The sequence below is a fragment of the Camellia sinensis genome, chromosome 1 (assembly GCF_055761805.1).
Source record: "Camellia sinensis isolate YWXY chromosome 1, ASM5576180v1, whole genome shotgun sequence".
In the NCBI taxonomy this organism is placed as follows: Eukaryota; Viridiplantae; Streptophyta; class Magnoliopsida; order Ericales; family Theaceae; genus Camellia; species Camellia sinensis.
The window spans coordinates 83242055-83386233 of NC_138961.1; the positions used below are offsets into that span (position 1 = coordinate 83242055).

The 144179-nt window shown below is 35.8% G+C and overlaps 2 protein-coding genes across 2 annotated transcripts; one reads left to right on the forward strand and one right to left on the reverse strand.

Annotated features, from left to right (window-relative positions):
* Positions 1 to 12602: 12602 nt before the first annotated feature.
* CPSF160 (cleavage and polyadenylation specificity factor 160) lies at positions 12603 to 81693 on the forward strand. Its single transcript, XM_082880479.1, has 26 exons — positions 12603 to 13159; positions 13363 to 13509; positions 19991 to 20144; positions 20923 to 21058; positions 21528 to 21673; positions 24190 to 24285; positions 24387 to 24439; positions 35743 to 35874; positions 37539 to 37590; positions 37694 to 37813; positions 38124 to 38258; positions 39672 to 39800; positions 40114 to 40191; positions 41069 to 41209; positions 46205 to 46299; positions 47096 to 47292; positions 55394 to 56181; positions 58057 to 58137; positions 58215 to 58280; positions 58386 to 58463; positions 59136 to 59357; positions 59496 to 59627; positions 59792 to 59968; positions 70346 to 70531; positions 71519 to 71904; positions 80993 to 81693. The coding sequence occupies exons 1-26, from the start codon at positions 12834 to 12836 to the stop codon at positions 81105 to 81107; spliced, it is 4368 nt and encodes a 1455-aa protein (XP_082736605.1). The 5' UTR covers positions 12603 to 12833; the 3' UTR covers positions 81108 to 81693.
* A 23712-nt stretch (positions 81694 to 105405) lies between these two features.
* LOC145804886 (uncharacterized) lies at positions 105406 to 107921 on the reverse strand. The gene is made up of 3 exons (XM_082900219.1): positions 107490 to 107921; positions 105862 to 106434; positions 105406 to 105678 (listed from the first exon to the last, which is right to left on the reverse strand). The coding sequence occupies exons 1-3, from the start codon at positions 107919 to 107921 to the stop codon at positions 105406 to 105408; spliced, it is 1278 nt and encodes a 425-aa protein (XP_082756345.1).
* Positions 107922 to 144179: the final 36258 nt, after the last annotated feature.

Consider the following 144179-nt stretch of genomic DNA (forward strand, 5'->3'; position numbering starts at 1 on the left):
GTGGATGGAGCAAAATTTCATGCACTATAATAGTGTGCGTTGAATTAACACTAAATGAAAAGATTAGTGCTTAAAAGCTGCAAAATCTATTAACATTATGCGAAAAGATTAGCACTTAGAAGCTGCAAAATTTATTAACACTAAGTGAAAAGATTAGCGCTTAGTGGCTGCAAAATCTATTAGCATTGCCAACTTGTCTAAGACTAGACACTTACTGTTTCCACACTTGAGTGTGAGACATGAGGAGGGGCTTCTTTGTATGATTCCTTAGCTAGGCTAACGTTTTTGAATGATGTTTACCACTAAGTGCAAACGTTGCAGCATAATAATGAAAAGGTCAAGGCTGACAAAGTTGTTATGACTCTAAGAATTTGACGCATGACTCGTGAGAGTATTGTGTTGAATTAGACTCTTTAGCCTAATTTGCGTTTAAGTTACTTCAAGAGCTGTCATAGTTGATAGCTTATTCTCTCATTCTTGTGGATAGTAGAATTAATTGCAAGTAACTATGAAGCGAGAAATAGATATGGCAAGAGGAGTATCGTCATCTTTCAACTAGATACAGTAAAGTGTATGGAGAATAAAATTGACTTGAAAGTGCAGGGGATTAGCACTTACTTGTTAAATTTGCGACTTAGGCACACTTGATATCTCCATGACATCCTTTTATGATCTAGTGAATATGAATTAGTCGTGAGTCATTACCTAGTTGGACCTAAACCTTTAAAACTTGTCTTTGAGAACTCACACATTAAGATGATTGGAATTAGTTTATGACATTGGTCATGAACCAGTAGCTTATTATACTTAATCACATTAATGAGATGATGACACGATGGTTTGAGTAGGCCTTCTCGAGCCCACTCGTTTATGGCATCCTACTCTCATGTAAATGTGTAACTTTGTTCGCAATGGGTGCGCACAAGTAAGTAGGAAAGCCGTAGAAGGTCATTTGTTTTGGCGCATTTAGTCCACTATGATATTTGTGACTAGATATGTGTAAGGGTATAATAGCTAAGCCTCAATCTCGACACATTTATAGATTACAATACGCATCTGAGTCAAGACTATTTGATCTCCCATAAGTCAAAAGTTTTGAGATGATTTTTGACATAGCACATATGAGATTGAGATCAATGAGATAATAGCTTTCGTGTCTTTAGTTTTGACCGAGGTGGCGAGTATCTATTTGAGTTATTTTAGAAAACTCTGTGAAGAGAGATAGATGCTTAGAAAATTGATTATTCCTGGTACTCAACAACACAATGGTGTAGTAGAGATAAGGAATTAAATATTGTTAATGTTAGGTGGATAATGGCACAAAATGTTTCCCAATTGGGAATTGCACTAGTTTGTTGCCTATATCCCTAACTAAGTGCCCTCCATATCAGATTTTACACTCCATTTGAGTAATGGGTTAGCAGAGAGCCATCTATGGGCGATCTGTAACCATTAAGCAGCTTATCTTTATTTTACTTCTCATAAGATTGCGAAGTTAAGACCTAGGGTTCTATAGCGCATTATTGTATATTGTCTTGTAAACACAAAGGGTCGTGTGGCGCATTATTGTATGCGGTCATGTAAACCCTCCAGGTCATGTGCATATAGGTAAGTAACTTTGTGGTAGTGTAACTAAGTCACATAAAGTTTTATTAGTAAAGGTGACGTGAATAGAGTTTTTAGAATTCTAAGTATAGCGCTCTATGTAGCCTAGTTGAGAATGGAAATAAATTTCCAATATCCTAAGGACAGTGGGAGCGATGTACCTACTAATGGATTACTCCATTAGAGAAGAATACTCTACATTCTTAGTTGCGTGGTAGTGAATGTGAAAATTTTTCACGTCATCACTGGGTGATTGAGAGGGAAACATTCATGATTGCTTCGCAAGATGATAAAGAACCTAGGATAATGCTTAAGGCTCTAGTCCCCTATTTTTAGAAAGTGGATCAATGTTGCGCAGTTTAAGACAAAATCTTTGAGGATTAACCATTTTTATAATTTGGTTGACTTTCCATTATGACGCAAAACTGTTATAAAGTTATACGTAATTTGGATAGTCATTGTTGAGGCATAAGGCTCGCTAGATACCGAAAAGTCACACCATTGAGGAAAGTATAGACCATGAGAAGACTTCCTCCTGGGGAGTGAGGTTATTTTGACTTAGGCTATGATTGACATAAGTTCGAAACATTGATTTGTGGACATTGTGACCCAACTTTCTCGTTAGAGAATTGGATAAGTAGATCTGTAGGGATTTACCTTCTGCTTTTATGGTGAAAAGTTAGGAGCGCAAAAAGGTTGCTAGTTCCAATAAATCTTTTACAGCCTAAAACAGTTATCCAAATAATGGTTCTTAGATTTCGTCAAGCCATGATAGGCCAATGATGATCGATGAAGACCACTGAGGCATGATTAATGGTCCAAAAGAAGTTTTTCCGTACTTAGTCATTATGAGCCAGGAATTTATAAGGTTGTCACCACCTAGGGTGGGCAGTCCTCTATTTTAGATATGATGAACATGGGTGATGTAATTTATATGCTCGGATGTACGATCCTTAGAGATTGCTTTGGGAGAATTCATGTTTTGTCTTCGATAACTTACATAAGGAATATCCTAGAACGATTCTAGATGAAAAATTACAAACCCAATGACTTACCTATCGGTAAAAGCCAGAGTCTTAGCTATTGAGTGAATCCTCAGATTGTCTTTGGGAGAAACAGATGACCTATATTCCTTGATCTTTTCTTTGTTGTGGGAGCCTAAAGTACGCTATGTGGGCGTATTCGTCATGATAAGTGTTATCTTTGGTAAATGGTCAACTGAGTTGTTTAGACATTGACCTTGCTCATTAGACTGTGGATAAAATGCTTTACTAATAGTATATTAATTTGCTCATTGTAAGATTCAATGCGCTAGTTGGGTGCATATGTGCTAGTTGGGCGCATCAAGAATGAACGCAAATTGGTCACCAAAATATCTTTAGAGAGGTTATTGCGCAAGAGGTAGTGATCTTAAATCACTTCATGTGAGGCGCACAAAGTGGATTCCGTTGTATATACTTATCGCAAGAGGTGCTGATAAGGCTTATATTTGGAATCTAGAATTGCGCAAGCTGTGGTCAAATTTTTTTTTAATCGATCACTTATTTTGAGATGATGAGATGTTGACACTATTATGGTTTGTGTCATAATGATTAGCAGATGATGATGTCAGCAGGCAATATTGGCTCACTCACACGAGCAATAGCCCTTGGCGCTTGGGAGCGAACAAGGATGAGACTAGTGGTTTATTTTTATTTGGAGCCAAGAGAGGCTTAAATAATCTAATATATATGTCGCCTTGGTTACAACCAAGATAAGGTTGTGTTAAGGATCAAACATGGATATTAGTACCCACTTTTCATGTTGTGCCTGTTATGATTAGCCAGATGCGATATCTCATTTGGCGCCTAGAAGGCGAGCAAATAGAGAATTCGGGTTAGGCGCTAGAAAGCAACTAGACTTATATCTGTACGGTGTATCGAGGATGACGTCACTCTTTTGGAAGAGTTACTCCACCATAACATGTATTCATACTATATGTGCTTGGCGACTAAGTAATGAGGTGAGAGAATGGATCCCTGTTTCCTCACCGTGTGAGTCTTACGTGTCATTATTGATATGACTTTCATTTATGTACCCTTTTGTGACTTTTGACTATGTCATAAGGTAAGGGGTTGATGTTCTGCTACTTTGGTATGTTGCCTGCGGTCATGTATGATTCGGCCTTAAGGGACATAACTGGGAAAACGGTTAATCCTAAACTAAATGGCATGAGGGCAAAGGGAAGATCAACTAGTATTACACCACTGTTGTATATTCACTGTCGGCAACTCACATCGCTCTGTATGAGAAGCGGATTGAGTGTGAATATATTGCAAGAATTGAGAGGGTCAAACATGCTCTTTTGAGGGATTAGAGATGTTTTTTGGACTGGTGTAATTAGATGGGTCTGGGGTATATGAGACACTATTTCTGTTCTTTTTGGGTTGATGTCTCTATGCTGGCTCATTTTGAGTTTCTAATATAGAGCTTCCACATGCAGGTGTTCTCAGCAGTCGCACGGTGCAGTGGCTAGTATGAGATTGTTTATTTTTTAGAGAGATTGAGATAGAGATGTGGCAGTGTCATGCCAACTCATGTCCGAGTGGGAGATGTTAGAAATTGGGCGCCCCTGTGGCATGACCCTTAGAAGCTTTTGAACCTGAACCTTTTGAACCTTATCCATATAAGTTTGAATTTGAATTCAAAACTTATTTGGATAACCATTCAGGATATCTATATCTATCATATCAATAGATATGGATAGATGGATAGATAGATATTGGTTATATATCAGATTATATGGTTAATCTAAAGATATACGTATATCAGATATACGTTATGTGGTTTTTACCCATAACCTTTTTTTTCCCAGACTCTCTCTCTCTCTGACTCTCTCCCAGAAAACAACGATCAAGCCATTTTGCACTGTGACTTGTGTGGGTGATACTCATTTTGTAGTATCACTTCACTGCTGGGTTCGTTGACTGATAAGATTTTGGAAGCATGTGATTTACCCACGAGGTTGTGTCATTAAGGTATGATCCGAATTATTTTTATCCGCTGCGTTAATTTATAATGCTTTATGATTTACAATAAGACATGCTTGTGTTATGTATTTTGTGATTGTAGGTCAAGACTCGAGGACTGATTGACCGCATACTAGAACCACTGTGAGTAACATTTCTGTAAAGATATGTTGATATGAAATTATGTTCGAAATGAAATGTGATTAGTTATGATTTCTGAAATGATATCTGTTTTCGTGAACAAATAGTCCATGTTTGAAATCTATTATGGCATCCATAGATAGTCCTAAGTCATGGGAGACGGCATGAAAATGCGGGTCCATAACATACAAGTAATTACGAGATCTCGTTAGCCATTTCATTGTGGTGATATGTATTTAATCGGTATCCGGAACCGATTACTCTAGTCGGAAGACGTTCTGTGATGTGTTCTATGGAATGTACCATTATTATGTTCTGATATGAGGATGATTATGCTATGATCTGTTTTCTGCTTATGATATGTTCGGTTTTCGTTCATTAACCCCTTTACCTTAATGTTATTTACTGGGTTTTAGCTCACTGTTTGTGTGTATATATATATATATATATGTATGTATAGGTGAGCATTCTGGAGTACGAACCTGAAGGCTTTTGTTTGGATCTGTGGTCCGTTGTCAGCCAACCATTGTGTCTCATGTAGAGGTTCCCGAAGCATCCTGTGTTTAAGTTCTGTGGTTTCTGTTTATATAAGACTTGATTTGATGTCGTTGGCTGTACTTAAAATACTGTAATGTGTGTGGGTATAATGTATGAATGATATTTGAATATGTATATAAAGTTTTAAATATTCTGTTCATACAAGTCAGCACAGTATATTGGACAACTATATTTATGTATTTGCTTCCGCTAGCCCCTTAATCTTGTTAATCTGTTTAGAGGCCTTCGGTAATCTAAGGATTACTGGCCGGTTACGATGCTAAACCTATAGGGGCGGGTTTGGGTCGTGATTTAATGTAATTCATTAATTTTTTTTGGCTTTACTAAAGCCGTTTTCATGTAAAATTTTATTTTTTTTCTTTTGTCTTTGTTTTGGGTTAGAAGGTGTTATTCAGAAATTTATTTTGGCTTTACTAAAGCCGTTTTCATTTAAATATATATATTTTTTCTTTTGTCTTTGTTTTGGGTTAGAAGGTAATATTGTAATTCAGAAAACCGATTTAGTAAAACCATTTTCTAGCCGTTTTCATTTAAAAAAAAAAAAAAGTTCTTTCGTCTTTGTTTTGGGTTAGAAGGTGATATACATGCTCTACAGTCCGAAACACACCCACACACTGTGCAGTTAGACGAACAACGGCGAAGGGCGAGACACGAAGAGCACCACGGAGTAGGCCAAGAAGACGAAGGCCACCGCGAGAGTTGCAACAAGAAGGAAGAGAGAAAGGAAAAGCCTCTAAAACATTATAAAAGAAAGGAAGAGAGAAATAAAAAAATAAAAAAAACTTCAAGATAACCCATATCACAACCTCTTATTTTTATAAAGGCAAAGTTAAGTAAGGAATTCGCAGTTTTAAAGTGCAGAAGATAAGGGTAGTTTGAAGATTTTGTTTCAGAACAAAATGGTAATAAAAAATAGTTAATTATGAAAAAAACCTTTAAAATTTCATCCTTGTAACAAAATAAATTATAAATTTTAATTTATCAATTTAAATTATAAAATTTTAATTTATTTTTAATTTAAATCATTTGTCTATTTTCTTCTATTAAGCAAACTAAAGAGAGAGAAAAAATATTTCCATCATTGAACTCAAACCAAAAATGATATTTAGACATTTTATGTAGGTGTTAATAAAGTATTATTTTTCTGTCAATTTTACTTAACAGAAATAGATTGATGGTTTTAATTGAAAAAAAAAAAGGGATTTAGAGTTAGAAATTTATTTTAACAAATCATTTTTTTTTTAAATCCTTGAAAAAAATTCATCAACAGCGTGCATAGAGAACAATTTGGCTCTATTTGCTTTGATATTTTAAAAACTGTTTTCAAATAAATTGACATTTATGTTTAATGATTTTTTTTCACAATTTAGTCAATTTTTTAGAGTTGTTAATTGCATCTAATTTAGATACATTTAAAAAATAAAACAAATTGATTCAAATATTAAAAAAATCACAAAAAAACAAATGAAAATTCGAATAAAAATTTCTGTGCATTTTTATTTGAGTTTTTGTTTGTTTTTAATGATTTTTTTTTTGTATTTAGTTTTTTTTTTAAATACTTTTTTAGATGATATATCTACCAAGTAAAAAAATTTACAAAAAAACAAGTGAAATGTTTTTTAAAATAAATTTTATAAATAGAAGCTCCCACAATTTTTTTTTGAAAGATTAGGGCTCCCACGATTTGGTATACAATGCAAAGGTTCAAAATGCAGGGGTCTTTTTCCAAACTAAGTCCCTATACTAAATTATTTCCCAAACTAAGCTTAGTTTGACCGAATTTTCCAAACTAAGCTGAAACGTGTTTACAAAACATGCTTTCAGCATGTTTCTGGCCCAGGTAGACAAAATAAACAAAATCATGAAAGCGTGGTTAGAAAATACGACTTTAATTAAGAAACTGCAGTTGCTATTAACGTTTTTAGGCTTAAATAATAGCGCAATTTAGAAACACGCTTTGAACAGAAAGCGTGATTTGTAACCATACTTTTAAAGAAACATTTGTTTGTTCAGCATCTGAAATTAGTAAAAAACTGTTTATTATTATTATTTTGATTGATTTCTCTTCAATTCACATTCTATAATTCACTCAGTCATCTTTTAGATCTCTATACATAAATTATTTATATAAAATATCATATTGATAAACAATCTTAGCTACCAAATTTTATTACTTTAATATTTAAAAATAAATTATCTACTTTTAAAATTATGTTTCTCATCCATTATTTTGAAAAAATGATAAATTTATATATACGATTATCAGACCAATTTGATATTTACATAAATAATTTATACATAATTTTAAAAAAAAATAAACAGCATGAATTGTCTAAAGAGTAGTGATTAAGAGCTCTAAAACTAGAGTTATAATTTGAGCTCTAATGATGTGGCATACCAAACCAAACTAAACCAAGCCTTAAGTCCCATCAAATGGGGTCGGCTACATGAATCCTTCTTCTCTACGCGACCCTATCAATGGTCATTTCATTAGTCAAATTAAGTGATTAAGAGCTCTAATGATGTGGCATAAAAAAATAAAAAGAAAACTACAAACAAACAAGCATAAATATCATATCACATGGTGCGTCCCACCATTAAAGCTCCTCCTAGAGCTCTAAAATTAAAGCTCTCAATCATATTTGTTGTCTAAATCAAATGTGTGACCATACGTCTTGCAAATAAATGAAAGTAAAAGCAAAATGATTAATGATGCAGTTCTGACACTCACACTATTATTGAACGGGAGAACTATATATAAGTAAGAGTTAGAGAAAAAAATAATTAACACATAGAGGGGTATAAATAACACTTATATCTCTACAATTTTTTATTTACAGCCCACCATAAACATGCTTATATCCACCATGTGTTAATAATTTTTTTTTCTCTTTTTTCTACCTAAATGTAATCACCTTACTAAAAAACTCCAAAACCCAAAATGAAGAGATTCTCTCAACAACTTTCTGAGTAGCCAAACAGTACTAGTTGGTACTCGTATAATGTGTTATATTATGAATTTAAATAAAAAGAAAAACAATGCTTTAATAGTACGTCTTAATGTATATTTAGAAGAGAAAAAATTGAATACACACATAATTTAATAGTACATATTAATGTGTAAACACAGAAAAAAGAGAGAAAAGATTAGGTACACACCTAATATTAATGTGTGTTTAAGAGAGGAAAAAGGAAAAAAAAAAAAATGCTAGACCCCAAATATTTTACCAAATATATTGCTATAGATATAATAGATAGTTTTTTTAATTAAATATGGATCAAATTCCATGTTTAACTTAACATTTGAAGATTTTTTTATTTTTTATTTTAATTCCAAATTTGATATGGCTTAGATACTATTACAATTTTACTTATTATTAGTTCAATGTTCCATTCTCTACTTCTTTTGGAGTATAAAATATTGGAAGAACTGATGATATCACATAGCAATATCATTATTCAAAATACATTATAAGCGATGCAAACATTTGAATTCACAGAACCCTAGCCCTAATCCTCTCAAAACCACAATTTGAATTCACATAACCCTAACCCTAACCCAATTTTGTTTTCCCATGACATACAAAAAATGAATAGATAACATAAAATTGAACAAGTTAACACTTGATAAGTTTAATCAAACGCAATGCTAGAGACTCTTACAAACTTGAATCCATTTGTACCAAACAAACACAAAGATTGGTGCAACTCATAATTAATCAAATAGCAGAAGTAGATTTGTTGGGAACATAAACCTAGTTTCAATCAATGTTTGTGGCAGACGTTAACACAGCTCATGAAAATAAATAAATAAATTAAGAGCACCAACCCTTGTTCAATACAAATGCATATAATAACAAAAATTTGAATTCACAAAACCCAGTCCTAACCCTCTCAAAACCACAATTTGAATTCACAGAACCCTATTCTACCCACATCGGTATCAATTTGAATTCACAAAACTATTCTATCTTCCAAATTGTATTCAAACTATTCTATCTTTCAAGCTTCCTCAATTTGAATTCACAAAACCCCAATTTGAATTCACAAAACCCCACATTGGAATCTTCCAAACTTCCTCCCTCACTATTCTACCCACATTTGCATTTTTACAAACAAAATCAACATAAATAAAATTCAAACTGAGAGAGAGACAGTGCCAACATACCTGCGAGAGAGACGAGCTCAGAGAGAGAGCAGAGAGACCCATAGAGAGAGGAGAGAATGACAAAGACAGAAAGGAACTGGTTTGGGTTTTGGGGGAAAATAAATAGTGGTCTTTAAAAGCGCGGTTGCAAATGAGGAGGGGTGGGCCATTTTATAACGGCTTTCTGTTAAAAGCGTTGTTACAAATCACGCTTTCTGTTAAAAGCGTGTTTCCAAATCGCGCTATTACACTTAAAAGCATGTTTCCAAATCGCACTATTATTTAAGCCTGAAAACGCTAATAGCAACAACAGTTTCTTAATTGAAGTCGTGTTTTCTAACCATGCTTTCAGCATTTTGTTTATTTTGTCCGCTTGGGCTAGAAACATGTTAAAAGCGTGTTTTGTGAACACGCTTCAGCTTAGTTTGAGAAATTCGGTCAAACTAGGCTTAGTTTGGGAAATAGTTTAGTATAGGGGCTTAGTTTGGGAAAAGCCTTCAAAATGCAACCATCTCAAATAGTTATAAAGTAAAAAAATTATTAAAAGGTAATTTTTTTTTTCTTTTTTGGACCTGTTTTTTTGTAAAAAAAATTAAGAATCATCTTAAATCATCTCAAATCGTATATCAAATTTATCAGTAAATTTGAATTTGATGAAAAATAGTTTATTTTCCAGCTCCAACGGTTTCATCAAATTGGTATCAAATCCAGAATTTCACTTTTCTTTCATCAAATTAAGGACAAATGTGCTTTTCATCAAATCACTGATCATTGCCGTTGGATTTTCACATCCGGATGTCCTCCTGGATGATCACCTCAAGGCAAAAGTTTATGAAAAAATTACACTGGCTGGTCGACCGCACGGTCGACCCCTCGAATGACCACCTTAAGAAGAGAAATTGTAAAAAATTTGCATTGGCTAGACATTCGCCTGGTCAACTGGTGGTTTGATGAAGCCACAAAACCCTCCGTTGAAGCACTTGATAATAAAAATGGCTTTTCTTCAAATTCTTACTCAAATTTGGTGAAAAAATTGATGCATCGTTGGAGATGCCATTACAAATGCTAATTTTTTTTAAGAGATTTGCATGTTAATGGTACGATTTTTTTTTTTACAAAAAGATAATAAACATTATAAATATTAATAATTAGTACTTTTATTTTTTAAATTTTTTTTCTTATTTGCACGGTGTAGTTCCATCATATTTTTATCTTATATTTTAATAATAATAAAAATTATTAAAATAATCTATTCCTCTTAGGGCAGTTACCAATAAGTCATACACAAAATTCAAAATCCATCTACTCCCAAAACAAAACGTTTGCATTAATTAGTCCTACATATTTTTAATTGTTACTAAAAAATCTTTTTTTATTATTTTTATTTTATAACTTTAAAAACGTGGCTACATCTGACCACCGCCGGACTTCCGTTAAAAGGTCATCGGAGACTCGCCAGAATATTCAACATAATCAAGAGTCGCTGGAGTGCTTTGAGCATCATTGGAAGTCGCTGGAATATCTAGAATGTTTGTTGAACGTTAAGAATATTATCAGAGACTCACCGAAATATCCAGAATATTGCTGAAAAAAAAAAAAGAATAAATGGAGAAATTATAGTGAAAAACATAGTTAAATGTGCTAAATATTGATAAACCAAAAGGGAAAAAAAAAACAACATCAACAACAACAACAAACAACAATGATAAAAAAAATATATATTATTTTTAAATTTTTGTAGGGTTTAAACAAATAATCTCAAATATTAATCAAATTGAAAAGTAATGTTACAGTTTCAAAGCATGATTCTATTAAGCATTTATCCGTATTAATCAAACTGGAAAATATATTATGAAACTGTAAAATTTTACAGTTCTAAATAATGTTATGAAATTATGAAATTTTACAGTTTTAAAATATGACTCATTTCAGCTCCAAAAAAACCAAAACTGTAAAATTTTATAGTTTTCACCGATTATAACTAAAACTTAAAAATTCAAGACTTGAAAATTTTCTTCATGAAAACAGAAAAATAGAAGTGTGTAGTAGAAAAAATATAAAAAATTTGAGAAATTAAACGAGAGAAATAAATATAGAGAGAATATTGTATTTTGACAACTATTTTTTGTTTAAGTATAGTCGGATCTCATGTAGATTTACTCAAATCTGGTGTAGATCTGAGTAGATCTACTTTTGTTTGGATTTTTTTTTGCCAAACTTATAGTTTCTAGCTTTGAAAAAGTCATTTTGGACTGTTTAGTTAAATTTATTTCAAACAGTTTTTTATTCTAACAACTTATTTTAATTCAAAAAAGTTAATTCTGAGAAGCTGCTTACTCTTTACTTTTGATTATCAGCTTCTGCTGTAGACATGTTAATTTACGATTATACTCTTAGATTTTTTATTTATTTTTTTAAAAATAGAAAAAAACCCAAATGAACTATAGATTATTATTATTATTTTTTATGAAAAATGTAGACAAGTAGTAAATAACAAAAAAAAAAAAGGTTAATAGAAAAAGTTACTTCACAGCTTATTTAATAAATACTATTCAACAACTTAAATCTATAATCCAACAACTACAATAAACAGATTAATAACTATTGATTAAAGTCATAATCTATAATCTATAATCTGTTTTAACAGTTATATCACATGAGGCCTTTGTCAGAAACTCGCCGTTTTCACTGTTGGTGAGGGTGAAATAAGGAGTCGATAGTGAACCCCAAGTAATGATGGTCATTGATCACCGGTGACTAAATATTAAAAAAAAAAGAGTAAAGTATGATCACCGATAACCAAAAATTATAAAGAGATAGAAAAAAATAAAAACACAAAATCAAATAAAAAAAATACATAATAAATTTTTGAGAGCATTCAAAAAATTATGAGGGTAAGGTTAGGTTTGACATTTCTTAAAAAAGTTAAAAAGTTAAAAAATCATTATACTATTTAAGTTATGTCACCTTTTTACTATATCACTTTAAATTCAACTCATATTTTATAAAAAATAAAAAAATACAATTTAAAACCAACCAAACAACCCCTAACTAAACTTATCTTCTTTTAAATAGCACTAAAATAGTACTTCAAGTAATTTACCTATCCCTCAACTTATCTTCTTTTAAATAGTACTAAATAGGACTTCAAGTAATTTACCTATCCCTCTTGGTAATTTATCGTTGAGCACCGTGGGCCTGTGCCGGAGTAACTGGGTGTACACTGTTGTTGACTGAGAGAGGGCTCTCAAACCTCATCCCGCCAAACTCTTGCGAGGTTTAAGCTTCCCAAAACCCTAGTCCTTTCTCTCTCTATCTCTCTCATCATCATCACCTGCAATTCCATTTCTCTCTCTGTCTCTGTCTCTGTAAGTATGAGTTTCGCAGCCTACAAGATGATGCACTCGCCCACGGGCATCGAGAACTGTGCCTCCGGATTCATCACCCATTGTAGCGCCGACTTTGGCCCCCAAATTCCTCCCATTCAGACTGACGATCTCGACTCCGACTGGCCCGAGTCCAAGCCCGTTGGCCCAATTCCCAACCTCGTCGTCACCGCCGCTAACGTTTTGGAGGTTTACGTAGTTAGGGTTCAGGAAGAAGGCAGCAGCAGAGACTCCAGAGCTCCCTCGGAACCCAAGCGTGGCGGCGTTTTGGCCGGTGCATCGGGGGCTTCGCTCGAACTCGTTTGCCATTACAGGTGTTGATTTTTTACTGAATTGCAACATGTTTTAGAGATGGCCACTTATTTGTCTTGAAATTCCTGGTTTTTAGACGAAAATTTTCCTCCAATTTTGTCTCTCTGAAATGTTGCAAACAATTCTACGCACAAAACTTACCCAAAAAAAAAAAAAGGGTTTTTTTTTTTTTTTTTTAACCCCAACTTGAAATTGGGGGTTGCAGGTTGCATGGTAATGTTGAAACAATGGCAATATTATCCTTAGCGGGTGCTGACGGTGGTAGAAGAAGAGATTCGATTGTCTTAGCGTTTCAAGATGCTAAAATTTCGGTTCTAGAGTTTGATGACTCGATTCATGGACTTCGTACAAGGTGAGTTGGATGTATTGAAAGGTTTTGGTGAGTCTATTTTGGTCATAGTATTTATTTGTTAATTTTTTTGAGACTGATCAGTCAATTGTGTACTTGTCTACTTATTCTGATCAGCCATTTGCTTTTTGTAATGTAATCTTGATGAAGCTATATAATGTTTGAATGTTTGGGGCCATTTGAATGTAGTGATTCTCTGGATATTCCTGCCAATTTCACAAGCTGGAGGCTACTATAATAATTGATGTTTTGTATAGACTTTACATCACTGGTATTGTTGGTTTCGAAATGCTTCTCACAAGTTAATTACTTACTTTATTGAATAGGAAACTTGTTTTATTGTCTTTGATGCCTTACTCGGATAGATTACTTATTTACGGGGAAATCTTTCCATGTCAATTCCTTGAGCGTACACATTCTAGTGATCCGATTTGTCCCTTGTGTATCATATCTATTCTTCTGGTTTGATTCTTTGCTCCTCCTGATACTCCCAAGTCTTTCCCTGGTCCTTTGTTGGCATTCCCCTTGTGGTTTTCTTACTGGTATCTGGTTCTTGGTTGGTTCTTTTGCTGCTTCCACTTCCATTGAAACTACTCACTATGTTCCCCCCTTCACGCTCCTTGGCATTTATCCAACAAGAGACATTGATTAGAGTTTCTAGCTCGATAGAATTGCTTATCATCCTCCCCAGTTTCCATACCATATCCCATAAACCATATCTGCTTTCAAGATCTCATCTTGGATCCTTAATTTTTTAAACAGAAGACATGAGGAAACTTCATAAGTTTGGTCCGAAATTGCTTAGTGGCTTTTCTTATTAGCCTTAGTACCAAGTTTACACATATTCGGTTTGACCATCGAAGGCTCACTATCTAACCTAACCATCCCAAAGTCCATTTCATTATGGAGGTGAAAACTGAAAGCAAGTTGAAGAGAAGGGAGAAGGGTCAATCTTTTTATGATAGCCCTTCGCCTACAAAGACCACTGTGATGGAGAAGGGCATTGGAAACTTGTTTTGTTTTTGGAATGTAGAAAATTTCTATCTACTAATTTTTCTCTTTACTTCTTTATTTCTTTTGTTTTTTGTTTTAATTCATTTAGTTTTTATGGTTGACCCCACGTGATTAGGACACATGATTTAGTTTAGTTTGGTTTGGTTTAATTATTTAGTTCAAATACTGCCAAATGAGTATAATCAAAATCTTCTCAAGTTCAGCTCCGTTTTCAAATTAGAAACAAATATTGAATGAAAGTAAGAAAAATGAATACATAAAGAGTTAAATCATATAGAAAATTGTTATAGATGAAAAGACAGTCCTCTATTTTATTAGCTGCTTATTTAGTTGAACGGCTTGCCCTTAATTAGCTAATTTATGAACAAAGATGATGCAGCCCACATGAGGTTCAAGGAAAAGCAAAATCAAAGAGAACTAGAGAAGACAAACTTTGAAAATTGGTATCATCTCATATTGGGGCCTTTGGAAATATGCCTGGTCAAGTTTTGAGCTTGCCAATGGTATTTTTTTAATGCTAATTTTGGTTTGGCTTTAATTTAGTCATTAACCTATACGTGTTCTTGTATTTAATAGGTTAGAGTATTTTAGAAATTTGCAATTTTTTTGGAATTGGCTATAGCCTATAGGGTTGCCCATGAGTTGTCCTGTTGGTCAAGTTGTAATTGGATTTCCATTCATGGTTTATATTTGGTTTTAGGTGTACTTTGGAAGTCACATTTTTTAGTTTCTAACTAGGTAGTCAAAATCTTTACTAGGATAAGTAAGAGCCATATGACGACTCTTATTGAATAGAGTTGAGTTCGAAAATAATTATTGAAGTTTTTAAAGTTCTATTGAGATTTTGTAATGCTATTCTAACCCTAGGTGATGCCTATGAAATTTAGGTATGATGCTTAGAGTTTTTCCCATTTTCATCTCTTCTTCTATATTTTTCTTCACTTTTAGCATATAAAATAACAAAACCATATCTGATTAACCTTCCTTTTGTCCCTAACCTTCCATTGATAAAGTCTAATCAACCCCTCATCCAGTAATAGAACAAAAGTGCATAAAATTAATAAATAAATAAAAGAAAGGAAATAGAATATGCGAAATTACTTATCTTGGGTAATGTTCACACTTCACGCCCTTTAAACAGCATCAAAACTATTTTTTCATTCTAGAAGCCTTACTCTTTTCTTACCCCATATAAACCTTAAAACATTACATGTTTTATCACCCTCTTTGGCACAGATACCATCAACTAGTGTCATCTGTTGCAGCCTTACGCTAATTTTGGGTTCTTTACTAGTTGGAGAGTGTTGCTGGCACTTGTCCTACATCAGAAGAGATGGAAGGAAACTGGTCATTTGAGATGTCCACATTTTGTGTAGTGAGTAGTTTATTTTGTTTGGTGACTTAGAGATATACTTTCATCTTGCTTAATAATAGACATATACCCAGCTAGTCCACAAGAGTCTTGTCTTATGCAAGTAGATCACCAGCTGATAAATTTGAGTGTTTTCCACTTTAACAACTCATAAATAGTGTCGCAGTCTTTCTATTCTTCTTTAAAGTTGACGAAGGCTTATTTTGCAAACGTGAGGGGTTTTAAGTTGCATAAATGTGGAAAGCTAGCAATCACTTGGAAGGAATTTTACTAACCCAAAAATGAAAGTGGTTTTGGAATGCATTGGATAGGGGACTGGATAAAGCCTCTGTGATGTAACATACTTGGAGATATGCTCCAAATAGCCATTTGGGTGGGGAAAATGGTGTAGAAGTACTGAAAGTAAAAGCTTTTGGTGTTTTAATATTAACTTATGATTTCTATTGGAAACAGTCTAATGTCTTGAAATTAAGAGATGCCTGCTGCGGTTTTTTAAATACCAAATTGGGGATGAAAGTGAACTTTATTACTAGGAATAATTGGCACTATAATTGCCCTATCATTGGAAGATGAGTCTGTAAAGTTGTTCATGCATCTGGCTTCCTTGCTACAGAAAAAGTGGCTGGCTTGTTAGAAGATGATGGCTAGCAGTAGCCCATTACTGTTTTGAGGGAAGTATTGGAATTAAGTAGTGTTCCATTATATATGAAACCAAATACTTATGCAGTGTATATGGTGCAATGGACTTTCAATGACATGGGTGTCTTTGCCAGGAAATCAGTTTTCCATTAGATCATATCCCCGGGGAATCACTCACCTGGTATGAGATGATCTGGCACTTGGTTTATACTTATTCTTTTATTGCTTGGCTGGCAGTGATAAACAAATTGCTTTCTAGAGATGAACTTCATTGGGAGGGAGTTGTTGCTAATATGAGTGTAACACCTTAGATGGATAAATTTATCATTTTTTTTATTTTTTTTTTGTTTTTTGTTTTTTGTGTTTTTGGAAATACTGGCTGTAGTTAAAATTTTGCTGCTCACTTTATAAAATTCAATTGAGATCTTGCTTGATAACTCAATGAAGTGCTTAAGAATTGAATGCATTGATTTGTTTTGTAATTAATGCTTTGTTTGCTTTGGTGAAAATATTTTGTGGAAACATTTTTTTTTGAAAAAATGACTTGTTTTCCTGTGTTTGGTTGAACCCTGAAAGTGAGCTGGAAACTATTTTTTGCTGTTTAGATAACATGAAAAATCAATATAAAATATTACCAAATAATTGTACGAACAAAAATTTTATTTAGAACACGAATATTGTTATTATGTAAGTGACTAGAAATTCATTCTAAAAATTATTATTATTTTTCTGAAGACACATTTTCTAGTGGTAGTGATTGTGGCTGTGAAGCGAAGTCCCACATCGCCTGAATAGTAAAGTAATATTAAGCATATAAGTGTGAGGGCACCCTCACCTTAATAGCTAGCTTTTGGGGTTGAGTTCTACCAAATACCATGTAACATGGTATTAGATAGAGCTAGAGTACTCAGGGATGTGTAGGGTGCATGTCCCTGGCCTGCACGCCGCAGGTGTTGTCGAGTGAGCACGCTGGGCATGAGAGAGGGTGTGAAGCGAACTCCCACTCACCCGTCCAAGTACTAAACTAATGTTAAGCATATAAGCAAGACGGTACCCTCATCTCAATAGCTAGCTTTTTGATTTGAGTTTTACCCAAACCGTGTAATAGTGGTGACAACGATGATGGTGGTGGGGTGGTAGTTAGTAGTAGGGGCAATGGCATTGGTGGTGGTGTGGTACTTGTTAGGTCTGAAAAATATTTTCTGCCATGGAAAATGAAAAATTTCTCCCACCAAATCAACTCATTTTTCTTTGATCATGGAAAACATTTTTGTCCACTTCCATTTTTTGTCATACCAAACACTAGAAAATACAAAAAAATATTTTATAGAAAATGTTTATTGCCAAAGCAAACAGAGCAGAATTGCATTTTATAATTCCTAATCACTTAGCATGTAAATATGAAAATTGAAAAATGGTCATCGATTGAAGTAAAAGGGATTTAATTTTATACTAAATGCTCACAATGAAAGGTAGTTTACATTTTCATTCTCAATTAATTTAATATATTTGTCTTAAAATTTTCAATTTTAAAAATGAGTGCTTAAATATTTGAGCACTACAAATGTAGTACTAACATTTTCACTACTTAACTTAAGTGTTTTCAACCAACCTCTAACTCTGCAGCTGAAATTAAACGTGTACAACTTCTAAGGTACCTATGACTTTTATAAGGAAAGTGGCTTAGTATGTTATCTACTATATTTTGCAAGAGCACAATAATCTTATCTTCAATATCTCATTGGGATGGTATCATGGTTATCAAAATCACGATCTCCTAAATTGCCAAAACCATCCATATTGTTGTAGAATTGGTGTCATAGCAGGATCACAAATAGGATTGTGTGGGATTGTGATTTTTCACCTTATTTTTAATATGCATCATTTTTATTTGTAATTTTACCTTAATTTTAATAGAGAGTTGAATCTTATGATCCTTGATTTGATCTTGTGATCCAATTGAGATTTTAATAGAAAGTGTTCAGTTTCACTTTAGCATGATGGAGATTTAATTTTACTGTCCCAAAGGGGCTTCTACTGTTGTATATGGGAGCCCAAAGGAAAGCATAATAAAGAACTCTCAACTCAACAAAGCCTTTTTCCCAACTACTTAACTACATGATTTGTTTTTGCCATTATGCTCGATCAAGGCCCATAATCTTAGTTAAAGTTAAACCACAACCTAACATGTCTTTCTTGATTATCTCACACCCTCAAGATGTATAGTGTCACTCTTCTTAGCTGGGCTACTTAATCACTTTTCCCTCATTTTATTTTCAATAGTTGCTATCTCTACCATCTCATGAATTCATTCATTTCTAACCCACTCACTCTTAATCTCCTAGTTTTGCCACATATCTACCTAAACATCCTCATCTTGGTTGCATTCATTTTGCTAAGATTTCTTTTTGTTGTCCGAAATTCATCTTCATTGGGTTTGGCAAAGTTTTACTTTGGCTGTCAGCTACCTGACATGCAACCCTCCTCCTTTATCTGGCTTTGGATTGGCTGTGTAAGGATAAAACACTAACCATGGATGGGGTTCATGATCATGAACTCTGTTTGGTAATTCTGCCTAAATTGCGAATTGAATCATGACTCGTATAAGTCATAGAAGCATACCCTTGACTGGTATGAATGCAATAATGCATGACCAGATCTGGATGAACCTTGTGTCAGAACAGTATGGACCTCACACAATTCTACATAAAGTAAGAATGGTAGAGAAAACCGACCATTCGGGTTCAAACCCAACTTGGTTGTAACTGTTGACAGAACTTGTGGTATTACTGAAAGAAAAGGAGAAGTTTAAGTAGAATAGTCAATTGTTAATTGTCATTTAGGATGTGAAAGTAACTGTCAGTTAATTTTCTTCTGCTTTGCTACTAGCTGACTAATTGTTCTCAGGAGTAATAATAAGATAGAAAGGAGAAGAGAGATCTGGGTAGAACAGTCATCCTTTAGTCTCCATTAATTATTGTACATATGTCTAGAAAGTCCTGCAGGCTAGAGTACAACATAAACAATATGGTATTAAGGCAACACAAATATATGTTTCCATATACACGTGGTTTGCCGTTGTAATTTTCATTGGGAAGTGGCTGCTTAAACCAGGGCCAGATTAAATCAAATGTAGGATAATTAATTTCAGAAAAAATGCTCATGATTTGACATATTTACTATTGAAGCGCTTTTTACTTTTGAGGTTCTGTTTTTTTATGAATAACTTCCTCCTGTTTCTATCGGAATTGGTTCAAATACAGGTACTACTTTATGTTGAGAAACTGGTTATAAATGTCTTTTCTTTACTAGTCACCAGCTGTTGATGTGTTTCTGATTCTTAAATAGGTTGCTTTACAATTACGATGGAACTTTTTTGCTTTCGAGCCATTTCTTATGACATTTTTTTGGTATGCTAATAGATAATACCTTTGGACATGTGTTTATCTGTCTGTTCAGCTCTATGCATTGTTTTGAGGGTCCGGATTGGCTTCATCTGAAAAGAGGAAGAGAATCTTTTGCAAGTGGCCCATTGGTGAAGGTTGACCCCCAGGGCAGGTGTGCTGGGGTTCTCATTTATGGCCTACAAATGATAATACTCAAGGCGGCTGAGGTTTCCTTTTCCTTCTATACTGCCCTGTTGTTGTAGCTTGCTTCTTTTTCATATCATGTTTGTGTTTTCTCAATTCAGTTCTGTTTGTTTCCATATTCAGGCTGCATGACCAGAACTCTGTTTCTGAAGACATATCTCATAAGTTGTAATATATGAATATGGCACACTCTTATACATTTTCCTCCCTCTTTTCTTTCTAAATTTCCCTGACAATACACAACCACTTGGTTGTGTTTACTCACAGAGTTTCAGGCACCTGTTTACTTCTGAATCCTAAATGTTCAAAAAATTGACTGTCCGATTTGGATTATTAAGCATCTAACCGTATGAGGAAGTGGTCATAAACTTTCTCAGTTCTGTGTCATTTGTGCATGTGTGTTTGTAACTACAGTAGTAGCAAGTACATGGAGATTGGTGACGTTCCTGCAAATGTATTGTTTCCTCTGAACTGTCCCCCTCCTAGGACCAAAATACAGTCTGAAATGTGCTCAAAGTCATGCAACTTTCATGTACACTTCACAATTGTTGGGTTGAAAGGAAAAGCTATTTGTATCATACTGACCGTTCCTAGTTATTTATCTATTTAGGCTTAGGTGTGTTGAGCATGAGCCCACTTGGACTGTGCCTGGAAATACTAAGAAGTAACTTTGTTAGCTTTACATGAAAGCAAGTCATCATTGGGGAAAAAAAGGCACTTCTTGTAATTAATTTAATTTTTCTATTATATTTTATTCCTTTGGGTGTGTTTTAATTTCAATACCGTAATTTTGAATGATAGGCCGGTTCTGGTTTGGTTGGTGAAGAGAATGCTTTTAGTGCTGGAGGTGCAGTCTCTGCTCGTATTGAGTCATCATATATAATCAATTTACGAGATCTGGACATGAAGCATGTAAAGGATTTCATATTTGTACATGGTGAGACAAAGCAACTGTTCTCAATTGATTTTAATTAAAATGTAGTATGGATGTTTGTAGCTACCTAAGTTCTTGCTTTCGCTTTTCAAGTGAGTCCAAAATCTGTTTGACCATTAAAGCCAGCTCATACTACTTTTGGCTGCGTGAGTTGTGGGAAATAATTGATAATACATATATATTGAAATTTCACCAATTACAACATGGAAACACTCAGCAAATTGACAGTTCTATTATAATATTATGTGCTAACTTTATTCAATTGGTTCATGAACTTTGATGTTTTTTGGTTTTAACTTGGACATTCTATTTCTAAACATTCTTTATTTTTAGCATTGTTTGAATTTGGTTTAATTAGGATAAATAAGAAAATTTCTCTCTCTCCCTTCCATTTTCGTAAAGGGATGGGTATGATTTTCGCATGTCTTCTGTTGCTTTTGATCCACTTTATTTGATATAATTCATTTTATAGGTTACATTGAGCCTGTGATGGTAATTCTTCAAGAACAAGAGCTTACATGGGCTGGGCGTGTCTCGTGGAAACATCATACCTGTATGATTTCTGCACTTAGTATTAGCACAACTCTGAAGCAGCATCCTCTCATATGGTCAGCTACTGTAAGTTCAAATCTTGATAAAAACCTGTCTGTTAATCAGTGAACAATTCATACAGAAGTTCTTATTTTGTCAACAGTGAAGCAGCAGCAAAAAAAAAAAAAAAAAAAAAATCAGTTGAGTAATATCTACTAAAGCCTGGGGCCAACGTTGCTTTCTCATATTCAAGGTTCAACACAATTGACTATTGATTTTTTGCACTAATGTAGGATTGTCAATGTCAATTACTCTTTCTTAAAAAAAAAAGGTTGCCAAAAATCAAAATATCAAAAAATGTTTTGGTTTTTCTCATCAAAACAACCTTTCTTCGTCCAACTCATGCCTCAACAATCGGTACAAGTGGCTTCTAAGTCTACCTTGTTTTTTTTCTTTCTAGCTATACTAGGACGCATTCCCTTTTTTTAGGATAAGTAAAGTATTATTAATTAATGAAAACGTCAAAAAGGGGCGAACTTGGTGCAGACAAGAACTCAATCTATGAGGTATACATCAACAGATATGTACAAGTCACCTATAGACTGAAAAAAATATAATACCGAATGGACATTCCTCTTTCATCTAAAAAGAAAAAAAGAGAACAATGAGTACGGATCCTTTCAAACCATGTATGGGTAACTTTGATACCCTTAAATGTCCTTCTGTTACTTGCTCTCGGGGTCTGTTTGGTGTAACTTTTTTCAAGCTGAAAGTTGATAATCAGAAATCAGAAATTAAAAGCACCCTCCCCCAACTTTTAGATAATGAACTCTATTTTTATTTTTTAATTTTTTTTAAAGCTATTTCTATCCTATAAGCTATAAGCATAAACTGCACCAAACATTCTGACATAGACTACCAAAATAAAAAAGCTATAAGCAGCTCCAATAAGCTGCACCACCCAGGCCCTCCATAGAGTCCACAAAAGAGCCAAAGTAGTATGCCACACCTTTCTTTCTCTTTGGGCAACCAAGACTCCAAATCTCCATCGAAGAAGGCATCGTTCAAGCAAATTGAAAAATTGGGAAAACTAAACTCTATGACTCACCAACAACTAGGCATTGAAAAAAAAAGAAGAAGATGATCAACACTTTCCCCAATCCCCTTACACATGCGTCTCCAATCAATCATCAACTTACAACTCTTCCTGAGACTATCAATAGTCAAGATATTCTCATGTGCAGCAGTCCACACAAAAAATACTACTATAGGAGGGACCTTGCATCTCCAAATACCTCTACATGGAGGGAATGGACAACCTTCATCGAATCATCACTCAAATCCTGATAGAAAGAACAGATTGAGAAGACCTCGATCTTCGGGAATATGCCAAATCAAAGGTTCCCGATCATTCTCATGAACCTGAGTCATATAAACAACTAAACAATGCTCCATGGATTGAACCTCCCAATCTTCTAGAGCACTTTTGAACCTTGAATTCCATACCACTCCACCGCCAAATAATCTTGCATGGAGGCATTCTTATCCAAAGCCAAGGTGAACAGGTCAGGGAGCACCTCTTCAACGGTTTGTGGCCACATCATTTTTCAAGCTAAAATTTTGGAATTTTATCCAAACCCTCATAATGCCTTTCACAACCCCATCCTCTATGGTCCAACAATTCTGCCAGCGGACCAATTATCTCTCGCTTTTTCAAATTTCCTCTCCACCACCCTTCTCCATATCTTTTATCTTTTAGAGCAAACCTCTACAACCAGTTCCGCAACACTAGATTTCGGATCCCCAAACCAGCCTAATGTATTGAAAGGCACACTCTCTCTCAATCCACCAAATGGTACTTAGATTCCACATCTTGCTCTCCCATAACTAATCATAACTAAATCTCTTGGCAACTTCTCCAACTTCTTAGTTTCCGAATAAGGAATAAATATGATCTACGGGTATGGATTCTTAGAACATAAATGTATTTAGTTGCTGAATTATGTAAATGATTTGGTTGATATATTTCAAGTTTGCCACCTTGAATTGGATTTGGATACATATTACAAGTTTACCTGTAATGTAAGACAGAAATCCATAATCTACCAATTAAACTATTTTTTCTCGTATTTTTTATGATTAATATTTGGATGGTTAATAAATATGATCGCTCTTGATTTACAATTGTGCATCACCATTTTTCTTAATGGTTGCAAAAATTATGGATTGTTGGCAAACGATAGCTTTTCAACATGAGGAGGAGTGTCATTTTTGCAACAAGGTCCTGTCTACGCTGAATCTGAAAAAGAAAAAGAGGGAGAAGAACAGAATAGATTATCCTAGAATTTGGCACATGGTTGTTAAATTTGCTGAGGGTTTTAAGCTTTACTCAGTGCTGAATTCATGGACAAAACTTTTTATGCTGAAAATTGTGTTCTTCATGGTCATTTTCATCTTGAATACATAAAACTCTAAATTTTGTTGGTTGTATGGAGAATGCATTACAAGAGGGACGTGCGTAAGTTAGTCTAGATTTCAATTCTTTTGAAATTGCGAAAGGCTTTTTCCATCCAGATGGGATTCATCTTTCTTCTTCTTGTCAGAATCTCCCACATGATGCTTACAAGCTTCTTGCCGTGCCATCCCCAATTGGTGGAGTTCTTGTCATTGGTGCAAATACTATTCATTATCATAGTCAGGTAAACCTTCTTATTGCATAGGCAGTTCAATTGGCATGTTATCTTTTGAGTGTTTAAACTCTTTTATTCTTTTGCTGAGTTAGTGATCTTTGCTTGGGCAGTCTGCATCATGCATGTTGGCTTTGAACAACTATGCTGTTCCCATTGATAGCAGGTCAGTTCTCAGTGTACATTTGTTCATTCTGCAACTGCTTTGCAACTAAACCATTACAACTCATCCTCCGAGCAACTTGTGCTTTTATTCGGGATTGAAAATTCTTGAAGGATGCAAATAATACTCTAGAAGTGCTTTCCTTTTGCTAATTTATCTCTGTTGCTCAGGGTTTCCTTTTGTACAAGTTGGTTAAAGTATATACTAGGTTTTCTTATGTTGCATTAGTTGTAGTAGCTTAAATATATGAATTTCATTCTGTTTTATCTTTTTTGTGACATGTCTATTATCCACTAATACTTTAGGCAGATAAAACTTCGATGATGAAAGTGATTGTGAATAATATAGTAATTAAAGAGGTTTTGAAAATTCATCAACCATATATAGTGATGTTTCAAGAGACAGTGTGAGGAATGTGATGGGGTTTTCATTAGGAGTGTTTGGGGGACCCGGTTTAGGAGATGGGCTGTTTTACCTTCTAGTGGGAGATTAGGGGGAATTTTGATTATGTGGGATGAGAGTTGTATCAGAGTGTGAGATAATTGTTGGGGGTGTTTTCAATGTCCATTAGGTTTAGGAATCGGGATAACAAGGAATGGTGGCTGATTGGGGTTTATGGTCCCAATAGGCCTAGTAGTCGTCAGGAATGGTGGGAGGAGTTGGCCGGCTTATTTGGGCTTTGTTCCCCTAATTGGTGTGTGGGTGGGGATTTTCAATGTGGTTCGGCTTATTTCGGAAAAACTCAATGGGGTTTCCATAAATAGGAGTATGTAGGATTTTGACTCTTTTATAAGAGTGTGAGTTGATTGACCCTCCCTTGAGTAGTGCTCGGTTCACATGGTCTAATCTTCAGGAAAATCTTTTGTGTTATAGGTTGGATAGGATTCTTCATACTTTAGGATGGGAGGAGTTGTTTCCTGATTTAAGGCAAGAGGCAGGGCCAAGAGTTGTGTCAGATCGTTGTCCGGTGATTCTTTAAAGCTGTCCTTTTAAATGGGGTCCTACCTCCTTCAGATTTGAGAATATGTGGTTGGAAAATCAATATTTTAAGGCAAATTTTAAGGATTGGTGGGGAAGCGGTAGAGTCCATAGGTGGGAGGGTTTCAAGTTTATGTGGAAGTTGAGAGGAGTCAAGAATAATTTAAAGGTTTGGAAGCGTAAGTTTTTGGTGATCTAAATGAGGTGAAAGCGGAGTTAGTTCATGATATTGAAGAATTGGATGTGAAGGAGCTTGGGGAGGGTTTATCTAGGACTTTAAGGGATAAGAGATCATTGCTCAGGCTGAAATTGGAAGAGCTTGTTTCTAGGGAACAAATTTTTTGGGGACAAAGAGCTAAGTTGAAATGGGCTAAAGAGGGTGATATCAATTCTAGATTTTTTCTTGGGGTTTCGTCGGGAAAGAGGAAGAAGAGTTTTATTAAAAATTTGGAGGTTGGGTAGGGTGTGATGGTGAGTAAGGAGGAGCTTATTGTTAAGGAGATTTTCAAGTTTTATTCAAATTTCTATTCTGATAGGGGAATGGATTGTCCAGGGATTGAAGGCATTAATTGGGCTCCTGTGGAGTTAGTGATGGTTGGCTTGAGAGACCCTTTGATGAATGTGAGGTGAGACAGGCCGTGTTTGAGTGTGAGAGATATAAGGCTCGAGGTCTAGATGGTTTTTCAATGGCTGTATTTCAAGATTGGTGGGACATTGTGAAAGGGGATCTTATGAGAGTGTTTGATGAGTTCTTCAAAAGTGAAGTGGTTAACTTATGCACCAATGCATCCTTCATTTGTGTAATTCTCAAGAAGGAGAAGTCGATTAAGATTGGGGATTTTAAACCCATTAGCTTGGTTACATCACTCTACAAAATTCTAGCAAAGGTGCTTTCTAAGAGAATTAGGGTTGTCCTTGGGGAAACCATTTCTTCCGCATAAGGCGTCTTTGTGCAGGGACGACAGATATTGGATGTAGTCTTAGTGGTGAATGAGGTTGTTGAGGAGTATAGGGGGTTACATAAGGAGGGTGTTGTCTTTAAGGTTGACTTTGAGAAGGCGTATGACCATGCTGATTGGGGCTTTGTTGATTTTGTTTTGGAAAGGAAGGGGTTTGGATCTAGGTGGAGAATGTGTATTTAGGGGTACCTGTCGTCATGCAATATGTTGGTCATTGTGAATGGTAAGGCTGGGCACTCTTTTTGGGCATCTAGGGGTCTAAGGCAGGGAGATCGTATATCACTATTTTTGTTTATTTTAGTTGCTGATGTGTTGGGTTGGATTATTGATATAGCCAATGATAAGGTGTTATTGAGGGGATTTTTTTTTTTTTTTTTTTGGGTTTTGGGGGGGGGGGGGGGAGGGGGGAAGAGGATAGGATTGGAGTTACTCATCTACAGTTTGCAGATGATACTATATTTTTTTTCATCAAAAGAATAAAGTAAGGTGCGTAGTTTGCAAAAATTTTTGAGAATTTTTGAAATTGTGTCGGGCCTCAAGGTCAATCTTAGCAAGAGTAGTGTTGTGGGTATTAATCTGGGAGATAGCTATGTGCAAAGGGTGGCGGATATGTTGGTATGTTCCATTGAATTCTTTCCTCTCAAATACTTGGGGCTTCCATTGGGGGGAGATCCTAGATTGGCATCCTTTTGGGAGCCTGTTCTTGTCAAAATTGGGAAAAGATTAGAGGGATGGAAGCGAGCTTTGTTCTCCAAGGGGGGAGATATACTTCGGTACAATCTGTATTAGGTTCTGTTCCTATTTATTTCTTTTCCATATTCAAGATTCCGGTTGGCATTGCGAGGAAAATTGAGAGATTGATGAGAAATTTTCTTTAGGAAGGGTGTGAAGAAGGTAAAAGGGTTCATTTGGTTAAGTGAGAGGTTGTTTCTCTCCCTAGGGATAGAAGGGGCCTGGCTATAGGGAATATCATTGCTAGGAATATTGCTCTTTTGGCATGTGGTTATGAAGATTTCCTGTTGAACGTGAATCGCTTTGGTGTTCAGTTATTAACAGCAAGTATGGAGTTCAACCCAATGGTAGAGATTCTAATGTGGTTAATAGAGGCAATTATCGTTCACCGTGGAAGTCCATTTCTTGATTGTATCCACTTGTGTTTAATTTCCTTTAATTGAGAGTGGGAAATGGTGTGTGCATTCGTTTTTGGGAGGATGTGTGGTTAGGAAATATCTCGTTTGATAGGGCTTTTCCTCTTTTTTATCGGTTGGTTTGTTCTAGGAATGTTTTGATAGTGTCGGTGGCATGCTCTTTTATGGCACCCGTCTTTTGGAATTTTGATTTCCTTAGAAACTTAAATGATAGGGAGGCTGTTGACTTGGCATCTTTGTTCATATTGCTTCATGGGGTATCTCTTTCTTCCTCTCGTGACATTAGGTGCTGGAATCTTAGTTCTTAAGGGGTCTTTTCCTCTAAATCCTTTTTTGATAAGCTTATTGATAATCCTTCTGTTCCTTTATTTCCTATTCATAAGAAAATTTGAAAAATGGTTGTCCCTTGTAAAGTGAAGTTCTTCATGTGGTCTTTATCTCAAAGGGGTGTCACAGCTAATGGTGTTTTCCAAAGAAGAAGGCCTAATCACTCTCTTTGCTCTCAATAGTGTGTGATGTGAAAGAGGAATTCGGAGGTAGCGGATTATTTATTCCTTTATTGCCCAGTGGCTTTTGTATTATGGCAGTGTCTTTTCGGCTTATGTGATGATTAGTGGGTTGCTTTGTGGGACTGCATTCAAATGTTTCTTGTTAGGTTCAAAGGGTTTGGGAGCATCAAAAGAGCCAAAACACTGTGGTCAAGCATTGTTTTTGTTATTTTTTGGACTATATGGTTGGAGAGAAATGCAAGAGTCTTTGATGGCAATGAATCAATGTTAAAATATATTTTGGGTGATTGCGTATTGATTGGTTTATTAGCTATTATTTCCTTATTATATTATTTCCATATTTGTGCCTCCAAGGCTTCCATTGTAAGCTACTATTATCTATATAAAAGGGGATGATTGTCTAATCATTCCTTAAGTTTTGTTCTCTCTTAACAAACATGGTATCAGAGCTTTAGGGCTACCATCTCATATTCCACACGCACCCATCCTTAGCCGACCATTACTTATCCCATTTCGGCACTCCTTTCACCTCTCTAAGGCTGCCAACAATCACTCCTCATTATTGACAGCAGCCAGAGGTCACCCAATGCCAGCCGACAACCTCTTTCTGCTTGTTCGGCACTTTCGACAGCCTCTCTGTACCTTTTGCCTCTCGCTGATGACTATTTGAGGGTCACATATCATCAATAATTTTGTGGACTCCTTCGTGACACTTCTTTGACCTGATTCCTTTTTATCTTGGGTCGACATCTTCACTTGGTCGACTGTATGAATTGATTGGCCCCACTACACTTTGGTTCTCCACTTCAAGCAAGTTTTTCTCTTCTCTGAAATTAGTTTAGTCACTGTTTTGATTGGAGGTTTCTTTTTCATAGTTTTGTTTGTTCTTTAGGGTCCTTATATGACCCTATTACCCAGCTTTGACTGATTGGTCCTATCATGGTCTGTGATTGATGTTGTTTGGTGTCGTTGTTTTTAAGTCTCTCTTCCAATTATAGTGATTAGTGCAGGTTGTTATTTAGTTTATAGAATGTAAATGGCTAATCTTACTAGTGAATCCACCATTACTTCTCAACCACGTGTAGGGGAAAGTCCCATTATGACTACTACATCTGCAAACCTAAACCTTAGTCTTAAAATCACCACCTCTTTATTTAATGGTCAAAACTATCTTGCTTGGTTACAGTGTCTCTTGAAGAGTAGAGTGAAGATGGGTTATGCTGATGGGAGGATCAAGGCCCCAGGCATCACTGATCTTGGTTATGATCAATGGGAGATTACCAATTCTTTAATTATGGGTTGGCTTATTCATTCTATGGTACTCGATATTGGGGAAGGCTATTTGTCTATGGAAACCGATCGGGATATTTGGGATGCTATGGTTGTTACCTATTCTCGGAAGGGTAATTTCTCACTGACTTTTGAGTTGCGGCGTTCTATTGAGCGCTCAGTACAGGGGGAGATGACTATCCTTCAATACTTTACTTTTCTGAATAATGGTTGGAAACGTCTTGATCATCTATAGGATTATAAGCCTGTTTGCATAATTGATTCGGTGGGTTACTAGAAGTTTATTGAACAAGAAAGGGTCTTTAAATTTCTGGAAGGTCTCAACTTAGAGTTTGATCCTGTTCGGAGTTGTGTCCTTGGTATGCATGATCTTTCTTCAGGAGGCCTTTGCTTATGTACAGAACGAGGAGAGTCGTCGTTCTGCTATGCTATCACCTACTTCTATAGAGCGTTCAACCTTACTTTCTGCTCCTCTTAGGGATGGTTCTGGCCTATCTCATATTGCACCAAGTCCTTCGGAGAAGGATGCACTATTATGTGATTATTGCCGTCGATTGAGACATACCCATGAGATTTGTTGGAAGCTTCATGGGGTTCCTTCTAGTGGCCGTGGTGACCGGTCTGGTAGTCGTGGGGGTCACTCCGGACTATCTCGAGGAGGCGGGTTTAACCAACATGCACATCATACTAGTGTAGTGGATACTCCCAACGCCTCTTCAGTTGTTTCTCCTTATGATGTATCTGGTCTGTCTTCTTCGGAGTTAGAAGATGTTTTGCGCCACTTACCGGACCGCCGCTCTTCTACTACTACATCTGGTACATCCTCATTGTCTTTTGTCCACTCAGGTAACTTAGCTGCTAATACAAGTGCTTTTCTATCTCATAAGTCTTTACCTTGGATTATTAATTCTAGGGCCTCATATCATATGTCTGGGGTATTCTGATCTATTCTCGGAATATAAGACTTCTTCAAGTCAGGACAAAGTTAGGATTGCTGATGGTATTATTTCTTCTGTTTCTGGGAAAGGTTTAATCCATGTCACTCATTTTCTACCATTATCTTCTATGGTGTGACTTTCTGGACAAAGTCATCTTACTTATGACCTGAACTGTAGTGTGACTTTGTTTCTTGATCATTGTTTGTTTCAGAACCTTATCACGAAGAAGATGATTGGCAGTGGTAGAGCAGAACATGGTCTCTATATCCTGAATCAGGCGGACCAGTTGGCATGTCATTCCATCAAGTTTCCAACCACTATGGTAGACCTGTGGTTGTGGCATCAACGTCTTGGGCACCCATTGTTTCTATTACTTAAGTATTTATTTCCTTCTGTTTTTACCAGTGTTATTAAAAGCGCGCCTAGGCTTAAGGCCCAGCTATGCCCACCTCTTGGGCCTTGCAATGGTCAAGGCGTGGCGACTTCACTAAGGCATAATTAAAGCGCGCGACTAGAATATGGCGTAATTAAGCCCAAGGCGCAGGCCTTGAGGGTTTTTTTTTTTTTAATTCGAATTGGACCACTGAAATTGCATGGGTCAGCTACAGCAGATCATATCCTTCAAATATACATACTAATATTGTCGATTTAGCCCCAAATCAACAAACGACAGAAGAAAAAACAAGGCCTATTCCAAAGCTCCAAAGAAGTCGAACTCATCGTCCAGTTCAGGAGCTTCGAATGTGCAGGTATGTTCTTCTCTTTGTTTCTTTGTCTTTTCTTTACCTTCTCTTCGTCTCTTCCCTTCTCTTCTCCTCACCAGTCTTCGTTTGCTCTTGTTCTTCATCATGTGTTATTCTCTTCTTCTCTTCTCTTTCACATGCTACCTTCTTATTTTTTTGTTTATTTTTTGGAATGCTCTGTTTTTGTCTATAGAGTTAGGCTGAGTTGATATTTTTAGGGCTTCAAATATACTCATGCAGTCTTCTTCTTCTTCTTCTCTGCTTTTCTTCTTCTTCTTTTTATTTTATTTTATTTTCTTCTTTGCTCTTCTTCTCTGGACTGCTCTATTTATTAATATTTATTATGAATTGCTCTGTTTCTTCTCTACTTTTATGATTTCATCGACCTTTAGATCATGGATATTCGTGTTTTATATTGAACTTTGGAATACTACCCATTTGTCTATGTTAAAATAGTGATATTTGTTGGTATTTATTTTTTAAAATGTTCAATGTTTCATTTTGTTTATGTTATACCAGTTAGTTATTTGCTTATATGCCTCATATTAAATTATATTATTTTAATTTGCCATGGTGCGCCTTATTTCGATGAAGCTCGCACCTTGCCTTGCGCCTATGCCTCAGGATACCTTGGCGCCTTGGTGCGCTTATTGCTTTTAATAACATTGGTTTTTCCAAACAATAATGTCTCTGAGTTTCATTGTGAGTCTTGTCAACTTGGAAAACAACACAGAATTTCTTTTGTTCCAAGCTTTAATAAAAGTTTGGTATCTTTTTTCTTAATTCATTTTGATGTTTGGGGTCTATCTCGTGTTGTATCTTTAAAAGGTTATACAGATGGTTTGTTACTTTTATCGATGATTTTTCTCGTACTACTTGGGTGTATCTTATGAAAGACAAAAGTGAGGTTTGTTCTGTGTTTCGTAATTTCCATAAAATGATATGTACTCAACTTGGGGTGATTGTCAAAATATTGCGTTCTGATAATGGGGTTGAATATATTGATTCTGGTCTAGCAAGTTATTTTTCCACCCATGGCATTATTCATCAGACTTCTTGCACCAACACCTCTTAACAAAATGGGGTTGCGGAATGCAAGTATTGTCATCTTCTTGATATAGCTCGGTGCATGTCTTTTTCTATGCATGTGCCTAGGTGTTACTGGGGAGACGCAGTTCTCATTGCTGCCTACCTCATCAACTGTCTCCTAACCCAAGTATTGCACAAAAAATCTCCTCTTCAGGTTTTCTTAGGTTCTGAGTCTGTATTCTATATTCCTCCTAAAATCTTTGGCTATGTTTGTTTTGTCCACAATCATGCTTCTTCTCATGGTAAGTTTGATCCACACTCTCTAAAGTGTGTCTTTCTAGGTTACTCTCCCACTCAAAAGTGCTATAAGGGTTACCATTCTTCATCTTGTAAGTGGTTTGTATCCATGGATGTCATATTTTTTGAGTTACAATCCTATTTCTTGTCACAGCCCTTCTTGGGGTCCCAGTCCTCCCTTCAGGGGGAGCCTTGGTGTGAAGAGATTCCTGGGTCTGTATCAGTTCCTGGCTCATCCCTAGTGGTTGACAACATAAAAGATGACCTTGCTACTAGTGGTGGAAATACATAATCTAATGAATTGAAGGAAGGAAAAGTCTATGTCAGGGACAAAGACAAAGACAGACAAAAAATAACTTGGATATAAGATACCACTTCTAATCATCCACAGCCATCTTCTTCTTCCAATGAAAGTCCAGGTAACTCTGAAATCCTTATTCCTCCTGAGTATACTGATCTTGATATTCCTATTTCCCAACGAATGGGTGTGAGGTCTTGTAGTAAACATCCGATTTCTAACTTTGTGTCATATTCTAACTTATCTCCTTCTTGTAGAGCTTTTGTGTCCAAAGTTTCTTCTATTAATATACCTAATCATTTTCAGGATGCTCTTGCTACTCCTGAGTGGAAACATGCCATGATAGAAGAAATGAAAGCACTTCGTAAGAATGATACTTGGAAATTAATTGAGTTACCTAAGGGCAAAGACCTGTGGGATGCAAATGGGTGTATACTGTGAAGCATAAAGCGGATGGTTCAATTGAGCGTTATAAACCTCGACTAGTGGCAAAGGGCGTTACTCAGACTTACAGAGTAGACTATCAAGAGATCTTTGCACTAGTGCCTAAGATGAATTCAGTTAGAGTTCTTCTCTCTCTTGCAGCTAATCTAGATTGGCCTCTTCATTAGTTTGATGTAAAAAGTGCTTTCTTACATAGTGATCTAGAAGAGGTGTATATGGACATCCCTCCGGGCTTTGAGGACCATCAGACAAAGAGTAAAGTATATAAGCTTCGGAAGTCATTATATGGTATCAAACAGTCTCCAAGGGTTTGGTTTGAGAGATTCCCTCAGGTTATGCTCTGATATGGATTCAAACAGAGTCAGACTAATCACACTTTGTTTGTGAAGCATTCCTCACATGATAAGACTATAACTCTCATTGTTTATGTGGATGACATGGTGCTTACAGGAGATGATACTGAGGAAATACCCCGGTTGAAGAAATATCTGGCGAGTGAGTTTGAAATAAAAAACTTGGGAAATCTGAAGTATTTCTTAGGCATTGAGGTTACCCGGTCCAAGGATGGAATTTTCATCCGTCAGAGGAAATATGTTCTTGACCTGTTGAAAGAAACTGGGAGGCTTGGGAGAAAAACTTATGATACACCATTGGAGCCAAACTAGAAACTTAGTGATGATAGTGGTGGAGCTATTGTTGACAGGAGGAGTTATCAGAGACTAGTGGGTAAGCTCATTTTCTTATCCCATTCTCGTCTTGACATTGTCGTGGTAGTAAGTGTGGTTATCCAATTCATGCATGCTCCTCATGAGACACACTTAGCTGCAGTAATGCGCATCCTTAGATACCTAAAATCTTCTTCAGGAAAGGGTCTCTATTTCTCCAAACATGATCATCTTCGAGTGGAAGGTTATACAGATGCTGATTGTGTAGGATCATTAATTGATAGAAGGTCCACATCTGGTTATTGTACCTTTGTTGGAGGTAATTTAGTTACTTGGAGGAGTAAGAAACATAATGTAGTCGCTCGGTCTAGTGCAGGGCCGAGTTTAGAGCCATGGTACAAGGTGTATGTGAACTCTTATGAATCAAGTTGTTGCCAAGTGATCTAGGGATTAGTCACACAGATTCCATGCAACTGTAATGTGACAATAAGGTTGCTATTAAAATAGCTCATAATTCGGTTCAGTATGACCAAACGAAACATGTCGACATTGATCGCCACTTCATTAAGGAGAAACTCACTAGTGGCACTATATGTATTCCTTTTGTGAAGTCAGGTGAACAATTGACAGACATTCTCACCAAGGGAATTGAAAGCAAATCATTCCATGATGTGCTTGGCAAGCTGGGCATGAGAGATATCTTCGCACCAGCTTGAGGGGGAGTATTAGAATAATATCTTAGGTGATTGTCTATTATTAGAATAATATTTTGGGTGATTGGGTATTAATTGGTTTATTAGTTGTTATTTCCTTATTTTATTATTTCCATATTTGTGCCTCCAAGGCTTCCATTGTAAGCTACCTATTATCTATATAAAAGGGGATGATTGTCTAATCATTCCCTAAGTTTTTTTCTCTTTTAATAAACAATCGAATGTAGAGGCTTTGTGGGATGGGGTGGTATATTTGGCTTCGTTTTGGGCATTTGTATCACCTCATTTTAAAGGAGTCTCTTTGTTCTTGATCTCTAGGGATTGAGCTGCTGTTTGCCATCCCTAAAGCTAGGAGTTTTGTACTTTTGTTTTGTTGTTTCTCCTTCTTTGTATGAGGACTTCTTGTCCTCTTTCATTTTTCCTTTTTTAATAAATTTTTTGTTGATGCTCAAAAAAAAAAAAAAAAAAAAAATTATGAATAATAAACCATGTAAAATTTGTCCCTGCATGAACTTCACACTAGTTGTCTACATGCTGTAAAAAATTATATACGTTTGAGTAGAGTTGAACACCCAAACTGTGTAGACAAAGATGCAGAGGATGTTCCTAAGTCTTATATTATGGGTCTCCCCCATTTAAAGGAGTTCCACCTTTTCTGATTTCGAAGGATTCGGGAGCTGTTTGTCAATCTTAGTTTTTTGGAACGCTTATTTGTTGTCTTCTTTGGTCTTCGTTGTTTTCTCCTTATTGTATGAGGACATCTTGTCGTTCCTTTGTTATCTCTTTTTAATTAATTAATAAAATTCCTTTTGTTGCTGTTCAAAAAATAAAATAAAAAATATGCACTATATATAAGTGTTCAAGACATATCACCATACACATACCCAAGTTTTGGATACATATTCCTATATCCTAAGATTTAAGTTTCGGAAAGTGACCCTTGGACATGCAGTCGAACCCTGCTCTTTTACCTCAGTCCATGTAACATATGATGCCGTTGAGAGAGCGTGTCACTTGTGTTATATAAGTTATTCTGAAAATCAGAACCTAACAGAAACTGAATTTTTAAATTTAACCAAACTGAGTAGGCCAAAAGTACTTAAAAAAAAAAATTGGACAATAACCGATTAGTTTCATTTGGTTCGGTCAATAATAAACATTATTTTTTTGTGGGTTTTTTTTTTTGGTATGCTCAGAGATGACTTAGATGCATCCGTTTTAAGTTTGATCCTGCTCTTTTACATAAAACACCATGTTAATTTGTAATCTGGAAAGTCTTTTTAATGTGATTTCAGCCAAGAGATGCCAAGATCAAGTTTCAGTGTAGAGCTTGATGCTGCCAATGCAACTTGGTTATTAAATGACGTGGCCATGCTGTCAACTAAAACTGGGGAACTTCTTCTGCTGACACTTGTTTATGATGGGCGGTATGTGATTGCTGTTTTTTATTGTCCCTTCTTCCTTTTAGACGAGATTTAGATGATATTTGTAATGCATGTACCTCTTTTTCTTCTGCAACTCTGTTGGCATTTCTGAGAAATCTGTGTTTTAATTGAGATGGGTGGTGCTGTTTGCACTCCCCTTTTCACTAAAACCACTCCACATTTTTGTCATTATTATTCAACTTTTACACAAATGTCAAAACTGACCCTCAGGAGGGGAAAAACAAGTGTAAAGGTTTAAGAGAGGCAATTGAGGTAATTGACAAAAGTGTGAAGGGCTTTATTGTAATTTTGTCTATTAAAAACAAAAAGTTTAGTATATCTAGTGAAAAGGGGAGTGTGAATTGGGCCGCCCTTTAATTATGTTACTTTCAAATTGTCTGTGGAGGAACTTGTCATATTCTTTAGTTCAAGTTTTATTGCATTAATTTATTTTCAAAATATAGAAGGAAAATCAAAGAGAAAAAAAAGTGAAAAAGAAGTATTCTTACCGTTTTAGAAGGAGCTATTCTTTCATAGTACTCAGTTTTTTTCCTTCTGTAAAAGTTCTGTGCGAGATGTTCATACAAATCTTTACTCTTTTGATCGATTCTCTTACTAACCCACCCTTCTTTCCCAAATTAATAATTGTATTTATTTTTATGCCAACTAATCTTATTAAGCTTGCTTTGATGAATTGAATAATTTTTATGTTGGGAGGATAAAATACCCATGATCTGTTGTATTGTGGCTTGCAACCAAATCTTTGTTTTATGCTAATTTTTTGTGTGCATTGGATACTTGTCTTGCTATGTTACGATTTATTGTCATTTAAGTTGCTTGTTAATAAGTTTCCAACGTTTTATGTGAAAAACAGTTTTTGCACCACTTTATGCCATGATTATGTTATTTAGAAGTTGTTTTGTTTTTGTTTTTGGAAATGTACACTAGTAAAGAGAAAATGAATACTATGACTAATACATTAAGGAGATGCATAAAAACGCATAAAAAAAAGCTTTAGGATGGATTGCATGATTTTCTGGTTTTACTTCGCATAATCTTAAGTTATAAGATGTGAAGGTTTCCAAGATCTTGTTTATATAGTGAAGTACATGGATGTGGAAATCTTTTTGAGAGAATCTGCCCTGGTGGTAGCATGGGCATTGGATTGATGGTTACTCACACGAGCCTTTATTTTTGTAGTAAAATATGCTTTCTTCCCCTCCTTTCTTACTCTTATCAGATCAAATTTCCAACTCATGACAAAATTACGACATCAATTTTTTTCTCCAAACTCAATCTGTTATTACCACTCTTAGTCTAAGATATGAGAATATAAGGAAAATTGTGGTGCTTGTGATGAGAAAAAATTGAATTTAAAGGCATAAATATAGACTAATAATTGCCTGCAAGTGTTGGGAGTCTTTAGGGAGCTCCGATGAGGCTGTCAATAACATTTGGTGGGGGTTTGTGGTCAGCCAAAGCAGAGGCCCAAGGAGGTTAGAGATTCATCAAGTGTTTGGCTGAAAAACAGAAAGGAACATACGTTCACGTAAACAATAGTTACAATTTCTTGTTGAGTCATATTCTGGTTTTTCCTAGACTCACACCGGCACTTATCGTGTAAATGAATATCTTAGTGTACCACATGTTCTTTATCCCACCTGCAGGGTCGTGCAGAGACTTGATCTTTCAAAGTCAAGAGCTTCAGTACTTACTTCGGTCAGCCTCATTTCTATAAGCTCTTCACACTGTTGTACTTTTAAATTTGTTATCCCCGGCTTATCCATTGTAATTGTTTGACTAGTTTTCTACTGGTCTGTAGGGAATCACCACAGTTGGAAACTCATTATTTTTTTTGGGTAGTCGACTGGGAGATAGTTTGCTCGTGCAGTTTTCTTGTGGCATGGGAGCACCAACATTCCATCATGGTCTGAAGGAAGAGGTTTGTATTGGAAGTCAGTGATTAACTTAGTTTGCTATGTTCTTTTGCACTATGGATAATTTATCACTGTCTAATATATTTCCTCCTTTTGACCCTTGATCTCTTGGACCCATGGCTCTTAATTATATTTGATTATCAACTGAGTGGTCTTGAAATGCCAAATGCTGTTGGATTTGTCGATGCATTCTTGTTTTCATAAAATTTTGTGGAATTCTTGAAATTGTTTTCAAATGTTTCTGATATTCTTGTACAAAATCTCCAAGGAAATAATTTTCAGCACTAAATTGCCTTTGTCTTTCTATGTTTTTAGGTTGAAGATATTGAAGGAGATGTCCCTTCAGCAAAGAGATTAAGGAGATCACCATCTGATACTTTACAGGAGATGGTTAATGGCGAGGAGCTTTCCTTATATGGTTCAGGTCCAAATAATGCACAGTCCGCACAGGTTGATTATAATTCTGTGACTACTACAGCCTACAGGCCTTTGTTCTGTTCCTTAGGTTTTCCCAATAATGAAATTGGATGGCACCAAAAAGCATTAAACAATAACCAAAGAACACATGAACGCGAGAGCAAATGAGGACAAATTGGTGCCTTCCATAGAAATTTTCCTTGCTTTCTCCTAAATCACCTTGTATCAAGGCTAATAGTTTCTAACTAAAAATTGTAGACCAATAGTTTATAAAGAATGTCCTTTTTGAGTCAGGACCTTTTAATCTGCCATTATTTTAAAAAAAGGACTTGTTGGATGAGAGAATAGGCTGAATTGATGCCAGTGAGGGATAAATGATGGACAATGGACATCAATCCTGCAATGAATAATATGGCATTTATTTTTCCTTACAACATATGTGATTTTTGTACAACAGCTCCACAAAAGTAGAATAAAGATAACCCTTTGTACAACATAAGGGTTATCTTCATTCACCTAGTCAATTTAAGATCAGCCTAAAAGTAGTGTGAATTGTGCTGTGGACTAACTCTGTCCTGGGTGCTCACCTGGGAATAAATTGAATGTAGATGCTTGATATATTCCTTCCTAGTCATCCAAATTTCTTGAAATTTTTGTCTTGAGTGTTCAGCAAACGTTATGGTTGTGAGTATTTGTTTGCCCCCATTTGTGTGGCATGAAGTTGTATTAGGAGGAACCATGTTGTTTGGAACAAGATACTCTGCATTCTAGAAACATGATACCAAGATCCCGAAATAACCAAATCAAACCAAACTAAGCCTTGACAGAGGCCCAGAATTATCCAGATTAAATTCAAGAGAAATTTTAAGTTTTATGCATAGTCAAAGCACGACAAGCATGCAATGAACAATTTTTTTGTTTTATTTTATAAAATATAAATGAATGCAGCTGTAAGCAAAAAATCTGTAATAATGGAAAGAGTAGTAACCCATTGATTTAAAGTGATATAGGTTGAGTTTTCTGCTTTTCTTTCTATCCTTTTTTTTTTTTTTTTGTGCAAATTTTGTTTTAGAAATTTGAACAAATCAACAAAAATTATGGATTTGTCTATATGAAATACATATACATTTAAAAAAATGTCCTAAATTCTGCACTCTCTTCCTGTGCCCAAGTCTTACTTTATTAGAGTTTGCTATTTCAGTATGTCTGTGTCATTTTGGTGTGTTTTATGTTGCTATTGTAGCATGGATTGACATCATGCACCTGTCATTCTTTCTTTATTTTTCATCTTTTGCAGCTTTACCAACATTTACTTTCTAGTGAAATTGATTTGTCTTCTTGGGAGTTTGTATTTTGGCTTTTATCTTTAATCTAGCAGCTTGTTTACATTGTTTATCGTCTTATTATTTATTTTCTAGTAATGTTATGCTTTCTTGATCCATGCAGAAGACTTTCTCATTTGCAGTGAGAGATTCACTGATTAATGTTGGTCCTATAAAGGACTTCTCTTATGGTTTAAGGATTAATGCTGATCCAAATGCGGTGGGAATTGCTAAGCAAAGTAATTATGAACTGGTTGGTTTCTATTTCTTCAAACTTGATGCTAATAATAAGGTTTAGGGCATTAATTTGATCATGCTTCTGCTGTCTGGTTATACATGTTATTGAGTACAGTTGCTGTTAAATGCTATTATTTGAAAATCTTTTCTTAAATTATTATTTTTTGCTTCTTATTAATCCATACTGGACTGACATTCCTAAAGCAGCAAATCATACAATTCTAATGGTTTATTGCTTTGTACATTTGTAATATGGTAACCTTTCTTACTTACCAAGAAAAAAAGAAAAATGGTAGCCTTTGTTGTTTTCATTTGGGTGTACTTTTCAGGTGTGCTGTTCTGGTCATGGTAAGAATGGTGCTCTCTGCGTGCTTCAACAGTCAATTCGGCCAGAAATGATGACTCAGGTATGTCCTGATACTATAGTTTGATGTACTTGATGAATACTTTTCCTATTTTGGTGTTTTGGTCCTTTTTCACCCCTCGTATATACTTTTAATAACAGTTAAGGTGGATTGTTTCTAGATATTTACCTTTGTTTAACCAGTTTATTTACTTTTGAATAGTCTCCTCAATTTTAGATAAATGTAAATGCTTTTCTGCATTTTTTGTTTCTCACTGACAATCGGTGCTCAACTTTTTGTGGTCCATTGTGCTCCACTTTTGCCTTCCTTCTTTCTCTCTTCCTATTGTTTCAAGCCCTGATTGGCCCTCCTTGTAATCTGATTGATTGAAATAAATTGCACAGGGCATTTTTTTTAAATGATGTCATACTTCCATGAGAAGAATTGGCTTAATGTAACTGCTGTAGATGAGGCAGTTTCTGGTTTCTTGTTTCCAAAGCCACCAGAATGGACAGTCTACTGTTAACATTGACTCATCATGCCTTGGACTATGTGTATGAACCATAGGATGTGTTTGCCTTTTAAATCCATATGTTTGCCTTTTTCTTCAATAGAATACATTTCTATATTTACAAATTAATAAATTTACCTTTGTTTTAAGGAGTTCTGGTGCATATGGGCACTTGCACTTTCGTTCACATTTTCCCTCATATTTTGCCAACGAATAAGCTCGTTTTATATATGCTTGCTTCTGAAGTGACATAAACTTAAATAGTTTTTGAGGAATGCATGAGCTCTGACTTTGCTTGATGAGTTCTTTAGGTTGTTTATTTAATAATTCAACGTGGACCTTTTCCATGCTGCAGATGGAACCTTGTACACATGGACACATGCTTTTGGTTAGCAACAATTGAAAATGTAACTTTTTTACTTTTTCCAGGAACAATTACCTGGTTGCAAGGGAATATGGACTGTTTACCACAAGAACACACGCAGTCATAATGTTGATTCTTCAAAGACGGCTTTGGAGGATGATGAATATCATGCGTATTTGATTATTAGTTTGGAGAATCGAACCATGGTATTTACGTTCTCACGCCATTTTCATTACAAAAATTGAGTACGTTTGTGAAATCTATCCATTCTGTTACAAGTACTTGTTCATGGTCATTAAATTGGTCTTATTGTTTTATTATAGTTCTATTAGAACACCTTTGAGTGCCATATTTTTTTGATGTATTTGTTGGGATTGGTTGCTTCGTCTTGTATAGATTCTTCTAGTTGCCTCGGTTGGAAATAATTTTCTTCTCTTTTTTCTTTTCACATAAATATAGTTTTGTGATTGGAGTTGTTGTTTGATTGTTGTTTTCCTTGTTAGATTTGGCTAGACTTTCTGCAAGTCTGGAAAGATTATAGTGTTTCCTGGCTCTAGCCTGTTTTGTTGCTTCTTTTTAGTTTTTATTTCACAGGTGGAATGCCCCTTATAATATTTTGTATAATATGTTTTCTTCCTTCATTGAATTATTTTACCTAAAAAATAAAAAAAAGGGGAGCTTTTTTGACAACTGAAAGAGCCATTGCCAAAATTGTTTAGTTGTTTGTGAGGTCCCCTACGGCCTGGAGTGAAGCTGTTTTACTTTTGTTGTTATATATTAATAAGGCAGTATATATGACTGGAGTCTTTTCTGTAGATGTTTAGTTGAATGTGATCCAGCTTCCACTTCAAAATTTTCAAAAGATAACCTGTGATATCTTTTTATAGCTGATCATAGCTATTGAACCCTTGAGAAGATAAATGTCTGTTGCTTACTTAGCTTATAAGAGAATGTTTAGATGGCGGAGTTGACCCGTTGTAGCACTTTGTGAGTAGTGTGCAAGCCAACTGCATAGTAGATGGCATAAACGGTAAGGACAAAGTACGAAGCTGAAGATGATGGCGCACAAAATGACAATGTCAATATGCTTAGTCCTCTCATGGAAGACAGAGTTATGAGCAATCTAGATGGCACTTTTAACACTAATGATCATGATTCAGCTCTCTTTCTTTGCTCTACCTCTGCTGGTCGGATTATTCTTCTCTTGTATGTTGATGACATGATCATCACTGGTGATGATCTTGATGGCATTTCTGCTCTCAAAGATCACCACGGTCATCATTTTGAGATGAAGGATCTTGGTCCTCTTCGGTATTCTTAGGAATTGAGGTGGCTTCTTCTCCTAAAGGCTATCTTCTCTCTCAGTCCAAATATGCATTAGAGGTCATTCAGTGTGCTATGTTGACTGATACTCACACTATTGACACTCCACTTGAGCTTAATGTGCATTATACTTTGACTAATGGGGTTCCTATGTCTGATCCTACTTTGTATCATGTTCTTGTTGGTAGTGTTGTTTATCTTACTGTTACTCGTCTTTGTATTACCTATGCTGTCCATATTGTTAGTCAGTTTGTTGCCTCTCTTACTACGGTTCATTGGGCTGCGGTTCTTCATATTTTGCGGTATCTTCGTGGGTCTTTGCATCAGAGTTTGTTTTTCTCATCTACCTCGTCATGGGATCTTCGTGCCTATTCTGATGCTGATTGGGCTGATGATGCTATGGATCGTAAGTCCACTACTAGTGTTTGTGTGTTTTTGAGTACTTCCTTCATCTCTTGGAAGAGTAAGAACCAAACAGTTGTTTCTCGTTCTTCTGCTGAGACTGAGTATCGTGCTATGGCTACTACTACTACTGAAATTGTTTTGTTGCGATGGTTACTTGCTGATTTTGGCATTTCACTTTCTGCTCCTACTCCTATGTATTGTGACAATAAAAGTGCCATCCAGATTGTTTATAACTTTGTCTTGCATAAGAGGACTAAACATATTGAGATTGATTGTCATTTTGTGCGCCATCATCTTCAGCTTCGTACTTTGTCCTTACTGTTTGTGCTATCTACTATGCAGTTGGCTGACTTTTTCATGAAGTCTCATACGACTTTGCACTTTCGTTTTCTGCTTGACAAACTCTCGATGCTTCCTACCGTCACATCACGAGTTTGAAGGGGGGGAAGGGGGTGTTAAGCATATAAGTATTTGATATTATTATTTATTATTAAGGATAGTTTAGTCTTTGGCACTTTTAGGATTTGCTTAGCTTAGATATATGTATCTCCTTTGTATCCTTTATTTTTTAATGCTAGTGTTCATTGAAGTTTTCGAGTTTAACATCAGATGGCATGGAGGAATCACCAGTAACGTAGGTCCAAACATTTTTACCAAGAAGAAAATTCTTCATAACATATGCCCAGTAGTTGTAATTATCACCTACCAACTTAACACCAATAGCTTGGAGAGAATCGGAGGTACCACCAGTCTTGATGAAGAAAGACACAAAAGAAAACTCACCAGCCAAAGAAATAGAACCAGCAACAGACCAGAGATTACCAGACAGGGCAGAGAAGGCGACGAAGCCAAGACAAAGAGTAGACGAAGCACCACAGCAGCCAAACGAACAGTGTGAAGCCCTCAAAAGAGACAAAAACAGTAGACAAAGCACTAGAACCAGCAACAAAGCCTCAAATGAAGCAGCAGAGGCTATTTCGGCAACCAGAGGCTGCTTCGAAGACACCCAGAGGCAATCCAGCAATTGTGGGGCACTGTGGCAGTCGTGGGTGCGAAGCAAATAGAACCACGAACCAATTGAAGAAGAGAAAAGTCAATGGGTAACCCAACAATGGAGTAACGAAGAAGGAAGAGAGATACGAAGTCGTAAACAAGTTCGCTGAAGGATTTCAGCGGCCTGAGACCAATCCAACGAGCGCCAGGAGCAAAACGACAATCGTTAGGCATGAACAATCAATAGTTAAGGTTGAAGCTTAACTCCTTGCTCTGATACCATGATAAACAAGTTTAGAAGAAACTAACGATTGTTTATTGAGCATTGAAAAATAAAGGATACAAAGGAGATATATATATGTCTAAGCTAAGCGAACCCTAAAAGTATCAAAGACTAAACTACCCTTAATAATAAATAATAATATCAAATACATATATGCTTAACAGCTAGAAGGGGTTCTCTGCTGCAGAAAACACTGAAGACTGCGGTATCATGTGACACAACCAGTAAAATTATCACTGTTGTCTTACCACCAGCTGCTACCTTGAGTGATATTTTCTGCCCATCACTGAAAGGAGGGTGAGTTTCTGTTTGGAGCAAGTGTGTCATATATGTGGAAAAGCCCTTTCTAGGCTGGACCAAACCTACTATTTGACTTTTTATATACAAGTCAAACAAATTAATCCATCATGAATAAAACAACATTATATTCCATAATGCTCAAAAAGTTAAACTTTTGAAATAATTAAATACAAGCCAAGGGGTAATAAAGTCCGGTAGAAGTGGTTTTATCAATCTTTTAGAGTTGGTGAATATGAACTGAGAAGTTACAGCCTTTTTGCTATGTTTGTGAGATGATGGTTGTTTTGTTTCTTTCTTCTTTCTTCTTTCTATTCGCTTCTCTTCTTCTTGCGTAAAGTTCGATATGTTTGTGAGATGATGCTCAAACAATTAAACTTCTGAAATAATTAAATACAAGCCAAGTTGAAATCTCTTCTTCAATAAAGTAAGAAAAAAAAAACTTTTCAAGCAATTGAATACTTGGCTTTGTCGTTTTAACTTCAAAGATAAATTTTTTTAGTTTCTTGTCAGACCAGTGGTCAACATACACTATTGTCCAAATTTATCTAAAAATATCATATATTTTTAATTTTTGTTTTGAAGTTTGGTGACCCACTATATGACATGCGGCACCACCCTCTAAGAACCCGTCTTGGTCTTCTTGATTCACCACTGCAAGCTTACTTGGAACTTCCTGTCATTGGTCAAAGCTCCAATTCAAGACCTGTAGTTACAAAATAGTTTTATTTATTTATTATTATTATTTAATGATCATACTTCTCTGTCTCTCTCTCTCTCTCTCTCTCTCTCTCTCTCTCTCTCTCTCTCTTTCTTTCAATAAATAAAATGATGAGCATTCTTATTGCCTTCCTTAAATTATGTGATTTTAGTTTTACAGTATGCTTACTTTCTATGTTACACGGACTCTTTGGAATTTCGGAGGTACTTGTGTCGATACAACACGACACGGGTACGAGATATGGCCCTTTACAAACGGATATGACAGAAGAAGCAAAAGAGGAGAGAGCGAGGAGAGAACTTGGTCGCCGACTTCAATCTCATCTTCTTCGCTCGATGCTCGATCTTGATCTCGTCTTCTTCGCTCGATGCTCCTCTCTCGATCTCGATCTGTCTTCTCTCTCGTATCTCGATCTCTTTCTTCTCCTTCTCCTCTCTCTCTCTCTCTCTCTCTCTCTCTCTCTAACAGATAACAAAACAAATCATATATAATATAAATTATTTATATTATAAAATAATTATATACATAAATTGTTATTTTATTTATTATATATATATATATATAATAAATCATCTATTTAAAAAAAAATATAATAAAATCATGTATAATATAAATTATTTTATGTCCTAAATAATAATTATATTTCATATTTTAGTGGGATGTCAATTAAAAAATACATAATATTTTAGTGGGATGCCTAAAAAATAATATTTTTTGACACATCCATGTTTAGCCATATCCACGTACCTGCGTCTAATTTTTGGGTACTTTTTAAACGTACCCGTGTATCCCTCATTTAAAGGTTTGTCGAGTCCGACCTCTAGATGCATATCCGCACCTGACACTCGTACCTGAGTCTATGTAGCGTAGATTACTTTCACGTTCATGCATTTTGCTTGAGTGAAGACCCATGTGATTGAAATTGTTATATTTTCTCTCAATTAAGGGAAGTGATTATATGAAATTCTGTATTTTTCATTCCATGATATTGCATATAGTTGACAAATATGTGGCTAGTATCTAGTGCTTGAGCACATTGTTATATGCTTCATGTGTGCATTGTATGTTGAGGTCTAAAAATACAGAGGCATATGTTTATGTAGATTTTTTGATCTATTGAAACTCTGGTCATCCTTTGTTGGTTAATTGTTTAACCTTTTTCTCTTGTAAAATGTCCAGGTATTAGAGGCAGCTAGTAACTTAGAGGAAGTTACTGAAACTGTTGACTACTACGTGCAGGGAAGTACAATTGCTGCAGGAAATCTCTTTGGAAGGTGAATTTGCATATAATTTTAGTTATGTGCAATTACTATTTTAGCAAAATTTTTTATATTAAAATCTTGTTATTTTTCTCCTTCATATAGGCATTTGGATATTTTTAGATGTTTTCTCTTCCAATTCTTTTCTCCTGTAATACTAGTTTTAGTTTGGTTGTAATCTGCGATTTTTTTAATGCTCTTTGTTCTGCTGCATAGACTGCAAGATGCCTTTAATCATCTTCTTCCACCCATCTATTCAACTTTTGGGATTGCAGGATTGTTTCTTGCTAGTTCTGCACCTCTATTATACTCTGATCTGCATATTGCTTTGCTTTGCTTTGTTGTATGTGATATGTTACGCTTGCCTATTTCTACCATATAACCGGGAACTCTGGATGTTTACCTTGAATTTCTGGGAACTTTGTTGCATTGATGTCTAAAGACTATTGCATAGCCTTGATATCTCTATCCTGTGCATAGCATTGATATCTCTATCTGGCAGATTGGACAATAATTAGGCTATTTCTTTTGTTTTGAAAACTCGATCTTCTAGTTTGTATAATTTTTCTGCAACAATCATAGTAAATATTGTTGTATTGTTTTTCATAGTCTCTATTAGCCTTTGTGTACTATAATCTCCTTCAATGAATATTGCCTTTTTACCTATTTGGTTGTACCCATACTAAATCTTCTTTTGGTTTTCTATATCTATGTTGTGTTTGCCCAAGATTTAAAAATCAATCTCATTTGCCAATTTTTGTGAACTCAAGTTTACCATGGAAGTGTTTCATTTAAATTCCACTTTCTATAGGCGTCGAGTAGTCCAAGTCTTTGCTCGTGGTGCTCGAATTCTTGATGGTGCTTTTATGACTCAAGATTTAAGCTTTCGAGCTCCAAACTCTGAATCTGGCTCAGGTTCTGAAAGCTTGACAGTATCAACTGTTTCTATAGCTGATCCATATGTGTTACTGACAATGACTGATGGAAGTGTTCAGCTTCTTGTTGGAGGTACATCTAGCCATCCTAACTTCTTACTTCTTTTCTTATTTAGACATCAACAAATTTTATGGGCTTGGATATGGCATTGGATGAATTTGTTGGGTAGGACATTTCTACTATGGTTTCCTATTTCATTGATAAGAAAAAGAAAACCCGCCAATGTAGATCCCCTTGACATGATTATAGTGGAGGTTGACGCTGCTGGGGGTTGAATTTTGATAAAGAAGACAAGAAATCTTGGAGACATGACATGCTCTATACTAAGGGTTGTTTTGGGATTTGGTTATTTTTGTTGGCTTTTTAAATTTTTTATTAAAAGACGTGCAGAAAAATAGAGAGAAGGGTTGACTTTTTTGTAGTGACTTTTTGGCTATTTTAGTAGGTTGCCAAAACAAGCCTAAGCACGGTCAATGTGTAGAAGTTGAGCTATGCACAACAGACAAAAAGGACGACATATCTAAACATGCAAATGGTCGCCAGGGATTCTTTTTCTTTATGGGGGCTTCTAGATGACCAAACATTGCTTTTAATTGTGAAACGACAAAAATGCTGTCCAAATAAACTAAAAATGCCCTAGAAAGTTTTTATTTGTCATAAAGGTGGTAGGATAGTAGTATTAACAGAAAACAATTGCTACTCTCTCCAAATGCTAGTTTCACTGTGATAATGTCTCAAGATACTCAAAGCTTCAAAGTTGGTGCACTAGTTTAGCTGGGCTAGAGAAAAGGTGCCCTCAATGTAATGCAAAAACTATGGCTTTGAGGTAGAGATCATTTCAAGAAATTTTGGTTATGGAAAAATGTTTTAGATAGTTTCATGCCATCAGTTACTTATTGGATTCATACCTTTGTTTAATTTATTCATCATTGTTGTATTTGGAATCAGGAATTTAATTTATTGTAGCAAGTTGGGGTTTTAGTGTCATGACATGTTTGCAGTTATTATTCATGTGATGTTATTGTTCATGTAACTGTGGTGTCTTAAAGTTTACCTTACTAACATGCTATTGTAGCAGGTTATGTTTGTCTTTAAGTTTTTTTCTTAATATTTTATTTGAAGTGTTGGGATTTGTTTGAAAGAATCGTTTCTTTTTGGGGGTTTAAAGTCTAATAGAAGTGGTTTTATGGTCTCTTTTAGAGTTGGTGAATACTGAGCTGAGAAGTTACGGCCTTTTTGCTATGTTTGTGAGACGATGGTTATTTTGTTTCTTTCTTCTTTCTATTCGCCTCTCTTCTTCTTGTTCTTCTTTCTATTCTTTGAGTTTCTTTACAACAAATGATACTTTTTGGCACTCTTTAAACTAACATGACTATAATTTTTGTGGTCATGAAGAGCCATTGCATAGGCTTAAGAACAGTTCTGTTGTCATTTTTGGTTTTTGTTGACACCTTGTTGTGTAACTTATTCTTCCTCTTTGTTGGCCTTTTATTTTCTTTTATCAGATTTTCTCTGCTGTATTTGGGTTGCATCTGTCTGATGCCCCTTTTATAAAAAATCTTTCTTACTAATAAGAAAACACTCCATTTAACTGTCTGCAACTGTCCATGATCTGTTTTGTTGCAAACTACCCTATTCTTCTTCAAAGTGCTGAAACTTTTAAAGATCCTGCACATGTCCTTCAACGAAATAGCTTTGCTGAAAGAAGCTATGTTAGACAATTCTTTTGTGAATCAAGAAGAACCAACTTCTAATCAAAAGTAAAACATAAAGATTTCCAGAGCAATAAGATTAACGAATTTAAATAATGAATGCAAGATGCTAGTGAACACTGTTTGTAATAAAGATTGCGCAACTTACTGTTTTAATTTGGTAGCAAGAGCATCCAAATTCTTCACCTCCCATCTTGCACAACTCTCTTTCACGTGATGTGGATGATGGGTTTTGGGGGATGTTGGAGAAGATGGTTGAGTTTTTGTATTGTGATGGAGGCTCGAAGTTATGGTGGCAAGTGTGGCTAGTGTAGGGTTGATTCATGGATTTGAAGTAGGGGAAAGGGCTGGATTGCAGATTTGTGTCTCACCTTTGTTTGCCGATGATACCATTCTTTTTTTTGGCGAAGCTAATGTGGAAGAATTGAGGTGGTTAAGTTGTGACTTCTTGTGCTTTGAGGCTGTTTCTACTCTTCACATGAATTTGGCTAGTGATGCTCTTATCAAGGTTGGAGATGTGGAGAATTTGGATGCTTTGCAAGGATTTTTGGTTGTCATGTGGATTCACTGCGTGCATCTTACTTGGGATTGGGTGATAGAGAGATTTGGGAGGAAGCTTGTTGATTGGAGAAGAGAATATCTTTCTAGTTTTCACAGGTGGTAGATTGACCTTGATTAAAAGCACCCTTTCTAGCTTGTGACCTTATTCGATGTCTATTTTTACTATTCCTTGTTCAGTAGCTCAGATGCTTTTGTTAGAATAAGAATTATATTAGAATAGGAATTAAGGTAGAATAGGAAATAAGTGATTGTGTGATTGTGTTTCCTTATATTATACTCAGTATTATCAATATAAAAGGGAATGAAGTCTAACTCATTCCCTAACCTTTTGTCTTCTCTAAACTTTCATGGTATCAGAGCCACAATCCTAGCCAATCCCTCCTTACCTCTATCGGCAGTCTTGTCTTGAGTCCAGGAGACCTGACAGCCACTGTAGACTCTTAGATAGCCACCGTCGACCCTCCGACAACCCAAACCCCACCTCCGCCAGCCTTGCCCAGACCATCGACAATTCACATGGGCTCCTCGACAGCCTATTGGGCTTAGTCGGCAGCTTCTCTGAGTCCCTATGGGCCTGTCAGCAGTCCCTCTGACTGTCTAGGGGCCTGTCGGCAGTCCCCCTGGCCTTCGCGGTCCTTGTCGACAGCGTCTCTGGTATATGTGACTCCGGTCGACATCTTTGAGTCTTCGTCTGCCTTCTTCTCCATTTGTCTTGGTTGGATCCTCTGTCTGGGTTGTGTAGGTCAACACCCGTTCCTTTTCTTTTAATTCTTTTTTAAAACACAACCAGAAGAAAGAGAAAAAAAAAAAAAAATGGCTTCTTAAATTCTTTATGTTTTTCTAGTTCTTCTTGTCCTGATTCCTCCACTCTTATCTTTCGGATTTGTGATTGGCTTTGTGATTGAGGACTAGTGAGTAAAGTCTCCATGGCAGATTTGATTAGTGAGTCTATTACATCTCAGCCATCTCAGGGCGTGAGTTCGGTTATCCCTTTTCCTATGACTGATAACCTCAACCCTGGCCTTAAAATGACCACCTCTCTATTTAATGATCAGAATTTCCTCGCGTGGTCGCAGAGTCTGACTATTTTCCTGAAGAGTAGAGGGAAGATGTGGTATGTGGATGGGAGGGTTCAAGCACCAGTATTACTGACCTTCATTATGACCAGTGGGACATCACCAATTCTCTAATTATGGGTTGGTTGATCCATTCTATGGTTTCGAAGATTGGAGAGAGCTACTTGTCTATGGACATTGCCTAAGATATTTGGGAGGCCGTAGCTACTACTTATTCCAGGAAAAGGAACTTCTCACAAGCTTTCGAGTTACATCGTTCCATTGAGAGGTCGGTGCAAGGTGAGATGACTATCCTCCAGTATTTTACCTTCCTTAGCAATGGATGGAAGCGCCTTGATCACCTTTAGGATTACAAGCCTGTGTGTCCCACCGATTCTGCTGGTTACCGGACATTTGTAGCGTAAGAGTCGGCCTTCAAGTTCTTGGAAGGCCTGAATGTAGAGTACGATCCTGTTCGGAGCCGAGTCCTTGGCATGGATGTGCTTCCCTCTCTCCAGGAAGCCTTTGCTTTTGTGCAAAATGAGGAAAGTCACCGCTCTGCTATGCTTTCTCCTGTCACTAGTGATCGGTCTGCCTTGGTTTCTGTCCCTCCTTGAGATGGTGTGCCTCGTGGTTCTCGTCCCTCCTCTGAGAAGGATCAGCTTTACTGTGACTATTGCCGTAGATCTCGCCACACCAGAGAAACTTGTTGGAAGCTTCATGGCACCCCTTCTGGTGGCTGAGGAGATTGTTTTGGTACTCGCGGGGGTCGGTTTGGTCAGTTGAGAGGCCGAGGGGCCAATACACAAGCGCATCTTTCTGACACTGTTGAGCCACCACCTTTATCTCCAGTTGTCTGCTGATGTTTTGGGGTTATTTGCCTCGGATTTGAAGATTGCTCTTCGCCACTTGCTAGACCGTCGAGCCTTTCCTTCTGCTACAGGTGCACCATTTTCTTCCTTTGCCAATTCAAGTAACTTGGCTTCATTTCCATGTGCATTGCTATCTCATACATCTGTACCATAGATTATTGATTCTGGTGCTTCCGACCATATGTCTGGCTCCTCTAATTTATTTTCAGAGTATAACCCTACCTCAGGTCAGGAAAAAGTTCGTATTGCTGATGGTACCATTTCGTCTGTGTGAGGGAAAGGTTTAATTCATACCACCTCTTCCCTTCCTTTGTCTTCTGTCCTCCGTGTTCCTAATTTCAATGTTAATCTTCTATCTTTGAGTCATATTACTCGTGACTTAAATTGTAGCTTGACGTTTTTTTCCTGATCATTGTCTTTTTCAGGACCTTATCACGGGGAAGAGGATTAGCAGTGGTAGAGAGGAACATGAGCTCTACATTTTGGATCAGACAGATAAGCTGACTCATTTATCTATTCAGTTACTATCCATCAAGGAAGACATTTGGCTGTGGCACCGTCGCTTAGGACACCCCTCCTTTTTATTACTTAAGCATTTATTTCCTTTTGTTTTTGAGAAAATAATGTGTCCAATTTTCAATGTGAGTCTTGTCAACTTGGAAAACAACACATGACCTATTTTACTCCTTCAATTAATAAAAGTTCAGTTCTTTTTTTTTTTGATTCATTCTAATGTATGGGGTCCCTCTCGTTTTGTGTCTTTAACTGATCATAGATGGTTTGTTACCTTCATAGATGATTGTTCCAGGGCTACTTGGGTCTATTTGATGAAAGATAAAAGTGAGGTGTGCTCTCTGTTTCAAAACTTCTATAAAATGATTTGTACTCAGTTTGGGGCGGTAGTACAAATTCTACGTTTTGATAATAGGGGGGAATATATTGACTCTGGTCTTACCACTTATTTCGCCACTTATGGCATTATTCACCAGACTTCCTGCACTAATACCCCTCAGCAAAATGGTGTTGCCGAACGCAAAAATCACCATCTCCTTGATGTCGCCCGTTGTCTATCCTTTGAGATGCAGGTTCGATCCTATTGGGGGGAAGTGGTTCTCACTGCCGCTTATTTGATTAATCGTCTTCCTACTCAAGTCCTGCAAAAACAAACACCTCTTCAAGTTTTGTTTGGGTCTCCCTCTTTCGGATTCTTCATTTCTCTTAAGACTTTTGGCTGTGTTTGCTTTGTCCATAATCATTCACCCATTCGTGGTAAATTAGATCCTAGGTCCTTTAAGTGTGTTTTTCTGGATTATTCTGCCACCAAAAAGGGTTAAAAGTGTTATCATCCTCCCACTCGCAAATGGTTTGCCTCCATGGATGTCACTTTCTTTGAGTCTCAGCCTTACTTTCCGACCTCCCCGATCTCACAGTCATCTCTTCAGGGGGAGCCTTGGTGTGAAGAGATTCTTGTTCCATTTCTGCCCGTGGTTGAACAGATAGAGGATGATGAGCCAACAGTTGTTGAGGAAAAGGAAGCAGACAAAGTTTATATCCGGGACAAGGACAGATAGCGAGTCACCTGAATGCAAGAGACTACTTTCCTTCCTTTACTGCCAACAATTTCTTCTCCGGATGAGTGTCCAGAGTCAACCCCTTCTCCTGAGAGTCCAGGTAATTCTGATTCTAGTGCTCTTATTCCTGATTTTTCAGATCTTAATGTTCTCATTGCTAATAGGAAGGAGGTTAGGTCATGTACTTAGCATCCTATTACTAATCATGTCATTTATTCTAATCTGTCTTGGTCATATAAAGTTTTTCTGTTTAAAGTGTTTTCTGTGAGTCTACCTATCAATTTTCAGGATGCTTTCTTTATTCCTGAATGGAAGCATGCGATGATGGAAGAGATGAGAACTCTCAGCAAGAGTGGCACTTGGGAGTTAGTGGAGTTACCTAGAGGAAAAAATCCAGTTGGGTGTAAGTGGGTATACACGGTAAAATACAAAGCAGATGGGTTCATAGAACAGTACAAAGCAAGACTGGTTGTTAAGGGCTTCACTCAAACTTATGGGGTGGATTACCAGGAGACATTCGCACCGGTTGCTAAGATGAATTCTATGAGAATCTTACTCTCTCTTGCTGCAAATTTGGATTGGCCACATCATCAGTTTGATGTGAAGAATGCCTTCCTTCATGGAGATCTAGCAGAAGAGGTCTATATGGATATTTCTCCTGGTTTTGCGGATGCTAAGTCCAACGGTAAAGTATGTAGGCTCCAAAAGTCATTTTATGGGCTAAAGCAGTCTCCTAGGACTTGGTTCGAAAGGTTTGCTCAAGCTATGCTGAAATATGGGTTCAAGCAAAGTTAAGCTGATCACACCTTGTTTGTGAAATACCCCTCACATGGTAAGACCACAACTCTTATTGCCTATGTTGATAATATTGTTTTGACAGGAGCTAATGTTGAGGAGATTCCCCGTTTGAAAGAATACTTAGCCAAGGAGTTTGAAATCAAAGACTTAGGCTATTTGAAGTATTTTTTGGGCATTGAAGTAGCTCGGTCCAAGGATGGCATCTTCATATGCCAGAGGAAGTATGTACTTGCCTTGCTAAAAGAAACTGAAATGCTTGGAGGTAGACCATGTGATACACCTCTAGAATCGGGCCAGAAACTGAGTGAGGATCAAGAGGGAGATCTTGTGGATAGGGGGAAATACCAAAGACTAGTGGGGAAACTCATATACTTATCCTACTCACGTCCAAACATTGGCATTGCCGTGAGTGTGGTGAGTCAGTTTATGCATGCTTCGAGAACTTCTCACTTAGAGGCCGTTATGAGAATTCTGAGATACTTGTAATCTTCTCCTAGACAGGGTCTCTATTTCTCAAAACATGGCTCTCTCAATGTGGAGGCATTTACTGATGCAGATTGGGCTGGATCCGTTACTGACATACGATTAACTTTTGGATATTGCATAATTGTTGGTGGCAACCTAGTCACATGGCGAAGTAAGAAACAGAATGTGGTTACTAGATTTAGTGCTGAGGCAGAATTGAAGGCTATGACTCAGGGTGTCTGTGAGTTGCTATGGATTAAACTATTGTTGGGAGACTTGGGAATCGATTTGAATGACTCCATGTGACTATACTGTGACAATAAGGCCGCAATCGACATTGCTCATAATCTCGTTCAACATGATAGAACTAAGCATATGGAGATTGATAGGCACTTCATCAAGGAAAAATTCACCAGTGGTATCATATGTATTCCATTTTGGAAGATTGGAGACCAACTAGCTAATGTTCTCACCAAGGGATTAGGGAGCAAATCATTTCATGGCATTCTCAACAAGCTGGGCATGGGAGATATCTTCGCACCAGCTTGAAGGGGAGTGTTAGAATAGGAATTAAGGTAGAATAGGAAATAAGTGATTGTGTGATTGTGTTTCCTTATATTATACTCAGTATTATCAATATAAAAGGGAATGGAGTCTAACTCATTCCCTAACCTTTTGTCTTCTCTAAACTTTCAGCGTTACAAGTCTCAAAATGCTCATAGTTTTCATCAAGATTTCCTTTTGAAGGAGGTTGTTTATTTAAGTACTCTTTACAACTGTACCCTTGTCAAATTAATGTACATACCACCATCCTGGGTACTTGGATTCTCTAGTCATCATCACCACTTTGAAGGTGGAAATCAAAGGATACCGGAGCCATTTTCATATAGCTATGGATGTCATGCTTATTCACCAATGCCATTATGTCCTGGGTGTCAGCATTTGTAGTATAGTTGTTAAATTATGCGTGATATCTATTACCTACCATTTGTGAACCCACATTAAGGTCTCACCTTCGTTGTTAATAGTTGCAGTTTTTTTCCTCTTCCATTTGTTCTGCTTAACTCTTATAAGTTTTATTTACTTTTTCATTCACACTTCTTAAGTGTAGTTCTTTGACCCTTAAATGTTATCTACAGATCCTTCTACTTGCACTGTTTCTACCAGCATTCCAGCAGTATTTGAAAGCTCAAAGAAATTGATAACTGCCTGTACACTGTATCATGATAAAGGATCTGAGCCATGGCTACGGAAGACAAGTACTGATGCATGGCTTTCTACAGGCATAGGGGAGACAATTGATGGGTCTGATGGTACATCTCAAGATCAGGGTGATATCTACTGCGTTGTTTGTTATGAAAGTGGTACTCTTGAAATCTTTGACGTGCCTAATTTCAATTGTGTTTTCTCCGTGGATAAATTTGTGTCTGGAAAGGCCTATCTTGTAGATACCTTTATCCAGGAGCCATCTGGTGATCCTCAAGAAACTATGAATAAAAATTCTGAAGAATTACCTGGCCAAGTTAGGAAAGAGAATACCCAAAACTTGAAGGTTGTTGAGTTGGCTATGCAAAGATGGTCGGGACAGCATAGTCGCCCTTTTCTTTTTGGAATATTGACTGATGGAACTATTCTTTGCTACCATGCTTACCTATTTGAAGCTTTAGAAAATGCTTCCAAAAATGAGGAAGTTGTTTCTGTTCAGAATTCTGTTGACCTTAGCAGTATAAGCACCTCTAGGCTTAGAAATCTGAGATTTGTTCGTGTGCCCTTGGACACATATGCAAGGGAGGAGACATCACCTGGAACCCCATGCCAACGAATAACCATCTTCAAGAATGTTGGTGGTTACCAAGGATTATTCCTTTCTGGGTCAAGGCCAGCTTGGTTCATGATATTCAGGGAACGGCTTCGAGTTCATCCACAGGTCAGTTTTTGGTTGGTTTAAACTTGTTAAATTTGATTTTCCTGGAACTCACCTTTTTCTTATTTGCATAAAATTAAAAAAAACAGAAGAGAGATTTAGAGGGAGTGAGAAGGATACCAAACTGATGTAGGACCACTTAAAAGCATTGGTAGTACTATTGACTAAAAAATCATATCATATGGAGGGAAGAGGCTATGACCGACTTCTTGATTTGCTGTTTAAGAGGATGAATGTTTTTTCTAGGCTTTCTGGAAGAAAGGGTGCAGAGTAGACTTAACATTGAGTGTGATTGAATGAGTTACACTGTATTGTTGTTTTAATACAAAAGGTCGTACGTACCCTATGCGAAAGGCTCCCTCTTACAGTAGAGTCTGGGAGAGGTAGTAAATAGTTAATTTTTATGACTTGAATCCACACTGTAGTGCTGCAGGCCGATATCACTGTCATCGTGCCAGGCTAGGAACACTATTTTGTTCCTTTTATATCTGGACATTAATTAATCTAGTGTTAGGGTAAGGACTCACATGGTAGGAAAAGGGATACAGTTATGGATGTAGGGATTTTTGTCACGACAGAAGGAAATTAAGGTTTAATTCTTTTTAAAACAGTAAATTTCTGTCTTGTATTTAAACTAATCTACGACCCATTCTACCTAAAGTGCCTTATGTTTTCAGTGGCCCGGGCTAGGGCTGCATTTCATTAGCTTTTAAGAGTTTCGATGGTTGTCAGAAGATCTTCTTAATTGATCTTCATTAAACTAAAAAAAGTATAGGGGCACATATAGCTTGCTGGTTTTTTCTTCCTTCCTTTTTTTTTTCCATTGATTAGTATTTCAAAATTTGACTAGTAAGAGTGATGTAGACCTAATTAAATCCATGGGTAAAGGTCCCCAACAACGTAACTGATCCTGTCTACGTAAAAACAAATAAAAACCATAGGGCCCACAAGGATCAGAAGTTGCTCTTTTCTTGTATAATGAAAAAGTGAATTATATATATCTTTTTGGGACCAAAAAAATTGTATTATAGGCTAGTTGGCACCTAAAAAGTAAGGCCTAATTTGTTAAAGTTTGTGTGGTAATTTGGTTTGTGTCACATGGACCAAGGTTACCTACATGATGTCATCGGAAAACATGTTCTCAAGTAACTCAAAGCATGTCAGTGCTTGCATGGTTGCATGTTGGCTTTTTTAAGATTTCCAATCTGGTTGGGCACCTTCTGGGCAAGTTTAATTCCCATAACATCTTTGGATGTGAAGTGATCTTTATTTGTGCACATGTGAATGTGTTATTTTCTTAAAATAAACATGACAAGAAAATAAATATTGAAAATAATTATTTTGAAGAAAGAAATTGATTGTAATGGATGTAATGAGATCTTCTTTCCTCATTCTTTTTTAACCAAATATTTTCTTTCATTTTTGTCTACGAGCTACTCCTATGTCACAAAATAGCTGATGTGAAGTCACTACATGGCACATTGTGTTAGGGATTTCTGTGTTGGGTTTTATGTGAAATTTCATCCTCTACAGTGGTTGTCAGAGAATAATTCAGAAATGTTATTAAAACTAGGGAAATTGCAATATGAGATATATTGTTAACAATGTTGTCAGGACTCATGCAAGTAGAATTAATATTTTGGGCTTTGTACTTGTGTATCCTGTTTCTTTCATAATTCTTTATGCAAATGAACAAGCCCCAATGCTAACTACTTGGGGTTGGCTGTACAGATCCATTGTCTATGGTTTGCTCCATGGAAAGAAATATCCTCGATCAAATTCAAAACAGTAGTTTCAAATGTTTTTAAGGAACTTCGATTTGCTGGATTAATTTTGTAATAATGATGTATAAACTAAAGTGTGTATCTTTATTTGCAGCTATGTGATGGACCTATTGTTGCCTTCACTGTCCTTCACAATTTGAATTGTAATCATGGTCTTATACATGTTACCTCACAGGTAGGAAAGTGCACTGCCCATTGATTTTTCCTGTTGGTTTCTACATCATTTAAATTTTACCCTTGCCTTTGTTTCAGGGTATTCTGAAAATTTGCCGGCTGCCATCTGTATCATGCTATGATAACTATTGGCCTGTACAAAAAGTCAGTGTTCCTTTATTTTATAATCTGTTCATAACAAGGTATTTTCATATAGATTGCCATTTGGCATTGATCCACCTACTTGAAAGTTACGTTTTCTATACTCAGATTCCATTGAAGGGCACTCCACATCAAGTCACTTACTTTGCTGAGAAGAATCTATACCCACTTATAGTTTCTGTTCCAGTAAGTGGATTTTCTTGCTTTTAGTCTGTCTTTTGTCCACAGATAATCTCCTTAAAGTATTTAGCCTAAGCTAATAAGTATGCACATGGGCACATGCATGGCCATAATATCAACAGAGACTTGCATTAACTTCATGTGGTTAGTAGCACTAATTTAAATTTATAAATCAAGCTGCTCTAGCATCACATATTTTCATCAAATAACATAAATGCTACTAGTATCTGCTTGTTCCTTGTGTTATGTGTCCTTCTTTCCTAGTTTTTTTTCTTTCTATAATTTAATCACAGCATGACCTAATGAAGTATTTCATCTAATATATCAAGGATTCATAGGTGATAGGATATTGATTTCTTACAACGATTTGGCATTTTGTCAGAAATTCAGTTCATAATGAACTGATGACCCCCCCTAGGGCACAGAGAGTGCCTTCACCATGACATGTATTTGGTCTCTAGCAGTTTTGAATTTTGAAGCTTGTGCTGTATTCTTCAGATAGCAGTTGTAATTCTTGATTTCTTTAAGAATGTTATTCTTTTGAATCCATCCTAAAACAAATTTTGTTGCTTAAAAGTATTGTAACGTATGCTTTTATGAGCTTTGATTCTTTAGGAGTATTAAGTTTTTCCTTGAGCGTGTTATGGAGCTTCATTGTTAATCTATTATTTTCTGCAGGTTCTTAAGCCATTGAATCAAGTTCTGTCATCTATGATTGATCAAGAATTAGGTCATCAGATTGAGCACGATAACTTGAGTTTTGATGGGAGTTACACTGTAGATGAATTTGAGGTTCGGATTTTGGAACCGGAAAAGTCTGGTGGCCCTTGGCAAACTAAGGCTACAATTCCGATGCAAAGTTCTGAAAATGCGCTGACTGCGCGAGTGGTTACACTATTTGTGAGTTCAATTTTTTTGTTCCAGCTGGGATTTTGTCTTATAATTGGCCTTTCATTTCCTCTTGGTGGTTTTGTTGTGTGGGATGGGAACAAAGATGATTTTGCTTATCTTGAATTCTTATTCTGCGTGTTATTGCAGAATACAACAACAAAAGAAAATGAAACACTTTTGGCTATTGGAACTGCTTATGTTCAAGGGGAGGATGTCGCTGCAAGAGGGCGTGTGCTCTTGTTTTCTATTGAAAGAAATCCAGATAATTCAGAGACTTTGGTAACCTGTCGAATTATTTTTACCTTTTGTATGCAGTTCAGTTTCACTTGTTTTTGCTACAACAAACTCTACTGCTGTATACGTTTGGTTTCTTTTCCTGTAGTCCTCAAATTGTCAGTAATGCCCTTTTGCTATGTCACCAAATAAATTGTTAACCTTTTCAGGTTTCAGAGGTTTACGCAAAGGAGTTGAAGGGCGCTATATCTGCTCTAGCTTCAATTCAAGGTCATTTGTTGATAGCTTCTGGTCCTAAGATAATCTTACACATGTGGACGGGTTCAGATTTGAATGGTATTGCCTTTTCTGATGCTCCCCCGCTTTATGTTGTGAGCTTAAACATCGTACGTATCACTTCCATTACTTCAATATCTCTTCTTTTAAGTTCCGTTGGTTGTAGTTTTTTGATTTGGCTCTTCATCAATAAGAATGGCATGCTATAGAAACACAAAAATGTGATTATTAGATGCGTGTTAGATTGACCAGTTGTTGTCATTTGCTTATAAAGACAATAAATGTATGGAACAAGATAAATCGGAGGATAAAAGTAAAAAAGAACCCGAAAATTAACACTTTTATGTAAAGGTAGAATGTCCAATACATTTGGCCATGTGATCATGCCTTGAATTTACCTAATCCTGCTATTCATACCACATACATCTGTTCAATTTCTGGCACAGTAGCTAAATCCAAGTATCGTAGATTGGATGACAGATGACAAAAATATAATTATTCCTGGATTGCTTCACTATTGATTGGCTTTTTCTGTTTGCCATGTCAGTGTAGTTAAGATTGCAAACAATTTATTTTTGTTGTAAACTATGGATCTAGGAAGCATGGATACGAGATATGGATACAATACGATATGGATATGGTGATACGACAGAACTTAAAAAAATAGGATATGGGTATGGTTAGGATACATTTGTAAAAAATATATATATATTTTAAATTATTAGTAGTGAGTTACACATAAGCTAAAGAAAGTTGAGAAACCACAATGTAATTTATAATGCAAAATACAAACATTTAAGAATTAGGTATTAATGTAAGCTAGTAGCTTGTTAACCTTCTAAATTTTTAATAGGCCTTGCAAATATTTCATTTATGTTTATATTACAATAATAGAACAATTCACAACTTGTCTCTGTGCTTTTTCCTTTAACACCAAGTAAAAAAATGTTGTATTCAAGTTTTCTTGCTTATTTATTTATTAATATTTAATTTTACTATTGTTATATTCTTTTGTTAACCCTTACTTTCTATATAGTTAAAGGAGACAAGCATGAAACAATTGGGATGCATCAATTTGACAAATTCTATTATTTAACCCACTATATTCTTCTTATCAAAGAACAAAACAAAGTATTAGAAAAATATTCTTATATTTATCATTGCAGCTATATTATATTATAATACTATGCAAGAAATGGTACAATTCTAATTTCATAAAACAATTAATACGTGACTTGGAGTATCCGATGCTTCAAAATTAAGTATACGATACTCCAAATTTAATGAAAAATTAATTAAGAAGTATCCGATACCTTTAATAAGTATCCGATACGTATCCGAGAGTATCCAAAGAGTATCGGTATCCGATATGGATACGATACGGATTCGTCACCCTATTTGAAGTATCCGTGCTTCATGTTAGAATAGGCAACAAGTTAGAGTAGGAAGTATGTGATTGTATTTTCTTCTTATTTATTTCCCTGATTGGTGTAATGGGCTGGCCCATATATTATGCCTTTTGGCACTCCTGTAATTACTCAGTATTATTAATATAAAAGGGAATAAAGTCTAACTCATTCTCTAACTTTCTCTTCTCTAAACCAACATGATATCAGAGCCATGCCCTAGCCAACTCCCCTTCTCTGTTACCTATCACTACAGGTGATCTCCTCTCTTCTATAGACCAGACGACAGCCCTAAACAGGTCTCCCAGCCTTGTTTAACCCGAATAGACTCTATGTAGGTCTCCCAGTCCCTTCTCTCCCTTCGACAGCCATCACCTAGGCTTCTCTCTCCCGTGGTAGGCCTTTCCAGCCACTACCGAGGGTTCCCAAGGGGCCGACCAGCCTTCTTGCTGGTCTCGTCAAAGTCGTCTGGCCCTTTAGGGTTGCCTGGGGTGGTACTTGCTCTTTCGTTGCTCTTCGAAGTCGTCTGGTGATGTAATACGAAGTCGTCTCTTATGTAGTGGACTGGTAATGATTATACACAGTCTCCTAGTAATATAAAACAGTACCAAAGCAGACCAAAAAAAAAAAAAAAAAAGAAATCCAATTGGGTGTAAGTGGGTGTACACGGTAAAACACAAAGCAGATGGTTCCATAGAACGGCACAAAGCAAGACTGGTTGCTAAGGGTTTCACTCAGACTTATGAGGTAGATTACTAGGAGACATTTGCACCAGTTGCTAAGGTGAATTCTGTGAGAATCTTGTTACTCTCGCTTGTTGCAAATTTGGATTGGCTACTTCATCAGTTTGATATGAAGAATGCCTTCCCTCTTGGAGACTTAGCAGAAGAGGTCTATATAGATATTTCTTCTGATTTTGCGAATGCAAAGCCCAACGGTAAAGTATGCAGGCGCCGAAAGTCACTTTAGGGGCTAAAACAGTCTCCTAGGGCTTGGTTTGAAAGGTTTGCTCAAGCTATGCTGAAATATGGGTTCAAGCAAAGTCAAGTTGATCACACTTTGTTTGTGAAACACTCCTCACATGGTAAGACCACGACTCTTATTGTCTATGTTGATATTGTTCTGACAGGAGATGATGTTGAGGAGATTCCTCGTTTGAAAGAAAATACTTAGCCAAAGAGTTTGAAATCAAAGACTTAGAAAATATGAGGAAGAAGAACTCCGAAAATATGAGAAAGAAGGAATATATTTCTGTTATATTCAAAACTTCTTATCTTACAAGACCAAATGACACTCCTTATATAGGAGATATTACAAACATCATTATAACCCATTATATGCCACTTACATATTATATATTACCACTATCTACCACTATCATATTATATACATGCCACTATCTGCCACCAACACCACTATCATATTCTATACATGCCACTATCTACCACCAACACCACTATCATATTATATACATGCCACTATCTTATTATATACATTAACACAAATTTCCAGCACTCCCCCTCAAGCTGGTTTGAAGATATCTTCTATAGCCAGCTTGCTAGTCAGCTTATCAAATTGCTTCTTGTGTAGTCCCTTCATTAGCACATCAGCTAATTGTTGACCTGTTGGAAGGTAGGTCATACAGATTATGCCAGCATTGATTTTCTCCTTGATGAAATGTTTATCCACTTCTATATGTTTTGTGCGATCATGTAGAACTGGATTATGAGCTATAGATATAGCTGCTTTGTTGTCACAATAGACCTTCATAGGTGTCGGGTGAGAAAGCTTTAATTCTTCAAGAATTCTTTTAATCCACATTACTTCACAGATTCCATGGGCAACAGCTCTGAACTCTGCTTCTGCACTACTTCTAGCTACCACATTCTGTTTTTTACTCCGCCATGTAACTAGGTTCCCACCTACAAAGGAGCAGTATCCGGATGTTGATCTCCTGTCTGTAACACTTCCTGCCCAGTCTGCATCTGTGTATACTTCAACTTGAAGATGTCCATGTTTCTTGAACAGTAAGCCTCTCCCTGGAGTTCCTTTCAAATATCTTAAGATCTTATAAACGGCCTCAAAGTGCTCTGTCCCTGGTGAGTGCATGAACTGACTTACCATGCTGACTGCAAAGGCAATATCAGGCCGCGTATGAGACAAGTAAATCAATTTCCCTACAAGTCGCTGATATTGTTCCCTCTCTTTGACTTCTTCAGCCTTAGCAGCTTGTAACTTCAAGTTAGGCTCGATCGGAGTCTCCACCATCTTACAACCAAGCATACCTGTTTCTCCAAGGAGATCAAGAACATATTTTCTCTGATTAACGAATATACCTTCATTGGATCTTGCAAATTCCATTCCGAGGAAATACTTGAGGGCTCCCAGATCCTTAATGTGAAATTCTTTTGCGAGTTTCTCTTTGAGGGCTGCTAACTCTGCTTCATCATTACCAGTTAAAATGATGTCATCAACATAAACAATCAAAATTGCAATTTTACTGTTTTTTGAATGTTTATAAAATATTGTGTGATCTGCTTGACTCTGCGAGAAGCCACAACTGATAACTGCCTTCCCAAAGCGTTCAAACCACGCTCTTGGTGATTGTTTGAGTCCGTATAATGACTTGTTCAATCTGCATACTCTGTCGCTTCCAAGTCTCTGCTCAAATCCCGGCGGTAGGCTCATGAACACCTCCTCTTCAAGATCACCATTGAGAAATGCATTTTTAATGTCAAGTTGATGTAGAGGCCAATCTGAATTTACTGCAAGAGATAACAGTACTCTGATGGAATTTATTTTAGCAACAGGAGCAAACGTCTCCTGATAGTCGATCCCATAAGTTTGAGTGAAGCCTTTAGCCACCAGTCTCGCCTTGTATCTCTCAACGCTTCCATCTACGTTACATTTTATCGTAAACACCCATTTACACCCAACTGTTTTCTTGTCTTTGGGTAGATCAACTATCTCCCAAGTACCACTTCTCCTTAAAGCATTCATCTCCTCCATGACTGCTAATTTCCAATTCGGATCATCCAATGCTTCCTGTATATTCCTTGGAACAAACAAGTGTGAAATCCTAGATGTGAAAGCTCTATGGTTTTTAGACAGTCTTTGATAGGAGAGGTAATTTGCAATAGGATGTTTAATGCAATTTCGGACACCTTTCCTAATTGCTATAGGAACATCAAGGTCGGAAATAGAAGGAATAGGATTACCTAAAATTTCGATGCCAGAACTCGGGTGGACATTCGGGTCATTAGGATGGACATTCGGGTCATTATTCCTCAGATGAAATCGCTTCCTAGTATAAACCTGAAGCTCAGGATTTAGATCATTTTGTAGTACTTCTCCCCCTAAACAAGAATCTTCTTGACTAGGCACCATAGAACTTGGTTCTCCTAAGTGATCATTATCAGACAGATGTGGTTTTTGTGTAGGATAAATGATATTGGGGAGCGGGATAGAAATATCCCCAAAACGGTCTTCTACTCCACTTGTCTTCCCCTGAAGAGAAGTGTTGGGGAAATAGGATTTTGTTTCCACAAATGACACATCCATACTCACATGAAATTTCTTGGTTTGAGGATCGAAACACTTATATCCCTTTTTGTTTGAGGAATAACCCAAAAAACACATTTTATAGCACGGGGGTCAAGTTTTGAACGAAATTGACTGGGAACATGAACATAGGCAGTACATCCAAAAACTTTGGCGGGTAAATCAGAAAACAACCTCGTGTCATGAAATTTTTTTTTGAGACAATCAAAAGGTGTTTTGTATGTTAACACCTTTGTAGGCATCCTGTTTATCAAATAAGAGGCTGTTAAAATTGCTTCACCCCATAAATATTTAGGAACATGCATGTAAAACATTATAGCACGTGCTACTTCAAGTAGATGTTTATTTTTTCGTTCTGCAATGCCATTTTGTTGAGGGGTATCCCGACATGTAGATTGATGAAAAATCCCATTTTTTTCCAAAAACTCACCCAACTGCTCATTGAAATATTCTGTTCCATTATCAGAATGTAAAATACCAATTTTGGTATGAAATTGGTTTTCAATCATATTGTAAAAATTTGTGAATAAATTTTTCACGTCAGATTTTTTATTCATCAAATAAATCCAACATAAGCGGGTATGGTCATCAATAAATGTAACAAACCATCTTTTACCAGAAAGAGTAGTGATTTTAGAAGGGCCCCAAACATCACTATAAATCAAATAAAAAGGTTTGGAAGCCTGGTAAGGTTTTGGCAAATAAGTAGAGCGATGAAATTTTGCAAAAATGCAACTTTCACAATGAAAAGAAGAATAATCAATCCCTTTAAATAATTCTGGAAATAAATGTTTCAGATAAAGAAAACTAGGATGTCCTAGCCTATAGTGCCATAGCATTATTTTTTCTCGAACAGAGATTGAACTAGTACTATTAAAGCTCTGAGCTTTTTTATTACTAACAGGTACTTCATCAAAGTAGTAAAGACCTTCAAGCATCCTAACACGCCCAATCATCATCCCCGAGTTCTGGTCCTGAAATTCACAATGGGATTCAAAAAATGTAACACGACAATTAGAATCCTTAGATAGTTTACTGACAGACAAAAGGTTACAGGCTAAGTTGGGGACGTGAAGAACAACATTGAGATTAATTTTCTCAGTTAGTTTAATAAATCCTTTTCCTGCAATAGGTGAAAAACTACCATCGGCTATTCTGATTTTGTCATGACCAGAACAAGGAAAATAGGTACTAAATAAATGGGAAAAACTAGTCATGTGATCGGAGGCACCGGAATCTATGATCCATGGAGAGAAGTTTAAGCAAGAGAAGGCTTTAGGATTTCTACCTGTTTGTGCCAACAAAACACTAGGAGTACCGGATGAGGAGTTGGATTTTATCAGCTTTAAGAGTTGGTCAATCTGCTCTTTGTTGAAGGGACCTGAATCGGCTTCATTAGCGGTAGGAAAGCCACGATTCTTCTCTCCTTGTTTGCTGCTTTTCCAGTTGACAGGTTTGCCATGGATCTTCCAACACGTTTTGCGTGTATGGCGAGGCTTGTTGCAAAAATCACACCAGACCCGTGGCTTATCATCAAACCTGCGCTGGTAATTTGCAGCCTTGTTGGCCGCAGCATCGCTAATTAAAGCAGAAATTTCAATTGATTCACCAGTACCTTTTTTCTTAAGCATGACGCTCCTTCGGCTCTCTTCCCTTCTGACTTCGGCAAATACTTCGCCAATGGATGGGAGAGGAGGTCTGCCAATAATTCTTCCTCGCACTTCATCGAACTCAATGTTGAGGCCGGCAAGAAACTTGTAAATACGGCTGTCTTCCACAGTTTTCTTGTGGTGGTTGCAGTCGTCAACCGATTTCCATTCGTATGTGTTGAAGATGTCAAGATCCTGCCACAACCTTTTCAACGAATTGAAATATTTGGTGACGGAATCATCTCCTTGACGAATCTCTCCCAACTTCAAAATTAATTCGAAAACTTGAGATTGATTTCCTAGGTCAGAATACATCTGACTAACATTATCCCACAATTCTTGTGCAGTAGTATAGCACATGTAATTAGAGCTTATATCCTCCTCCATGGAATTGACCAACCATGTCATAACCATGGAGTTTTCAGTGTCCCAACTGTCGAACAGCAGATCATTAACAGCAGGAGCCTTCTTGTCACCAGTGATGTAACCGATCTTTCCTTGCCCACGGATATACATCCGGACAGATTGTGACCAGCGGAGAAAATTATCACCATTTAGGCGGATGGTGGTGATTTGGACAGAGTGAGAGTTGGACGTTTTCACCAGAATGGCAGCGGCAGGGGTTGAAGTGGTTTCGGACGTGACTTCCGACATGGCTATGACGGTTTTAGGGCTGCTGTGTTTTTTGTTGCTCTGATACCAACTTAGAAAATATGAGGAAGAAGAACTCCGAAAATATGAGGAAGAAGGAATATATTTCTGTTATATTCAAAACTTCTTATCTTACAAGACCAAATGACACTCCTTATATAGGAGATATTACAAACATCATTATAACTCATTATATGCCACTTACATATTATATATTACCACTATCTACCACTATCATATTATATACATGCCACTATCTGCCACCAACACCACTATCATATTCTATACATGCCACTATCTACCACCAACACCACTATCATATTATATACATGCCACTATCTTATTATATACATTAACACAAATTTCCAGCACAAAGGCTTAGGTTATTTGAAGTATTTTTTAGGCATTGAAGTAGCTTAGTCCAAGTATGGCATCTTCATATGCTAGAGGAAGTATGTACTTGACTTACTAAAGGAATCTGAAATGCTTGGAGGTAGACCATGTGATACACCTCTAGAACTGGGCCAGAAACTGAGTGAGGATTAAGAGGGAGATCCAGTGGGCAAGGGGAGATACCAGAGATTAGTGTGCAAGCTCATATACTTATCCCACCCACGTCCAGACATTGCCATTGCCGTGAGCATGGTGAGCCAGTTTATGCATGGTCCTAGAACTTCCCACTTGGAGGCAGTTATGAGAATTTTAAGATACCTGAAGTCTTCTCTTGGAAAGGGTCTCTATTTCTCTATTTCTCAAAACATGACCATCTCAGTGTGGAGGCATTTACTGATGTAGATTGGGCTGGATCAGTTACTGACAGACGATCAACTTCCGGATACTGCACATTTGTGGGTGGCAACCTAGTCACATAGTGAAGTAAGAAACAGAATGTGGTGGCTGGATCTAGTCCCAAGGTAGAATTCAGGGCTATGGCTTAGGGTGTATGTGAGTTACTATGGATTAAACTACTGTTGGGAGACTTGGGAATCGATCAGACTGACTTCATATGACTATACTGTGACAACAAAGCTGCAATCAACATAGCTCATAATCCAGTTCAACATGATAGAACTAAGCATGTCGAGATCGATACACTTCATCAAGGAAAAACTGACTAGCAGCATCATATGTATTCCATTTGTGAAGACTGGAGACCAATTAGCCAATGTTCTCACCAAGGGGCTAGGGAGCAAACCATTTCATGGCATTCTCAACAAGCTGGGCATGAGAGGTATCTTCGCACCAGCTTGAGGGGGAGTGTTAGAATAGGCAACAAGTTAGAATAGGAAATATGTGATTGCATTTTCTTCTTATTTATTCCCTTGATTGGTGTAATGGGCTGGCCCATATATTATGCCTTATGACACTTCTATAATTGCTCAGTATTATTAATATAAAAGGGAATGAAGTCTAACTCATTCTCTAACTCTTTCTCTTCTCTAAACCTACACTTCATAGCTATGGATTCATTTTTGCCATCATGCAGTGTAGTTAATGATTCATTTTTGTTGTAAACAATTCATTTTGCCATGTCAGTGTTGTAAACTGTGGATTGCTTTATTTTTGTTGTAAACAATTCATTTTTGTGAAGGTTGATGTTGATCAAGAGTATGTTCGGGAGTATTCCAACTTATTTTATTTCGGTGCATGTTATCCCTGTTTTAGTGGCGCATCGGTTGGAGAAATTGCAACGGAATTTTCTGTGTTGTGGTGTGGGGTTGGGTGGGGTGGGGTGGGGTGGGTGGTGGTTTTAAGTATCATTTAGTGGATTGTAAGGTGTGTAGGCCCAAGGAGTAGGGATGTTTAGGTATTCGGAGCTTAGTGATTTTTAATAGGGCCTTGTTGGGGAATTGGTTGTGGCACTTTTTGGGGGAAGTGGGTCGCTTGTGGCATAGGTTGGTGGTGCCTAAATAAATATGGTATTGGTTGGGGGGATTGGTGTTCTGGAGAGGTGAGGAGTACTCATGGGTGGGGTTTATGGAAAGGTATTTGGCTTGGGAAGGGGGAGTTATGGAGATGGGTTAGTTTTAGGGTGGGTTGTGGTGTCCGGGTGCGCTTTTGGACGGATTGGTGGTGTGGCGAGCGGAGTTTGGCTTCTTGGTTCCCTTTGGTGTTCCAGATTGCGGATTGTCAAGATGTGGAGGTTGCCTCCTACTTGTCTATAATGGATTATAGGATGGTGTGGATGTAAAGCTTCGTCGGGTAGTGTTTGAATGGGAGGTCGATTAGCTGGTGGACCTTTTGGCAGAGTTGTATGGTTTGAGGGGTGTTGGGGTGGGTGAGGACGGGTTGAGGTGACTGTGTAAGGGGGCCAAAGGGGTGTTCTCTGTGTCCTCTTTTTATTGGCCACAAGTGGAGGCTACAGATGTTTCTTTCCCTTGGTGAGGGGTTTGGGTTTTTGGGATGCCTTCTAAAGTGGCATTTTTTGTTTGGTCAGCTGCACATGGTCAGATTTTGACTTTGGATTATTTAATCCGGCGTGGGCATGTTTTGGTTAACCGGTGTTGTTTGTGTTGTCACGATGTGGAGTCAGTGTTGCATCTTCTTCTTCATTGTCCAGTGATATTTCAGTTATGGAGGTCGATTTTTAGCGTGTTTAATTTGGCTTGGGTGCAGCAGGGTACAATGAAGGAGATGTTGGGGAGTTGGAGGGGGCCGGGTAGGGAAGTGGCGTCGTAGGGCCTGGTTGTTGGCCCCTCTATGTCTTATGTGGTTGATGTGGCTGGAGCAGAATCGGTGGTCGTTCGAGGGATTAGCGTCTTCAGTTTCTTGTTTGAAGAACAAGTTGCTGGTTGTCTTGCACAGATGGATCTCGGGGACTGTGGATCTGGATTTATTTACCATTTTGAATTTCATTGGGTCTTTATTTCTTCATTGATTGTAGTTAGTTCTTTGCATCATCTTGATGCTTCTTCAATAAAATTTACTCCTTATTTATTAAAAAAAAAAAAGAAAAAGAAAAAAAAAAAGCTCTTGTCAGCCTATACATGTAAGCTTTTTTTATTCTTACTTTTGACCTCTTCTCTGGTAATGGTTTTATATCTTCTAATACTAATCCAGAAAAAAAAAATATATATGGAAATTTAATTCATGCTCATTTGATGTGGGTGCATTGTGGACAATGACATTATTGAATTGATGATCCATCCCTTCTTTCTTAGTCTAACTACTTGTTATGTATTCAAGTTATGCTTTTTGTTAATGCCATTTAATATTGCAGGTTAAAAATTTTATCCTCCTTGGTGACATTCATAAGAGCATATACTTTCTTAGTTGGAAGGAACAGGGAGCTCAACTTAGCTTGTTGGCCAAGGATTTTGGCTCACTTGATTGTTTCGCAACAGAGTTTTTAATTGATGGAAGTACACTTAGTCTGATAGTTTCAGATGAGCAAAAAAATGTTCAGGTTAGAAACTTGTTTTTTAGCAGTTTCTTATGCATATAATATTGGTAGTTATGCTGTGCTGCAGAGTTCAGAAACTAACTGAAACTTGTGGCAGTCGAGATCATATTATATTCCTCAACATGAACAAAGTTTGTGTTGAAGATAAAATGGAAGCCATCGTTTTCCTTTGTTCCTTCTTCTTTTTATTGCTATTTTTTATTTTTTAATAATTTAAAGTTTGGTGTGTTTATTTATACCACATGATGATGTCCACCGCATCCAGTACCTATTCTATGTGGGGGCAAGTTTTACGTCGTGACTCATGGTAGCATAATTTTTGTCGTCGTTGTTAAATCGCGAATTGAATTATGAATCATTTTATTAAAATAGTGAATCGTATCAAATCGTGAATCATAAGATTCACTTTATTTAAATATATATTTTTATATATGTATATACAAAAAAATACACACATGGTGTTTAAAATAAAAAAAATATCAATATAGCTAAATTGTAAGTATGCATTTACATATAAATCTACGTATATCAACATAATTAATTTTTGTCTTTTTTTATTTTGTATAAACGACACTATATTATACATTATGCAAACAGAACCAAATTGCAATGAATCGTAGTGAAACACGAATAATCATAGTGAAATGCAATTGAATCGTAAGATTCACTCTTTAAGATTCAACAACACACTAGCCCTCTTTGAGCTTTCTTGGCATTAAGCATGTCTTGTTAAGCCTCAGCTCAAAGGTTCAAGGGCCGGTTAGAGAATTCAACAACATGAATTGACTGGTTTTGATTGAAACTCATATCGAATTCGATGGATCGAATTATGAATCGTAAGATCCTAACAACCATGATTTTTGTCAATACCATGGAGATTCAATTTCAAATTATATATCCCAGAGCTATGGTTCTAATGTACTTTGGGAATCACTTTTTAACTAACAGTAATATTGTTTCCCCTAATGAATCCCTTGCATGCACAAACAGATATTCTATTATGCGCCGAAGATGTTAGAGAGTTGGAAAGGACAGAAGCTTCTTTCAAGGGCTGAGTTTCATGTTGGTGCTCATGTGACTAAGTTCTTGCGGTTACAGATGCTTCCTACTTTATCTGATCGAACCAATGCTAATCCTGGCTCTGACAAAACCAATCGATTTGCTCTATTATTTGGCACCCTCGATGGCAGCATTGGCTGTATTGCACCTCTTGATGAACTCACATTTCGTAGACTGCAGTCTCTGCAGAAAAAGCTTGTTGATGCTGTTCCCCATGTCGCTGGACTAAATCCAAGATCTTTTCGTCAGTTCCGTTCAAATGGAAAAGCTCATCGGCCGGGCCCTGACAGCATAGTTGACTGCGAGTTGCTTTGCCAGTAAGTAATTTTATTTTATTTTATTTTTGTTCCTCTAGGTATTTCTAATATCTGAAAGGAAAAGACACCATTTCCAAGATAGAGTAACTTCCCAATTAACTACTTTCACTCACAGAGAACACTCATACACTGGTGGAAAGTGTAACACCCCGAAAATTAGGCAGAGTATATCTATTTATGCTACAAAACCCACTTGATAGACAAACACATATATATAGCTAACTATTATATACATCTATTTCCATTAAATTCCAAATGCAAAATACATGCTATTCACATCTCAATGCCCCAGTTCCAATCCCAAGCATACATTTTACAAGAAGTATGAAATGGAAGCCGAACAAATAATAAGTGCCCTACAGGCTTACAAATTTATCCAAGAACATTCTTGGTTATACAAAATAGAGTTTCAACTCAACGCAAATACAACCCTGAGCTTACATTCAACAAAAAATAATAAAACAAAAATAAAGCCTTAGCTTCGAGTCCTCCCGAGTCAATGCCTCGGCGGAGGCATAGCACCTGGACCTGAAATGGTTTCCCTTATAGGGTGAGCCACAACCTAGATATACTACACAACATATGGACCATGACAAGACTAAAGAGGAGTATGCTCATGCCATGTTCATGATAAAACAGTTTATCTCTCTTTTTGTAAAGCATGCAATGCTGAGATGCAACAACAGATATAAAACCATTTTCATTTTAAACCATATTTGTTACAAGAATACAGGCTCTGTGAATCTCTAGGTGAGTGTCTGCAAGTAGGCCTTAATGCACTACCACTGTCATTTTTACTAGTAAACTTGAAGGCTCGACACCTAACCGCGCGGTTCCACACCCCCTACCCAGATTCACCAAGTATTCATCTTTTCGCAAATAGATACATTTTCAAACATTTCTCAAAAACAGATACATTTCCAATGAAATGAATGTAATGCAATGTCCAATGCAACAAATGAGGAATGTGGTTCAATTTACCTAAATCTCATGCATTTCTACAACAATTATGGCTGTTCTCCACCGATAGCTCAAAACAGATATTTCTAAACAGATATTTGAACAATTAAATTCCAAAAATTCCGATAAATACAATTTATTCCACATCTCCTCAAATATGAACAACTACACTATTTTTCATATCACAATCACGTCCGGTAACCTCTTAAGGTCCATTTCTAACCGTGTCGGTTTTATTCCAACAGATACATTAAGCAAAATAATACCGTTAATACCCAATAAAACATCATTTTCTTTCCAAACTCATTCTCCAAGCATTATTCAACTATGACATCCTATTTTAATCAAAAGCCCCAAAAGTTAAACGTAATTCCTTTGTTTTTTTTTAAAATGTTCTTTTGGTCGCAAAACGGTAAAAATTTCAAAACCGATCGAATCGAAATCTATTTTTGTTCAAATTTAAAACATAGCTATTTCATAACCTTACAAACATATTCCAAGTTTACACTTTCGCAATTTGAGCATCAACTTTTTATTTTTCTTAAAATTTCTCTTTTAAGCAAATAAATCATAAATTTTTTAAAAATTCTAATTAAATTATATACAACTCTAAGCTCCATATAATTTAAGTAAAAATACATAAAGAAGTGTAGGAAAAATCCCTATCTCAAGCCAAGAAGCTTTTAAATTTTTTGGCAACAGAAATTAAATCTGCTCGGAGCCAAACGACGTCTTTTCCGCCCTCTACGTTTTGATCCAAAGCACTCGGGGTCAAAAATGACTTATACTAGATCAAACCCATGAAAAACCAACATTGGAACCGTTTTCTCTCTCTCTCTCTCTCTCTCTCTCTCTTCACAGCAAGAACCCAAAGTTGAACAAAACATCCTATTTGGTTACTTATATATATATATATTATAAACAAATATCTAACCATAAATATCTAACTATATATATATACACCTATATATATATATCTCAATCAAAAATACATTTCAACATCTTTAATGACAAAAGTAAATATAATATTTTCTCACTACAAAATATATTTAGTTTAATGGTACACACCATAAATATTCACAACTCTTTTATGGTAGTCAAATAATAATAATAAAACACAATACTATTACATGGTTACTAATGGGTCACAATTCAATCAATTGGGTCCAAAATGAATGGAGTTTAATAATTTAAAATAAATCCCCAACTGATTTATCTCAAATCATAGTCCGAACACCCAAAACTCAATTTTAAATTTTGCTATAAATTAAACTGAATACCAATCAGTCCGTGAATTTTCATAAAATAAATACTCATCATTAAATTTTGAAATTTTTATTCAGCGTGCTAGACTCATATGGGAACAACATATAAAAATTTCATAATTTTCTAAGATCGGAAACTATTTTTAAAAAATAAAAAATCAAACTGTTTTCGCACAGAATTTACACGGCAATCAAATTCAAAAATTTGCTCAATTAAATTATGCGCTGGCTATTAAAAAAAAAATTTGGGCCATTATAGAAAGTCTATATAATCTTTATTATCCCCATAAAATTTTTAGTACGAGTAAAAGGAATTAGTACTTTAGTCGCTTGAGTATCTGTATGCTTTTACTTGGGCCCTCCCAAACTTAACAAAATCCTTATTAGTCCCATTCAATAGTGAGTATTTAGAAAATTAATTAGCATTTTGGCCCCCAAAATCTATATAATTTTAGCTCGCCCAAAATCTAAATATTTATACCTTTGCCTTTGCACAATTTTTTGGTATGCCACTACCCCATATGGTGAACTCAATTTCATGAATTTGTAAGTTTGCTGAATGAAACTGTATATTTAATTGTGTAATAATACAAAAAAAATACATCTAATTATATAGTAAGCCTAATCCTAAGACTAAAGGAAACACTGCCATATATATACACTTATACAATCTCTCAGAAAAGGAAACATTGCCTAACCTAATATTCTCTCACCCCCGCTCAAACTCTAAGGTGTTGTAGCAGAAAATACTGAGAGTTTACCAAGAAGAGACTGGAATTGAGTAGTGGTGTGAGTCTTGATAAAAAAGTTAGTAAGTTGTAGAGCCGAAGAGATGAAATGAAGCGAGATAGAGTCGGACTGTAGATGCTGACAGATAAAGTGACAATCAATCTCAATGTGCTTTGTGCGTTCATGGAAGACAGTGTTATGGGCAATCTGTATAAAAATAAGGTTATCACAATAGAGGGAGTTCAGAGAAGATTAAGGGACACCCAAGTCAGAAAGAAGACAATGAAACCAGATAACTTCAGCAGTAGCGTAAGTCTAATTAGGAGCAACAACAGTTTTAGTAGTAGAACGAGTAACAACAGTTTATTTCTTGCTTTTTCAAGAAATCAAGGAATCACTAAGAAACTTACAAAAACTAGAAGTGGACTTACGATCGGTAGCATCACCAGCCTAATCAGGATCAGCATAGGTAACTAAAGCCAAGGAAGAAGTAGAGGGCAACATCAATCCTTGAAAGATAGTATCACGAAGATAGCGAAGAATTCGAACCAAAGCAACCCAATGTGTAAAACAAGGAGCAGAAACGAACTGACTAACCATATGAACAACATAGGCAAGATCATAATGAGTAACCGTCAGATAGACTAAGCAACTCACGAGTTACCGATATAAAGTATGATCAGGTGGAGAAGCACCATCAGTAGTATTAAGTTTCACATTAAGCTCAATGGGGGTATCAGCAATCTTAGTGTCAATAAGACCAGCATGGCTAATAACTTTATTAGCATACTTGGCTTGGGACAGAAAGTAGTTTTTAGGAGAAAAAGTCACCTCAATACCAAGAAAGTACCGCAATGGGCCCAAATTTTTCATTTCGAAGGTGCGAAAGAAATGCTGCTTGACCTCAGAGATAGCAGAAGAATCAGAGCCAGTAATAATCATATCAGCCACATACAACAATAAGGCAACAAAACCAGCTAGAGATGGCAATCTGAAACCGGCTCGATGGGGACCCGACCCCCCGATCCCGAATATAACGGTTATTCCTCGAAAAATACCCCCGACGGGCCGGGGATGGTGATTAAAAAAAAATCCTCGATGATAATCGGGCCGGGGACGGGGATACATGTTTCAGTCCTGGCTCGCCCCGGCCCCGAGCCCCGCCCCGTTTGTTCCCGAATGATTTATATATTATATATATATATATATTTATTCTCATCTATATCTCATTATAGATCTACTCTCTCTCTCCATTCCTCACATGTCTCTTCCACCATCTCTGGTCTCTCTCTTCTTCACCATCTCTCACCGCCGCCTCCTCCTCCACCAATCCTCCCACCACTCCCCTCCTCCCTCCTCCTCCTTCTCACGCCTCTCATCTCTTTCGTCTCTCTCCCTCACTCACGTCTCTCATCTCTCTCATCTCACCGTGTCACAGCCCCGTACACAGGACAAGTTTGAAGATGGACAGACCGTGGTTCGATCGATCTGAAGTTACCACTGCCGGCTCCTCTCGTCTCACCGGCAGCTCCCTCACTGCCGCCTTCTTCTCTCCACACGGTATCTCTCTCTCTCTCTCTCTCACACGGATCCGTTGGTTTCAGATCTGTTGGTGATGAAGATGTTGCTTTCCGATCTGTTGGTGATGAAGATGTTGCTTTCAGATCTGTTGGTGATGAAGATCTGTTGTTTTGATTTTTTTTATTTTTTTGATGTTCTTGATGGTGATGAAGATCTGTTCTTGATGTTGTTTTTTTTATATTGTTAAGATGCTGATTTTTTTTTTGTTTTTTTTTCTTTTGATGTTGATGTTGTATTTTTGGCCGGGGATTTTCGGGGTTGGGGAAACCCGATCCCCGTTAGGGGGCGGGGGTGGGGGCGGTAGTTGGTTCCCCGTCGGGGATGGGGATGGGGACGGGGACGGGGGGAAGTTCTGGCATCAGGGATCGGGGACGGGGAGGGTGATCCCTGGCCCCGCCTCGCCCCGTTGCCATTCCTAAAACCAGCAGAGGTGTGGAGGAGAAACAAAGAAGAGTCCTAGGCAGAAGGATAAAATTCAAGCTCAGTAACAGCAGTCTGAAAGCGATCATACCGTGTACGAGGAGATTGTTTCAGACCATACAGAGCACGCCGAAGATGACAAACCTGTCCAGAGGAATGGTGAAGGCCAGGGGGAGGACACATGTAAACCTCCTCAGCAAAATGACCATTAAGAAAAGCATTCTTAACATTCATCTGATAAAGAGGCTAATGACGGACAACAACGACAGATATCAAAGTACGGACAATAGTCATTTTGGCAATAGGAGCAAAGGTCTACTCATAATCAATATCATACTCTTGTGAAAAATCCTTGGCAACCAAGCGAGCCTTGTAGTGCTCAAGAGAACCATTAGAACGAGTCTCGACTTTGTAAACCCATTTACAACCAACCAAATTCTTACTAGCAGACAAAGAAACCAACTCTCAAGTACTAGTTTTTTGCAAAGCAGACAACTCATCCTCCATAGCTTGAATCCAATGAGGATCCTGACATGCCTCTTTGTAAGACTGAGGTTCTGAAAAAGTGTGAATAGCAGACAAAAACGTACAATATGAAGGTGAAAAACATGTTTTAGCAAAACCAAGTTTGATTATCTGTTTACGGATGCGAAGGGGATACTTATGGTTAGCAAGATCAGAGTCATCAGAAGTAGGAGGATCAACAGCAAAGGGCAGAGACAACTGGTGGAGGAGGAGCTTTGCGACGAGAATAGACTAACGGAGAAGGAGAATAAGCCGAAGGAGGAGAAGTAGCCAGAGGTGAAGCAGGAGGAGAATGAGGAATAGCCTTAGGGGGGTCAGTGGAGAAAGACTCAGCAAGAGGAATGGTAGGAGGAGAAGAGGGAACAAGGCCGTGGGGAACAGTAGAGATGTACTCATTAGGAGGGACCTCAGAAGGAAATGGATCAATGTGAACCAAATCTTCTTTGGAAACTGGAGCAGTGATAGGACGAAGCTAAAAGTAAGGCAGACGTTCGAGAAAAGAAACATGACAGGAGGCATAAAGACGACTGGAAATATGGTTGTAACACCGATAGCCTTTCTGAGTAGGACTATAACCAAAAAAGACACATAGGACAGACTGGGCACTAAGTTTGGTCCGTTTTTTGCGGGAAAGAATGACAAAATAAGCAGATCCAAATACACGAAGGAGAGAGTAATTAGGAATTTGAAAGAACAAAGCCTCATAAAGAGATCAACCAGAAAGAAGGGGAGTAGGCATGCAGTTGAGAAGAAAAACAACAGTAAGAACTGCCTTCTCCCAAAACGAAGCTGGAACTAAGACAGAGAGAAGAAGAGACCTAGCTGTCTCAAGGAGATGACAGTGTTTATGCTCGGCTCAACCATTTTGGGTAGGTGTATCTATACAGGAAGTTTGGTGAATAGTACCAAAAATGGCCAAATACTCAGAACTCATTTTTAAAATATTCCCGCCTAAGTCAGATCGTAACACTTTAATTGTAGACCCAAATTAAGTAGTAAGCATAGACTGAAAGGTACGGTATATCTGATAGATATTAGACTTATGAGTCTTAAGATAAACCAAAATATAACGGGTGCAGTCATCAACAATGACACATAGTATGCAGAACCTCCTTTGTTGAGAACAGAATAAGAGCTCTAAACATCAGTATGAACTAAAGAAAACGGTGTATCAAATATAGAAGTACTTTTATGAAAAGATAAGGCTGTCATTGTGGTAAGTTTGCACCCCTCGACATTCAGTAAGTTCACTAGGAGAAACTCTACCTAATATACCTGATTGAGATAAAATTGTAAATGGTCAACAGACGAATGCCCTAATCTAGAATGCCATAAGTAGAAAGGACTAGATAGAGAATCTAACTGAAAAGAGAAAAAGATAGTCAAAGAGGTTGTCATAGGCAGATGCAAGCTCTCCACCACATAGAGGTCTCTAACTTTATGGCCAGTCCCAATTTGTTGGTTGAACATCCAATCTTGCACAAAACAGATAGAAGAAAAAAAGATAGCATCAAAATCAGAGGCATCAAGCTGACTGATAGATAATAAATTGACAAATAACTGAGGAACATAAATGACAGATAGAATAGAGATAACAGACATAACAGATGGTAAGACATATCCAACAGATACAATAGACATACCAGATCCATTAGCAGCATTAACAGTAATAGAAAAGGGAGGGGGAGTACAATTTTGAAGTAAGAAGAGATGGAGAGTCATATGATGAGAGGCACCAGTGTCAAAAACCCAAGCAAACCTGAATGAAGAGAGGAAACAATTGAAGCAGAAAGGAATGGCTGAGAGGTAGACAAACTATGCTGAAGCTGACTAATCTGAGTACTCAAGGAAGCCAAGTCAGGATCAGGAGCTAGAGCAGATGCAGTAGAACCGGCGGGAGGCTGAATGGTAGTTAGAGGAGTGGCGTAGAACTAGATCAGAAATTGTTGAGAAGACGAGGTAGACACAGGTAAAGCAGAAAGATATCCCTTTTTGGGACAATGATACTTCCAATGGCTCCTCTGATGGCAGAAGGCACACTCATTTGATGCCAATGGCCCCTTCTTAGGCTTTGCTGGAGGTTGAAGCTGATGGGTATCCGTCATTATGAGTGTATTCGTAAACAAGAACAATGAACACACTCACAATATTGGAAGTCAAATGGGTCCAACCAAAACCAGAGATACAAACTGTGGTCAAAACGTAATAAGGGAGAAACTCCAAAACAGGGTCAAAATGTAATAATAGAGATGCTTTAGAACACGTTAAAGGACCAAATCGAGAGAACCAGAAGGAGAGAGACAGATTGAGTTGTGAGGAGACGAATCACTACTACCACATCGAATAGATGGGTCGACTAGATAGGTCACCCAAGTCGTCCAGAAAGAAGATGTCGAACTATGTCAGTGGTCGAGAGAAGAAACAGACCCAAACGAACCATAATCAGACAGCTTCGATCGAGACCAACGAACCAGGAGAGATGACAGCTTCGATCGAGACCAACGAACCATAATCAGAGACTAAAGGCTTCAATCGAACAGAAACGACGACCCACGATGAGTGTCGAGTCGAGTTTCTGAACCTGAGAGAGACGACAGCCCTTTGTGATCAGGCCTAGAACAGAGAGTTGCGACTTCAACCTAGAGACAAGAAGTTGTCGCGACTTTGCAGAACCACCGAGAGAACTTCAACAACCTACGGTTTTGGCTCTGATACCATGTAAGTTTTCTGAATGAAACTGTATATTCAATTGTGTAATAATACAAAGAATATACATCTGATTATATAGTAAGCCTAACCCTAAGTATAAATGAAACACTGCCATATATATACACCTAAAACACTGCCATATATATATAAACCTAACCTAAAGGAAACACTGCCATATATATACACCTATACAATCTTTCAGAAAAGGAAAAGCTGTAACTTAATATTCTCACAAAATTCATCACCTGTCAATTAAGTTTGGTCTTCGACACATCACTGTTTGTTTAGTTATATGCCATTTTGTGTTCAAGGTGAAAGTTGTCATCCTTTTCTTGCTTGTTGGTGGGTGCTGTAACCACAACTTGAAATGTAACCAACCAGATTGGGGCTTGGTACAATGATGTTTTGATTCTGTATGCATTTTATTAGGCTCAAGTGTGAACATCATGAAGAACTTTGTTGTGGACTGCTCCTGTTCAGAATGAAGTACTATATAATTTCTCCACCACCATCACAAACTACAGTAAAATTATACGGCGTAATGGATCCATTCAATTTTCTTAGTTGGCCCCATCATAAATTCAAAGGTTGGATGTGAGATAATGGATCCTATTATAGAGCTTAATCAATATGGATTAGCTCCTCTAGCTTTGTATGTATATATATTAAAGAAGTTACGTGAAAATTGCATAAATACCCAACAAATCCATTCAATTTCCTTAGGATGCCTGTTGTTTTGTCAGTGTCCTTAGAACCACGAACATGTGAACTTTAAAAAAATGTAGTACACGACACGACATGTGAGGGATCTCTTAAACGTTTTAATGAATGGTTTTAGATGCCAAGATGAATCATAAGGATTCATGTGTAATTGTCCTCTGATTTCCATGATTCTGTAGTTATGAGATGCTCCCACTGGAGGAACAGCTTGAGATTGCTCACCAGATTGGAACGACTCGGTCACAGATTATGTCAAACTTGAACGACCTAACTCTGGGCACAAGCTTCTTGTGAGCATGGATGGGTCACAGATTATGTCAAACTCGAATGACCTCACTCTGGGCACAATCTTCTTGTGAGCATGGATGGCCATTCCAGATTCAGAACTGCAGCCAAGGAGCATGAAACAACTAAAAGTGACTAGCCACATGTCGGTGGGCCTACATCGTGTTGTATCTGATCAAATCCAAACTTATTTGTTGTAAGATGGGCTCTTTGTTTGCCAGTTGGTGAAACCGACTTGATATGTATATTTCTTTTAACAGCTTGGGGGGCTCATTTTGTTTATACCTTTAATTATTTGTTTTTGATGATGGAAGAGAGACTTGGTATGTGATCAAATCCGGTCAAATTTGTTGCAAGACTGCCCTTTACTTTCCATCAATTACTTGATTTCTTTTTCTTTTCTTTTTTTAAAATTTTTTTTTTTATAGGTATTTTTCTCACTATAGGATGTGATCCTTTTATCATTTGTTTCTGATAATTGATTATGTATTAGAAAACTGGATGTCAACCTGGCCACTGATTGAGTCTGATATCTCTTTAAGAGCCCAATTGATTTGCCAAATCAACTAATGTAATAACTTTATATTATCTTGTAGGTATGGTATGCATTATGATTATTGCATGCATGGCGGAATTAGCATTTTGATTTGAAGGGGGCCAAACTGAGGGATTTTAATCAATGAAGACTCACTTGAGATAATTTGAGGCTTAAAATGATAAATTTAAATGGGTTTTTAAATTTTTAATGTTGTTATAATTTTTTATTTGAATGTTTTGTTTGCAACTGCATGGAAAAATCTGGTCTTTAAAATTTATTTCTCTCCTTTTAATTGCAAAATAACCAAAGAAAATAGAAAAATTATCTCCATAATGTAAGTTTAATCATATGATGATAAAATCTTGACAATATGGTTTTTTGCCCTGAGAACGACAATGGCTTTTTTTGATAGGGTTTATTTCTAGTTTATTTTAACTTTTAGCTTAATTTAAGCTATTTTGATGTGTTTGGTTCAGCTTAACAATACAATTTATGGTTTTTTGTAAGTCAAAATTAAACTTATTCTTTGAGTGGGGGAGGAAAAGCTTAATTTATAAGTCAAAAATCAGCTTATGTTCACAGTTATAAGGTATAAGCTGTTAAGTTATAACTTATAATCACTTTTCCACAGTTTTACCAAACGGGGCAATGTGTTTTGAAACTTAAAAAGCTTTGTGCTAAGAATTTTGTGATTGAAAGACAAAAAAGTGGGGGTCTGCTAATTGAACATTTTTTTTTTATCACTATTCTTGTATTAATAAAGTGATTTGGAAATTGTAATTTTTTTTTTAAGAAAATGCTATAGGCCCAAATTTGTTATTAAATAAATGATCAAATATCTTACATGGGTGTGAAGTTTACAAAATTGCGGGCTCTGTGGTCATTTGTTTGGTAGAAAATTTAGTATCTTTAGCCTTACTTTTTTTTTTTTTTAACATCAATGTGTTCTTATTTTTTTAAAAGTTAATCAGTGTAATTGATTTTGGAAAACAAAAGACTAAACGTGTATATTTTTAGGTAGTTTTTGGTTCATTAAAATACAATGAGATGATTATTACTTAATCTTTTTATGGAACGATCATTCATTTGTAATGATGAATGATAATTTCATTTGCAAACTAAGTCTTTTTTATTTTTATTTTTATTTTTTCATTTTTATTTTTAGTCAACTAAACGCAAGAATGAACATCAAGTATGAGTTTTACATAAAAAGTTCACGCTATAGAAATTTAACATCAAGTATGAGTTTTACATCAATGTGTTCTTATTTTTTTAAAAGTTAATTAGTGTAATTGATTTTGGAAAATAAAAGACTAAACATGTATATTTTTAGGTAATTTTTGGTTCATTAAAATAAAATGAGATGATTATTACTTAAGAATGATCATTCATTTGTAATGACGGATGATAATTTCATTTGCAGACTAGGTTTTATTTTGTTTTTTTTTTTTTAAAAAAAAATTCTTTTAGTCATCGAGTATGTTTCATAAAAAGTTCAAGCTAGAGAAATTTAACATAAAATATTGATCTTAGGTTGAACATCAAGTTGTCTTAAATTAACTTATGATACTTCTTGAAAAAAGAAAAGAAATTATATATATATATATATATTTAAATTTATAAACATGAAATATGAGAAGAAAATTAAAATTAATTTTGTTGTAATATGGTTTAATACTGTGGAAAAATATTGAGTAATATAAGTCTATTTGATGTTTATTATATAATTATGTATATTGATAGTAGAATTCTATTTTCTTAGGTTGAGAGACTAATTTAATTTGAGTTGATAAGTTTTAATTTGGAATTTGATTGCTTAGAATATGTTTGGTAACGTTTATATTTATACTTTTTTGTTTATATTTATAGAAGTTTAAAAACTATAAACAAAAACCCGTTTGATTTATGTTTCTATTTTCAAAAGGTTGTAAACTAAACACAAGAAAGTAAGTTCTACTTTTTTTTTGTTTTTTTGTTTTCATTTTCGTTTTTATTTTTTGGTTAATTTCTTCTTCTTTCTCCTATTCTTTTCGAATACCACTCGCCGAACGGCGGCTACCATTGCCAATAACCTCCTCTGACCGTCATATCCTTTAGCAACCACTTGCTATAGCCGCTACCAACTACCTCCTATCGACAGTGATCATTTTCGGACACCACATTTTTTTGAAAATCACCTTGGGCAATCAATCGACTACCATCTCCGTCCATTGAGAATTACTTTTGGCCATCATGTTCCATGGTCAACAACCACATTTGGCCACTGCCAATTGCTTTCCACCGACAACCACTACTGGCAGCTCCTTATTTTCACTTGTTTTCAAAATAAAATTTTAAAATACTTTTGTATCAAACTTATTCAGTGTGTTTGGTTTGAGTTTTTTGGATTAAGTTTTTTGAAAATTGAATTTTTTGGTTTTCGTATTTTTTTTTGTTTTTAGTGAATATTTTTAAAATTTGAAACGTTTTTTTAAAAACTTTTTTAGATGCATCTTATTTAGATGTATCTAAAAAGTAAAAAATTTGTGAAAAAATATTTTAAAAAATTAATAAATACATAAAAATACAAAAAATATACTGAATTCTCGTATTTTTTTTTGTATTTTTTCTATTTAGTGAATTTTTGAAAGGTTTTTTTCACAATTTTTTTTTTTACTTTTTAGGTATATTTATGGTAGGTATGTCTAAAAATTAAAAAAATTGCTTAAAATATTAAAAAAATTCAGTAAAAACAAAAAAATACGAAAAATAAGAAAGTAGAATTTTCTGAAAGTGTTTTTGGAAAACTCTAACCAAGCAAAGTGTTATTATTTTTTTTACCCAAAATAAATATAAGTATATTTAATATTTTTTGCAAACTAAAAATAATAAATTGTAAACGTTGTCAAATGGTACCTTAAAATTATACTGTCCAAATTTTAAAATTTTACAAATTACACTTAAAATTATTTGAATTAAATCCGCTCTAGTTGCATCCTTACATATGACAATGATGGTTGAGGGTATCATCATTTTTTTATAAATAATCTAGAAACGGTTCTTAACTCCCAAATCATCTCTTGTTGAGGGGTATCATGTCTTTTGAATTGGTCAAAGAAACATAACCTACTAAAGATGCCTCAAATCCTTATTAAGGAATCCTAATTCTTGGTAATGATCTTCGAGTTGAATCCATCAATACATTACACATGTAATAACGTACAAATCCAATAATCGAACGATAAGAAAGATCTTTAAATGAATACAAAAAAGTTGTGTAATTGAGAATTATCAAAAGAGTTATAATCCAATTAATCCTGTTAACTAATTTAACTACAGCTTACACTACATTAATTTATTTTTAATTTTTATTATTTTTCCTAGAATGTGGTTGAGGAATGATTAAAGTTGGGGGGGACCTTTGACGTTGATTCCTCACCAAGCAATTGAAACATTTTGTGCATTTGCAACACTGCCCAAATTGCTGTTTAGGTACCAAGTGCTTGTCAATCAAAAATCTTCTCGAGTTAAAATAAAATAAATTAACTAACCCACTCGCAAAGCGACATGTCTTCATTGATCAAATCTTCAAATCAGAATAAAAATAATTAATATACAAATTAGTAAATTTTATAAATCTTTTGTACTTATTAATGCAATACTTTCTCTATCATCTTAATAAATCTCGTTTCAATTATTAAGGTTTTACTCATACATATCTATCAGTAAGTATAATAAATTAATAAAATTTATTATTATTTTTTAATCAAGTGATGGACAATGAGCCAACACAACAGGGCATGGTTAAACTTGTTTTGAGGGCCCTAATTTTACTTTTTTTCTTGGCACAAGATAGAAAAGGGGTTAGACACAACAATATGTCATGATTAGTTCAATTTTGCAGATAATGTAATCACCTTTTTTTAGGGTACTGATCTGTTGGTGTATAGAATTTTTGTAATAATAGTTGGAACATTCCTTCAAGGCAAGGGTCCCCCATGTTGGACTTGGTTTTTCTTTTACAAAGTAAAATAACTGTTTCAGGCCAATTTTATTTGTGTTCTTAGACCTGGTTCATATATAGTATATTTTTTCAACCAAGAAGAACATGAACTAAGTCTATGGTTACTATATTGAAACTATTTTTCAATGTGATGTTGGTTAAGATTTGAAATGGTGGTGAGGTTCAAATTAAAGTAGTTTAATCTTATCACGATTCAAACTGATATTCCTCACTAAAAAGTCAGGAGCTCGATTTTTACTACAAAGAAGACCATCCTCTTTAGATTACAACTTTCATATACTAACAAAACGTAATGTTAAAATGTTAATTATGATTTAGAGTAATGGGTTGGATGTAATGCAGACGGATTTTAGTCATGCCAAAACATTTCCAAAGGACCAAAATATATGCATATTGTATGTTTGAAAGGCCAGAAATTATCTAATATTTTAGGACGATTATGTAACTGTTTGTTCAATTATTAATGTTTTGTGAATTTTTTACTCCCTTTCTAATTTTTGGAGCCATGTAAGGACTCAATCCCTTTCAATTAGACTGGTACACGGCAATCGTTTCAAAAAATTAACTTTTAAAAAAGATTGTATGATTTGAGATCAGGCAATTAACATTATTTTATTTCCTTCTTTTCCTACAATATCTTTAATTATGTTTTTCTTTATTTAGTTATTTGTTAAATTACTAAATTAAGGCATGGGGGTGTAAAGAGAATTTGCAATCGATACCATAAAACTAGGTCTACAAACGGTCAGGATGGACCGAAATGAAGGGCTTGGGGCATGCTTTGCTTTTTTATTATTTATAAATAAAAATATAATAATCAAATGGAGGGGGGACAATGCATTGCGTGTGAGGGGCTATTCGCACGTGCGTGTCGACCCCTAAAATGATTTGGTCGTCTTCGTACGTACAAAATGATGATGCCGCACGTGCCTACAGTTTATGATGAATATATGTAGAGAGTAAAAGGGAAGGGGGGGAGTGTTTATGCAATTATATATGTTTAGGGGAGATGTTTCCAAGTGTCAATTGGTTTGGGACCAATTCCTTTGGGGAATGTCTACCAAAAGTGTAGCAATTCTCCTTCTATTCTGATGAAATTTGAGGCCCTTATCTTGCATGCCCTTCATCCCATTTTGTCCTTAAAGATATGAATTTTTATTTTTATTTATTATGTTAAGGGTTTGAATTCTCTCCAATTCATAAATTGGCATTTTTGGGCTTTGTAGGACTTACCAAGTTCACAAGTCTTATTTCGATAATCTGAACTTTTTATTTTGCTCAATTACGCATATAGATCATCTATAAATTTTTTTTTAAAAATTGATCCGATAAACATATTCATGTGTTTTGATGATATTTGTTTGCAAAAAAATAGATGATAAAAATAATTTTAGAAATAGGCCATCCATTTTTTTTTAAGTCAAATTTGATAAAATCATGAGTTATGATTATGATCAATTTAAATTTTTTTTTTCATAAATGATCTACATGCATAATTAAACAAAATGAATGATTCAAATTATCGAAATAAGTTCCTAATGGAGCCAATAAAGCCTAACAATACCTCTAGTTTGTGAACGGGAGGTAAACCTATTCTTTTTTAATAAGTTTCTCTACAACATATAGGAAAAGAATAATAAAATAAAATAAAAATTAGAAGACACTCGTCATTAAGTTAAAATATATATTTTTCTTTATTACAACATATTTAACCGTAAATATCACATGTTGGGGCGACTATTAAAGAGGTTGTTTTAATCTAATTTTGTAATTATGTTTTGAGATCGATTACGTGTTGATAGACTTATTTCTATATGTAGGACGTTTACATGTCTATAATGAAATTTTTTTATTACATATTTAACAGTAATAAAATATGTATGTAAATTTATAATTATTTTAAATTAAAAAAACATTATTATAATTTTTATTAAATAATATAATGAAATCTTTTTATTACAAATATGTAATAGAGAGGAGTATAAATAATAGTTATTTATTTATTTATCACGAGGTCTTATCTTTGGGGAGTTAATTTCCAAAAGCACTTATATAGTGGGATCCCAGTAATGCACACTCAGGTCCCCATCAAGAAAGAGAGAGGGAGAGAGAAAGAGAGATACAAAATGAATGTGTGGGAGAAGAGGCCAAGAAGGACAAAGCAAAATGAGTGTCCCTTTGACATGAAAAGAGGGCCTCTCATTTCTTCAAAAAGTCTTCATATGGGGTGTCCTAAAAAGCCATGGTGGTGGGCATGGTGAGAGCACTGAGTCAACTCGGTAAGAGGTTCTTAGTCTTGATCGATCATGATACTGAGTTTCTATCTCTTGGCAAAGTGTTAGATAATACAGTATTAGTCCCACCAAATTAAAGTCATGATCGCTTTGTTCTTCCTTTATATCCCTTTCACATTTTTTTTTCTTATTAATTATATTAGGCTCTGAACTATTAACGAATATTATTTTATTTTTCATTTACGTATTCATATATATTGACCATTTAAATATAAAAATTCATTAAAAATACTCATTTTGAAAATAGTTTACATATTTGTATAGTTGAATGAGGAAAATTTTACGGACTCGTAAATGAGAAGGGTAAAATAATTTTGCTAATAGGTGCAGGCCTTGTGTAAATAAATTTTTTTTTGGAGGAGTAAAAATAGGCAATTAATGGTCAATGTCCTTAGTGAATGCAGTTCACGTGCAGAGCAGATGAACGCATTTTCTTCTTTGGAGCTTTTTCGAAAGTAGATGTCTTATCGGTGGCATCAAGAAAAATGGGTTCATATGTTTGATTGCCTGTATTTCTCATCAAGTGATAAGATTCAAGTCTCATCTTCTTATGGGTGAGTTGTTTATTTATGAAAAATTGTAAAGATTTTAAAATTTTTATTAAAATTTTTATCAAATGTTTCATATAGATGTGAAATTTCATACACATTTAATAAAAATTTTGATAAAATTTTGAGATCTCTAACATTATTCTTTCTTTCTTTATTTTTCTTATTTCTTTAAGAGACATTTATTCATAAATCTCTATTAACTTATTTATATTTCACTTAATCTAAATTATTTTCTAATGTTCCAATAAATTTTTTGGGTGACATAATTTACAAAACACTTCTAATAATAGTATTCACATTGACAGTGTAAATATTTCGTGATGTGAATATGTGAATGTTCACATGCCAATATGAAAATTCATACTATCAAATATGAATGTTCACAACGTTAAGTTTCTAAATATTTAAAAAATATTTGCAAGGGTAAATTATTCATAAAATATCTTAAATATAAGAATTAGAATTTGATAGATCAAATATCTAAATAATAGGACTTATTGAAATATTAAAAGGTGTAATGAACTAATTGTGATTCGAGTACTTGAAAAATAATTTCCTAATCAATCTTTTTTTAAATTTTTTTTTAATGAATATTTAGAGGGGAATAATGAAAGAAAAAATTGCATCATATTACAGTGACATCACATTTGATAAATGAGCTTTTCATCCACTAAGCTAATTACTTGAGATATCTTGAACCTTCCTAACCAATGGATTTGTTGCCGTTGTATCACCTTTAAGTTTTCCTATTCCTCGTGTAATTAGTTCCCCTTATTTCTAATTTTCACTTAGTATTTGCTAAACCACTTTCCTAAAGTGGAGTAATCTCCACTACTAGTTGTACAAGCATTTTCTTAGAGTACCATAATGAAAAAGTTGACATATGTAGTCCAAGACAAAACTAAACTCAATCTTCTCTCTAGTTGTTATCAGTGGCCTAGTTCTACTAGCACAAACAAATTGCAAAATGACTCATATTTTTTTTTTTTATCAACAAAAGAAGAACTTTATTGATAAAGATAACATACAAAATATGAAATTACATCAATAAAGATGAGGCACGAGAGAAGCATCAAAGAGACTACTCCAAATCTCAGCTAGGTTGACACTAAGAGCAAGTCCCTGACAAATGCAAGCTCTCAAGCCAAAGTTGGTGAGAGACCAACAAAGCAAAAGAGAAAAAGAAAACAAGGAGGCCTACAGAACAGTGGAGAAAACATTGCAAAATAACACATATATCCTTACATATTTGTCGGTTTTATATCATATGAGATTCATAGACATATGAGTGTTTTGTATCTCACTCCATAATTTATTAAAAAATTTTAAGTGTACATACTCGATTATAGAATTAAACATAATCCTTTCACATAAGATGAGATCCATTAAATATGAGTCTTATTGCATGTAAAAAGATTATATTCAATTTTGTGATCAGAATTATGTGTAAAAAAAAAAAAAAAAAAAAAACCCATAATTTCTATTATGTGTTAATAATATTTTTGCTTAGTTATTCTTGCACTTCTTCTCATCACCATATAAGAAAGGTCACATCTTTTATAGGCTCATATATCCTAACTTTGAATTTTAATCATTCTTCCAAAACCATGCATGCTCTACGCACTGCCACGCCACACAACTGCATTTGAGTTCAAAAATGCCCCAACCTTATTATTGTGTCCCACATTAAGCATATGAGAGAGACATTCATCATTAGGACATATATCTATATAGTATAACTCTGACCTAGCTAAAAAGCCAATTAATGTCACCAAATGGACCAGCTTCATTTATCATATAGGAATATATATATACATATTTTTTTTCTTTCTTTCTGTTTTTGGGGGGGTCATAAGGTTTGATTCATAATAATACACCACTTCCAACAGTTTTCTCCATATGCTTCTGATTTTTTCTTTTTTGAGGGAAGTGGGGAGGTATATTGAGCTTCTAGTAGTCGTGATATCATTACACCATCCTATATGGACGGTGGCATCACACCACTATGTATAAGGGAGTCACAAATACCAATTCCTTGCCATCGACAACCGTGTCCATGATTTCTTCTTTGTGATTGGTGCTTGCACGCGTCGGTGCTCATAAGAGTCATCATTTGATTCGAAGTTTCGCTATGTGATCCAAGTTCATTCATCTTGGTGGGATTTTACATGGTCCAAGCTCATACTGTGCGAGCGGGATGGGACAACCTTAATGAGACTTGGGTTGTGCATGGACCTGGGGTTCGAAACTTGGCTCTGAGAGTCGACTCATCTACCTAACCTGTAAACCCATCTAGAAATAGAAAAAGTGAATGAAAAAAAAAAAAAAAAAAAAAAAAAAATATATGGGGCTTAATCTTAGCCTGTTGGGCTAAGTCTATAGGCTGGCCAAGCGGCCAGCCTGCTTTTTGGTCCATTAGCTTGGCCGAGAGCACAATTAAGTCAAGTCTGTTAGATAGGGTTTGAGCCTAAAGTTTTGATTTGACCTATAATCTGACCTATAAAAAAAATCCACTAAGCTTAACCCATGGGAAGCCTTGGGCATCATTTTCATGTGCTAGCCCGATCTGATGTTGATCAATAACTACTTACAAAGTTTAGCCGAGTCAAATTAGGTTAAGTTTGATTCCAAAAATATAATGAATTTCAAAATGTATTTGAACTTGTTTTATTTATGTTTTGGCTCGATCTAAACGTGTTTTAATTGAGCCAAGATCAAATAACTTGATTTTATGTTTATTAGGTGGAGTAATAAGTTGTTCATCAAACTAAGTACTGATGTATTTATGTTTATTTAGACTAGTAATAAGTTGTTAAAATTTAATTAAAAACAAGTTTTAAAACGTGTTTAAACTTGACTTGCTTATGTAACGAATTAATTTCAAATGAATTTTCAATAAGGGTTTGGTTTCTTTTATGTTGGCCATCTCAATTTGAGAGAACATTTGGGCTTGGTAAGCTCATTTTGAGATTGATTTTAGTGATCTGAATCGTTGATTTTTTAAGACTCATTGAATAAAATATTAATGCAAAAAAATCAATATGATCGGATATCGATAGTTATATGTTTGAATTAAATTTGTATTACAAAAAATAGATAAATATCTTGAAATGATATTGGTCGTCCATTTATAAAAACAAGGGCAATTTATACTGGTAGTTAGAATATTTTACCTCTCGTGTCATTTTGGTCCATACATTTTTAATTGACTCAATTTTGACAATTAATTTTGAATTTTGTATCAATTTGGTTCAATTGATAATATCGTTAGTGTTTTTTAAAGAAAATTATTACTAAGTTGATTGAGGTTAACTCATTGAGTTGAATAAGTTTATAATTTTATTCTTAAAAATATGACACATGATTGTTGGTGAAAATACCAGAAAATTTAATTTTATTGATAAATAATGCAAAGAAAATGAGATATAAATAAATCAGGTTGAGACACGTATATCTCGTTTTATTTAAGAAGATCAAGCCCACTGCGGTAGGAAGAACCCAAACACTAATGTAGCAGTCACGAAACTATGACTTGTCTCCTCCAAGATACAACAGCCCGATCACTTATCGTATGGTTCAGGCCAACTCTGCACAAGATGGTAAACCCAAAACTCTACCAAAAAACACATTTCTTTGGTTAGTAATCTTTCAAGAATAAACAATAGTTGGAGTAGAAAAGATTAGAAAAGATGAACTATTTATAGGCCATTAGGACCTAACAATTTACACAAAAAAATAAAATAAAATAATGACCATTAAACTAGAGATAAGGGAGAGTCTCCAAATATTGACTCATCACCAAGTTCATGAACTTCCAATTAATCTCCATTCATGAACAAAACAAAAGATCACCAAAAAACAATGAATCTCCATTTATCAAAGATGAGATTCATGAATAAGAAAAAATAATAAATAAATAAAAGATATTAAAATAGTCTAACAATTCCCCACTCATTTTAATATCAACAAGGACAAGAGAGAGATTACCAAACCAAGATAAACTAATATGCATTATGAAGGTGTGCTTTACATTAAACCTTCATTAGTGAAACATCAACATCTACTCCAAAGTCAGTAGTGGTCTTAGACTTGAACTATGACTACTTAGGGAAAATAAAATATCACTGCTCACACATAATAATCCAGGTGTTGACATGAGCTTTTAATAGCCAACACATTACGGCCTTGTACCTATCTTAGTTTTTATGAGCATATTTGAGAATAAACCTTATTCTCATAGAAAGCGGCCCCACTTTCATGCTCACATAAGTGAAATCTGTCAAGGATGTTCCTGTAATTTACACATCCCACTCAACAAGAGCTACAAAATTTCATTAAGAGTATAAAAACTCAACCCTCAAATATTACAGGATAAATGCACTTACATCATAGGGATGGATAACAAAATATTAAGGAGTGCACAACCACCATATGATTCATTCTTCCCATTGAACCTAGTTACAAGATCTCTGGTCCCCAGGTTGGGTATCCTCATACATGGTTTATGATTTTATAGGCTTCAAACCCATCCCTCTCGATGTATTCCAGACCTTATCTCTCACCAAGGCCTTGGTTAACGGATCCGCAAGATTATCACAAGATTTTACATAATTCACAGTTATGATGCCATTACTCAAATAGGATATTACATTACTGTATTTCCTTCGAATATGTCTGGATTTACTATTATAAAAATGATTATTCACTCTACCAATAGCAGCACTGCTATCACAACGAATTAACACAGGAGGAATTGGTTTTTCCCAAAAAAGGATATCATGTAACAAATCTCTCAATCAATTCGCTTCCTCACATGCTGAAGCTAATGCAATAAGCTCAGCTTCCATAGTTGAATTAGCCATTATAGTCTGTTTTTTAGACTTCTAACATATAGCACCACCACCCAAGGTAAAAATAAAACTGGAGGTAGAGAGAGAATCACCTGACAAAGTGTTCCAATCGACATCACTATGTCCCTCAAGTACCGCAGGATACTAGAATAAAACAAATCATAATTTTTGGTACAAGATAAATATCTCATAATTCTTCCCATGGCTAGCTAATGATCTTGACTTGGCTTGCTAGTAAATTTGCTAAGTATTCCAACAGCATATGTAATGTCAGGTCTAGTACAGTCAGTAGCATATCTCAAACTACCAATCATGCTAGCATATTCCTTTTGGTTAATCACTTCTTTTTCATTTGTTACAACAGATAAATGTATATTTGCATCAAAAGGAGTAGCAACATGTTTACAGTCTAGAAAATTATATTTTTTTAAACTTTTCTCAACATAATGCGATTGATCAAGAAAAATGCCATCATTAGTCTTGGTAATTTTAATTCCCAAAACAAAATTGGCTTCACCAAGATCTTTCACATCGAAGAAATTATTAAGCATATTTTTAGTCTCATTTATAATATGAAAATTAGAGTCACAGTTAAGTAGATCATCCACATATAGGCTAATAATTACATGTGCATTCTCACAAGTTTTATAATATATGCACTTATCACTTTCATTAGTCTTATAGCCATTCTCAAGCATGCAGGAATCAAATTTCTTATGTCACTGTTTAGGAGCTTGTTTTAAACCATAAAGGGATTTAGTTAGCTTACACACCTTATTTTCTTGGCCAGGCTCCACAAAGCCCTCGAGTTGGTCCATGTAAATCTCCTCATCTAGATCTCTATTTAAAAATGCTGTTTTCACATTCATTTGATGAATTTTTAAATCATGAATTGCAGCCACTGCTATCAACAGTCTAATGGATGTAACTCTAGTAACCGGAGAAAAAGTATCAAAGAAATCAAGATCAACTTGTTGCTTAAAACCTTTAGCGACAAGTTTCGCTTTATATTTATCTATAGTTCCATCCGGTTTAAGTTTTTTACGAAGGACTCATTTACATCCAATAGTTTTACAACCTGGAGGTAAATCTACTAGCTTCCATGTTTTTATTTGAAAGTAGTGAATCTATCTCATCATTTACAGTCTGTCTTCAAAAAATAGCATCAGATGATGATAAAACTTCTTGCATCGTAAGAGGAATTTCTTCCACATTGTAAAGATAATAGTCAGGGCCAAAATCTTTTTCAACTCTAGCTCGTTTACTTTTCCTTGGTTGGATTTGAGAATTTTCTTGTTCTTGAAAAACTTGAGATGGAGTAGAAGAGTTAGGCATGGATAAAATATTTTCAGAAATTATTTGACCCCCAATATTTCTAGATTTGAAATGAAATTTATTTTCATGAAAAATAGCATCACCTGATTCAAAAATAATATTATTTTTCATATTATGATATAAGCGAGCATGCCAAAAATTAATAGAAGACAATATATAAATGAAACAAAGTTTACCTTTGTAGTGGCATTGTCATTACCCTCTTGTGTTATTAATGCATCTTGGTCTCTAGCCTCCTCTTTAACTCGGATGCAAGTGATCAACGCCTCTAAGGAAGTCTCTTTTTGTTTATGGCGCGTGCTCTTTTGGAATTCTCTCCAAGATGGCGGTAGCTTGTCAACAAATCCTGCAACTACCAAGTTATCACCAATCTTGATGCCTTCAGATCTTACTTCTGCAACTATCATTTGGAAATCTTGTGCTTGCTTCACAACAGATTTTCTATCCACCATTTGAAAGCGAAAAAAGCGGCTAGCTGCATACTTTTTAGCTCCTGCCTCTTCAGTATCATACTTAGTCTGTAAAGCTTTCCAAATTTTCTTTGCGGAAGTGTAAGTGGTGTCATAGTAATTATAAAATTGATTAGAAAGACAATTTAGGAGATAAAAACAACATTAATATTCATCTGTATTGTAGAAAGTCACTTTTGCTTCATGTGCCTCGTAGTCTTCATCATTCATCTCCTCGGTTGGGATTTTGTTTGGGTTCTTCTCGGTAAGAACATAAGCAACTTTCAAAAGGTTGAGGTAAAAAAGAACTTTTCCTTTCCACCTCTTAAAATGAACTCCCTTGAACTTGAAAGGCTTGTTGAGATCTCCAATTACATTATTGGTTTTTTTTTGGTACTTGTTCCATGGTTGATCTCCTTAAAATTGTTGGTGAAAATATCAGAACAATTATATTTTATTGATAAATAATGTAAAGAAAATGAGATACAAATAGATTAGGTTGAGACATGTTGTTTTAGGAGATCAAAACAACATTAATATTCATCTGTATTGTAGGAAGCCACTTTCGCTTCATGTGCCTCGTAGTCTTCATCATTTATCTCCTCGGTTGGGATTTTGTTTGGGTTCTTCTCGGTAAGAACATAAGCAACTTTCAAAAGGTTGAGGTAAAAAAGAACTTTTCCTTTCTACCTCTTAAAATGAACTCCCTTGAACTTGAAAGGCTTGTTGAGATCTCCAATTACATTATTGGTTTTTTTTTGGTACTTGTTCCATGGTTGATCTCCTTAAAATTGTTGGTGAAAATATCAGAACAATTATATTTTATTGATAAATAATGTAAAGAAAATGAGATACAAATAGATTAGGTTGAGACATGTTGTTTTAGGAGATCAAAACAACATTAATATTCATCTGTATTGTAGGAAGCCACTTTCGCTTCATGTGCCTCGTAGTCTTCATCATTTATCTCCTCGGTTGGGATTTTGTTTGGGTTCTTCTCGGTAAGAACATAAGCAACTTTCAAAAGGTTGAGGTAAAAAAGAACTTTTCCTTTTCACCTCTTAAAATGAACTCCCTTGAATTTGAAAGGCTTGTTGAGATCTCCAATTACATTATTGGTTTTTTTTTGGTACTTGTTCCATGGTTGATCTCCTTAAAATTATTGGTGAAAATATCGGAACAATTATATTTTATTGATAAATAATGCAAAGAAAATGAGATACAAATAGATTAGGTTGAGGCATGGATATCTCGTTTTCTTTAAGGAGATCAAGCCCACTGCGGTATAAAGAACCCAAATACCGATGTAGTAGTCACAAAACTATGACTTGTCCCATCTAGGATACAACAACCCGACCACTTGTCGTATGGTTTAGGCCAACTCTGAACAAGATGTTGAACCCAAAGCTCTACCAAAAAACATGGTTCTTTGGCTAGTAATCTCTCAAGTATAAACAATAGTTGGTGTAGAAAAGAGTAGATGAGAGGAACTATTTATAGGCCACTAGGACCTTACAATTTACACCAAAAAATAATAATGACCATTAAACTAGAGATAAGGGAGAGTCTCCAAATATTAACTCATCACCAAGTCCATGAACTTCTAATTAATCTCCATTCATAAACAAAACAAATGGTCACCAAAAAAAATAAATCTCCATTTACCAAAAATGAGATTCATGAACAAGACAAAATAATAAATAAAAATAAATAAATAAAAGATATTAAAATGGTCCAACACTTATGTACATATTTTCTATAAAGAAATGCCAAGATATGATTAAAATATATAGGTAACGATATTGAATCATCTTAATTTGTTGCATGAATATTTTACTCAATGAGTTCTAAAAAGTGAACGATTCGAATCACTGAAATTGATTCCAAAATAAATTTACCAAATTCTTTCAAATTAAAATGATAATTTGAAAATAGCCAAATGCTTTTGATAAATCCAGCACCACCGTGGATCAATGCTCACAAATTTAAGACCTAATCTTCTGTTCCCAATCTCTTTTATTTGTTTTGTCTCAACTCAAATTATCTTTATATATATGACACGATTAGAATCAAGAGTCAAATCACAATCCAAAAATCATAGTATAATAGAGGGGTAAATTAATGTAAGTGAGCAAAAAAGGTTGGAGATAGAAGATTTGTCTATTAATCTATCAATCTAATGGAATTAATCCATATAGCAGTAAAGTTTTTTTCTCTTTGCATTATTATACTAGCCTCTTTGTTATATTACAGTCAACTTTTTAAACTTGACTATATTAAATGGCCTCATATTCTTTGCCCTCCGATGTACGGATCGTCGTCAGAGATCAACATAGGAATTTTGGGTCAAATCAGGCAAAAGTATAATTTTTGATCCAAAATTTTAAGATGATCGAGTAAATTTTATGTCTAATATTCACGAAGAGGACCGGATTGTAGCATAACCTAATCAACTAGGCAACTGTGCGACCGAGCTAACGTCTGGCTTATTCGTGCAACCAAGCTAAAACCAGCTCACTTGTGCGACCAAGTTGTGATCCAGCATTTGGGAGACTTGTTTGAGCCTTGTGCGACCGAGTTAAAATCGCTCATATGTGCGACCAAGCTAAAACCAAGCTCACTTGCACAACTGAGCTAAAACCGAGCTCACCTGCATAACCGAGCTAGAACCAGCTTGCCCGTGCGACCGCGTTATTATTTGAACTTAGCTTTGGTTTTCCACCATGTAGAATCTTTGGAGACTAGGCACACCAACAGAAGCGCTCTCAAAGTCCGAGTAGTTGCAGTTCATAACTAGGCCAATACATTTCGTCGAGCAAACAAAACCGAGCTCTATGGGGGCGCTATTGCTTCCTAGTAAACAATCCAGGTGGAATGGATGAGTTTCTCAAAGATTACGACGTTCCAGCCAATGTACATTTTGAACTTGGCAAGGAAGAAATCCTTCCTTAGGGTATGGAGAATGCTTGTCCCTTCACTGTGCTATCCACAGTAAAAAAAGGACTCTGCTTCCCGGTACAACCCTTGATTTGTGAGTTCTTAAGACGGACCGAGTTGTGCTCTACACAAGTATCCGCATATACTTTCCAAATAATAAACGAGGTTGCTGAGTTGAACAGTTGGCTTGATCTAAATTTAGGTCTTGCCGAGATGTTGCGGCAATACACGTTCAGCCATACAACAGATGGTTTTAATTGGTACCTGAAAATAAGATAGGGTCGTGAACACTTGGTGACCAACACGCCGGACAAAGACTTGCATGACGATAACTTCTTTTAGGTGATCGGCAACAATGAGACCGCTGAGGAAAAATCAAGGCTCAACAAGTAAGCTAAATTTGACCAGTCAAATTGTTTGGATTCGTTGTTCCAAACTAATGACTTTTCTTTCACAGGTATTGCCAAGCTACAAGCTTTGTATCCTTACTCGAACGAGGACGCAGTGAGGGTCGTGTTAAGATACAAGAAGCACAGCTGCCACGATCTCCTCGGTTATGTGTCGAGCTACCGATATTTGGCGAAGCAAAAAAGCAAAGTCATAGATTTCCTGCCAGAACCTTCTCTTCCGCTAGATCCAATCCTTCCAGATGTTCCACTTATCCGTTTAAATGAGGAAGAATAAATAACGAAGATAAACAGAATCAAAACCTTATCACTGCTACCTCTTTTGACCCACTGGCCAACTCGTCACTGCTTATGCCGACTGCTGGTCAAGGTTCAGGAACCGTGCTAGCCTTGGCCTCCACCGCCGTCCAATCCATCAGCACAGAATTGCCCTGGGTTGGTAAGAGGGCTACATGACTGATTTTTCGGCCGAGCTAGTGGTTGAGCTGAGTATTGAAGAGATGATTAACGAGGTTGAACAGACGCCTACCTGGCAGTCCAAGCTGAAGCACCGGGGAAAGAACATCTCGGTGAGTGCTTCCATCATTAAGGACAAAGACCACCTTCTTACCTTTGATCTGACTAAGGCGTTGTTGATGCTAGCCGTCATAATGGGGAGCGACCATGTCCCAGATACCCGGATGGTTAAGTCTGCGGTGAAGTCCATGGCTAGGGTAAGTATTCTTATAAAAATCGTTTAACTGTTTGCTCGGTCTCGCCTTCTAACATTTTCGTCTTGCAGGCAATTCAAAAGACCCATCTTGTAATGGACCAAGTTGTCAAGCTGCAGCAGAAAGTCGTTGACACAACCACGCAAGGAAATTACTTTGAAACCGAGCTGGGTTGAGCTAAAGCCTCGTTAGAGATGGCAAATGCTAAAAATGCTAAACTCCTTGGCCAGCTTGGTAACGTCGAGCAGGAAAGGGATGCGGTGCGGGGAGTTGGAGAAACTAAGAAAAGAGAAGTCTGACACCGAGAAGGAAGCTCAAGACCAGGGCTTCAAAGAGGCCGATAAGAGCTATACCAAGTAGGTCGACACCACCAAGAACATCTTCTTCAAATTCGACTAGAAGGTTGCTTGTGAGAAGCTTTGGCACGAGCCTTCGACAGAGGTGTTCACTACTCCTTATTCCTCACTTCCTACCGGCCTACACGATCCCCTATGTTAAAAATTATTTTCAAGGCATTGCAAGAGGATGAGGAGATCGAAGAAGAAGACGAAGCCGCTCAAGAGGAGCTTGGTGGGGGCAAAGAGGCCTCTGCGGCCGAATAGGAGAAGGCTACGACTGGAGATGATTTCACTAATGATCTTTCTCCTTTAGTTTAACTTGTATATTTTTACCTTTTTTTCCTTTTCTTGTGTTTGGCAATGGATGTAATCGGGCTCGATGCCCTTACTTCTGTACTTAAATTTTCTATCAACGAAAATCACATGAATTTTTTTCCATCTATGATTCCAAGTTGTGCATGTTTCACTTTAGGCCGAGCATCATCACATCGGCATGGAAATTTGAATATCTTTTCTCAACGAGCAAAATCAGCTCGGTAAAGTGTCACATCCCGGATTTACAAGGTCCGGCTCACGTGAATAAACCACCAGACGATGAACAATAGATAACAACTCTCATACAAATGAGTATTATATAATCACACAATATATGTGTTTATCCAATTTTCTACATTCCTAGATACAAGATCTAAGTCGAATGGATGTTCTGTTACTAAACATGCACATATGTTATAAATCAAATTAAACGCCTTGAGGCTTACATCATATACAAGGGTGTAGCCCTTACAACAATGGCACACGACCAATAAATAATATAAAGGGGCCCTTGGCCTACAAATAACAGAACCACCAGCCACATAGGGTGAGCATAAAGCCCAGTAGAGAATATTTCAAAAAACTAAACATCCTTCACCAGTATAAATGATCATGATGCAATACATATATACAATATGCCCAAATGCATTCTCAAATCCATTTGATTTCTCAATAAAATCCTTTTCTTCCAATTACCAAAACCTTACGTTTAATCAAAATGTTTTCTGAGATCTAATCACCCGTTTGATATAAAATCCCTTTCCAAAAACCAATCCTGGTGCCTCAATGCCAACTAGCAAATACATTGCTAAATCAAATGTGAATACACCGCTAGACAACATCAAATACATTTTTAAAACCATTTTCCAAATATCTTGTTCCAAACCAACATAATAGTAAATAAATAGGTGAATCTCCAAAACACATACAACCTTTCATAGATATTTCATCCGCGGAAAACCATCAAACAGGACCTATGTAAACGTAGGCTATGCAAGCCCTACTATTGCCATTTAATGGATATTTCGTCCGTGGGAGCTGACACTCATGTATACGCGTGGTTTTGGGGACTTTCACCCTGGACACATAAGCTAACTTGATTTGGTGATACATACCTTTTCCCAGATTCACCATTTTATTTACCCTTTTCAATAGTACAATACATGTAACTCAAAATATTATTTTTCCAAAACAATGCAAATGTTCTAAAACACAATGTAGGAATTTCCAAAACCTCTTTTCAAAACATATAGTTTCAATTTCTAAAATCTATTACATGCGCCATGATACGAATGATTTCAATTGCCTAATCCACATGCAATTCCTAACACACGGCAATGTTATCCTCCATCAATAGCCAAAACAGTTATCTCTAATGCAAGAATTAAAAGATAACCATATAGATATATTTTTCCAAGAGAGTAACAACATCCATTTCCAAAATCCTACAACCATTTCCTTTTCAACCAAACCATTTACCACAAATCAATCCAACTCCCAAAACAATATCATGTAGGGTTTGTCTACAAATTAAGGCTTTTCCACTTTGGGAGATCCATATGCAATTTTGATTACCAAAAAATAACTGTAGTAGCAAAATCATAGCCCAACAATCCCCCAATTTCACAAAACCTCATTTTCTTTCAAAATCACTATTGAGTAAAGGAAAACCACCATGTCAACATATCTCAGCCAACTTTACCAAATCATAACCTTGTTCAAAAACTCGTTTGAAAAATTTTTCTTTGACATTTCAAAATCCATGCCCTAAGTTTAACCCAAAACACCCAAATCCATAGATCTTTTGAAACAACAAATAATAAGGGTAAAAATCATACCACGAAATTCTTGGATCAAGAGGAGAACTCCAAAAAACTCAAAGTCGATGAAACCACTAAATTCTTGGATTAAAAGAAGGCCCTTGATGAGATCTACAATATTTCGCAAAGGACCAAGGTGGAAGGATGCCTCTACGTGAGTAGATCTAGAGATCTAAGTGAAAAAGGTGAGTTTCTAAAAGAAAAAGAGAGAGAGAGAGAGATTCACGGTGTAAAGAAGAAAGAGAGAGAGAGAAAAAGAAAAAAGTGAATGAGAAAAGTATGTTTGGGGCCTATTTATGGTGGTAGAATAATAGCCCTAAAGTCAAAGAAAAGAATAAGTCAAACCCCCAAAAGTAGAGCCCCAAAATCGAACCAAAAATCTGAAATTTTACTCATAGGGATCGGCCCTTTAGATAGAGGTGTCGACCCTTAGGAAGAAAAGTTGAGACACTAATGTGTGCAAAGGACAAGGGTCGACCTGTGGAACCAGTGGTGTCGACCCTTTATTTCAGAATGCAACCCAGAACAAAACAACAAGGGAAGGGTCGACCCTGGGAACTTAGGTGTCGACCCCAAAAACCAGTAGAGGCATTAAGTGTAAGGCAACAAAGTGGTGTCAACCTCCAGAAAGGCAATTGTTGACCCCAGAACAAATTTTCCAAGTTTCCAAAGAACTTTTCAACGTAAACAAGTGTGAACGAACAATCCTAACAAGTTTAAATCAAATTGTACCCCTCCAAAACCAAAATAAAACAATTCTAAAGACTCGCAAAATGAAAATAAAGGAATTAAATACACTCTTCAATAGTTTAAAGGACACAAGTGCTACACAAAGTGTTTTAAGAAACAAAAACCCAACTCATCTTACTGAGCGAAGTCAGCTCAGTGATGATCTCGGAGTTGAATAAAACATCAATTTAACTTGCCAAGCAAAAATCAGCTCGGTAATAAGCTTGGAGTTGAATAAGGGTGTTGCCCATCAGCTAGGCAAGAAGTTCAATTTGCTAGGTAATAAGCCCCTTTGCCTGCCAAATCGGTTATCTTGCAATGTTCTTTCCAATTTGCTCCCAATTTTTGTTTGCCCAGTACTAGGGTGTTGCCCATCACTTTGTGAAAAACCCAATCCCTAATTTTGAATTGTTTGGGATGGATCATCTTGTTGTACTTCTTGGACAGCTCCTGTTGATATGCCACAACGTGGATTAACTCATTTTCTGTCCATTTTTCCACAAGGTCCAATTCTAGGGTAATGGCTTTCGCATTTAAGTGTAATAACCCGACCCTTCTTTATGTTTTACAATTTTAATTATATGTGTGCCTATATGCCTGATGCGAAATTTCATGTGAATTTGTGTTTAATTATGTGAATTATATGCTTATGACATTATATTTGTCGGTTATTGGAAAAATCTGTTGAAATTGAGACATTTGGATTAGAAATTGAAAGCCTTAGAGGCGCGATAACCCGAAATTGACTTTGCCGTTATGATTAGCATGATTTTTAGGATATTATATTCAGTTTTATTCGATTCGTAACGAATTAAATTGAGTTAATTAGACTAACCATGGTTAGACTTTCTTTGTGGGCTCAAATAAAAGTAAGTCTTAGTTAGGTATATGAGACCATGAGTGAGAGGCAACACTTGATCAAAAATATCTCCTAGAGTAGAAGAGAAGAATAGAAGGGAGAAAAGAGGAGAGAGCTCAACCTAAGTACAAGATTGAAGAAACTTGAAGATTAATTCAAGGATTCACTCAAGGTAAGTGTAAATCAACTCTAATACCCTTAATCTTTTTTCAATTGATGAGATTCAAGCCTTATAAGTTAGGGTTTTGCCATAAAGATTTTGTGGGAGAAAATATTCATGAAAATCATTAAGATTTATTGTCTTTGTTTACTTTGGGAGTGGATTCTTGTATTTAGAGTCTATTTTGATTTGAAGGAACTACCTTCTCATTTTTACATTTGCATACTTTGGCTTTTATATGCACCTATTTTGATCAAGCATGAGAAGATGAAGAAATGAATGAAATGTGGGAATTTGATTTGTAAATATGCAATTGAGATGAGTTATAATCTACTTGGACTTGGGATTTATAATTATTGTGAATATATATAATGTTTGTAATATGTAATTGCTTGGATTAGGGCCTTGAATTGTCTCTCCAAAGTTGAAATTATTGAGTTTTTGGACTGCCCAGAACAGAGCTATAACCGCAGATGTGGGGCCCATGGCCACATGTGCAAGATGCATAGCCACACGCGTGGGGCTCACAGCCGTACGTACGGAAAACAGGAGAGGCAGATTAGGACTTACTGTAATAAAAGCACGTGTGGGCCGTACGTGCAGCGCACCTTCCCGTACGTGCAGTGGGAGACTCCTGCAAGTGTGGCTAATGGGAAGGAATTCTGCCAGCTTCCTTTCCCCTGTTTGACCCTTTGAAACTGATAATGTACATATTCGATCCTTTTAAAATGCTTAAAACTGAATGAGAATTTACGAATCGGACATAAGAAAAGGCTAAGGAAAAGTGAATAACTTATAAGTTGTGTGTATATGCCTTGTGTAGGTCACGTGCCAGAGGGAACCATTGCTCATTCACATCACTGTGAGTAATAGTAGTGTAATGATATGTTTTATTTATGTATTGCACGTACACCTTGTATATTTTTGATCATGAATGGCATAACACACATTCACCTGATAAGAATTGTGTTTATGGCAATGGTATACACAATGTGAATTATATTTTGATGGAAATGAATGAACAATGGCATAAGAAATGGACCCGAGGTCGTTTTGCTTCAATTATGAATAATGGGCCCGAGGCTGTTATGATATGAATTACTTATGATTGGTGGCCCTAAGGCCGAGGGAAATGGGGACATGGCGATGTTCTATCTACCCTCTAATGTTCCGAACAACTGTTAATATGTTGGACCCAAGGCCGTTTCGTTACTACAATGGGCCTAAGGTCGTTCTGTATTACGTTGGGCCTAAGGCCGTTCTATCTTATGTGGGCCCGAGGCCGTTCAAAAATGAAAATATAAGTAAGACCGACTTATGACCTACGATCATGCACTACAAATTTATGCTCATACTCATAGCCTCTTTACATTGCTATTATTCACTGAGCCTTGCTCACTCTATATTTATGTATGTTTATGTAGGTGATCAGCTCGGAGGACAACCCTAGGGTAGCTCCAGGAGCCCTTCTTGTTGGACCTGTTTTGTCAAGTCATCCGAAGGGACCTTTTGTTTTATTTTGTGAAGTCCCATATGGTGGCATGTTTTGCTTGGATGACTTGTCTTGGATATATTATTAATATGTAATCTTGGGATTACTACCCTTTGTATATAGACTTACAAGTGTGGATTCAATGAGTATGAATGGTATATGAAAATGTTATGTATTCATGTATGATATAATGTATTAAGATCTTGGCATGTAGACACTGCTCAATGGATGTTAAATTTTGATTTCATATTTGCTTCCGTTCAGGCCCCAATATTGAATAAAAAAATTATGAAAATTTAGTTTTGAGGCTTAAGTACAGGTCGGTCATGTCCAAACTTGTAGGGGAAGGTTTGGGTCGTGACATTAAGTCTGGCTCAAAATTTTCACTTCGGATGGTAGGCATGTCGATCTTCAATGGGATAAATGCCTCCATACTATATGCTAAGGCGAACGGCGTCTCCCTAGTCGAATGTCTTGGTGTTCTTCGGTAGGCCCAGAGGATATTAGGGAGTTCCTCGGTTCATTTTCCCTTTGCTTTCTCTAGTATTTTCCTTAATATATCAATGGCCTTGTTTGAGGCTTCGGCTTGGCCATTTGATTGAGAATAGGCTAGCGTTGAATTGTAGAATTCTATCTTTAACTCCTCGTAGAATCCTCCAAACAACTTTCCATCAAATTGGGTGCTGTTGTCGGAGATCAAGGTCTTGGGGACTCCGAACCGCATTATCACGTTTTTCCAGACAAATTTCTTCACATCCTTCTCCTTAATGGCTGCTAGAGGTTCAGCTTCTACCTATTTGGTGATGTAATTTGTTACTGCGATGAAGAACTTGCAGTTGCCTGGCTTGGTTGGGAGTGGTCCCATTATGTCTAGCCCCCACATTGTGAATAGGCAAGGACTTGTAAGAGGAAGGAGTTCTCTGGCCGGTTGATGAATCTGGTGTGCAAACTTATGGCATTTTTCACATTTTCTTACATATTTCTGTGCATTGGTCTGCATGCACAACCACCAATACCCTTGTGAAGTAGCGCGATAAGCTAGAGATCTTCCACCGATGTGGCTTCCATACATGCCTTTATAGATTTCGAAAAGAAAGGCTTTGACTTTGCTTGGATGGACGCATTTCAAGTATGGCCCTGTGAAGGAAGTTTTGTACAAGGCACCAGATGGGAAAAACCAAAACCGCTTAGACTTTGCTTGAATTTTGTTTGTTTCTTTCTTGTCGGTTGGCAGAACTCTATCCTTCAAAAAGATTATGATAGGGTCTATCCAAGAGGGCCTTAGCTCGATACAAAGGACTTCTACCGCTTCTGGTTCTTTAATGCTAGGCCTTTGGAAGAATTCAACCAGTCGAGGGCTGGGTGTTGATTTGTTGGCCATAGAAGCCAAATCGGCCAGCTCATCTGCCCGGCTATTCCATTCCCAGCCAATTTGTTTAACTTTTATCACTTGAAACTTCTTGAGCTCCTTCCTTACTAGGGCCTGGCCATTCTGCCATCTTTCGCCTCGTCTTCTCCAGATACTTAGTTGACAACGAACTGGGAGTTGCTATAAACCATTAGCTTGGATGCTTTTAGTCAGAGTGCACTTTTTAGCCTGGCTAGCAACGCCTCGTACTCAGCCTTGTTGATTGATGCTGGGAACCCAAGTGTGATTGAATGTTCTATGGTTAGACCATCTGGCGAGATCAAAACTACACCCAGTCCAGCACCATGCCTATTTGAAGTGCCATCGACGAAAAGTTTCCACATTTTTCTGACGAACAGCTTTCAACATTCTGAAGGATCTTGAGATTTTTGAAGAGTCAAGCGTTCTCTATCTTTATTGCTCGACTTAACTGTCCGCGGGGCCATATCTTTGCTTGATTCCTCAGCTATTTCTGCTTCAAGTGTGCCATTATTGACTGCAACTTGCATGACCTCTTCCCCTCTTAGCGATGCGTTGTTGGATCCAACATGTTATCTTGTTATTTCCAAACTCACCAGTGCATTGCTAGGTCCTGGTTGCTCTTCAATTGGTAAGTTAGCTGTTTGGCGTGCAACTTTTGTAATGCTTTCCCCGTTTTGTTCGGCTGGTAGATTGGGATCGACTGGAGGGAGCATAGGCTTTCCAATTTACTTAATGACGTCTCCACTTAGTTCCGTTGACTTGGTGGGATATGTTTAAGGGATAGTAGGCTTTGCAATTTCTGTGGTGCCCACTCTCTTGTATCTGGTTGTGTCTGTAAGATCCACCGAGAAAATCGGGTGAATCCCTGGTGAGAACGTTGCGATGAAGTCGGCTAACGCTTAGGCTTTGATAGCGGTTCTAGGTTGAAACTTGATATCGAATTGCCTTAATTTGACTGCCCACTTCAAGATTCGACCGGAAAAGTCTGCTCTCTCAAACAAGGCCTTCAATGGGAATTCAGTCAACACTATGATCATGTAAGCGTGAAAATAGTGCGCCAACTTCTTGGAGGCCATCATTAGTGCTAGGACAAACTTTTCCAATGACAAATATCTTGACTCTGTTGAAAGAAATGTTTTGCTCACATAGAAGATTGGGAGGTGTTAAATGTCTTTTTCCCTAATGAGCACTACACTAATGGCATGCTGAGATACGATGAGATAGAGGAAAAGTTCTTCACCCGTCATTGGCGTTATGAGATGTGGAGCAGATGACAAGTATGTCTTCAGGTCTACCAATGCTCGGTCGCATTTCTCATCCCACGAGAACTTCGACTTTAGAGCTTGAAAGAAAGGACGACAATGATCTGAACATTGGCTTATGAATCTATTAAACGAGGCTACTATTCCACCAAGATGTTGCACGTTCTTCATTGAGTTTGGCCTTTTCAACTCTTGTATGGCCTTGATTTGGGAGGGATCCACCTCAATTCCTCGGTTGGTCACAAAGAATCCCAAAAACTTTCCTGATTCCATGCTGAGGGCGCATTTAGACGCATTAAGGAGTGACTTGTACCGCTTGAGGATCGCGAATGCCTCAGCTAGATCAATCAGGTGATCGGCCTTATTCTTGCTGTTGACCACCATGTCGTCAACGTATACTTCGATAGTCCGGCCAAGTAGAGGGGTGAACATCTTAGTAATCATTCTCTAAAAGGTGGCCCTAGCGTTCTTAAGCCCGAAGGGTATGACTTTGTACCAGAACAATCCACTTGGGATCGTGAAAGAAGTAATTTCCTAGTCTAGTTCATTCATGTCCATTTGGTGGTAGCCGCAGTAGGCATCAAGGAAATTGTGCTCGGCTGTAAGGTCCATTAGTTAGTCGATTCGAGGCAATAAGAAGCTATCTTTGGGGCAAGCTCTGTTGACCATCTTGTTGTCAATGCAGACTCTTCATTTTTCATTCTTTTTGGGCACAACTACCGTGTTAGAAATCCACCGTGGGTAGTGCACCTCTTGGATGACCCCTTCTTTTAATAAGTTTTTAACTTCTTCCGCCAACACCTCGATGTGATGAAGTGCTGATCATCGTGTTCTTTGTGTAATGTCCCGAAATAAATACAATAACCCATCGACAACATCAATAAGTGACAACAATGATAAAGTAATTATCTTCCATTAGTTTCCAATTAAGTTTTACAAAATAGTAACATATGCTGATATATATTCACAAGCCTAACCCTGAATCTATAGCATATGTTACATAACAAAGAAATATGATGAAAGTTAAATAAATATGAAATGCCCTAAAGGGTTACAACTTTTCAAGATGGTGCTTGGTTACAACAAACATAGATTTAAGTCCAATACAGTTAAAGGCCCTTGGCCTGTACAAAACATATACAATAATCAACAAAATGAAGCCCTTACTCCAAGTCCTCCCAAGCTATTGCCTTGGTGAAGGCATATCATCAGCACCTAAAATGTTTTTCCCATATAGGGTGAGCCAAAGCAAAGTAGAAAGAATCCAATATAGTATATGAATCTTAACAAAGATATAAGGTGAATGCATATGCAATGCTTGTGGCAAAACATTTTATATCTCTTTCTAAAACCGTGCAATGCCAAGTTAATATCATAATTCATAAAGCATTTCCTTTACAATAGAAAATAGGGCAGTGAATCACACTCTGGGAACCTCAAAACAAATACAACCTTTCACGAAAATTTCATCTGCGGGAAACCGCAAACCAGCACCCACGGAAATGTAGGTTATATAAGCATTACTGCCATTTCACGAAAATTTCGTTCGCGGGATCGGCACCCACGCATACATGTGATTTTTAGGACTTTCACCATGGACACTCAGGCCAACTTATTTCAACGAGTTAATACATATTTCCCAAGTTCACCAGTTTTTCTTACAACGATAAACATTTCCAATGTATAAATATGAAATGATGCTCAATTCAAATAGATGAGACAATAATTTTAATTCTCCTAATTCTCATGCAGTTTCTACAACAATCATAGTTATTCTCCATGATAGCCCAAAACAGATATTTCTAAACAGATGAACAATTTCAATAAAGATAAACTTTTCAAATTTCAAGATATGAGTGATAATACATATCCAACTCCACTAACCTCCTCGATATCAACCCAATTCCATATTAACAACATCAATTCATTATTTATATAAGATCAACAGTTGAGACATTTAGGGCAAAATCCATTTTCTTCCAAAATCAATCTTGAGTATCAAAATCAACCACATCATCACAACTCAACTTTATTTTTAACACCACAATCATTTTCACTAATCTATTTGAAAACACCTCTTTTGATCTTTAACCAAAACCCTAGGTTTGTTTCAAAAATTCCCAATATCACAATATTGTTTAAAAATAGCAAATAACTAAGTTAAAACTCATAGAAGGTGTGAAGAATCCATACCTCAAACTTAGAAGATGAGAGAAAGAGTGTAGGAAACTCAAAGATGCTAAAAATCAATTTTGCTCCGATTAGAACGAAGCCCTCGTCGAGTTCTACCATTTTAACAAAGGGACACGGGTGAGGAACTTGACGGATCTAGGTGTATTTGTAGAGAGAAGTAGAGTTTTAGAAAGAGGGGGGTGTAGATCTAGGGTTTTTAGAATGTTTAGAGAGAGAGAGAGAGAGAGAGAGATGAAAAAGTGATTCAAAAGTGGCTTCTTATGATCTGATATACGTACAGATTGCTTGAGCGCAAGAAGTGTCGCTCAAGCGACCAGAGATAAAAAGTTACACTGCTCGAGTGCAAGAAGCTTTGCTCGAGCGAAGAATACTAACTCTTAGAAGTTTTACAGACAGAGAACCACCGCTCGAGCACAAGAAGGCTCGCCCGAGTGAACACTGCTCGAGCGCAAGAAATACTGCTTGAGCGAAAAATGCCAACTCCTAGTATCTCTATAGACCTGCAAAAATACTAGAAGTTCACAAAAATCGCTCGAGCCCAATATGTGTCACCCGAGCAAAGAAACAAAATTCTTAACAGTAATAGTTTGAAAAACAAGCTATCAACTTGATCCAAGCGCAACCAACACATCCCAATAGCCAAACTCAAAGAGAAATAAGGGGAAACAAGATATGAACAACTATATAAGACAATGAAACATGGATTTGAAATATCAAATGGGTTGGGTCCAAACCAGAATTGCTATACTTTGTATGACTAGCCGGGCGTTTAGAAAGACATTGAGTTAGTGGCAAATGAAGTTTGGATCGACACCAAGCATGTCGTAAGGCGTCCATGCAAACACTTCAATGTTCGTCACCAAGAAGTCCACAATCTCCAATCGCTCTTGGGCAGACAAAGATGACCTAAGCAAAAGAACTTGCTCGAATTGTTTTCGTCGATTCTTACTTCTGCCAAGTCTTCAACAACCCTACCTTCAAATTTCTTGCTGACATCGTCTAGGACCTTCTGATCTTCCAGTCCTTCGATCATTTTCACGAAGCCTTTAGCTGCTCAGCTTATATTTACGGCTATGAAACATTGTTTGGCCATGACTTGATCACTTCATACTTCCTCTATTATTCGAGTGGCAGAGGGGAACCTCGTTACTTGTTGGGAAGTTTATGACACTGCTTGCATGACATAAAGCCATCATCTGCCTAGGATTAGGTTATAAGTTGAGGGTAACTTCAATACCCAAAACTCCACTTGCTTGACAACATACCCCGCTTTGACTGGTAGAATAATCTTCCTAACCGGCCATTCTTGTTATGAGTTGAAGCCAACCAGTGGCGAGGTTCCTGGGGCTAAGTCTTTGTGTTCCAGCTTAAGCTGTTTGAGATCATCATAATACATTATTTTGACTAACTCGATTAAAATGTGTTTGATGTCTAAGTCTTTAACGTGCAACGTGATCACCAATGTGTCGTTGTGTGGAGTTTGGATTCGCTTCAGATCTATACTAGAGAAGGCAAGGACATCTTTCACTTTAGTCTTCCTTTTCTTCACGGTAGGCTAGACAGACAGAACTTTCGTCACATGTTCAGCTTTCTTGATCATCCAGCTGAGCTCACATACCCGCGTTGGCTCAATGATCCCATGGATTACATTGATAACACCTTGGGCAAGGACGTCTAAGGCGGCTAAGTGGTTAAGTTCAGTTTGTCCTTGAGGCATGGCTTTGATGCCTCTATCAATGTACCGGTCCAAATGCCCAGCTACCACCAATTCTTCTAAGTGTTGTTTCAAAGGCACGCAGTTTTCTATGCGATGCCCTTGCTTGTCATAATAGGTGTAGCAATACCTCGGATTAAAGCCTTTTTAGGCATCTCCCACCGGACGTATGCCTCGTCATGGATCTCGTTAAAGATGCGGTAAATTGGAATTTTGAAGACTATAACAATTCTGGTTTAGACCCAACCCATTTATTGTTTTGCATCTGGGATTCCTTGTCTTATTTGATTGTTCATGTCCTTGTTCATCTTGTTCCTTGTTGAATCGGGTTGTGTGAGCATTGTGGTTGCGTTTGAAACAAGTTGGGAGTTCATTTTTCAAAGGAGTCTTGGCCAAGAATTTTGCTTATTCGCTAGAGTGAAGTTTCTTGCGCTTAAGAAGTCTTTTACAGTCTGCAAAACTACTGAGAGTTTGATATCTATGCTTGAGCGACACTTTTTGCGCTTGAGCGAACTTTTATAGGTCTGAACTATTAGAAGGGGTACACTGTGCACTTGAGCGACCATTCTTGTGCTCGAACGGTGTCTTCGTTTGTGTCTAGTTGCTTGAGCAACCATTCTTGCGCTCGAGTGGTCTGCGCATATATCAGTTCGTAAAACTCACTTTTTGAGTCACTTTCTCATATCTGTCTCTCTATGCTTTTTTAAAACCCTAAATCTAGACCTTCTCTCTCAAAACTCATCTTTAATATCCAAATACTCTCAATCTATTGATCTCTACACCTTAGTACCTTTGATAAAAAAGTAGAGCTCACCTAGAGCTTCATTTTAATCGGAACAAAGTTGGTTTTCGACCTTCGTCAAGATTTCTCCACTCACTCCCTTGCCTTCTAGCTTTGAGGTGGGGATTTCTCCACACTTTAGTATGATTTTTAACATAGTTATTTGCTTTTCTAAACAAGATTGTGATTTGGGAATTTTTGGATAAAAATCTAGGGTTTTGGTTTTGAAATCAAAAGAGGGGTTTTCAAATGGATTCTTGAAAATGGTTGTGGAATTGAAATTGTGGTTGGGTTGTGATAAAATGGTATATTTTATCCTTGGAATTGATTTATAAAGAAAAGGAGATTTTGCCATAAAATGTGAATATTTGATTTTGTAAAGAGGAGATGGAAATGATGTTGGGTTTTATGAAATTGGAATGATGATGATGATGATGATGATGGTGGAGTTGGATATGCATTATCACTTCTATCTTGAAATTGTGGAAAGTTTATTTTTATTGAAAATTATGTATCTATTTAGAGATATCTGTTTTTGGCTATCGGTGGAGGATAGATATTGTTGTAGAAATTGCATGAGAATTAGGAAAATTGAAACTAATTTCTCATCCATTTGCATTGAGCATTGTTACATACTTAACACATTGAAAATGTTTATTGTTTTGAGAAAAAAAGGGTAAATACCTTGGTGAATCTAGGTAGGGGATGTAGTTGTGGTATTATTGTTGGCTTGTGTGTTCTTGATGAAAGTCCAGAAACCCATGCGGTTAGGTGCCGAGCCTTTTGGTTAGTACCGTTAAAAATGGCAATTGGTAGTATTTGTATAGCCTACTTGCAAACACGTACCTAGAGATTCCCAGTGTTGTATCCACTACTTTGTTTTCTATTGTAAAGGAAATGAATTCATGAATTGTTATATAAACCTGACATTGCATAGTTTTGGAAAGAGATATAAAATATTTTGACGCGAGCATTGCATATGCATTCACTTTATAACTTTGTTAAGATTTATACACTATGTTAGAGAATCCCTACTAGGCTTTGGCTTACCCTATATGGAAAACCATTTTTAGGTGCTGATGATATGCCTTCACCAAAGCTGTAGTGTCACACCCCAAAACCGCCCCTAAAAGTTTTGGGTATGTCCACTTCCGAAACAGACAAAAACCAATATATGTAACATATGGGGCCTGAACGGAAGCACCTGATAACAAAAATCTATTCCATTGAGCTACCACTATTATGCCAGGATCACAACATCACATTAGGTAAATAATATACAGAAAATATACACATATACTTTGACTTAGCCCCACAATTGGGCGTATAGCAAAAATATTAATGAAAGACAACCAAAGCATAAGCCAAAAACCTAACAATATTTTACAAAATGCACGGGCTTCAGCTAAGTGCCTAGACACACCGAGGTTGACAGGAGAGAGACGAGCCTTAAGGGTTAGGACTGGTCTCCCGGTTGATTACCTACAGAAACAGACAAAATACAGAATGAACGGAACTCAGTGAATAATAGTACAAAAATAATGTAATGTTTAACTTGAATAATAAAGCATATAACTGCAGAGGCATACGATTAACTACATTTTGTAATTACTTCTAGAACAGTCATGGGTCCAGTTTTCTTAATAGAGTGGCTTTAAGCCTAGTAATGTACAGAACGGCCATGGGCCTAACAGATACAGAACGGCCATAGGCCCAAAAATATCAGAACGGCCATTGGCCCAGAAATATCAGAACGACCATTGGCCCAGAAATATCAGAACGGCCATTGGCCCAGAAATACATGTATGGACTCAAGAGGTGGCTCGCACGGATTCTAGAGATGGCTTCCACTTAAGTGTAGCACTTAGTTCCATACAACACTTTGTTCCATACCAGAAATCAATAGGTCTCATCATGCCATATCATAAACGGAATGAATTAACAAAACAAAGTACATAATAGAACGAATAAACAGAACAGAATAACTTCCAAATTCATGAGAATATCGTCACACTATAGTGTATATAAATCACCTCATGGTTTATTACAAATGGACATAATCGTCTCGCGTATATTAGAATTTTAATAACACTTTTGATAGAAGACACATGTGTCATTGTAGTGCGTTCAATAGGTACAGAACAATATACCTCATAATAGTCTTGCTTCATCATTGGCAAACAGAATGATTTGGGGTACACAAGCATCATGGTTCCTTTTGTTCACTAGGAGTCAATAAGGTTAATTTACAGATAACAGAACATCAACAATGTCTTTTAACAGTAAGAAACCGCACTACTATAGTACTATCCATGATTCTATCCAATTATCCAATTATGTTTCCCCTTTTAGGTAGATATCTATGTCACAAGAATAACTTGTATGCAGTTCTTATGCGAAAACATAGGTAATTATAGGTTATAGCGCATTACCGATAACCGTTAACTGTAGTCGAAATGCAGAATGGTTTCAAAATCATATCGATGTGTGCTAAAGCTTTCAATGTTCACATCAATTCCCAATCAACACACATGTTGACATAATTGCTCAAGGAGAACAGAATGTTAATAACAATAATTATTAACGGTAAATAATATATATTTGTAGTACTATTACTCGTAGTGATCGGCTCCAGGTAGTAATGGGACGATGCCCTTGTCTCGATCTACAAGCACAATGTACAACATATAATATGAGATAATAATCGATCCTTTACTTATTCTCTTTGACCACTTAATCAATTAGCCATGGTTGTACCAAGATCATTATACTTCAACAAGTTATAATCCATGCCATAGAGATAGGAGGAATCGATAGAAAAATGGTCCAGACGAAGAAACGGTACAAACCGGTAAACAGATAATTAACAGTCATCACTAAATTGGACATAACTATTTCTGTACTTAGAATTTGGGGATGGGACCACCACCATTGGAAACTAGACTTCCGGGGCTTGATTTTAGGCTCAAGAATCACTCAAAACGGAGTCCGGATGCAAAAGATATGCTTATTCAAAGTTACTCAGCATAAGCTGAAACAAGGGTGGCCGCTTGTGCGCCCACTTTGGCCGCTCGTGCGGCCCAATTCCGCTCGAGTGGAAGAACCCGACCGCTTGAGTGCCCAAAAGTAGAATGGAAACCTATTTTTTTACCTCTTCTCTGCACATGCGGCCTGGCCTCTGTTTGACATTCCGAAATTCATACCAAATCCCATTCTTGATGAGCATTAACAAGGCTCAAAATAAACCCTTTGATTGCTAAAACATGGTTCAAAAATCATGTAATTAGGAGGTACAAACACATAACAATCTAGATGTGAACTAGATCTTTACTTCACAAACCCATAAACAAAACTTGCTTCTTACCTGATCTAAATACATAGATATATTCATCTCACTCCTAATTGTAATCAAGCATGGAGAATCAACAATAAGGTGTGATTTCCTTTACATAGTTCAAATTAACACCATTAACTAAATGATGAAAACACCTCTTCACTTTTACAAATAATACACATACATACACACACTAACTTGCATGATTATCCAAGAAATTCTTACCATATCAAAGAGGAGTTAAGTAAAATAAATTCTACATACCTTGAGCTTCAAGAATCTCCAAAACCCTCCTAATTTCATCCCAATTCTCCTTTCTTGTTGAACTTCCCCTTTTCCTTCTTCTCTTATTCTTTTATTCTCTCCCAGGTGATATTTACGAAATGAACTTCCCCAAAACAAGTGTTTAAAGAGCAAGGATATATAGATATACATAAAAGTGAATAGGACAAAAATCATTCGTTTAATTATCCCAAATTGAAATTTCACAGAAACGCTTATTATTACCTAAAAATTATGCTGAACACATATATAAAATCAATTTCAGATAATTAAGCCCCTAAGGCTTCCAATTTCTGATTCAAACATTCTAGTTGTGACAGATACTTTTCTTATTCAACAGATATGAACCTATATTCATAGGATCCACTTAATCAAACTTAATTTCATACGGAATTTCTCAATAGGCATATAAATGCACAGAATAAGGGACTAAAAGCATACCAGAAAGCATGTACGAGGGTCGGGTTATTACACTTAGCTTGGGAGGACCTGGAGCCAAGGTCTTCTTTTTGTTATTGTGCAACTATTTTGTACAAGCCTACGGCTTAAGCTGTATTGAGTTAAAAATCACTTTTATTGTAACAAAGTATTGTCTTGGAAAATTGTAGCCATTAGGGCATTTGTATATTTGTTTAACTTTTATTTCATACCATTAACTTGTGGCACATGCTGTACATTCAGGGTTGAGGCTTATGAATGTATAGTTGTATGTGCCATCTTTTGTAAAATTGGATCATATGAATGTAAAGTTATCATATTTAGATATGTACTGTTGATGGATGATTATTGTGAGATGGTATTATTGTCATTTAATAATTGTAATGGAATGAATTATGGTTATCATTTCAGGGTGCTACAAAGATTGTGGTGATGGTTGTTTGGGTGTTCAGTTTTCTCTTAGCATCCTCCGCGACATCATGGGCGGAGTTTGCCTGGTCAGAGTTGCGATTCTTGCTATTGCTATTGTTTCAGTAGTTTTGCTCTCTTCCGCGATATTTCAGACGGTTTTCTTCCTGTTCGACCACATGAACTTTTCCCGTAACTCTCTTGTCTGCCACTATCGGATTTGCCTTCACGGTAGCTATGGCCGCATCATCTTCAACTTGGATGTGTTCATTGATGCATTGCTTGTGCAACTCCACAATTGATAGTTGGCTTATGGTAAGTGAGTCTCTGAGTTTATGTTCGACTGGAAGACCGCGCTTATATTAAGTGATTGCTAGGTTAGTCGGGCAATCAAGGATCTTGTTGAATGTCTCCTAGTACTTGGCGTTGTACGCCTTCAAAGAGTCGTTCAGTTCTATCTTGATTTCCAAAAGATAGTCAACTTTATTAGGCATTTTGGTGTTTGTCTTAAATCTGGTGACAAACGCCTCCGCTAATTGTTGCCACTTATTAATACTCTTCTCCTGTAGCTTCTCGAATCATTTTAGGCCCAATTCGCCTAAACTAGACTGGAAAATAAGACACATCCATGCATCATTCTGCCTATGTCAAGACATAACTTGTCGGAAGTGACTTACGTAAATATATGAATCAGTTTTTCTATCATAGAGTGTGAATTTTGGCTAGTGGAACCTGGTGGGAAGTGGTGTGTTTTCTATCTCAAGAGAAAAAGGGATGGCACTCAGCCTCACCAAATCCCTATCTAGTGGTATGGGCGCCGCCAAGCGCGGTGGTGGCGTTGTGAACTCCTCACTGGCATGACCTCCGGGGCCCAAACACTGTAGTGTCGGCACCCTCTAAGCCTCTTGCTGGCGTGCTCGCTCCTCTAATATATCTCAGATCTCCCAATCAATTTGAATATGAGTATCTCGAAGTCGTCGATGGACGTGGAGGATGATAACTGTTGTCTCGAGTGTGAGACAACTCTGCCAGTGTGACAGAGTCATTTGCTCTGAAACTCTTCAAAATGGAAAGTGATGGAGTTGGCCGCCTACTCCGACTGCCAGAATAGTGGGACTAGGCGCGTTCATTGTGGTTTCCCACTCCAGCAATGTCCTTTCTCTTCAGTTGGGGTTTCATGGCCTCTATCTCTATCGCTATCTTTCTGATGATGGCGTCTTGGTCATTTAGTTTGCTTTCCAGGTCTTGAATGTGCACCTCTCACTGTTGGCGCTGCTCTTCTGGGCTCAATGAGTGCCCAGAACTCCTTGCGTATTTGTCTCACGCATCTTTGGAGGCCCTCGTGTGGAGGTCTCCAAACCAGCCATCGTTAGAGCGGCGAGCAAGTCATCGCACCGCCGAATTGACTCTGGCGTAATGCCGTCGATAACGGCCTTTAAAACATCGTCATTTCTTGCCATAGAAAGTGATCAGAAAAGCTTGGAGGTCAAGGTTTTGTTTGTCGGATTTTGACAAATGACGCCAATTGTATGGGGAGCAAATATTCTTTACTTTTGGACTCCTTTCGTTTAAGCCTCACATTACTACGAGTGATGTCATTCAACCTGAAAACACGACGACGGTGAGGTACTCGGTAGGTGTGTTGCCGGATGATGATCAAGTTAGCACCCTTAGAGAAAGAAGAAAGACAAAAGCAAAGGTAGCTCTGTGTAAGGAAAGTTTTAGGCCTGTTGCATGGAAATGCCGCGGGGTTTATATAGTTTGTGCGTGCACTACCTTGCTCGTCCTTTCCTGGATGCGTAGATATACTATTCTCTCTTTATCTTATACGCGTGTGCGTCAATATTGTCAAATAGCATCGGCAAAACAGCCAAACGGCATTAACACGTACAGATGGTGGGCTTCTTTTCTCGCGCTCCAATTGGGCCACGTAGCATGCTACTATCGAGCTAATTCTCCCTTGACCGGGCTTAGATATCCTCAAGATTGGAATGGCTCCGCCAGGTTATCGTGCATAGTTTTTCCAACCCAACTTGCTCAGCTAACAACTCGATTAAGCCTCAAATAACCCTTATGTCAAAACTCATAGCACGGTTGAGAGCCCTTTCATCCTCTCAACCTTAGCTTGGCCATGCTCTGGAGATGCCGATGTAACTCGGCCGAGATCTTTACCTCAGCCAAGAATGTCATTCTCAACTCGCTTACCTCGGCCCGTAACTTAAGTCGGTCATATCTGAGGACTTTGCGGCCTGGTTGCTAGGTCAAGAACAAAGCCTAAACCTTATTTTTCTTAGCCCATTTGTTAGGCACAAATTCCCCTCTCAGTAGTCTATTCAATTTATTGTGTTTGTAAAAAAAAAATAAAATGAATGGTCTATTTTTAAAAACACAAATTTTGTCTATTTTTAAATTTTTTTTGGGTGAGAAACACAATAAATTGAATAGGCGACGATTCTCGAATTGATCTAATTTTTGTGTAGATAATATACACGAAGTGCCCGACAAAATGAATGATTCAAACCATCGCAATGGTACTTGTGGCGATCCCTATAGGTTCAAACAACACCTTTCAATCTAGATTATGGACAGGAAAGAATCCACCTCCAACAAAGTATAAGTTTTATACCACTCATTTCAAGATATTAGTTCAATTGCTTCTTAAAATTGAGACACAAAAATAGTAGTTTTTATTATTTTAGTCAATAAAATTTAAGCAAAGATATCACATGTTTTTACTCCTGGACAAATTATAATTTCCACTTGCTAGTTTTTTTGTTTTTAAATGTTGGTAGTTCATTAAAATGTTTGTTGTCTTCGGTTAATTTATCTAACAGAATATGATGACGTCATGCTGATGTCATGTACTATGAGTAAAAATTTTTAAGATTTCCCTTATATATTCAAATAGTTTCACTCACTTCTCCCAAGGTTTTACAAAAAATTAATAAAAACTCATACATTATTTTAATATTATTAAGCAAAATTATTAGATTCTTTACGATATTTAAAAAAATTTTAAATTGTGGAGACAAGCATGTATATAGTAGAATAACCAAACATTACCCGATCTAAAAAAAAAAAAAAGGAGCTAATAAATTGATCATCATCAAACCTTATATTAGATCAAATACAATCATTTATTTAAAAATTACGAAACAAAGTATAAAAGATGTTTTATTTTTCAAAAGGACCACCAATTTTATAAATAATTATTTTGAGAAATTAGAATTTGAATAAAAATGTAAAAATATATATAGGTATTTGATTTTTTTCCCCATATGAAAAATACACATTTAGAGAAATTATCCCTCTCTTTCCATTTTCTTTATTTTATTTCTTTCGCTTTTCTTTCTATTTATTTTCTCATTCATTTTTTCATAGTGTCACTATAACAAATAGCAACACCATATAATTTATTATTATTATTTGTTCTCTTGTCTATGTTTTTTCCTCAATTTTTTTCATCATTTTTTTATCTCTTTCATCAATCTTAGCTAGCATCACTCAATACCACAACAACTTACGAAACATGAATTTTTCTTTTATTTTGTAAACATATTTGTGTATTAATTTTTTTAAAAAAAATAAACATAACAAAATTTTATATTTATAATAAACAAATTGACTTATAAAAATTACCAAATGTTACCTCATATATATATATATATATATAAAATTATCATTTTATCTTTTCACAATCTTATATTCTCAAATTTTAATTATCATTAAAAAAAAATAAGTCAATATTTCTCACCTTAATAACAAATTTTTTAAAAATAAATATAAAAGTGAAAAAATATCTAATCATGTTACTATAAATTAAAAATAGATGTAGGGAATAAAAGATAAAGAAATTATTTGAGAATAATAAACTATTTAAATTTATCATTTCTTACATCTAATTAAAATAGAATTTTGCTTGAGGAAATAAATTATTTAAAAATAATAAAATACTCAAATAATTTGTTATTTATTACATCTAAAATCTATATCTCCATCTTTATTTCTTTCATTTAAACTATTTTTATTAAATTAAATCTCAAAATCAATTCAAATAAGAAACATGGATATTCTTTCTTAATTTCATTAATGGTTGATTTTTTTATTTTTTATTTATAAAAGTTCAAAACTTATATAGTGGGAAAAAAAAAATACAAAGTCAAGGAAATACAAAAAATATTTGTGAGAAATAAAATGATAATTTAATATATAGGTAAATTACAATTAAAGGGTATTACGTATAGGAAATGAGCCGTAGCTTGACACCAAGGGCTCGAATTGGCTCGAAAGAGGGAGAGGAGAAAGAGAAGGGAGGGAGAGGAAGAAGGGAGTGAGGAGATCGTCGCGCAGCACCACCGCTGTCGCCTCGCCGCTGATTGTTGCAGCTTCAGACCGTCGCCTCGCCGATCGTCGCACCACTGCCACCGCCTCGCCGATTGTCGCAGTCGCAGTCGCAGCCCCGCCTCCTCCTCCAGCTGATTTTTATGGCCCCCTCCCCTCCCCTTCTTCCTCCTCCTCCTCCCTCTTCTTCTTCCTTCTTCTTCTTCTTCTTCTTCGTTCTGCAACAAAAACACGGAAAAAAGAAAAAAAAAAAAAAAAAACGACACCAAAACGACGTCGTTTTGGTGTCGAGCCAAACTCGAGCCACGGGTTTCGAGCTACGTAGCACTACCGATTACGTATAAGGGGTATTATGATCATTTACACAACCAAGTTAACACCGTTTGGCTTAAATTAGGAAAATTTTATTTCTACACACTTAATTATCTCAATGCACATATTCTCTCAATACACACATTTATTAATTTGATTATTAATTAATTTTCTCAATCCACATACTGAAAGTTACAATTATATCCTTCACTAATAACTATTGTATGTACCACTCAACTCTCCTTAAGCCCAAGGATTCTCTGTCCCCAATTAATCCTGTCCCCCTATTCTAAATCACTCACAATCATTAGATATGTCTTGAGATTTTCACATCTTAGATTCTCATATGATTCAATGGTCGTGAGTGATTTGGGACAAGGACACACGGTTATTTGGGGACAGAGGATCCTTGTTGTCCTTTCCACACATTTGTTGAGTGACCATGCTTCCAGATTTGTAGACTTATTATAGACCAACGTGAAAACCATTCAAGACCACGGTATATAATGAAGTGAAGTGGAGAAAATTTTTTGTTTGGTTTGTTTTTCAGAAAAATTTGTTTGGCTACTTACTTTTCAAAATCACTCTTTCTCTCATACACATTAAATCAATCACTTTTTTTAAAACTCTCTCTCCAAAATAATTTTCCAAAATCATTTCTGAAAAAAGACAAACCAAATAAGTTTTTGTACTTTTTATCTCAAAAACTACTCTACAAATACAAACCAAACATACCCAAAATCTCATATTGAAGTCATAGTTTAGTCACGCAGCACCATGGTCAGAGCTAAATCTCGAACACCAACCATTTGACCCACCAACGACAATGACTTTGTATTCACAACCGGCAAAAAGTTAGCTTTCTCTCTCTAGGATCTAGAAAGAGAAGCTATGATTTCCATTCTCCATAGCACATATCTGTACCAGCAAACAAATATGTACTCACTCTCAAGGTCATAAGTAGAGAAGATACAACCTGGCCGGAGGTGCTGAAACAAAATATTATATCTCTATTTCTTATCATCTGTTTCAAACAGATGAATCCATACTAAAAACTCACTGAAAACTCACTCTCTCACACAATATGTTGCAAATCTATGGAACCTACTAAGCTTTCTTTCTCTAGATTCTAGAGAGAGGCTCTCTACTTTCGTCCTCTTTTATTGCCCAATAGTTTAATAAAATTTTAATTACTAATAGAATATAAACCTAGAGATTAAAATAGTATGAGAGTTGTTATAACAATATTGTTTTGCAAGTAATAGAGGAGTGTAAAGTATGTAACAGACAAAGTAACAATAATGAAAAAATTAGGATTTAATTTTTTTTTACTCAAAAGGTGTATATTGAGATTTTTTATTTTTATTTTTAAAAGATGTGTACAGAGAATATTTTTATATAATATCATGGGTGCTGGTGAATGTCCATTATGGTCATTTTAGTTTAGTATATAATTGCCATTTAAATAATATTTCATTAAGTATGTGCATTGAAATAATTAGGTGTGTGGAAATAGAATTTTCCTTTAAATTAACGGTAGAGAGGAATCTTGACAATGTCAGAAAAGTGAGAGATGTTTATGTAATTATTGAAACTATATGGGAGATTCCTATAATTGTTTGAAGCCTTAGGGGAGGTGAGTGTAATTTACCCGGAATATTGTGTTTATTAGTGTGGGGTTTGTGTGTATGTGTTGTTAACCAATAAGCTTTAAAATGTTTATTTTGTCTCAATATTTTGATGGATTTGGTCAAAATCTCATTATAATAAAACTTCAATGTATTAAAAACAATCGCAAAAAAATTTCCTCGAAAAGTCCAATACATATCATTATTATTAAAATATGCTTAGTGAGTAATTTAATATTTTAAATTTTAAAATAACATAACTTTTGATTTAGAAGTCACTTTTTAATAAAATTAGTATTTTTAGAATTCTCACATCAAGATCTATCAAACAAAATCTATGTTGCCTATGAAATTCTTAAGAAATTAAAAATAAAAAAATACCATCAAAATTAATGTAAACAGTAACATGTTACTTTATTTGACAGTAACATATTACTCTGGTTTACAGTAACATGTTATTCTGGTTTACAATAACATTTTACTGTTACAAAAAATAGAGTACATACTAGATGAATTAACTAAAAATACACATATACAATATTTTTAAACTTGTATAAAATAAAATAAAAGTGTTCATTGTTAAAAGATTTGTCATTGCTCAATTATGCGATTCCTCCTTGGGGAGTTTATGAAGCAAAATAAATTGGGTTGTCTTTTTCACTAAATAAGGGTCTAATAGAGGGGTTTTGACTAAATTTTTCAAATATTCTTTGAAAATGTTAATACGTGAAAAAAGAATAAGACTTACAGATAAATAAGTTTGGTCAATAACACTGACCCGTAATTTTATTTTTATTTTTATTTTTTGGGTCTAAAGGCCCATAATAAACTTCTTTATCCAAAGCCTATGAAACAAATGGGCACAACTATATTGATAGTCCTTATATTTTAATCTCGTGTTATTTTAGTCTCTGTAATTTTAATTGGTTTGATTTTTTATTATGAATTTATGATTTTGTCTCAATTTAGTTCAATTACTTACAATTGGTAGCATTGTTTAGTGAAAATATGGACATAAGTGACACGTGCCATATTTTTAGAGGCAAAATTATATTTCTCAACTAATTTAGTAATCAATTTTCGTCAAAAATATTAATGGTATTATCAATGAGCATTGCTATTAACCCCTACCTTTCTTCTTAGAACCCCCACATCATTCATTTTTTTTTAATTCTAGTTTTGTCCCAATCTAAAATTCCACTTTTACTCTAATTCCTAATCTTCTAAACTTAATTTTCCAAACTCTAACTCTAACTCTAACTCTAACCCTAACCCTAATCACCTCCGGTAATGCCACAATCTTCGATCACCTCTCACCGCCGTAACCACCACCATATCCGACCACCCTTCATCACTACAACCCCTACCATCTCTGACCACTCCTTATTGTCCCAATCAGCCATCACCACCATTGACAAGCACCCACATTCCCTACTGCATATTTGAATTAGAGAAGAGAGAGCAACCCATTTAGCACTGTGTTATCGAACTAAAAAGATTCGTTTAGCACTGTTTTACTGAACATTTAGGATTCGTTCAACATCGTGTTGCCGACCATTCAGGATTTGTTCAACACTATGTTGCCGAACCCACTTCGCCATCGTGACCTCCATATCCATTGCGAGGGAGAATGAGCAAGAGAGATTGTAACAACCCAGATTTTTAATTATTCTATAGAATTTATACTAATATTATTTAATCACAGTTAGGAAAATATATAATTTATTATATATTATTTTGTGTAATTTTGTAAAAAAATATAATTATTAAAAGTTTAGGGGTCATAATAATAATAATAATAATAATAATAATAATAATAATAATAATAATGGGTGTGGTAGTAAAATAAGTAATTTATTTTCTGTTGGTATGCGATAAAGTGTAATTTAATTAAGAATTAATTATTTATATAATTATATTAAAATATTGGGCTAAAGTGTAATTATCTTAAATATCTATTAACGATTAGTATAAATCTATATAATTATGAATCCAATCTTGGGGAAAGAGACGCCTAGCCACGTGTTGGCCCACGGATGGCCTCACCTCCCTATAAATAGGGAGAGTTGATCAACCTGAGAAGAAGAAAGAAAAGGAAGAAAGAAAAGAAAGAAGAAAGAAAGGAAAGAAAGAAAAGAGAGGAAGAAGGAAAAAATAGTGGATGTTGAAAAGGTTTTTGGTAGTGGAAATAAAGAGTAAGGTATTAAAGTTAAGGTGAGCTATATTATACCTTGAGTTACCATAATATATTTTACGTATGTTTTAACTTACCATATTTATTTTATACAAGTTATGTTTTATAAATTATTATAAACTATATTAACATTTCAGTTACGTAGTTTAATTTCTAAACCCTATTTGTGAAAATGAAATCCATGAATATGTTTGTTTATATTTTAAAAAATATTTGATTATGACCTTATATACAATTATGTTTTGTAAGTACCACCACAGGAGTCCCACGCCTTGGGGGATTGAAATAATCATTGGCCTCTGTTTGACCACTTTGTGGTCCTCTATTTGTCATGAATCCATTGACCTCTGTTCTGTGCGGAGTTAAGTGCTACACTATTGTGGGAGCCACCTCTAGAATCCGTACGAGCTACCTCTTGAATTCGTACCTCTGTTCTGTGCGAAGCAAAGTGTTGTGCGGAACTAAGTGCTACACTATTGTGGGAGCCACCTCTAGAATCCGTACGAGCCATCTCTCTGTTCTGACTGTCACTTCTGTGACTTCTGTTCTGTTCTGTTCTGTACCGTGGTTATGGTTATATATTTACATTAATTCTATATTTCAGTTTCTGCTACTTAAATGATTTGTTTACCAATGATTTATTTACATAATCTCAGTTTTGCTACTTAAAGGATTATTTGTTTTGACTAAGTTATCTTAAATGTTTTGGCCTAACTAACTATCCATGGTTATTTCGTGTCCCTTATACTTTTGGTATAATATTTCTCACTCTGCCGTGTGCTTATAGCTGTTTACCAATTTTCAGGAAACATGCAATTCAGAGATAGCTTTGGAAAGTCTTAGACGCGGGGTTGCGGAATAGATACACACAACACTTTTATGATATTTTTTTATGTAAATATCGGCCTTTTTGGTCAGTAAATTATGTAATAAAAATAGAAACTCCAATGATTATTTTGGCATCCTTACTTAAATATTACTTCCGCTTGCGTTTATTGATTTGTTTAAGATTTGGCAGAGGTAATTTCAGTTACTGGCCATCACGATGCTTAACCCTTGGGTATGGGGAGCGGGTTGTGACAGAGATAGAGATGAAAGCCTAAGGTTTTCAGAAGAAGATGAAGAAGAAAAGAGAGAAGAGTGAAAAAGAATGCAAGAAATCACTCGCCATAGCCTGTGATAAAGGTTTTAATGGTGGCCATTGTTGATGGGTTTTCTCTTGCTCTGCTTTTCACCCATACTTGATTTTACTGCAAGAAAACAAAGAAAACAGAGAGAGAATCTAGATTAGAGAGAGAAGTGGAAGGAGTTAGGGTTTGGGTTTGGGATTAGGGATACAGTTGGTATTAAGGTAGGGATTTAAAGAAAAAATGTAGGAGTTTCATTTTGCTGTGTGGGGTTTAAAGAAGTGGGTGGGCCAAAGTAATTAGGTAGGGGCAAATATCAACCCTCATTATTAATTAGACCAAATTAATACAAATTTAAATTAAAGATCAAAATTGAGTAAATTAAAAGTATAGGAACTAAAATAATACAAGAGATAAAATATAGGGACTATCAATATAATTTATCCTAAAACAAATCTACTTGTTTCAAGACTCCATTTGTATACACCTAAAAAGAATATACAAATATTAATAAATATCTCATACAAAGGTTCAACTAAAAGAATCCTTCAGATTAAAGCCTCAAAATTTTATTTACTAGATCAGAAAATTAAAATTTGCATAAAAATAAAATACAAAATTTTAATAAATATTATTCTAAATATAATAGAGTTTTACTATGAGATTTTGATTTAGGCATCGTCAAGCGTTGGGATGGCGTTATCTATAGATTTGGATCAGTGAAGATTGATAAAAATTCTCTACCAAGGTCCTTTCTACAATGATTTTGCTTTTTATTACAGTGAGTCACTTGAACAAAGTAGATAATTTAATGATTTGAATAAAAACTAAAATAAAACAACACATTCTAAAATGATGTAATTTTGCTTGGCTTTTAAATATAGGCAATTGAATTATTATAATAAATTTAGTGCAAAGAAATCCATTACTGAGATTCTAAATTTTCGCTTAGAAAGCAAATTATTCGACAAATTATATGGCTAGATTTTGATTTATTAAAATTTTTCCAATGTTCAACCATACCCATTTGTTAGGGAATCTAATATCTATTATTATTATTAATATTATTCTAACGTTGTGTTTGGTTGGGGAATTTAGGGAGAAATTTGGAAAGGAAAAGGAAAAAAGTGTGTGAAACTAAGTGAAATATATGCATGTTTTATTCATATTTCACCTATATTTTTCAAATCCCTCTTCAAATTTCCCAACCAAATACGGCATAAGTGTCATCAAACGAATGGTTTGGTGTCTTCATGTGGAATCCAACCTGGTTATTTGAAGCAACACTTGTTTCCTAATATTTAACTCTAAAAAATGTACAAATTGCAAGGTCAACACGCCTTTGATCTTTAATAATTAATAATTATATATATAATATTGGACTTAATCATTTATATATATATATATATATATATTGATGAGGACAAAATCACCCAATTTATTAGACTTAGAAAAGAGTTGTTTGACTGACTGTCGTTGCCTCATGAAATCTTCAATTTTTGACAATTTAAAAAGTTTTATATGTAACCAACCATTCACCAAGTGACAAATGTCTAAAACATGTAGGTTGTTAAATGTAAATGTAATATTATTATGGGAGAATTACTTCAAGAAAAAAAAAAAAAACAAAAATATAGAGGATGTAAGTGATTTTATAATAGGGTGCAAGTGAAAAGTTGTGGAGTGTAAGTCTTACACTCGCTTATATTTGTGTAAATTTTATTTTTTCTGTCCAACTAATAAGTAACTCTTCCTATTATTATTATTATGCATCAAAGTAAAAGAAACGCTTCTTTTTCCAATATATAATTCTCGAGGAGCTCTTCGATCCCTCCATAAGAACAAACCAATTATTGATCTTCTCATCCAACCTCACTACAATCCCTGTGGCTCCGGGAACTTATAATAAGAAAAAACTTATACACAAATTTTCATTAGTTCAAAACTAGTTTTGAACCACCATGAACCGTCCTCTTTCCTTGTAATGCATGAGGGTAGAACAAAGAGTAAATCTAAATACATATATTATTTTTGTGTAATGAGATATATGAGACTTATATTTGATGTGAAACAAACAGCAAATCTTTTACTTGAAGTCCACCATATATGAGACTCAACAGGACTGGCATTGGTTCAAAACTATCGCTTTGAGCCTCTAAAAATTGATCAAAAACAGAATCGCGAAAAATTTGTAACTATTATATTAGTTCAAAAAAGAAAAAAAATTACTTATATTTAAAAGACCTCGATAAAGTTTGGTAAATATTGAAAACTAATAAATATTTGATAATCTGATTTACCACTTAAAATCAAATGTATTAAGTGATAATAAATTAAATCTGTTTGATAATTACAATTGATATCAGTTAAAAATTTAAGTGCCTTTTAAAATGTAGGCTAAAACTAAAAAAAATTTAAATTATATGAAATTTACTTAATTTTGTCTCAAAATATCAGTCTATTTTTAAAAATCAAGAACTAAAATAATATGAATTTCTCATTTTGCCATTCTTTTAAATTCACTAACAATACAAAAAGTATAATTATGACTGTTAGAAATTGGGCGCCCATGTGGCATGACCCTTAGAACCTTTTGAACCTCATCCAAATGGGTTTTTGAATTTGAATTCAAACCTATTTGGATAGCCACTCAGGATATATATCTATCATATCATGATATGGATAGATGATCTCATTTATCCAATGGATAAATGAGATAAATAGATTATATATCTGATATATGGGATATGGGTGATTATGTGGAAAAACAACGTATGTTTGTTTTTTTCCAAGATACTGACTCTCTCCCAAAATAACGATCAAAGCCATTTGCACTGTGGTTTGTGTGGGTGATATTCAATTTGTAATATCACTTCACTGCTGGGTTGGTTTATCAGACTCTGGAAGCACGTGATTTATCCACGAGGTTCTATCATCACAAAGGTATGATCTAAACATTTTATCCGCTGCATATTTTGTACTTTGATTTACATTGGTATCAGAGCCATTGATGGATATTTTCGTGTTTCTTTTTAATCATGTGTATATTTTTACATGTGTATGTTTACATTATGTACATGAATGTTTGTAAAGGAGAAAAAAAAAATCTACTTTGATTAGATTAAGAACATAAATATTTTTTTATGTTCATTAATGTCTTTTTTCATATCATAAACGGTTTTATTTTGAAAAAAGGAGTTCGACAGTATAAAAATCGGACCAATCAGTACCCTGGAAGGCGGCGCGTGGTATGCACGCGCCACCACGTCGCAGCCACGCGCTGCCACGCGTCCTCACGCCCCAGACGCGCCTGCAGACGCGCCTGCAGACGCGCCTGCACGCACCATCACGCGCGCGTCAGCGGCGCTGTCCACACGCACGCCGTCCGCGCCTCGCACGCGCGCTGCGTGCTGGAGCCGAGCGCCGAGCCGCCCCTTAAGTCGAGTTGCGCTGAGCGGCGCCGAGCCGAGCCGAGCCGAGCCGTTTTTCCCGCCTGGCTTGGCTCTAAGGCTCTGTTTGTTTGTTTTTAATTCTGAATTGCGTTAATTGTCCATAATTTATTCGTTATAGCTTTGTTTTAAGCATGGTTGGTATCGTTACACTCAGAATTAAATTTTATATCTTCTGTAAAATTTTGAAAATTTTACGAAAATAAAAAATATTTTTTCTGTGTTAATAATTCATTTTTTATGCTTTAAAATGATTCTGGTATTGCATAAATAATTTTCTGGGGTTGAAATTTTTATTGTGGACTTCTGAAATGTTTTACTATCTACTGGTAATATTGTCTCAGTTTATCAGTTTTTGGATTTTTTATTTCTAATTTTATGTGTGTTTATTAGTTATTTAAAATTCCAGAATATTTCAGAAAAATTCCAGAAAATTTCAAAATGATTTACACTTTAATTATGGCATAATCTGAATATTGAATACAACATATTTTTTTTTTTTGGGTTTGCAATATGTTGTAATTAGAAGAGCATGATTATTTATTTATTTATTAGAATTCCATTATTAAATAAATATAGCATGAGTTATTTGTAGATTTACATTAAAATGCTATTGTATGGAATTTATCATACTTTGTATATGCCATAGTCAGTGGGAGGTTATTTGGTTGAGAGAAATCTTTGTAAATTAACTCCCGAAAACCAATATTTTGTGCATAAATTAAACTAAATTTTGGATAATTGTCACTTGTGGCGCAAGAGATGATTACGAGCATAGCGGATTTTCGATCTTGCGACTTGTGTAATATTGTCATTATTTAATTTAGATTTTTGCGGCAAAATTATATTATGCTAATCAAATTAATCCCAATGCGAATTTCTCTCTAAATTGATTTAGCTTATGGAAGTTAATTTGGTTGACCTAAACTTAGTAGAGATGTTCAAATGTGAACAAACTAATCCCATTCTTTAGATAAGCAAAAGTCTTGGAGACTTTAGGTCAAACCTTAATTGAGCCAAAGTAAGGAAACATGACTCAAAGTCGCCGTGGTTTTGTTGCCTTGTTTGGCACAATAAAAACTAACGTGTGCGCTATAGTTAGCGGCACGCTACATAGTTTTGGTTGGCGAGTTTTGGAGTTATGAAATTAGTAAGCCCTCAGTAGATCTGTATATGATCTTGACTAATGAGCTACGCGGATTGACTTTGTAATTTGACTTGTAAATAATGTTACATCATTGGATGAAGTAACATTCAAGAGTCACGTCATCCAAGAAATGCGAGCTTAAATAAATTAGTCATTAAGTGTAAGACGAGTAGCCAGTTTGAGCAGTGTTTTGCTCTCTACCCAATTATTGGGAGTGAAAAAAAAAAATAATAAATAAAAAATTTCATGCACTATAATAGTGTGCGTTGAAGTATCACTTGAAGATTAAAAGATTAGCGCTTAGTAGCAGTAAAATCTATTAACACTAAGTGAAAAGATTAGCGCCAAGTGGCTGCAAAATCTATTAGCATTGCTAACTTGTCTAAGTCTGGACACTTTGTTTCCACACTTAAGTGTGAGACATGGATGAGGTGCTTCTTTGTGTGATTCCTTTACTGGGCTAACGTTTTGAATAACATTTACCACTAAGCGCAAACGTTGCAGCATAGTAATGAAAAGGTCAAGGCTGACAAGGTTGTTATGACTCTAAGAATTTGACGCATGGCTCGTGAGAGCAAGAGCATTGTGTTGAATTAGACTATTTAGCCTAATTCGCGCTTAAGTTACTTCAGGAGCTGTCATAGTTGATAGCTTATTCTCTCCTTCTTGTGGATAGTAGAATTAATTGCAAGTAACTATGAAGCGAGAAATAGATATGGCAAGAGGAGTATCGTCATCTTTCAACTAGATGTATTAAAGTGTATGGAGAATAAAATTGACTTGAAGGTGCAGGGGATTAGCACTTACTAGTTAAATTTGCGACTTAGGCGCAGTTGATATCTCCATGACATCTTTTTATGATCTAATGAAAATGAATTAGTCCTGAGTCATTACCTAGTTGGGCCTAAACCTTTTAAACTTATCTTTGAGAACTCACACATTAAGATGATTGGAATTAATAACATTGGTCATGAATCAGTGGCTTATTATACTTAATCACATTAATGAGATGATGACACGATGGTTTGAGTAGGCCTTCTCGGGCCCACTCGCTTATGACATCCTGCTCTCATGTGAATGTGTAACTTTGTTCGCAATGGGTGCGCACAAGTAAGTAGGAAAGCCGTAAAAGGTCATTTGTTTTGGCGCATTCAGTCCACTATGATATTTGTGACTAGATATGTGTAAGGGTATGATAGCTAAGTCTCAATCTCGACATATTTATAGATCACGATACGCATCTGAGTCAAGACTATTTGATCTCCCATAAGTCAAAAGTTTTGAGATGATTTTTGACATTGCACATATGAGGTTGAGATCAATTAGATAAGAGCTTTTGTGCTTTTAGTTTTGACCAAGGTGGCGAGTATCTATTTGAGTTATTTTTTGAAAACTCTGTGAAGAGAGATGGATGCTTAGAAATTTGATTATTCCTAGTACTCAACAACACAATGGTGTAGTAGAGAATAAGGAATTAAATATTGTTAATGTTAGGTGGATAATGGCGCAAAATGTTTCCCAATTGGAAATTGAACTAGTTTGTTGCCTATATCCCTAACTAAGAGCCCTCCATATCAGATTTTACACTCCAATTTTGAGTAATAGGTTAGTAGAGAGCCATCTATGGGCGATCTGTAACCGTTAAACAGCTTATTTTTATTTTACTTCTCATAAGATTGCGAAGTTTAGACCTAAGGTTCTATAGCGCATTATTGTATGCTGTCTTGTAAACACAAAGGGTCGTGTGGCGCATTATTGTATGCGGTCATGCAAACCCTCCGGGTCATGTGCATATAGGTAAGCAGCTTTGTGGTAGTGTAACTAAGTCACATAAAGTTTTATTAGTAAAGGTGACGTGAATAGAGTTTTTGGAACTCTATAAGATGGAGAATTCCAAGCATAGCGCTCTATGTAGCCTAGTTGAGAATGGAAAGAAATTTCTAATATTCTAGGGACAGTGGGAGCGATGTGCCTACTAATGGATTACTCCATTAGAGCAGAATACTCTATATTCTTAGTTGCGTGGTAGCAAATGTGAAAATTTTCCACGTCATCACTGGGTGATTGAGAGGGAAACATTCATGATTGCTCCGCAAGATGATAAAGAGCCTAGGATAATGCCAAAGGCTCTAGTCCCCTGTTTTTAGAAAGTGGATCAATGTTGCGCAGTTTAAGACAAAGTCTTTGAGGATTAACCATTTTTTATAATTTGGTTGACTTTCCATTATGACGCAAAACTGTTATAAAGTTATGCGTAATTTGGATAGTCATTGTTGAGGCATAAGGCTCGCTAGATACCGAAAAGTCGCACCATTGAGGAAAGTGTAGACCATGAGAAGACTTCCTCCTGGGGAGTGAGGTTATTTTGACTTAGGCTATAATTGACATAAGTTCGGAACATTGATTTGTGGACATTGTGACCTGATTTCTCATTAGAGAATTGGATAAGTAGATCCGTAGGGATTTACCTTCTGCTTTTATGGTGAAAAGTTAGGAGTGCAAAAAGGTTGCTAGTTCCAATAAATCTTTTACAGCCTAAAGCAGTTATCCAAACAGTGGTTCTTAGATTTCGTCAAGCCATGATAGGGCAACAATGATCGATGAAGACCACTGAGGCATGATCAATGGTCCAAAAGAAGTTTTTCCTTACTTAGTCATTATGAGCCAGGAATTTATAAGGTTGTCGCCATCTAGGGTGGGCAGTCCTCTATTTTAGATATGATGGACATGGGTGATGTAATTTATATGCTCGGATGTACGATCCTTAGGGATTGTTTTAGGAAAATTCTCGGTTTGTCTTCGATGACTTACATAGAGAATATCCTAGAATGATTCTAGATGCAAAATTGCAAATCCATTGACTGACCTATCGGTAAAAGCCAGAGCCTTAGCTATTGAGTGAATCCTCGGATTGTCTTTGGGAGGACCTATATTCCTTGATTTTCTTTGTTGTGGGAGCCTAAAGTACGCTATGTGGGCGTATTCGGCATGATAAGTGTTATCTTTGGTAAATGGTCAACTGAGTTGTTTAGACATTGACCTTGCTCATTAGACTGTGGATAAAATGCTTTATGCGCTAGTTGGGCGCATCTACGCTAGTTGGGCGCATTAAGAATGAACGCAAATTGGTCACCAAAAAATATCTTTAGAGAGGTTATTGCGCAAGAGGTAGTGATCTTAAATCATTTCATGTGAGGCGCACATGGTGGATTCCGTTGTATATACTTATCGCAAGAGGTGCTGATAAGGCTTATGTTTGGAATCTATAATTACGCAAGCTGTGGTCAATTTTTTTTAAATCGATCACTTATTTTGAGATGATGGGATGTTCACACTATTATGGTTTGTGTCATAATGATTAGCAGATGATGATGTCAGCAGGCAAGATTGGCTCACTCACACGAGCAATCGCCCTTGGCGCTTGGGAGCGAGCAAGGATGAGACTGGTGGTTTATTTTTATTTGGAGCCAAGAGAGGCTTAAATCATCCACTATGTATGTCGCCTTGGTTATAACCAAGATGAGGTCGTGTTAAGGACCAAACATGGATGTTAGTACCCACTTTCCATGTTGTGCCTGTTATGATTAGCCAGATGCGAGATCTCATTTGGCGCCTAGAAGGCGAGCAAATAGAGAATTCGGGTTAGGCGCTAGAAAGCGACTAGACTAATATCTGTACGGTGTATCGAGTATGACGTCACTCTTTATGGAAGAGTTACTCCACCGTAGCATGTATTCATACTATATGTGCTTGGCGACCGAGTAATGAGGTGAGAGAATGGATCCCTGCTTCCTCACCGTGTGAGTCTTACGTGTCATTATTGATATGACTTTCATTTATGTACCCTTTTGTGACTTTTGACTATGTCATAAGGTAAGGGTTTGATGTTCTGCTACTTTGGTATGTTGCCTGCGGTCATGCATGATTCGGCCTTAAGGGACATCACTGGGAAAGCGGTCAATCCTAAACTAAATGGCATGAGTGCAAAGGGAAGATCATCTAGTATTACACCACTGTTGTATATTCACTGCCGGCAACTCACATCGCTCTGTATGAGAGGCGAATTGAGTGTGAATATATTGCAAGAATTGAGAGGGTCAAACATGCTCTTTTTGAGGGATTAGAGATGTTTTTTGGACCGGTGTAATTAGATGGGTCTGGGGTATATGAGACACTATTTCTTTTCTTTTTGGGTTGATGTCTCTATGCTGGCTCATTTTGAGTTTCTAGTATAGAGCTCCCACATGCAGGTGTTCTCAGCAGTCGCACGGTGCAGTGGCTAGTATGAGATTGTTTATTTTTGGGGAGATTGAGATTGAAACGTGGCAGTGTCATGCCAACTCATGTCCGAGTGGGAGATGTTAGAAATTGGGCGCCCATGTGGCATGACCCTTAGAACCTTTTGAACCTCATCCAAATGGGTTTTTGAATTTGAATTCAAACCTATTTGGATAGCCACTCAGGATATATATCTATCATATCATGATATGAATAGATGATATAGATATCAGATATTATCTCATTTAATAGATTATATATCTGATATATGGGATATGGGTGATTATGTGGAAAAACAACGTATGCTTGTTTTTTTCCAAGATACTGACTCTCTCCCAAAATAACGATCAAAGCCATTTGCACTGTGGTTTGTGTGGGTGATATTCAATCTGTGATATCACTTCACTGCTGGGTTGGTTTATCAGACTCTGGAAGCACGTGATTTATCCACGAGGTTCTATCATCACAAAGGTATGATCTAAACATTTTATCCGCTGCATATTTTGTACTTTGATTTACAATGACAATTGATATTTCCCAAAAAATATACTATTAAAGAGTAATTTTGGAAAATTAATTTTTTTAAAGTGCAATAATTGTATTACGAAAAAAAGTTAGATTCCCGAAAATGGAGTATTATTTTGAGTCAAAGGAAGTACTAAAGATAAGTGTCGATATATATATATATATATATACTATTATAAATTCACTACCACTACTAACATGCCACCGCCACCACTATCACCATTGCCACCAACACCACCGTTACTACTACCATAACCACCACCATTATGTCATTGCCACCATTATCACCATTACCACAATCACCACCACCACCATCACTATCACCATTACAATCACAACCACCACATTACCACCACTTCCATCATGCCACCACCACCACCTTCATCACCATTGTCATTATTGCCATAAGTACTATAATCATGTTACTACCAGTACACTATTGATACCACTACCACTACCACCACTACCACTACCACTACCATCATGTCACTACTACCACTACCATGACAATATAAAAATTGAAATATACAATTTGAAAATGCTAAATTTTAAATTTGATCTTATATATCAAACAACTTATTTTTAGTTTAACATTTAAATTTTTATCAAATAGTTTTTCAACCTAAAAAATTCAATATTTAATTTTCAATACTTAATTTTCAATTTTCAATTTTATCAAACACCACCGTAAAAAAAGAAAAAAAAAACAAAAAGTCAATTGATATGGTGAGTTATTTAAAATAATGAATGATTGTTTCCCAAATATATGGATGGTATACAGAAATGATTAATTATATAAATTACAATTATTTATGAGGAAATAAACTTTTCAAATTTAAGATCGACTAAATCTTACCTTTAGTCAACTACGTTATAAGAAAGATCGAATCGATTAGCAATTTTATCTATAAAAATGATTTAGTTAATAAGAATGATTATGCAACTTTAATTATAAATTTTATAGTTAAAAATGCGAGGAGAGTAATTTTTAATTGATATTTTATTACAGTTTGTTCACTTTTTATTTAGTACTTGAGTTTAGATTATTTTGATTTTTTTTATTATTATTGTAAATTTTATTATATATTCAAGTAAATTATATGTCAAAAAAAGAAAAGAAAAAAAGTGCATAATCTTTTATCACAAATTATTATTATTTTTAAATGTATGGAAAGCGCCATATCTAGAACTCGCTTTAAGCTTTAAAAATATCAGAGTCGACTATGGGACTCAGCCTTGGTTTTACATATGTGTTTTATTGTGTGAAAATTTTCTCTATTCACAAAAGATAGAAATCTGAAATTTATTTTTACTGTCAAACCCACTATATATAGAACTAACATGTACCACACATTAAGTTTTCTATGTGCATTCCTATGTTTTGTTTATATGCTAAAAAACATTATTCTTAATATTGGAGCGATGATTGTTTGAAATGATCTAAATAAATATATTTTTTGACTTTTTACGAAAAAATGTGCAGAAAAGTAGAGAAGTGATGCGACCTAAAAAAGATAAAAATATAAAAAGTGTGTTTATATAGCACACCCCCAAATACCTCAATATCATCAATATATTGGTCCAATGTATGAAAAATGAAACTCATTACATTAATATAATAATAACACGTTAAATAGTCAACAAATTAAGTTCAAAAATTTGGGTAAGCGGGTTTTGTTAACAAATGTTTCTGATACAAACTCTTTTGATAGAATTAACCACTTAAAATCGACTAGCAAAAGCCAGTCTATTCACACTAACCTAACTTTATTATGTATTCTAATCCAACCAACTCATAGGTCGTTCCCTCTGCAACTCAAATTGCAAAGCCGCACTCATCCAATCTTATACTCACATAGATGCATCCTATCAAATGATATGAAGTTCGTAGAGCTTATTGTTAAAAGAGAAAAGTTAGGGATTATGAAAATTTTTTCATGAAAATGATCATAAAAGATTTATGATCCTTGGATTACCTTGATTAGTGTGTGGTGCTTTATTCTAAGTATAATTCAATGGTCATAAACATTTCATGATTATTTTCATGAAAAGTTTTTTATGATACCTAATATTGCCGTTTTTAAAAACTGGATGGAAAAATTGTCTAAGACATTAATTACATGCCCATGACTAAGCCTTTATTACGTGATGCGAGATCGTAACTATTTAAGAGACTTACATTTACAATTATTTTAATTTTTTTTAAACAATACCATTAAGGTACTCATTATAAAAGTATATGTATAATTATTTTAATCTTTTGTTAACCAAAACTTTTAAACCACTGTTGATAAGACTTTATATATTAATTAAATAGTATTTGTGTAAAGAGGTGAATTATAGTATTGATTTTTTGAGAAAGCACTTTTAACAAGGCATGCATCACAGTGTAGGATGGCGGCCCATCAATTTACCGACAAAGTAAACGGGGATCTTGTTTACTGCCCTTCATTTGGTAGGCAACCCCGAAAAAAGAAAAAAGAAAAAAAGGCAGAGAGTGTTAAAAATGAACCTTTGCAGATCAATGGCACCAACCCCCTAATAATTAAAATTAAACCTGTTTTTAGAAATGTCAAAAAGTGTCTTAATTGCCAAAACCCCCTTAGAAGTTATGACCACCAAATCTGCCAACCCATCACGACTCTTTCCGCTAGCCATGTGATGTCAATGAGTAATAAGTAGCAGTCAATTTATATATATATATACAAAATTATTAGAAATCTAAAAAATTCTACTAAAATTTTTATTAAATATCTCACATGAGTGTAGAAATCACAACACATTATGTGAGTCATCCATATAAGACATTTAATAGAAATTTTGGTAAAACTTTTAGAATCTCTAACACTACTCATATATATATATATATATATATTTCTTCTATCTTTCCTAAACCTAATGCATTATGTTATGTTGGATGGCAAGTCCAGTTGTTGATCACTTAATTCCCAAAAGAGAAATCACTTAATTTATCACCTACCTTTGGCACTCCATGGTGGTGAGGTTATGTTTGACAAAAATTAATAGTGTATTTTTTTTGAACATTTTTGTTTTTTTAGCGAAAAGTTTTAAATTTGTGGCAATTTTTTTTTTCTTTCATGTCATTCTTTAAAAAAAATATAAATCATTTTCTTTTTAAATTTTTTGTGGGTCTTTAATGGACTTTTTTCACAAATTTCCTATTTTTGTGTTAATTTTAGGTGTTTTTAGTCTAAGAAGACCTAAAAATAAAAATTTTCTAGAATAGATTTAAAAAGATTTCACTAGAAACGAAAATATATAAACAAAAATATTGTTAAAAATAGCAATTGTCAAACTAACTCTTAACAGGTGTTAACAAGAGATGATACTTACATTAATTTTAAGAATTAATAGAGACAAAGAATAAGTGGCAGAGACATGTGAGGACAAGGGTTCAAGGTGAAAATTCAAGGTATCATGACTTTTGAAACCTTTTTGGAAAGTGCCCTATGCCTATAAGGGGCAAATGTTAAGGATGAGGTATCAACGGAAGATTGCCAAATCCCAGAATTTAAGAGAAGAAGATTTGGTGGTTAAGGACAATCAAACTCCTATTTGTGACCTTACGGGCAAGTTGAAAGTCATTCTCATAGATTTGGATGGCTTGTAATTCTCACAACTAATCAACATCACTACAAGAATTAATACTTTTGGTAACAAAAAAATTGGTCGTTAAAAGTCAATTTTTGGTCGGCAAAAGTTAACCGCGACCAATTTTTTTGGTCGCTACTTTGGTCGCCAATTGAGGGTCGGTAAAAGTAATTCGCGATCAAAATTTTGATTGGTCAGGAAAAATTAAATTTGCCGACTAAATTTTTGGTCGCTAAATATTTAATTACCGCGACTAATTCATTTTGTCGCTAAAATACTTTGGTCGCGAAAAGTGATATTTTCCCGACCAAATATCTTAGTCGCCAATTGACACATTTCGCGACCAAAAAATTTGGTCGCCAATTATCACATTCAACGACCAAAAAGTTTGGTCGCTAATTGTAGCATTTCACGACCAAAAAATTTAGTCGCCATTTATTACTTTTCGCGACCAAAACTTTTGGTCGGCAAAAGTGAGTTTCCACGACCAAGAGCTGTTTTGGTCGGCAATAGATGTATTTTTTGCGATCAAAACTCTTGGTCGGCAATTGTCATTATTTGCGAAAAAAAATTATTTATTTGTCGCGACTAATAAATTGGTCGCCAAAGCAGGAAAACAATACACCTGTAATTCCTAATAATTCATTCAATCCATAATAAACCTATAATTTTAAAGCATCATTCAAATTAATTGAATCATTAACATTCGATACAATACATAATTCATTAACATTCGACACAATACAACTATTCTAAGTTTTCATTCACAAGTCACGTCCATCTAGCATAACAATTTGAAACATAACTATTTGTTATACATGCGCAGCTATCAACAAATAAAACTACTAATATTTGTTATCCATACAATTCCATCCAAAAATATTTAATCCTCCCAAAAATGCTTATACTGCCAAGTAGTCTTGTACAATTTAGCTTCGTAAACTTGTTAAGAAATATGTTGGGGAGGGTGCTCGTCTGGTTCATGAACAGACATGATTGATTCTGGCCTTGAACCCTTTGTTGAAGTTACTCTGTACCCAAACCATGAAAAAAATCAATATCTTTGTTATTGTTCAAAAAGAAAATAACTTAAACAAGGTAAGAACATACCGAAGAAACAGCCCTATTTCCAGCCCGTCGGTCACCATTACCATTAGAGCTAGATTTCCCAACTTTTGATCCACTTTTCAATGATGGCCCAAAATTATGTCACTATGAAACAACACTACCGAAGATAACCTGTTGCTGTACCTGCAAATTTCAGTACACGATGATTAATAAGCTAACAGCCATAACAACCCTGCCAGTAAGATTTTGAAAAAAAGTGAAATAGCTGTATCCCCTCCACCTGCTCTTTAAGTGAGATAATGGCTGCAACAACAGGGAGGGTTACTCACTATACATTCAACCATGAAGTGAAACACTTGTAACATGTGCAAAACTAAAAAGGTATAAACTATGTGCAATCAAAGAGACATAAAAATTAGGGGACAAAGTCCAACCACTTTACGATACTATAATTAATATAAAAAGATGAAGTTAACTTGCTGAACCAGTAACGCCAAAGAAAAACATGCAAACTTCTAACAAAACCACAAGCACCGTATATAGACATGTGACACACATCTCCTCTGAACATAGAATTCAATGATAGCATATCTTACAAATACTAATTATTCAGGCACAGTTAACTATCAGGCATAGAATTCATTCAGGCATAGTTATTCAGGCATAGAATTCATTGTCAAATCCTACTCCAACACAAACACATTGTCAAATCCTACTCCAACACAAATACAATTCAATGATTGCTAATTGGAGGTTGAGCAGTTATATCAGACACTAATTACTGATGTATGTAGCATAGCTTACAAATGATGAGTTATTGAAGACCTTCAGGATTCAAAAATTAAAAAAAGAATCTTGTTAGGCCAAAAAAAACACACTTCAGGATTCAAAAATTAATTGGACAGGAGCAAAGAAACTGCAAATGATCCAGCCATAAGAGAGAGGCATAACCCCAAGATGACAGGAAGCAATTCCGTGACAAAATAACTTTCCATTTGCATATGCTAAGTTCAAACAAATCAGAAAATTAAAACGCATGCACTCCAGCTCTCCACCCCTAATAAGCAAGATCAACTTTGGGTAGTGGCATATTTCACATACAGCAAGTTCAAACTGCAACGGCTTGACTAAATAAACATCTTCAACTGTAGATTTGTAAGCTATATGATTTCAACTGCAATTGCGAAAGTAATACTCACCAGATGATCAGAGTTCCCATTCATAGCATCATTATCAGACTTCTCCAATGGAATCCTAAGCCACAACTTTAATATGGAAATAAATAATAAGAACGAAGACTACACAACAGGAGAGACAATGTAAGACATGAAGCAAGACTCAAATAGTGGATGCGTGATATATGGTTTAAGATTAGCACCTGCGTGTTAGTCAGATTCTGTAGAATCTGATTCATACATCTACCATAATTAGCACAGGATGCAAATAGTGAAAACAATAAGCTTCTTATGCAACGATTGGAAATGCAAAATCGATTAAAGACACACAAAATCGATTACAGTGGCAATGCAGTTTGTTGATACATTTCACAACAACATAATGGGTAAAGATTAACACAATCGAGTAATTGAAATCAAGTGTTGACTAAATAAAGTTGAGCATACCCTGCATTTCACCTCAGTATGCAACTGTCACAATTCTTTGAAGCATATATACAAACAGATAATGAGCTTATATGCTTTGCACACATTTTAAGCTAAAGGACCAACACAATTGCCTTTCTATGGAACAACATTGGCTGCCATTGCCACTGCTGTGGAACAACATTGGCAGTGGCCTTTAGACCCTCACCAAGTTCAGAATTCTCCTCCACAAATATCGACTAATAAAAGAAAAGAAACTGGAAAACATGCAAATGAAATTACTCCCAACAGGCTATTACCTTTCCACCTGGATTTTGTTCACTGCGTGTCCACTTCCATAACTTTTGAATCCCATTAGACCCAAGTGCCAAAACACCAAAACTGGAATTTGTATAGAGTAGTCGAGCAACCTGGATGTAGATGTGTCAGTCGAGCATAATCGAATAGATAGATTCTGCAGCAACAAATGAGTAGGAACACACCTTGTTGATTGCATCCATGCTGTTTGGCATGGTAACCTGCCAGCATTCAGCAGGATCTATAATTTCGGCCAACTGGAAAGCAGGCCTTGATTTTCCCATCAATAGCAGTTGAGAATATAAACTGCAAATGTACAAGTGGAAAGCATTGTGTAAATAAAACATGTTCTCCGCTTAAAAATGAACTTCCACAAAACAAAAGTCTATCTCTAACAGCAATAACGTCCTACTGTTCCCATTAATTAAGAGGTAAAATGGTGGTTGAAAATAGTACCTATCTTATCAATATCTTACAATTAGTGATTTGATTCACAATTCAATTCATGATTCATGCATAGATCGATGTGAATCTATTTTGGGACAGAATCGATGGTGAATCGCATGATTCACAATTCGATTCATGTTAAACGATTCATATGATTCTTGAAACTATTGGGTACGACAAATTCCGACTTCTTTTACCTATTGTTTGGTGAAAATGTCAGAATACAATTTCCAAGTATGTTTAGTACAAGAAAAAATCAATACCTATGCATGATTTGTTGTTATTTTGGCAATCAGAATAAATCAGACCCAACAAATTCTTTAACCGTTTTTTTTTCCCCTCATTTTTTTTCCTTACAAAAATGTCAAAATACATCTTCTAGGCATGTTTAAGGCTAAATAACTTGCATCTATAAATCAATTAAATGCTAAATAGGTTACCAACTAACAAATTATTTCCCTTTATCTTAGATACCTGAATATTCTCTTTCTGATGAGGACATACAGAATATACAGCTGCTGGGTGCCCTTCAAAGTTAAATAGCTTTCAGCCCATTAAATCCCAAACCTGTTTCAAATGTTTCCTTCAGTGAAGAAGCAAATAAACAAATAAACCTATCAAAAAATTTCCTAAAAACAATCCACGCACCTTTATCAACTTATCATCTCCGCACGTCACTACACATAGCTGTTTGTTTGGATAAGCAAAAGCCAGGTCATTAACTTGACCATTATGGGCTTCAACCTGTAACCACAAAGGAATGGAAAGCCAATTAGAAGTTACAGATTTTATTTCTTATTGGCTAGGAAGCAATCTCCCAACTCACCTCTAAATGCTGGCGCAAGTCATTGGACCCAGCAGTGCAAGAATACAAATGGATCAAATGCTTTGTAAAGGCAACCCCTGCAGCATGAAAAACAATAAAAACTTCCAATTATTCACATCTTTCCAAATCAAAGGACCAATATAAGAACCCCATCCCCTGAGGCATATGCTGAAACCCTTCAGCTTCTCTATCTTCCTAATTGCCATTATATATCAATATGAACTACAGTATTTTTTAGCATCTTTATGATCCATATCAAAACATGTGCTCATATCTGAGTTACTCCTGTTGAAACTCTCATACATAAGAACATGATCTAGTTATATGTCCTCAACAGTGCCATATAACAGTAACAGAACAGTTACATACCCCATGAAGCCCCATCCCCAGGAGTCAGGAACATAATAAATCAGGAAACGGTAAACTACATAATTCATGAATAAAATAGCTGATAATTTCAGTCCTGTTCATCTCAATGACTTTGAGGTTGACACTAATCAAGGAAAGCCATCATAATTTTAGAATGCAAGCAAAATGTACAATTCTGGAAATGACTACATTAACTGCTAGATTCTAAATACATAATCTCAGCCCGCTCACTGGATAATCAAGGAAATGGCTACACAATTTTCTACTTTAT

Bases quoted from the DNA above. Each gene is read 5' to 3' on its own strand.
- CPSF160 (XM_082880479.1), top strand. From the start codon at position 12,834: ATGAGTTTCGCAGCCTACAAGATGATGCACTCGCCCACGGGCATCGAG. The intron at 13,510-19,990 runs GTGAGTTGGATG...CTGTCTGTTCAG, and splicing joins ATTCATGGACTTCGTACAAG to CTCTATGCATTGTTTTGAGG. The intron at 37,591-37,693 runs GTCAGCCTCATT...ACTGGTCTGTAG, and splicing joins GAGCTTCAGTACTTACTTCG to GGAATCACCACAGTTGGAAA.
- LOC145804886 (XM_082900219.1), bottom strand. From the start codon at position 107,921: ATGGTGGTCAACAGCAAGAATAAGGCCGATCACCTGATTGATCTAGCT. The intron at 106,435-107,489 runs GTATCTCAGCAT...AATGGTTTATAG, and splicing joins AACTTTTCCTCTATCTCATC to CAACTCCCAGTTCGTTGTCA. The intron at 105,679-105,861 runs GTAAGAAAATGT...ATCACCAAATAG, and splicing joins AGACCAATGCACAGAAATAT to GTAGAAGCTGAACCTCTAGC.